At 43.5% G+C, this 144,179-nt stretch overlaps 1 protein-coding gene across 1 annotated transcript; it reads left to right on the top strand.

The window, feature by feature from the left end:
- Positions 1-50,445: 50,445 nt before the first annotated feature.
- Positions 50,446-130,382, top strand: LOC122926132 (sulfotransferase 2B1-like). The gene is made up of 6 exons (XM_044277514.1): positions 50,446-50,581; positions 82,626-82,834; positions 109,141-109,267; positions 117,959-118,053; positions 119,847-120,027; positions 130,264-130,382. The coding sequence occupies exons 1-6, from the start codon at positions 50,446-50,448 to the stop codon at positions 130,380-130,382; spliced, it is 867 nt and encodes a 288-aa protein (XP_044133449.1).
- The last annotated feature ends 13,797 nt before the right edge of the window (positions 130,383-144,179 follow it).

Genomic DNA, 144,179 nt, shown 5'->3' with positions numbered 1-144,179 from the left:
GTTTGAGTTTCTTGAATGATATTAAAGCTTCTGCCTGCTGCAGTTACTATAGGTCTTAGTAGATAAGAGCTTCCTGTGTAATCACAATCATGTGACAATTATGAAAAATTAATGCAAAGCAAGATTTGACATGTCACTGCTAATATGAGAATAAAGGTACACTTTCTCCGTATAAACTCTAGATTTCTAGATAATTTTGGTGATTTTAGTTAGGTAGAGGTAGAGGTAGAGGCAGATGAGACAGACCCAGTATGGCATACTACTATAGTAGCCACCATGGTAATTGTCCAGATAAAAAAAAGTTGACGGATCACTGCAGTTTCAAATATCTTTGCCTGTCGATTTACCAGAAATGGAAATCTGTGCTTGGTGGAAAACAAGCATAGATGTGCACTATAATTTACACCCGTTTCTGGTGTAGGTTATAGTAAATCTCTTGTACTGAAAGGGGTTTTCCAAGAGTAAAGTATTGATGACCTTTCCTCATTGTGGAACCACTGCGTCAACCAACAGGTTTTCACTTTGGGCTAAACCTTCAACCCTATACAGGGATCTGGACTTTGCTCCAGGGGAGCCACCAGGCTGCTACCTCTTGAAGTAGTCCCTGTGTGGTTGAAAGATGACCCATAGGGTGTCAGAGACACCGGGGTGGAGCACCAAGAAATCTGGCACAACTGTAGCCAGGGGCAAGTCCAAGGTCGGGGCAGGTGGTAAAGGGTCAATATGAAAATCAGTCACAGGTGAGATCAAACAATGGAGGGTCAGAAACAGTAGGCAGAGGTCTTTGCATGGGCAGACAAATGGAAACGCGCACCTTTGCAGGAACTAGCAATCCAGGGAACCTATTGCTCAGGCACCTCTCCTTAGGAAAAGGTTCTCTCCTCTTGAACAGTGAGTTTGGAGCAATATCCCCAGGACAGGACTAACTTCCTCTTGGCCAAAGGGACAAACAAGCACAGAGCATCCACTTTGGTATTTTCATCTGGAGACTGGAAATGCAACAATAGGTTGAAATGGGCAAACATAAAAAAGACTAGTGATGAGTGGCATAGGCAATATTCGTCTTAGCGATATTTCACAATTTTTTTGCATAATATTCGCAATAAACTAGCGAATTCTAGAATTCGTGATCTCTAGTCATTATTTTCACGGTTGTACAAATCGGCACTAATGATGAGCATATTTTTGTGCAATACATGCAACTTCACATTTTATCAGGTCTGAGTAGATATTACTGATTGGTGCACTAAGTATTGTTGTGACATCACAGCACTGTGTCTGTAGCATGTATGTTTGGACAGCGGAGAAACAGTAATTCCTATCACACTACCTAACACCCTGCACTGGAACCTATCAGCTACACTATATCACTATCTAACCTACACTGACTATCTCCCAGTAACTATGTTACTGTATTACTGTATATATATGAGCTAACTAACTATCTAATGTAATTCAATAAGGATCCAGATAAAAAAAAAAACACAGAGCACAGCAATGTCACTGCTCTCTCTCTCTCGGAACTGCAAAAAAACAGCAGAAAATGGCTGCTCGGGAGTTTCTTATATAGTAAGGGTTAAGCAACTTTGCTATTGGTTGCTAGGGATGTTGCTAAGCTCTGACAAAGATATTGCAGCCTTCTCATTGGCCCACAAGCAAGAAGGGAGGGTACTGATGAAAAAAAATCTAGAATTTTCACGATTACGAATATATAGCACTATATTCTACATCTTCGCGAATTCACGAAGCGCCAATATTCGCATTAAAAAATTTGTGATTTGAATATTTGTGATCAATACTAAAAATGACCAGTGAGCCTGAAGAGGATGAAGACGTTGCACAGACTGTAGGTAGTTCAGGTTCTTATGGTCCGTGAAAATTATCAGAGGATGACAGGCTCCTTCCAAGTGACACCACTCTTCAAGAACCATCTTGATGGCAAGTAACTCTCTGTCACCAATGAAATAATTGCTATCTACTGCTACAGTTGACCATTCTGCCTGAGGTATCCTTTTGTGTCAGCACTGCTCCTACCCCTATGGAAAATGTCCAAAAACAAGATTGAACCTGGATCAAATCTCTTCATGCTATGCTTTGATCTAATAACTTCTTCTCAGCATTAGTGTTGATCAAGCACCAAAGTGCTCGGGTGCTTTGGCCGAACACATCGAGATGGAAGTTAATTGGATAACCCAAGCATTAAACCAGGCACCCCCTGCTCTGAAGAGGGGAGGGTGTCTGGTTCATAGAAAAAGGTCTGAAATTGATGGAAACACCACCAAAATGGTTCGGGAACAGCATGGGGAGGATGTCTGGATGCATCTTGGACTCCCAGGTCGCTGCTGGGAACGATGTTGTCCAAGTAGTACACCACTTTTACAGACTGACAATAATACGCACCAAACCGAAAATAAAATCGATTTTAGTGGAAATTTTTTTAAGAAACATTCTTTCCTGTATATTTACTTGTATATAAAGTGTAAGTGCTGCCAAAAATTACAAGGAAGAGGCACTCCGATACAACCTGTATATCACATAAAGGAGGGCCTCATTCACATTCTGGTACTGTTCATGTAGTGGGACTCCTACACTCATAAAGCCTATGCACTAAGTGAAAGGGCTGCCAAAAATTGCAAGGAAATGGCACTTCAATCAATGTTATGTTACACATAAAGGAGGGCATCAAACACAGCCTTGAAAAATTATGATTGATGGCATGCTGGTGACTCTCAAAAACATTTGGAGCAAGGGCCTGCTGATCTGACCATCTAAAACATTATGGGCAAGGGTCTGCTGCCGCTTTGGTGACTCTAGATAACCTGGGGCCGATCTCATTCGGATGTCTGCCCTATCAACTTTCAATGTTATTTTCAGCACAAACCATGGTGAACACAGGTAACGGGGAATCAGGGTTCTATTCCGGAGAAGGAGCCTGAGAAACGCCAAGGCAGCATGTACGCAAATTACCTATTAAGTACAGTGGGATGCGAAAGTTTGGGCAACCTTGTTAATCGTCATGATTTTCCTGAATAAATCGTTGGTTGTTACGATAAAAAATTTCAGTTAAATATATCATATAGTAGACACACACAGTGATATTTGAGAAGTGAAATGAAGTTTATTGGATTTACAGAAAGTGTGCTATAATTGTTTAAACAAAATTAGGCAGGTGCATACATTTGGGCACTGTTGTCATTTTATTGATTCCAAAACCTTTAGAACTAATTATTGGAACTCAAATTGGCTTGGTAAGCTCAGTGACCCCTGAACTACATACACAGGTGAATCCAATTATGAGAAAGAGTATTTAAGGGGGTCAATTGTAAGTTTCCCTCCTCTTTTAATTTTCTCTGAAGAGTAGCAACATGGGGGTCTCAAAACAACTCTCAAATGACCTGAAGACAAAGATTGTTCACCATCATGGTTTAGGGGAAGGATACAGAAAGCTGTCTCAGAGATTTCAGCTGTCTGTTTCCAGAGTTAGGAACATATTGAGGAAATGGAAGACCACAGGCTCAGTTCAAGTTAAGGCTTGAAGTGGCAGACCAAGAAAAATCTCAGATAGACAGAAGCGACGAATGGTGAGAACAGTCAGAGTCAACCCACAGACCAGCACCAAAAACCTACAACATCATCTGCAGCAAGATGGAGTCACTGTGCATCGTTTAACCATTCGGCGCACTTTACACAAGGAGATGCTGTATGCGAGAGTGATGCAGAGGAAGCCTTTTCTCCACCCACAGCACAAAAATTGCCACTTGAGGTGGGCTAAAGCACATTTGGACAAGCCAGCTTCATTTTGGAATAAGGTGCTGTGGACTGATGAAACTAAAATTGAGTTATTTGGCCATAACAAGGGGCGTTATGCATGGAGGAAGAAGAACACAGCATTCCAAGAAAAACACCTGCTACCCACAGTAAAATATGGTGGTGGTTTCATCATGTTGTGGGGCTGTGTGGCCAGTGCAGGGACTGGGAATCTTGTCAAAGTTGAGGGATGCATGGATTCTACTCAGTGTCAGCAGATTCTGGAGACCAATGTCCAGGAATCAGTGACAAAGCTGAAGGTGCACCCAGGGCTGGATCTTTCAACAAGACAACGACCCTAAACACTGCTCAAAATCCACTAAGGCATTTATGCAGAGGAACAAGTATAACGTTCTGGAATGGCCATCTCAGTCCCCAGACCTGAATATAATTGAAAATTTGTGGTGTGACTTAAAGAGAGCTGTCCATGCTCGGAAGACATCAAACCTGAATGAACTAAAGATGTTTTGTAAAGAGGAATGGTCCAAAATACCTTCAACCAGAATCCAGACTCTCTTTGGAACCTACAGGAAGTGTTTAGAGGCTGTAATTTCTGCAAAAGGAGGATCTACTAAATATTGATTTCATTTCTTTTTTTAAATTTATGCACCTGCCTAATTTTGTTTAAACAATTATAGCACACTTTCTGTAAATCCAATAAACTTAATTTCACTTCTCAAATATCACTGCGTATGTCTCCTATATGAAATATTTAACTGACATTTTTTATCGTAACAACCAACGATTTCTACAGGAAAATCATGACGATTAACAAGGTTGCCCAAACTTTCGCATCCCACTGTAATTGAAAATTTGTGATGTGACTTAAAGAGAGCTGTCCATGCTCGGAAGCCATCAAATCTGAATGAACTAAAGATGTTTTGTAAAGAGGAATGGTCCAAAATACCTTCAACCAGAATCCAGACTCTCATTGGAACATACAGGAAGTGTTTAGAGGCTGTAATTTCTGCAAAAGGAGGATCTACTAAATATTGATTTCATTTCTTTTTTGTGGTGCCCAAATTTATGCACCTGCCTAATTTTGTTTAAACAATTATAGCACACTTTCTGTAAATCCAATAAACTTAATTTCACTTCTCAAATATCACTGTGTATGTCTCCTATATGATATATTTAACTGACATTTTTTATCGTAACAACCAACGATTTATACAGGAAAATCATGACGATTAAGGCTACTTTCACACTAGCGTTCGAGCGGATCCGTTCTGAACGGATCCGCTCATATTAATGCAGACGGTGGCTCCGTTCAGAACGGATCCGTCTGCATTATAACTTAGAAAAATTTTCTAAGTGTGAAAGTAACCTGAGCGGATCCGTTCAGACTTTACATTGAAAGTCAATGGGGGACGGATCCGCTTGAAGATTGAGCCATATGGTGTCATCTTCAAGCGGATCCGTCCCCATTGACTTCCATTATAAGTCGGAACGGATCCGCTCGCCTCCGCAAGGCCAGGCGGACATGCTTGCTTTCAGCGTTCAGGTGTCCGCTCACTGAGCGGAGCGGAGGCTGAGCGCTGGCAGATGGATGCATTCTCAGTGGATCCGCCTCCACTGAGAATGCATTAGGGCCAGACGGCTGCGTTCAGGGCCGCTTGTGAGCCCCTTCAAACGGAACTCACGAGCGGACACCTGAACGCAGGTGTGAAAGTAGCCTAACAAGGTTGCCCAAACTTTTGCATCCCACTGTATATTCAGGTCTGGGGACTGAGATGGCCATTCCAGGATGTTGTACTTGTTCCTCTGCATAAATGCCTTAGTGGATTTTGAGCAGTGTTTAGGGTCGTTGTCTTGTTGAAAGATCCAGCCCCGGTGCAGCTTCAGCTTTGTCACTGATTCCAGGACATTGGTCTCCAGAATCTGCTGATACTGAGTGGAATCCATGCGTCCCTCAACTTTGACAAGATTCCCAGTCCCTGCACTGGCCACACAGCCGCACAGCATGATGAAACCACCACCATATTTTACTGTAGGTAGCAGGTGTTTTTCTTGGAATGCTGTGTTCTTCTTCCTCCATGCATAACGCCCCTTATTATGGCCAAATAACTCAATTTTAGTTTCATCAATCCACAGCACCTTATTCCAAAATGAAGCTGGCTTGTCCAAATGTGCTTTAGCCCACCTCAAGTGGCAATTTTTGTGCTGTAGCAGGAAAAAAAGGCTTCCTCTGCATCACTCTCGCATACAGCATCTCCTTGTGTAAAGTGCGCCGAATGGTTAAACGATGCACAGTGACTCCATCTTGCTGCAGATGATGTTGTAGGTTTTTGGTGCTGGTCTGTGGGTTGACTCTGACTGTTCTCACCATTCGTCGCTTCTGTCTATCCGAGATTTTTCTTGTTCTGCCACTTCAAGCCTTAACTTGAACTGAGCCTGTGGTCTTCCATTTCCTCAATATGTTCCTAACTGTGGAAACAGACAGCTGAAATCTCTGAGACAGCTTTCTGTATCCTTCCCCTAAACCATGATGGTGAACAATCTTTGTCTTCAGGTCATTTGAGAGTTGTTTTGAGACCCCCATGTTGCTACTCTTCAGAGAAAATTAAAAGAGAAGGGAAACTTACAATTGACCCCCTTAAATACTCTTTCTCATAATTGGATTCACCTGTGTATGTAGTTCAGGGGTCACTGAGCTTACCAAGCCAATTTGAGTTCCAATAATTAGTTCTAAAGGTTTTGGAATCAATAAAATGAAACAGTGCCCAAATTTATGCACCTGCCTAATTTTGTTTAAACAATTATAGCACACTTTCTGTAAATCCAATAAACTTCATTTCACTTCTCAAATATCACTGTGTGTGTCTCCTATATGATATATTTAACTGACATTTTATACAGGAAAATCATGATGATTAACAAGGTTGCCCAAACTTTCGCATCCCACTGTATATGCGAGGGCATTATATGCGACGAATAAGCATGTTGATATGATGGAAGAGGAGAAGGAGGATGAGAAAAGGAAGATTCAACCACTTACCCTTGTTTGTGGTGGAAGGGGTGCATGGGAATACAGTGTATTCAGTACATTATAAACAACACATTTAAAATGCCTTTTTGTTAATCAAATTTTCTCTGGTGGAGTCGAGAAGTCATGGTCAATCCAGGCCTTGTTCATTTTTCAATTAAGAGTCAACCTGTCATCATTTTTAGTTGAAAGGCGGATATGCTTATGTGTTATAATGCCACCAGCAGCACTAAATACCCGCTCAGACAAACACTGGCAGCAGGGCACGCTAGCACCTCCAAGGCGTAGAGCACCAGTTCATGCCACACGTACAGCTTGGACACCAAGTAGTTGTAAGGCACTGTGGGATCATTAAGGATGCTGACACGGTCTGGTATGCACTCCTTCACCATCTTCCAAAATGTTTCCCTCCTTGTGACACTAGGCTGCGCATCAGGGTGAGGGTGCTGGCGGGGTGTCATTAAACTGCCCCAGGCCTTAGAGAGTGTTGCCCTGCCTCTGTTGGAACTGCTGTGTCTTCCCCTTGTCTCCCCTCCTCGGGTGGCCATGGAACTATAGACTCTGCCGTTGTCAGATGGAAATTTTTAGAGCAAATTTTTAACAAGGACCTTCTGGTATTGCACCGTTTTGCTCATCCTCTCCACAAGAGGAATGAGAGATGAGAAGATATCTTTGAAGCGGGGGTCGAGAAGGGTGAACAACCAGTAATCAGTGTTGTCTAAAATGAATATAACGCGCGAGTCGCAGGAAAGGCAGCCTAACAGGAAGTCAGCCATGTGTGCCAGAGTATCAACAGGCAAGACTTCGCTGTCGTCATCAGGAATCTCAATTTCCTAATCCTCTTACTTTTCTTCTTTCCACCGACGCAGAACAGATGGAATTAAACTTCCATGGGTTCTACCCTCTGTAGCAAAGGGAACCACCTCCTGCTACTCCTCCTCCTCCTCTTCATCCTCCAATTCGCGCTGATAAGGAAAACTGAGGGTGGTATGGCGATCACCATGTGTAATGCCTTACCCCATTTCAACATGCAAAGCGGCATCCTTAATTGTGAGCAGCGAGCGTTTGAGTAGACACAGAAGTGGGATGGTTATGCTGATAATAGCGTTATCGCCACTCTCCATTTGTGTTGATTTCTCAAAGTTTCTTAAAACCTCACAGAGGTCAAACATCCATGCCTACTCCTCGCTTGTGAATAGCGGAAGCTGACTGTAAAGGTGGAAAACAGGAATGCGTTATTGGTTCACCAAGGCCTTATGCAGGAAGGTTCCTGACGTGCCAGAGTCTAGAAAGGCTTGTACAATAAATTGTGTACCACTGCAAGACAGTAAAGCAGGTAGTGTCAATTTTGGAAAGAACAAGTTTTTACCCAGGGTTGTCTCTCCTACTGACCCTAGGCTCCGGAGTCTCCACCTTGAGTGGACAGGTGCGGACACAGGTGGCCATTTATTAAGCTGAAATACTCCTATATTTGGCATACTTCAGGTACACATTGACGCTTAACAGCTAGTGGGCATGGCATGGCCGTGGAAGAGGTGGGGAAAAAGGTCTAAATGTAAGACAGCAAGGAAGCTGTCTTACATTTAGAACCGGCAAAGGATTCGCTGAAGTTTTGTAGAAGTTGGCGCCTCTTTAGAAATTCGGTAGAACCATCGTTATCTTCTATTAAAAAAGGCATCTAAAACGCTGTCTTTATAAATGTGCCCCATAGTGTCCTTTGGCTTCACAATACATACACAGGTTGTTGGGGTACCTGAGTTGGCAATACTCTTTTGACAGCCTGGCACGGTTCAACTGCATAGGTTCCTGTACTGATGCCAGATAAGTTATCGGTCTCCGAAAGATGGTCCCGGTCGGAGGGATCTCCTCTCACGTACTACCTCCTTGTCACTCTCCCTGAAATGAAGGAGGAAATCAAGTCATCCAGGGTGGATGGTACTTCATGACCTGCCAGTTCATCTTTAATCCGACCAGACAGACCCTCCCAGAAAGCCTCATTGTTGCAGGCCAGTTCTGAAGCCCGGCTGGGGAACTGAATGGCATATTGGCTGATGGTGAGATTACACTGGTGAAGTCACCTAAGGGAAGCAACAGAACATGTAGATCGGCTTGGTTCATTGTAGACTCTGCTGAAAGTGGTGAGGAATTAATGCAGATTACTAGTCAGGGAATCACTTATCTTTGAAAGTAAGATAGCCCAGTTAAGAACCTTATCTGATAGGGGCAAAAGTAGGAAGGTACCTTGGCCTAGTCGAAGGGGAACTGGCATAGCTGTAGCTTGAAGTGTATGGTACACTGGTCAAGAAAGTCAGAGCATAACTTGAGGTCCCCTTCATAACATGGGGGAAGTAGCAGAAGGAGCCACTTAAGACTGGTGGGGGTGTCAGTGCACATGCTGTGGCTAGAGGAGGCAGTACTGACGCTACAGTTATCAAGGGGTTCAGATGGGCAGAAGTATTGATGAAGTAGTATAGCAGTTGGTCCTGGCGACCACATTGGGTGGTCAGCTCCTAGTATACCTCAGGCAGAGCTTGCTTGGGTGAGTCAGCGGTTTCTATGGCCTGAGCAAACTGTTACGGATAATGGGTGTGGAACCACTGCATCAACCAACAGGTTTAACTTTGGGCTAATCCTAAGGGCATAATTCTGGCAGTCCTTTGTTTGCACAGGATAGGAAATAGGGCAGTTTCCTATAGTGTACAAGCACCCAGGAGGCTTGCAGGGCGGTCGTAAACCCTGAATAAAAACTGTGTACAATGTGATGAAAAAATGAGTCAAGCCAGCAAAGGAGGCAATATCACAATTACAATAAATTAGAAAGTGCCTTGTATTAACTTTGTCTACATGATAAATGCCATTTACTGAAGTGAGACGCCTTTAAGAGCAGCAAGGTTCAGGGTGCTGTTATATTTTCATGTTTTATGATGCAGTTATTGAAGCCAAATTCGGGAGTGGATCATAAGAGGAGAGATATTATTATTAGCACTGGTTTTGGCAACCAAAACTGCATCAAAGAACCTAAACATGTTGCAGCACCCTCAGAGTCTGGGTTGAGGAAATGCCAAGTTTTTCTAATAAAGCTTTTGTCCTCTAAAATACGACCCTGTGAATCAAAAAGATTAAAAACAGGCATCATAGATACACAAATCATTGAGGGAAAACTATCACTCAGTTCTTTGCTAACTAGATTGACAACATCCCTAATCTGCAGAAGGGAAGAAGGCCTGTATTAGATCAGCAGATGTAGCTGACAATTGTCAGGAAGTACGTGTTCCAGCCCGACAAATTCTTTTTTTCGTCAGTGTAGGAGACAGCTGTTTTTACATGCCGCGATCTCCTCCACAGTATTGATCGCTAATGCCATTGCTCTTCCCCATACTAAATCATTATTTACCACCAGCAAACAATGATTTGTTAGCCTACTTAAAAGTTGTGATTGCCCAATGAACGAGAGTTTGCTCGTTCATCAGGTAATCAGCAACACTTTTACACAAGCAGATCTTGCTAACGAGCATTCCTACAAATGCTTGTTAACGATAATCTGGCAAACTACTGTATCTGCAACTGTCTAATACAATCCTAAGTAAATGCAGTTTGTGCTTTACAAAACTATCTCCGTATTTGATATGTCGTCTTCACCAATAGGCTGACTACAGGTGTGCAGCTTACAAAAGAAGAAAATCCAGCACAGAAAAATGAAATTCAAACAGTCTTTGTTCCAGCGTAGAAACAACAATACAAAGCAGTGGCACTTCAACTCCCAGCACCTCCCATCAGATTGACATGTTTTGAACCAAAAAGCGGTTCTTAATCATGATCCAAAAGCACCTTGAACTATGGGTATTCTTATACCTTGCTACCACCAACCAGAGGCGAGGAGAAAAGGGGGAGGGAGGGGATGGGAAAAAAATAAAATAAAAATCAGGAACATCACCCTCACGTGTGGATGGGGGACGAGGCAGAGAAAAACCCAGCTCAAAACTTACATGTAATGAAAAACAAAGATAAATAATACATACAAAAATTGTGTGCATCCAGATGAATAAACATGGAAACATAATAAGATCTGCATCATAAAAAACGCATGGTGCGAACATCACTCTATTAGATGCCGGGAGTAGAAGTGCCACTGCTTTGTATTGTCACTGGAATAAAGACAGCTGGAATTTTATTTTTCTGTGCTGAATTTTCTTCTTTTGTAAGCTGTTGAATGGAGCCCTGTTCGGCTGATCCGTGCACACAGAGGATTTGGTGAGCTGGACTTTTGTTACATTGTACAGGTGTGCAGGTCTGGCTAGGAAAATCTGCTAACAATAATGCTCTTAACTGATTCAGAGACAGGGCATTTTCAATTGGTATCCAAGTTTTATGTTTCAGAGCTCTAAGCCAATGAACCACCCTACACAAGTAAATGGCTTTCATATACATTACTGGATCATGTAGACCAGGGATGCTCAACCTGCGGCCCTCCAGCTGCTGTAAAACTACAACTACCAGCATGCCCTAATAGCAGTGGGCTGTCCAGGCATGATGGGAGCTGTAGTTTTGCAAGAGCTGGTGGGCTGCAGGTTAAGCATCCCTGATGTAGACCAATAATACAAAATGTCTTTGGTTTAGAAAGTAGGAAGCACTCACATTTTCTGCACAAGATAGGCTAGTCTAGGTATAACCAATGCCATGACCATATTTTTTTTGCTAAACCAGGACCAGGAAAGGAAGAATTGTGAGGTAAAAGAATGTAATGATAATTAAGTCAGAGAGACATCCATTAAATCTAATTCCAAATATGTAGGTTGCTGAGAGGACCAATAAAATGGTGAGTCTATCTTTAGGGCATCTAAATAAAAAGGGGATAAGACAAAATTGATTATTTGGGATTTTTGAGGATTTACTTTGAAATTCAACAAGGTACCAAATGACTGGAGTAATGTTGTAATTGTTGGCTTTGATATGGTTTGTTGTAAGAATTAAGATACCAGTGGTAAATGCTGCAAATTTGTGTTCTCGTCCCCCAATCTTAACTGCCGGAATTTCTAGTTCTATCACAAGGGCAAATAATAACGAGGATAAGTGACAACCTTGTCTAGTGCCATTTGTAAGGACATGATGTTGTTCACTGCTGTTGTGGTGGAAGAATAAGTGTATATTGTGAATGTTGCATCAATAAAAGAGATAGGAAACTGGAATTTCAAAAGGGTTCTCTTGATAGCCAATCTATTCTGTGAAATGCCTTCTCTGCATTTGTGCCGAGAAGGACTTAGTGAATTTATTTATGGGTTTGTAGACGTGTGGCCAACTCGCAAGATCTTTAAGGTCTACATTTAAGAAAGAAATAGGATGGTAGTTAGCACAGGAAGACAAGGTCCTTCTCTTCTTTAGGGATCAAGGAGATTTGAGCTCAGGTCATGTCAGTGAAGAGTGCAACATTTTGCAAAGCAGAGTTACATATTGGGAGTAGTTGAAGTAGGAGTAAAATTTGAAATGTTATTTTTAACAGCTAGTTTTAATTCTTGTAAGGTGAAGAATTTAGACAAGGATATTTTTTTGCTGTAGGGATAAAGAAGTTAAATGTGGTGGTAGAGAAACCGGTCAATTACATCTACACAATGGTGAATTGGGAGATGAAGAAGTACAGGTCAAAGATTATACACGTTGTGAAATACCCAAAATTATTCTCCTATTGCTGCAGTAGAGTATAGTTCTCTACTTTGAGAATTTCTAAGTAAGTGAACAAAATTATTACATCTTTGTTTAATTCTATTGATCATGAACTTTGAGGATATGAAGAATTTGTGTAGAGATGTTAAATAGTACATAACTGAAGAGGCATTACATAAATTCTTCAGCTCTGTTCTTAAGATGCCATGATTGTTTTTCACTTACTTTCTGAATCTACTGATTGTACCATATCAATATTGCTTACAAATTGGGCATTTGCCAGAAATGTGTAAAAGTACACCGTGGGACACATGAATGTGGGGCGGCTAACATTTCATCCTTTAAAAAGCCTCTGCTATTCATAGAGATCCTTTGGTGGTGATGTTGCTCAAGTTTTTTTCATCATCACCAATAATACATAGATAATAATACATAAAATAGTTTGGGGCCCATTTGTAAAAATTGATAAAGCTGATATCATACCCAAAGTCTGCTTTGCTATAAGGCCGACCCGGCCTTATAGCAACCATTCAGATTCCTACTTTTATTTATGTACCTACTGCAGGTAGAAAAGGTAGATAACAACAGTGTTAAAAATTTTATAACTCTGGTCTCTATTTGGTGATTGTAGTTAAAAATAAAGCAATTACCAAAACACCTTCACTTTCACCTAGTGAATTATTAATATTAATTTATATATGTAAACAACTGCAAAACTATCATGAAAATCTGATTCTGCAGTATTGCTTAAAATTATATTCCAGCATCAAACTTTTTTTGTAGGAGGATTTGAATGGAGCAACATCGCACATGTTTGACCAACGCTCCTCACTATGGTTAGGCTGTTGGGAATAACAAGTAAATGTCTGTTATGAAAATACCCTTTTAAATAATCTCACGCGAAGGGAAGCTAACTTCAAGATAGCAAAGGAAGATCCTCTCTAATGTTGTCCAGCACCAGAATAAAACCTTCTCTTTATTAGAAACACATAGAATCACAGGAGTACATATTGGGGAGACAGCACCCCGATAAAACTAATTGACGACATTCGGACGATTATACGTTGTGTTTCCCATCAACTATTTAACCCCTTGAATATCAGAGTTTTTTCATTTTTGCATTTTCATTTTTCTTCCCTGTGTTCTCGGAGCTATAACTTTTTTTTTTGCGGGAGAAGTTATACTTTTTAATGCCACCACGTAATATGACATAGAATGTAGTGGGAAGCAGGAAAAAATTCCAAATGGGGTGAAATTGGAAAAAAAAACCACTTTATTTTGCCACACTTTTATGGGTTTTGTCCCTACAACAAAACTGATCTGTGCCTTTCATTCATTGGGTAAATACGATTACGATACTGTATATATATATATATATATATATATATATATACAGTACAGACCAAAAGTTTGGACACACCTTCTCATTCAAAGAGTTTTATTTACTGTGAGTTTTTCTTTGACTATGAAAATTGTAGATTCACACTGAAGGCATCAAAACTATGAATTAACACATGTGGAATTATATACATACACAAAAAAGTGTGAAAGTACTGAAAATATGTCATATTCTAGGTTCTTCAAAGTAGCCACCTTTTGCTTTGATTACTGCTTTGCACACTCTTGGCATTCTCTTGATGAGCTTCAAGAGGTAGTCACCTGAAATGGTCTTCCAACAGTCTTGAAGTGTCATGGAACCATGAACCAGACGTACAACAAGAGATAAGTGGAAATAAGAAGGCTTTATTGAAAACCAAGCTGTAAGGCAAAAGTCCAAACGGATGGCTAAACCGAAGCAGGGTCTTGCGAAGCCAGAGGTCAGGAACCAGAAGGGTAGTCAGACGAAGCCAGGATCAGGAACCAGAAGGGTAGTCAGACGAAGCCAGGATCAGGAACCAGAAGGGTAGTCAGACGAAGCCAGGATCAGGAACCAGAAGCAGCAGCAGTCTTAGAAGCATGTGAACACAGGAGGACCAAGCAAGGAACTGAAGCCACAGATCTCCTATATATATGAGCTAGGCATCCAGCTCCTCCCAGTGGGAAGGAGAAGCCGCAGGGTGGGAGGCTACAAGAAACCCAGAAACCAAGATGGCCGCCAGCACATGTCAAACGAAGGAGAACAGCAAGAAGGTAAGACCATGACAGTACCTCCCCCTCAAGGGCCCCTCCTCCGCGGAGTAAAGAACGGTTTCTGAGGGAAGCGTGCGTGGAAGGCTCGGAGCAAGGCAGGAGCATGGACATCTGCGGAGGGAACCCAGGAACGCTCCTCTGGACCATAACCACGCCAATGGACCAAAAACTGCACCCGACCGCGGACCAGGCGTGAGTCCAGGATATTGCTCACCTCATACTCCTCACGATTGCCCACTTGGACCGGACGAGGCCGAGGAACCGAGGAAGTGAAACGATTACACACCAGTGGCTTCAACAGGGAGACATGAAACACGTTGGAGATCCGCATGCCAGGAGGAAGCGCAAGGGCATAGGCTACCGGGTTTACCCTGCGAAGCACTCGGAAGGGACCAACAAAGCGAGGCGCCAGCTTGGGAGTGGGCACTCGAAGGTTGAGGTTGCGGGTGGACAACCATACGCGGTCTCCGACCTGGTAGGAAGGAGCGGGCGCTCGTCTGCGATCAGCCTGGAGTCTCTGGCGCTGCGCAGAGACCTCAAGGGACCTCTGGATCTGTACCCAAGAAGCACGTAGGACGGAAAGGTGATCCTCCACAGCCGGAATATCCTGGGGAGAGAATACCTCCGGTAACACGGCAGGTTGGAACCCATAATTGGCCATGAAGGGAGACGTCCCAGAGGAAGAGTTCACCGCCGTGTTCCTGGCAAACTCAGCCCAAGGCAGGAGGTCAACCCAATTGTCTTGGTGATCGGAGACATAGCAACGAAGGAATTGCTCCAAGGCCTGATTGGATCGTTCTGCGGCCCCATTGGACTGAGGGTGGTAGGCCGAGGAGAAAGAGAGATGAATCCCCAACTGGGAGCAAAAGGCGCGCCAGAACCTGGACACAAACTGACTCCCCCAATCCGACACAATCTCCTTGGGCAAACCGTGCAACCGGAAGACCTCCCTGGCAAAAATCGTGGCCAACTCTTGTGCAGAGGGTAACTTCTTGAGAGGAACACAGTGGCACATTTTGGAAAACCGATCCACAATCATGAGAATGACCGTATGGCCTCGGGATGCAGGGAGGTCCACAATGAAATCCATCCCCAGGTGTGACCATGGACGCTCCCCGGTGGCTATGGGTTGCAAAAGGCCCAACGGAAGGTGCCGAGGGGACTTACTCTGGGCACAAACTGAGCATGCCGCTACATATGCGGCGATGTCGGAACGTAGAGAAGGCCACCAGAACAGACGTGAAACAGCCCAGGACAGCTGATTCTTTCCAGGATGCCCCGCGGCCTTGGAGTTATGGTAGGTTCGCAACAACCGAGTGCGCAACTCCTCAGGCACAAAACATCTGCCGTTGGGTCTCCCAGAGGGAGCACCAGATTGAGCCGCCAAAATCTGCTCACCCAGGGGAGAGGTCAGGCTGGTGCGAATGGCGGCCAGGATCTGAATTGGAGGTATGACCGAAGTCGGAGTCGACTCCTCCCCGGACAGCTCGGAGTACTGCCGTGATAAGGCATCCACTCTGATGTTCTTGGAACCGGGTAGGTAGGAGACCACGTAATTAAAACGTGACAAGAACAGAGCCCATCTGGCCTGACGTGGTGTCAATCTCTTGGCCTCAGAGAGGTAGGTCAGATTCTTGTGGTCCGTCAGGATGAGAACCGGAACCACCGAGCCCTCGAGCAAGTGCCTCCATTCTTTAAGGGCCTGCACGATGGCCAATAACTCCCTGTCACCAATCTGATAGTTGCACTCCGCGGAAGACAGTTTCCGGGAGTAAAACCCACAAGGAAGCAGAGGACCCTCTGGTGTTCTACGCTGAGACAGAAGGGCGCCTACTCCCGTCTCAGACGCGTCCACCTCGAGGACAAAAGGTAACCCAGGGTTGGGATGTGACAGAATCGGAGCCGACACAAAGGCGGACTTTAGAGCCTCAAAAGCTCGGATGGCCTCGAGCGGCCAGACCTGGGGATTACTGCCCTTCCTGGTCAGATCCGTGAGAGGCTTGGCTAGCATGGAAAAGTCCCTGATGAACTTCCGATAATAATTGGCGAAGCCCAAAAAGCGCTGCAGGGCACGAAGACCACTGGGCTGGGGCCACTTTAAGACAGCCGAAACCTTCTCAGGATCCATGGAGAACCCCTCAGCGGAAATGATGTAACCTAAGAAGGTTACCTGGGATCGGTGAAATTCGCATTTCTCAAGCTTACCGAACAGCTTGTTCTCTCGTAACCGTTGCAACACTCGTCTGACATCCAGAATGTGGGCCTCCATGGATTCAGAATAAACCAAGATGTCATCCAAATAGACCACCACACACTGCTGCAACAGGTCACGGAAAACATCGTTGATGAATTCCTGGAAGACTGCGGGCGCATTGCACAACCCAAAGGGCATAACCAAGGATTCATAATGACCGGTCCTGGTGTTAAACGCGGTCTTCCACTCATCGCCCGCCTTGATCCTTACCAGGTTATATGCCGCCCTCAGGTCGAGTTTGGTAAAGACCGTGGCCCCTTTGAGGCGATCGAACAGCTCGGAAATCAAGGGTATCGGGTAAGCGTTCTTGATCGTGATGCGATTGAGACCCCTGTAATCGATGCAAGGCCTCAACTCACCGCCCTTCTTTTTCACAAAGAAAAATCCAGCCCCTGCCGGGGACGAGGATTTGCGAATGTGTCCGCGTGAAAGCGCCTCCCTCACGTACTCCTCCATGGCCTCATTCTCCGCTACCGACAGTGGATAGACTTTGCCACGAGGAGGAACGGCACCAGGTTGTAACTCTATGGCACAATCGTATGGGCGGTGCGGAGGTAGGGCAACCGCACGCACCTTATCGAATACATCCCGGTACTCCTCGTATTCAGGAGGCAACAGAGAGTCCGAGGAAGTACACAGCAACTTGACAGGCCCATGGATGCGACTAGCCATACACTGCGGTGACCACGAGAGGATCTCGGCCGATCTCCAATCAAAAGTCGGATTATGCTTCTGGAGCCAGGGGTACCCCAAGACCACCGAGTAGTGTGGAGACGAAATAACCTGGAGACAGACCGACTCTCTGTGAACGGCACCAATGGCCATCCCCACTGGAAGGGTCTCCTGAGTCACGTGTGGCGGCAGAAGGGGTCTGCCGTCTATCGCCTCAAGAGCCAGTGGGGAACCTCGAGGCTGCAGAGGAATGGAATTGGCGGCAGCGAACACACTATCAATGAACAAACCACCAGCACCAGAGTCCACCAACGCCTGGGTCGTCACCGAGCCCCCGACCCAGGAGAGGACAACAGTAATCAGTGGTTTGTCAACACGGGAAACCGGGGACGAGGAGACTCCACCCAAGATCTGCCCCCGACAGGATCTCAGGTGCGAGCGTTTCCCGGACGGTTCGGGCATGCCAACCAAAAATGCCCACCGAGACCACAGTACATGCATCGGCCCTCGCGTCTCCGGAGTGCCCTCTCCCCCTCGGACAGGCGAGCAAACCCCAGCTGCATGGGTTCACCCCCAGACAAATCATCCCCAGGAGGCGTGGGAGGAGAGGGAGGCACGGGTGGGACAGCAAACGTAGGCGCCAATCTGTTAGGAGACCTCCGCAGGCTCTCCTTAAAGGAAGGTCTCTCCCTGAGTCTGGTGTAAATCAAAATCAGGAAAGAAATAAGAGACTCGAGCTCCACTGGTAGGTCCTTAGCTGCAACCTCATCCTTCAAGGCATCCGAGAGACCATGAGAGAAAGCAGCGACCAGAGCCTCATTATTCCAGCCCACCTCTGCTGCCAGGGTACGAAACTCAATGGCGTATTCAGCTACGGATCGTGAACCCTGTCTGATGGACATAAGGAGCTTCGCAGCAGAGGCGGCACGAGCCGGCACATCGAATACCTTCCGAAGAGAAGCAACAAAACCGGAAAACTCGGCAACCACCGGATTGTTGTTCTCCCATAAAGGGCTGGCCCAGGCCAAGGCCTTGTCCGAGAGCAGCGAGATCAAGAAGCCCACCTTTGATCTCTCAGTAGGAAAGGCATGTGGCAGCAACTCGAAATAAATGCCCACCTGGTTAAGGAAACCTCGGCACTGAGTTGGCTCTCCCCCAAAGCGCTGTGGAAGGGGGGCAGAACCGGTCATACCCCGAAACACCGCAGGCGCAGCAACAGGTGTCGGGGTAGACTCTGGCGCAACAACCGGAGCGGCAGTAGGAGCGGGCCCAGGAGCGACAACCGACCCATCGGCAACGGAAGCAAAATGAGCCGTGCGTTCAAGCAGGGTTTGCAACGCCACAGCGAACCGACCCAACAGGTGATCCTGCTGATCAAGTCTGGCAACCAGCGTAGGTAGCGAGGATGGCCCTGTACCGTCAGAATTCATGGCTTGGTCCTAATGTCATGGAACCATGAACCAGACGTACAACAAGAGATAAGTGGAAATAAGAAGGCTTTATTGAAAACCAAGCTGTAAGGCAAAAGTCCAAACGGATGGCTAAACCGAAGCAGGGTCTTGCGAAGCCAGAGGTCAGGAACCAGAAGGGTAGTCAGACGAAGCCAGGATCAGGAACCAGAAGGGTAGTCAGACGAAGCCAGGATCAGGAACCAGAAGGGTAGTCAGACGAAGCCAGGATCAGGAACCAGAAGTAGCAGCAGTCTTAGAAGCATGTGAACACAGGAGGACCAAGCAAGGAACTGAAGCCACAGACCTCCTATATATATGAGCTAGGCATCCAGCTCCTCCCAGTGGGAAGAAGAAGCCGCAGGGTGGGAGGCTACAAGAAACCCAGAAACCAAGATGGCCGCCAGCACATGTCAAACGAAGGAGAACAGCAAGAAGGTAAGACCATGACATGAAGGAGTTCCCAGAGATGCTTAGCACTTGTTGGCCCCTTTGCCCTCACTCTGTGGTCCAGCTCACAGCCTGGAGGTGTGTTTGGGGTCATTGTCCTGTTGATAAATAAATGATGGTTCAACTAAACGCAAACCGGATGGAATAGCATGCCGCTGCAAGATGCTGTGGTAGCCATGCTGGTTCAGTATGCCTTCAATTTTGAATAAATCCCCAACAGTGTCACCAACAAATCACCCCCACACCATCACACCTCCTCCTCCATGCTTCACGGTGGGAACCAGGCATGTAGAGTCCATCCGTTCACCTTTTCTGCGTCGCACAAAGTCACAGTGGTTGGAACCAAAGATCTCAAAACTGGACTCATCAGACCAAAGCACAGATTTCCACTGGTCTAATGTCCATACCTTGTGTTCTTTAGCCCAAACAAGTCTGCTTGTTGCCTGTCCTTAGCAGTGGTTTCCTAGCAGATATTCTATCATGAAGGCCTGATTCACACAGTCTCCTCTTAACAGTTGTTCTAGAGATGTGTCTGCTGCTAGAACTCTGTGTGGCATTGACCTGGTCTCTAATGTGAGCTGCTGTTATCCTGCGATTTCTGAGGCTGGTGACTCGGATGAACTTATCCTCCGCAGCAGAGGTGACTCTTGGTCTTCCTTTCCTGGGGCGGTCCGCATGTGAGCCAGTTTCTTTGTAGCGCTTGATGGTTTTTGTGACTGCACTTGGGGACACTTTCAAAGTTTTCCCACTTTTTCGGACTGACTGACCTTCATTTCTTAAAGTAATGATGGCCACTCGTTTTTCTTTACTCAGCTGCTTTTTTCTTGCCATAATACAAATTCTAACAGTCTATTCAGTAGGACTATCAGCTGTGTATCCAGCTGACTTCTCCACAATGCAACTGATGGTCCCAACCCCATTTATAAGGCAAGAAATCCCACTTATTAAACCTGACAGGGCACACCTGTGAAGTGAAAACCATTTCAGGTGACTACCTCTTGAAGCTCATCAAGAGAATGCCAAGAGTGTGCAAAGCAGTAATCAAAGCAAAAGGTGGCTACTTTGAAGAACCTAGAATATGACATATTTTCAGTTGTTTCACACTTTTTTGTTATGTATATAATTCAACATGTGTTAATTCATTGTTTTGATGCCTTCAGTGTGAATCATGAGTTCATAGAATTCATAGTCATGAAAATAAAGAAAACTCTTTGAATGAGGTGTGTCCAAACTTTTGGTCTGTACTGTATATACATATATATATATATATATACAGACGTGGACAAAATTGTTGGTACCCTTTGGTCAATGAAAGAAAAAGTCACAATGGTCACAGAAATAACTTTAATCTGACAAAAGTAATAATAAATTAAAATTCTATAAATGTTAACCAATGAAAGTCAGACATTGTTTTTCAACCATGCTTCAACAGAATTATGTAAAAAAATAAACTCATGAAACAGGCATGGACAAAAATGATGGTACCCCTAGAAAACACAGAACATAATGTGACCAAAGGGACATGTTAATTCAAGGTGTGTCCACTAATTAGCATCACAGGTGTCTACAACCTTGTAATCAGCCATTGGGCCTATATATATGGCTCCAGGTAATCACTGTGTTGTTTGGTGATATGGTGTGTACCACACTCGACATGGACCAGAGGAAGCAAAGGAAAGAGCTGTCTCAAGAGATCAGAAAGAAAATTATAGACAAGCATGTTAAAGGTAAAGGCTATAAGACCATCTCCAAGCAACTAGATGTTCCTGTGAGTACAGTTGCACATATTATTCATAAGTTTAAGATCCATGGGACTGTAGCCAACCTCCCTGGACGTGGCCGCAGGAGGAAAATTGATGACAAATCTAAGAGACGGATAATCCGAATGGTAACAAAAGAGCCTAGAAAGACTTCTAAAGAGATTCAAGGTGAACTTCATGCTCAAGGAACATCAGTGTCAGATCGCACCATCCGTCGTTGTTTGAGCCAAAGTGGACTACATGGGAGACGACCAAGGAGGACACCATTGTTGAAAACGAATCATAAAAAAGCAAGACTGGAATATGCCAAACTACATGTTGACAAGCCACAAAGCTTCTGGGAGAATGTCCTGTGGACAGATGAGACAAAAATCGAAGTTTTTGCCAAGGCACATCAGCTGTATGTTCACAGACGAAAAAATGAAGCATATCAAGAAAAGAACACTGTCCCTACTGTGAAACATGGAGGAGGCTCTGTTATGTTCTGGGGCTGCTTTGCTGCGTCTGGCACAGGGTGTCTTGAATCTGTGCAGGGTACAATGAAATCTCAAGACTATCAAGGAATTCTAGAGAGAAATGTACTAGCCAGTGTCAGAAAGCTTGGTCTCAGTCGCAGGTCATGGGTCTTGCAACAGGACAATGACCCAAAACACACCGCTAAAAACACCCAAGAATGGCTAAGAGGAAAAAATTGGACTATTCTAAAGTGGCCTTCTATGAGCCCTGACCTCAATCCTATTGAGCATCTTTGGAAGGAGCTGAAACATGCAGTCTGGAAAAGGCACCCTTCAAACCGGACACAACTGGAGCAGTTTGCTCATGAGGAGTGGGCCAAAATACCTGCTGAGAGGTGCAGATGTCTCATTGACAGTTACAGGAAGCGTTTGATTGCAGTGATTGCCTCAAAAGGTTGCGCAACAAAATATTAAGTTAGGGGTACCATCATTTTTGTCCATGCCTGTTTCATGAGTTTATTTTTTTACATAATTCTGTTAAAGCATGGTTGAAAAACAATGTCTGACTTTCATTGGTTAACATTTATAGAATTTTAATTTATTATTACTTTTGTCAGATTAAAGTTATTTCTGTGACCATTGTGACTTTTTCTTTCATTGACCAAAGGGTACCAACAATTTTGTCCACGTCTGTATATATATAAATATTATCATTCTTTTTTATAATGCTGGGGAATAAAAATATATATATATATTTTTTTTACATTGCCATATTATGAAACCCAAAACATTTTTTTATAGTTATATCTACTAAGTTTTTGTGGGGCGATCTTTAGTTTTTATTGAAACCATTTTGGAGGGTGCCTGACTTTTTGATGACATTTTCTAAAAATGTTTTTGGTAAGTTAAGTGATGAAAAAATAAAGATTTTTCCCCATTACGCCATTTACCGTATGGGATAGATATTTTTATATTTTAATATTACAGGTGTTTTTGGATGCGACAATGCCCATGATGTTTATATTTTTTATTGTTCATGCATTACATTTTTTTATTCTAGGGAAAGGGGGTGATATACATTTTTATATATATATATTTTTTTTTAATATTTTTATGCATTTTTTTTCTTTTGTTCTAGCTCCTCTCAGAGGCTACAATACTGACTAGTCAGATTTTAATGTTATTCTATGTTGGTCTGCCACCTGCAGGCCAACATAGGAACTTCAAATCTAATACGCTGATTCTCTTCAGAGAGACTCAATGTGTTAGAAGGAAGGATCAGCTTCCCCGATCACTGCACTTAGGAGCTGATCTTTTGGCATTTTGATGCCGTTGTCACGTTTGACCACGACATCTAAAGAGTTAAAAGGTACAGAGCTCAGGTGTTTAAAACAGCAGAGACCTGCTGGCTATGGAGCCTGCTGCACGTGTGAACCGGCACTATGTTTAAAGACCCTCCCATAAAAATGATTTCATTGTGTAAAACTGAACAAAGAAAAATAAAAAGACAAATTTGGTATCACTGCATCTGTAACTACTGTACTTGCTCTATAAAAATATCACATGATCTACCCCCTTCCTATAAAAAAAACAGTGCCAAAACAGAAATTTTTTGGTCAACTTGCTTTACAAAGTGTATTATCAAGTGACCAAAAAGTACTATGTATGCCAATATTGTACCAATAAAAAGTCACCTCATCCTTTCCTTTGTCAGAAAAAAACAAAACAAAACTCTCAGAAAATGGCATTGCAAAACCATGATCTTGTTTTAAAAAATGCTTTGTGTAAAACTGGTAAAACATAAAAACAAAACTATATAAAATTGGTATCTCTGTAATCGTACTGACCATAAGCATGAAAACAACATGTCATTTTCCCCCCATGATGCATTCTGCTAAAACAAAATCTAAAAAACAGTTAATTCTGCTTCCCAAAAAGCATAATAAAAAGTGACCAAAAAGTTGTATGTACCCTAAAATAGAACTGATGATGGTGGCGAATCATCCCACAAAAAATAAGCCCTTGCATAGCATCATCGAGAGACATAACGTATGGTTGTCAGAAAATGGCTATACTGGTCCCTAGAGGCTGTTCAATAGCGACATGGTGCCCATAAATGAATCCATCAAAATCTGTGCAAAAAGACAAATATTTCCCTTCTGAACCCTGCAGCAAAAACAGCAGTTAGCGCAACATTTATGGCATTTCAGAATCTAGTAGAACTAACAATTTAAAAAGCACAGAGTCTCAAATGGTACAATCTGGGCACAACATACTGGACACTGAAATGCAATATCTGTGTAAAACTTGCAATTTTAATTTCAAACTGTCCCCTGCTCATTAAGTTCTACAAAACACCTGTGGGGTGAAAGTGCTCACTCCACTCCTCCAAAAATATCTTGAGGGGTTTGGTTTCTAATATAGGGTCACTTCTCAGGGGTCCCATTTATTATTTCACCCCAGAGCCTATACAGTTGTCTGCACAAGATGTGTAAATCACCACATTGGGACTCAAATGTGCATGGTGCTCTTTTACTCGTGCGTGAGCTCTATTGTACGTCCAGGAAAAAGATTAGGGCCACATGTAGGGTTTTTATAAAACCAAGAAGCCTGGCATAATAATAAGAGGGCTCATTTTTCACATTGCCACAGGATAGGCACAATATATTGGCCACTGAAATGGCATATCTGTAATTTTTACTTTGCACCCTCTGCTGTGAATTAATTTTTGCTAAACACCTGTGGGGTCAAAATGCTCGTTCATCAGGTGAATTCATCTTTCATATGAACACCTCAATCATCGTTTCTAGGCAGTAAATCTTGCTGTGTGAACAGTACTTTGCTGCCCAGAAGCAATGAATTTGTCAAGTGATTGTAGTAGCCAACAATCTTCCTCATACAATTGAGGTATCGCATGTAAATCCAGGCCTTTCATCCACTTACGAGCAGGCAGATATTGGGAAAGAACAGTCCTTTCTCGATAATTTTCTGCTCCAACGTGCCATATAAATCCTGAATTGCCGTGACCTTAAGGCTACATGCACACATGAAAAAAAAGTCGGTAAAAAACACGGATGTTTGTTTCACTGATGCCTTTCTGAGAAACAGACGTTAAAAATTGACCCATTCTATTGTATGGGTGCAGTCTGTCAGTGAAAAACAGACAAGATAGAACATGTTCTATTTTTTGCTGTCTGTTTTTCACTGACAGCCAAAAAAACTGTTGTGTGCATAACCCCATAGACTACCATTTGTCTTAAAACAGACGTGTGATGGCAGTTGAAAAAATTTACATGAAATGTCAGTTTTTCACTGTCGTGTGCATGTTGCCTTAGTCTAGTTGCTTTCATTGACAGCTACAGGTAAGGAAAAAGATAAGATACTGAGAATAAAATCTGCATGACAATACCTGGCTGTGTAAAAGTGCCACCAATAGATCATTCATGTGGGCACAAAAATCATCGTTTGCCAGCAGCAGATCATCTGTGTAAACAGCATCTGGTGCTGGCAAACAACAAGTTTGCATGAAGAAGAGTGATGGCAATAGGGATCACTCCTCCCCATAATGTGGCATGGTCCCCATCACTGACTAATGCTTCCTTCCCGACAATTGCCTGATGTCTCCTCCTGTGTAACGGGACCTTTACAACTGAATGTAGTAGATGTTATTTGCTGATCTGTAACTACTGATTAGTAACTACTAACCCTTCTTTTCTTAAGGGTCCATTCACACGTCCGTTTTTTCTTTCCTGATCTGTTCCGTTTTTTCAGGAACAGATCAGGACCAGATCTGGACCCATTCATTTTCAATGGGTCCTGGAAAAAATCGGACAGCACAATGTGTGCTGTCCGTTTCCGTTGTTCCGTTCCGCATGTCCGTTTAAATATAAAACATGTCCTATTCTTGTCCTGAAAAATCGGATCCTGGTACAATACAAAGTCAATGGATCCGCAAAAAACGGATGACATTCGGATGTCATTCCGTATGTCATCCGTTTTTTGCGGATTCCGTTCCTGGAAACACATAACAATTTTTTTTATTTTTATTTTTTCAATTTTTTTTCAAAGAAATCCAAACAACTTTATTTGATTATTGAAATGTATACATGCTCCCGTTTTTTGCGGATCCGCAAAAAACGGATGACATACGGAAACATTTTCAGGAACAACGGATCCGCAAAAAACGGACCGTTTTTCAGGATGAAAAAAAAACAGGACGTGTGAATGGACCCTAAAGGGATTCTCTGGGACAGGATTATGGATGGTTATACTTTTAATAGCCACATGGGGGGAGGATTTCCTAAGCAAATTGCAACAGGATTCTGTCATACATTTTTACTAAAGACTATATTAAACTGTAAGAGCTAAATTATGTGTTTTGGGAGTGCCAAATGTAGTCAAAACTGGAACTGTTAGTTTTTCCTGGAACTTATACATCCCAAAATTAGACTAGTACCGTAATAAAAAATTAAAAAAGATTTTTATTAACTTTTCAGCAGATTATATTTATTAAAAATTTAAGTTGTGTTATATTTAGTAGTACAACTGTAACTGATCAACGGGTGTGAACCCACTGTGCCACTGACTGGCTATTCTCTGGAGGGGCGTGTCTAAGCAACTACCTGGTTTTCACTAGAGCCTCAGATGGTGAGAATAGACTTGAGCCGTTAGGGTAGTTGCCAGCGGCTACTCCAGAGCAATCCCAGAGTCAGTGGCAGCTGGTCCAGGTGGACCAGGATATACCTGGGTATGTACCAGAAGTACACACGTAGTGAGGCAGGCGGGTCATTACCAGGAGCAACAGTGCAGTACTGAAGGATGAGGCAGAGGCATAGTCAGACAGGCAAAAGGTCAGGGCAGGTGGAACAGGTCAGGCAATCCGGATCGGCAATAGGAAAGGATCAGATGATAAGCAGAGTCGAGGAACAAAGTATAGATCAGGAGCACACGAGAGTATCAGGCACTAGCAAACTCAAGGACCTTGACACTGAGGCATCTGGAAAGGGGACTGAGCCACTTAAATACCTGCAGGAGAGCCAGGGTTTGTCAGCGAGGTCACCTGACCTAGCCCAGGGAGTGATGTGCTTCGCCCTTAGAGCAGTGTAATACGAAACCAGCCGAACTCATGCTGTGTCCAGGGCTGAGTGGAAGCTGTGGAGCGAAATCCTCAAAAGCAATACCAGCTACAGAAACAGAGCCCAGGACTGCAGTGGTGAAATTAGAAGCACCGATCACAGGTCACCGCTGAGCGTGGCGCCCGGGACCGTGGCGATAAGCGGGGGGAACAACGGCGTACAGCAGCCACTGTTACAACAACCAAGACCTTAGCTGACCTTACTTACCTTGGCATCAGTAGTGTTTTTATTTCTAAATTAGAAAATCATTACTTTACAATTGAAAAGATTTATAACACAAATAAAGATGTTATCACCAGGAACCTAGTGATAAATAAAGATTAAACTGAAACTTTCATATCAGAACTGGTTTATATTAACTGTGCCAGGCCAGCATAGAACATAATGGGGCAGATTAACTAATAGTGTTGTTGTACTTTGCACTGTCTAAGAATATGAGTCACAGTCTTAATCTTAGACAAATGTACTATTCTGGCACATGGAATATCGCAAATCCAGGGCAAGATTTGCTCTAGAATTAATACACCTCATAAATGTTTATAAAACAATGTACATTCACCGCTTAATGGCTAATAAGATGTACTATTTTTTCTTATTAATACACCAGAAAAATGTCTGTAAAGAATTGCACTTTCACTGCAAAATGGCTAATAAGACGTACGTTTTTTTCTTATTACTACACCATAAAAATGTCTAAAAAACAATGTACGTTCACCACTGAGTGGCTAATAAGATGTAGGTTTTTTCTTATTAGTACACCACAAAAATGCTTATAAAACAATGTATGTTCACTGCTGAACAGCTAATAAGATGTACTGCTGTTATATTCCGGTTTTAAAAAAAACACCCGTTTTGTGCAAGACACTACATCTGGGGCCTTTGCTGCATTTGTCACAGTCAAATACAACCAGTCAATACTGCCGTTACATTGTTGGTTGACAAATTTACATCTTTTGTGACCGTGAAGTAATTGTCTAAAATTCGCCTGTCACACTGTTGTGTGACCTCAAGAAATTTTTCCTCTTTATGACACCGCCACTGCCTTACTCTCAGTGAACTTAATTGTTGACTATTGGCGGTTACATTGTCGTCTGACATAAACCATCTGTTAGTTTGGTGGGTGAACGCAAAGAATGAGGAGCGCGTCAAATAAGGGACGGGGCCCCTGTCGTGGTGCTGCTGGTGGAGCTCCTGTTGCAGGGAGTGGACGTGGTCGATCTGTGCCAGCTACATGCACAAGTGATACACCTTCCTCAGGTGTGAGTAGGCGACAGAACCTTCAGAGTTTTTGGTAGGGCCGAATGCAGCTCTACGAATGGTGAGGCCAGAACAAGTATAGATGATAGCAGATCGGGTGGGTGACAGTGCCTCCAGCTCCTTCACATTGTCTCCCACCCAGTATCCTGCTGAAAGATCATAGTTGGCAGCTGCAGCCCATGGCTATCAGTCTTTCACCTCACCCCCTTGCAAATCAGCCAAGCAGTCCGAGCCCCAAGTCATGAAGAAGTCTCTTCTGCTTTTTGATGAGTCTGATAGCAGGGTTTCCCAGGACCATCCACATAGCCCTGCCCCAGAAGTGGAAGAGATTGAGTGCACTGATGCTCAACCCTCACACCATGCAGAAGCCGTGGACGGGCATGGAACAACAGACCCATGAGTGGTTGGTGCCAGTGAGCCTCAAGCCCAGCCTGGTGGTGTGCGATAATGGGCAAAATCTCGTAGCAGTTCTGGGACTAGCCGATTTGACGCACATCCCTTGCCTGGCGCATGTGCTGAATTTGGTGGTGCAGAGGTTCCTTAAAAATTACCTCGATGTGTCAGAGCTGCTGCAGAAAGTGCGGGCCGTCTGTGCGCGCTGCAGCATAACTTCGGTCTTCCCGCTGACCTCCTCATATGCGACGTGCCCACAAGGTGGAACTCCACCTTGCACATGTTGGCCAGACTGTGCAAGCAGCAGCAGGCAATAGTGGAGTTTCAGCTACAGCACGCACAGGTGAGTCGCTCTTCTGAACAGCACCACTTCACCACCAATGAGTGAGCCTCCATACGAGACCTGTGTGCGTTATTGCGCTGTTTAGAGTACTCCACCAACATGGCCAGTGCCGATGATGCCGTTCTTAGCGTTACTATCTCACTTCTATGCATCCTTGAAAAAACGCTTCGGGTGATGATGAAAGAGGATTTGGCACAGGAGGAGGAAGAAGGATCATTTCCAAGGGATTCAGGCCAGTCATTCACAAGTGGCTCCGAGGGTGAATTCCTGCACCCACAAACGCCAGTTACACAATTGTCCAGCCAGGGCATAATTCTGGAGGATGACTAGGTGGAGGATGAGGAGGAGGAGATGGAGGAGGAGGAACCGTGTTCACAGCAGGGTGGCACCCAAACCAGCTCATGGCCATCACTGGTGCATGGCTGGGGGGATACAGAGGACACAGATGATACACCTCCCACAGATGACAGCTTGTCGTTGCCTCTGGGCAGCCTGGAACACATGAGCGATTACATGCTGCAGTGTCTCCGCAACGACCGCCGAGTTGGCCACATTCTAACTTGTGCTGATTACTGGGTGGCCACACTGCTGGAGTCCATTACAAGGACAACGTACTGTCCTTAATTCTGTCACCAGAGCGTGATCGGAAGATGCGCGAGTACAAGCGCACGCTGGTGGCATTCTCACCTGACAGCGGGGGCACAGTGGAAGCACAAGGCGAAGGCAGAGGAGGAGGTCACTAACGCAGCTGGGGCACTGCCAGCACTTCAGAAGGCAGGGTTAGCATGGCTGAAATGTGGAAAAGCTTTGTCAGCACACCACAACAGCCAGTACCACCAGCTGATATGGAACATCTTAGCAGGAGACAGCATTTCAGCAACATGGTGGAGCGGCATGTGTGCACACGCCTACACGTACTGAATGATGGGTCTGCCCTCTTCAACTTCTGCGTCTCAAAATTGAGCACATGACCTGAGCTTGCCCTTTACGCCTTGGAGGTGCTGGCCTGCCCTGCAGCCAGTGTATTGTCTGAACGTGTGTTTAGTACGCAGCCGCTGTGCACAGCCATTGTGGACAAGCTCACGTTCATTAAAATGAACCAGGCATGGATCCCACAGGACTTGTCGCTACCTTGTGCAGAATAGACATGTATACCGGCCTCACCCAGCCATTGTTATACTCCAGCACAATTGCTCATTGTTGTATTTTTTTTATATTTCCCACTCTTTTGGGGTGTACCCTAATTAAAAAAAAATATAAAAAAGAATAATGTAAACCAAAAACCACTGTTGGCTACCTCCTCCTCCTCCACCGCCGCTTCCACCTACACTACTACATCCACCACCTCCTCAACCTCCTACTCCATATGGACCTCCATCTCAGATCAAGATTATTTTAAATTTTTACGTATTTTATTTTAAGTCATTTCACTAATTTGTCTGATATAGTGTTGGGTTACATAAACCACATTTTTGGGTGTAATATACCCCTACTCTACATTGTGGACAGGAAAATACATTTCACTAATTTGTCTGTTACAATGTCGGGTGAAATTCACCAGTTTTCGGCTGTGATATACCCCTGCTCTACCTAGTAGACAGGGAAATACATTTCACTAATTTGTTACATTGTCGGGTGAAATTCACAAATTTTTGGCTGTGATATACCCCTGTTCTGCCTAATAGACAGGGAAATACATTTCACTAATTTGTCTGTTACATTGTTGGGTGACATTCACCAATTTTCGTCTCTGATATACCCCTGCTCTACCTAGTAGACAGGGAAATAAATTTAACTAATTTGTCTGTTACATTGTCGGGTGAAATTCACCAATTGTTGGCTGTGATATACCCCTGCTCTACCTAGTGGACAAGGAAATATATTTCATTAATTTGTCTGTTACATTGTTGGGTGACATTCACCAATTTTTGGCTGCGATATACCCCTGCTCTACCTAGTGGAAAAGAAAATACATTTCACTAATTCGTCTGTTACATTGTTAGGTGACATTCACCAATTTTTGGCTGTGATATACCCCTGCTCTACCTAGTGGACAAGGAAATAAATTTCACTAATTCGTCTGTTACATTGTTGGGTGACATTCACCAATTTTTGGCTGCGATATACCCCTGCTCTACCTAGTGGAAAAGAAAATACATTTCACTAATTCGTCTGTTACATTGTTAGGTGACATTCACCAATTTTTGGCTGTGATATACCCCTGCTCTACCTAGTGGACAAGGAAATAAATTTCACTAATTCGTCTGTTACATTGTTGGGTGAAATTCACACATTTTTGGCAGTAATATACCCCTGCTCTACCTAGTGGGCAAGGAAATACATTTCACTAATTCGTCTGTTACATTGTTGGGTGACAAATGCTCATCTTTTGCGCTAGAAATTACATTTGCGGCCTACACTGCATTTAGGACAGTACGAATGGTGAGGCCAGAACAAGTACAGACTATTGTAGATTGGGGGGCTGACAGTGCCTACAGTTCATTCACATTGTCTCCCACACAGTACCTTACTGAAAGATCAGAGTTGGCACCTATAGCCCATGGCCATCTTGGCCATCTGTCTTTTAACTCACCTCCTTGCAAATCAGGAAAGCAGTTTGAGCCCCAAGTCATGCAGCAGTCTGTTATGCTTTTTGATGACTCTGCTGGCAGGGTTTCCGTGGGCCAGCCACATAGCCCTGCACCAGAAGTGGAAGAGATTGAGTGTACTGATGCCCAACAACTTATGTTTCAGGATGAGGACATTGGAAGACCACCACAGCATGTCTCTGATGATGACAAAACACAGGTGCCAACTGCTGCGGCTTTCCACAGTCTGCAGACCGACAAAAACTGCAGGGGTAAAGAGTGGGTAGATAGGTGGAAGATGATGTGGAGGATGATGAGATACTAGACCCCACATGGAATCAAGGTCATGTGAGTGACCTGTCTAGTTCAGAGGAAGAGGCGGTGGTCACACAGAGGCACCAGCACAGCAAAAGAGGGAGCAGGGTGCAAAAGCATCTGTTACATTCTTGGGTGACATTTTAGCATTTTTGCTGTGAATAAACCCCTGCTCTACATAGGTGACAGGGACATAAATTTCAAAAAATCGTCAGTTATATTGTCAGGTGACATTTTACCAATTTTGCCATATACAAACCCCTGCTCTGCATAGGTGATATGGACCTAATTTTTGTAAAATCGTCTGTTCAATTGTTGAGTGACATGAACACAGTTTTGCTGTGAATAAACCCCTGCTCTGCCTAGTTGACAGTGACCTAATTTTTTTAAAATAGTCTGTTCCATTGGTGGGTGACATCAAACCATTTTTGCAAATGAAAAATTACCTCCTTTCATTCAATCCTTCAGCTTTAACAACTTGTCCAACATTTCCGCTAGATCACATTTTAGCCATTGACCTCCCTTGGATTTGGTATCCCTTTCTAACGCTCCCTCTCCGGCCTGGAACCTTGATTCACCGCTGTGATCAACATGGTAGGGGCAGAAAAGAACAATAAAAGTTGATAGAAACGATATCCAATTGGATCGTGGACGTCACGAGGACATGTGAAATGGTTGAGCAGTATGTGTGCACACGCCTACACATACTGACTGACGGGTCTGCCCCCTTCAACTTCTGGGTCTCCAAATTGGGCACATGGCCTGAGCTTGCCCTTTTACGCCTTGGAGGTGCTGACCTGCTCTGCAGCCAGAGTATTTTCTGAACATTTGTTTAGCACGGCTGTTCAGCGGTAAACATACAATGTTTTATATTTTTGTGGTGTATTAATAAGAAAAAAAGTATGTCTTATTAGCCGTTTTGCTGTGAACGTGCATTTCTTTATAGACATTTTTGTGGGGTATTAAGAAAAAAAACTAACGTCTTAATAGCTGCTCAGCAGTGAATGTACATTGTTTTATATACATTTTTCAGGTGTATTAATAAGAAAAAAACTACAGTACATCTTTTTAGCCATTCAGCAGTGAACGTACATTGTTTTATAGACATTTTTGTGGTGTATTAATAAGAAAAAATTGACGTCTTATTTGCCTTTTTGCAATGAACATGTATTTCTTTATAGACATTTTTGCGGTATTAAGAAAAAAAAAGTACACCTTATTAGCTGTTCAGCAGTGAACGAACATTGTTTATCCATTTTTCTGGTGTATTAATAAGAAAAAAACTACGCCTTATTAGCCGTTCAGCGGTGAACGTGCATTTCTTTATATACATTTTTGTGTTGCATTAAGATTAAAAAGTACATCTTATTAGCCGTTTAGCAGTGAACGGACATTGTTTTATAGACATTTTTGTTGTGTATTAAGAAAAAACCTACGTCTTATTAGTCGTTTTGCAGTAAACTTACATTGTTCTACTGTCATTTTGGGGGTGTATTAATTTACTTTTAATTGAATTGAATTATTTTATTTTGCAGTATGTCAGACAGACAAGTGATAAGCCCTTTAAAGAGAACGGGCAGTGAGTGGCCCAAATGTTTCTGGCGCAGGCATAAGTAGCTAACACCAACCAGTACCTCAGATAACAATAATCCAGTTCCTAAGGGGTCTAGTAAATCATGCAACACAACCTACAATAGAACCAACCAGCAACCCCACAATGATACGCATGAGATAATGTATAAAATATAACACAAACATTTATTAAAAATGATAATACATATACATTGGTGAAAACAAATTGTGGGGGCGAGAGGTGCTTTTCCAAGACTGCTTTACCAAGAGCTGATCTACAAGAGCATTAGAGATATTCAGGAGATACTCAGGAGGTAATCTGAAGGTGGATACAATCTAAACAAGTAAGATTTGTTTGTTTAAAATCTTTCCCCTCTTTACAATGGCAGACCTGGTTCTGTGCAGGAATTGTGCTTTTATTTCGGATTCCACTCTTCAGAGGTTTGGATACTGTCTGATCTGTAGACAGCTCTCCATAATGCAGCAGGAAATTACCTTTTTAAAATATGAGATTTTTAAATTAACCACTAAACAAACTCAGGCTGAGAACATTGCAATGCCACTGCCACAGAGCCCCCTAGAAATGGAAGATGGGTTACTGTAGGTTCTGGTAGACTGAGAGTTGTGAATAGAAGGCATGTCCCACAGTCTGTGGCTCTCCATAATCATTTGCAGCACTTTCAGAGTGCAAGAGCAACATGGAGGATGGCTCAAGCACAGTGGGTGAGAAACAATCATCTCCCATGCCTAAAGTATGCAAGACTGCAGCCAAAGACAAAAAGGAGAAGGTGATGATTGATAGTAAGCAGCTGTTGGTGGGCGATTCCATCATAAGGTGTGAAGTTTGAGGAGAATGGTGTTGTGAGATGTCTCCCTGGTGCTACCGCTAGCAGGGATAGACGACGGATCCTTAATATTGTTAGGCAAGCAAAGCAGGAAAGGGAAGTGGATGTTATTCTCCATCATGGGACAAACGATCTGGCTTGCAATGAGGTTTCAAAGGTGAAAGAAGCTTTTCACACACTTGGAAAGGATATACGGGAGGTTGCATCAACTGTTTCATTCTCTGCAGTTTTGCCTGTGCATAACCTTCAGCATGACAGGAAGATGTGCATTAAGGAATTCAATGTATGGCTTGGTGAATGGTGTCTGAACCAAGGGTTTGGCTTTGTGTCTCATGTTAGCTCTTGTTGGAATGGAAAAAAACTGTACAAGAAAGATGGTTTGCATCTTTCTCTCAAGTGAATGAATGTCCTCGGTGAACAGTTCCAAGTATTTGCTAAGAAGCATTTAAACTAGGAAAGGGGGAAAAAAGAGTGATAATCCAGCAGTCCGACTGCCCCCCGGAACAATGCCAGGAGAGGCCAGTAGCACAAAGGTTAAGAAATGACAAGCTCAGAGTCTTGTCTACAAATTCTCGCAGTCTAGGGAATAAGATCAATAAACTTGAGGCTATAATGGCATCTGAGAATATAGATGTAGTGGCTGTTACTGAGATGTGGTTCAAGGAGAGTAATGACTGGGATATATAAATACTAGGGTTTTCTCTATACAGGAAAGACAGAGAAGGCAAGAAGGGGGGAGGGGTGGCCCTGTATGTCAAAGATAGCATAAAATCTAATTTGATACAAGTTAGCGAGAACAATTTAGAGTCAGTTTGGGTTACCTTGCAGCTTGATAATCATAAGGTAACTCGTGTAGGTGTGATATATAGACCACCCAGCCAAGTCAAAGAATTAGATGATCTACTAGTTGAGGAAATAGCTAAAATGACATTGAAGGGGGAAGTTATCATTATGGGAGACTTCAATCTTCTAAATGTAAACTGGAATACCAAAATAGCTAGTTCTGCCAGGAGTACAGATATTCTAAATTCCCTACTGGGATTAACTCTACAGCAAGTAGCGGAGGAGCCAACCCGGAAGGAGGCCATTTTAGATTTAGTATTCACAAATGGGAATTTGGTATCTGATATTACTGTAGGGGAAAGCTTGGGATCTAGTGATCACCAGTCAGTGTGGTTTACTATAAGTACAGTGACTGAGTCACACCACACAAAAACAAAAGTTTTAGATTTTAGAAAAACTGACTTTTCTAAAATTAGATTAGTGGTATACGAGTTCCTATCAGACTGGAACAGTTTCATTGGAGTCCAGGAGAAATGGGACTACTTAAAAGTGGCATTATTGAAGGCAACAGAAAATTGCATTAGGCTTGTCAGTAAAAGCAAAAAAAGGAAGAGACCACTGTGGTACTCAACAGAAGTGGCCAAAATCATTAAAAACAAAAAGATAGCATTTAGGAATTATAAAAAAAGGAGAGTGGCGTGGGAGCTGGTGTTGCTGTAAGCCATGTACCGGGGTGGGCTCCCCAGGATACAACGAAGTCACAGACAGGAAAAGCGACACAAACTCCAGATTTTACAAACCAATAAAACGTTACTAAACATTGACAACCAACATAAAGATGTTGGAATACACAAGGTAATATTCCCCACCCCTGAGTCCTGTCCTAGTCCGGCTAGCCAACCCTAACTCGGTGGTGTGCACAGCAGAGCCTGAAAAGTCGATACTGTGCCGCAGAATAAAACAACCCTGACCGATGGCGCCCACAGCAGAGCCTGAAAAGTCGATACTGTGCCGCAAACAATCCCGGGCAGCCTGCCGAATACAAATCCTACCTATCTAACTAATGGCATGTACAAGCTCAGTCTCAGATTCTTTAGGTACCACTAAAACAGTGCGATGAACACGACAAAACCCGGGTTCACATACCTGATCCCATCTGGTAACAGAGGATGTCTCTCTTCAGGATAGTTCCAAGTCTGTAAGCACACCTGCGGCCTTGCTGAGTAGATGTCCTTTTCTTTCAAAGCTCCAATCAGCTCTGCTGGAGACAATCCCTTCTCCTGAGGATAGGATCTGGGTACAGAACGGATGACAGTCCCTCTCTACTATCACCCCGATCACTGCAGGACACTCCAACGCCGTGATGAGACTGGCTTGTGTCTCACACACATCATCCTCCCAAGATGTCTGACTCTCTCCTTTCTGTTCTTCTCAGAGTAAACAGCCTGCTGTCATGCCCCACTCTGACGATGTGCGGAGGTCAGCCAGGATAGCAGCACGAGTTTAGTGAATGCTTTGGAGCCGTGCTGGATCCGCCTCTCTCAGGTGCACTGGGTGGGGTCTTTAGTTTAAATAGCACACTGCCCAGTGTCCTGAGCGGATTATACTGTTCATTCTGGTCTGGGAAGCTTGGAGAGAAGGTTGGCTGTCAGTTCCTGCTCTCAGAGATAAGTGTCATTGCTAGTTCGGTTGTTTGTGTCTTCTTGTCCATCCAGGTTCTGTGCGAGCAGACTGCTCCTATCTCCCCACTTCACCATCTTAGGGAGTTCAAGGTTTTTGTTAGCCCAGGCTGGAGGACACTAACACACCTACCTTCAAGGTCTGCTGTGGGCTGAGCAGTGCAGGGAAAGAGGTCAGGGATAAGCTAGGAGGTGACCCTTCCCCTGTCTCTCGTCCAGAGCCTGGTTGGTGTGTTATCTTTGGTACAAAGTGTACGTCCGCCGTGACACCTGCATGAGTCATAAGCATGAGTCATCAGCTCCTTTGCATATTCAAATCCAGCAGTAACTTTAGCTGTGTGGGGAAACAGCGGCTTCTAGTGCCCGAAATGCCAAATGACAGTTCAAATACAATTATGCACAAACATTATACAGGAAGAGCTGTTCCACAATCTCACATACCACCCCACTAGAGGTTTCATCGTCGGCAACTCTCCCCATACAAACTAATCCTGTGCATAGCGCTGTGGAGGCACACCAGCATTGGGCCTCGCTGACCTTCTCAGGTTGAGGGGCTCAGAAATACTGGGGACGTCAGGCATATTTGACAAGGGAGGAACTGTTGACTGCTCAGCATTGCACCTGGGTGGCAAACCTGCCACGGCCGGAACCTCTGTTGACAACTGGGCAGGGACAACCCACCATTCCTCCTCTTCCTCATCTGAGGGACTTTCCTCTATACTCTGAGCATAAGGAGGCACCCCCTCCATGCACACCTGCTCATCAAAATTGCAATGTCTCACCATATTATGGTGCAAGTTTCATGAGGGTCCCCCTGTCCCTACTAGCTCTACCTCATAGACTGGAATAGCCGGGTCTACCCTTCTCTTCACGGTCTATCGCAACGTCTCCCACCGCCCATCCATCTTCCCAGATGGCCGTTTGTCATCACCCAAGGCATACCCATCTTTCTGCACTGGTCTCGGGTTAGGGTGCACCACCTGTCCCAGTCACTCCTCCACAACCTTGTTAACCACTCTCAGCCGGCGGCGGTGCTCCTGCACCCACGTGGTGGTACTTCTCGTGGGGGCTCAATCGGGTAAGGCATGTGGCAATCTTAAATCTCCTGTCCGGTTCTTCCAAACATGAGCATTTGTGGAGAGTATCCGGTGGTACTGTGTACCCTGTTGTTATAGGCCCACATCAACTCGGGTAGGTACGCGGGTCACCGGTCTTTTTGACTGTCTTCCAGAGTCCGCAGCATCTGAAGCAAGGTGTGATTGAAGCATTCACAAGCCCTGTTTCCTTGTGGGTGATACGGAGTTGTGTGGGAGAGTTCAATCCCATACAGCTGGTACAGTTTGTTCATTAGAGTACCCTGAAAGTATGCTCCTTGGTTAGAATGTATCCTCCATGGACACCAGAACACCTGTATAAAGTGTTTATAGACAGCTTCGGCGGCCGACTCTGCGGTTTGGTCTCTGGTGGCACAGCCACCGCATACTTGGTAGAGTGATCTGTCATGACTAGACAGTATGAGTGTCCCGAGGTAGAGTATCCAATCTGTACATAATCGATCATCAGAAGTTCTAGGGGCGCTGAGGTGCGGCTGGTCTGTACAGGAGCTCGCTGTTCAGTATTTTTATTCAGCCCGCAGGATCGACACTTAAGACATGCCACGGCCACCATGTCGGCCAGATCTGGACAGTATACCAGCCGTTGGAGCCACCTGAACGTTTTGTCGCTCCTGAAATGAGCTCCCTTTTCATAAGCTTCCCTGGCGGCCTCCAGTCCCAACAACATGGGAATGACAATCTGTTGCCGATACTGCAGCTCTGACTGTAAGTATATGGTACGGCACAGGAGGCCCTGGGTAATTGTCAGCTTGTTCCACTGCCTCAACAACTTCTAACCCTCTGCGGTTAGACGGGCTCGTTCTTCTGGCCGAGGCCAGATCTTGCTCCGAACCCATTCTTTCACTTTCCACAAATCCCGGCAGCAATTCTGGACTCTCTCCCAATCAGCCAAGGTTTTCCCCAGCACCAGGGTCATTCCAGATGCCCCCCCCACTTGAATGTGCCACATCCGGGAACAGAGGTAAGCGACCAAGGTCAAGAGTTTCAGTGTCCTCTAACTCCTCATCAGCTCTCTGAGCCAACTGTCCTACTGGAACTCGGGAGAGTGCATCGGCATTGCTGTTCTCCCTACCAGACCGGAACTTGATGTGGCATTGGTACTTAGAAAGGCGGGCCAACCATCTTTGCTCGAGTGCACCGAGCTTAGCATTCTCCAGGTGTGCCAACTGGTTGTTGTCCGTCATCACGGTCACTTCTGCACCAGTCAGGTATTCTGCAAACAATTCGGTCATGGCCCACACCAGTACCAGTAGTTCCAGTTTAACCACCTCCCGACCGCCTAACACAGGAATGCGTCCTGCGGGTGGCCAGGTTATTCCTCCTGGACGCATCGGCGCGTCATCTCGATAGAGGTGAGATTTCCTGTGAACGCGCGCACACAGGAGCGCACGTTCACAGGATCGGAAGGTAAACCAGTTGATCTACAGCCTGCCAGCGGTGATCATTCGCTGGCAGGCTGTAGATGTGATTTTTTTAACCCTTGAAAGGAATATCAGACGCTGTTTTGTTAACAGCATCTGATATACCTGCTACCTGGTCCTCTGGTGGTCCCATTTGCTTGGATCGACCACCAGAGGACACAGGCAGCTCTGTAATAAGTAGCACCAAGCACCACACTACACTACACCCCCCCCCTGTCACTTATTAACCCCTTATTAACCCCTGATCACCCCCCTGTCATTGATCACCCCCCTGTAAGGCTCCATTCAGACATCCGTATGTGTTTTGTGGATCCGCGGATCCACAGATCCGTGGATCCACGGATACGCAAATACGCAAAACACGGACACCGGCAATGTGCTTTCCGCATTTTGCGGATCCGCACATTGCCAGAACTATATAGAAAATGCCTTTTCTTGTCCGCAATAAGAAAAAGGACATGTCCGCGGACAAGAATAGGACATGTTCTATAGGCTCTACAAAAAACACAGTGTTCGCCCGATCAGGCCTGATCTTGTGCGCACACTTGCGTTTAGTCCGCCCCACCACAGTGACAGAATTTTTTGTTTTCTGATCACTTCAAAATTACAGTAAAATCGCTGCGGCGCTATAAAGATCACTTTTGAGGGGCATGGCGAGTTCATAAAAGATTTTTTTTTATTTGGCACAAGTTAGCGGAAATTTATTATTTTTTTTGTTTTTTCGTACAAAGTCTCATATTCCACTAACTTGTGACAAAAAATAAAATCTCACATGAACTCACCTAACCCCTCACGGAATCCAAATGCGTAAAATTTTTTAGACATTTATATTCCAGACTTCTTCTCACGCTTTAGGGCCCCTAAAATGCCAGGGCAGTATAAATACCCCAAAAGTGACCCCATTTCAGAAAGAAGACACCACAAGGTATTCCGTGAGGGGCATGGCGAGTTCATGTAAAATTTTATTTTTTTGTCACAAGTTAGTGGAATATGAGACTTTGTAAGAGAAAAAAAAAATTAAAATTTCCACTAACGTGTGCCAAAAATATATATATTCTAGGAACTCGCCATGCCCCTCACGGAGTACCTTGGGGTGTCTTCTTTCCAAAATGGGTCACTTGTGGGGTATTTATACTGCCCTGGCATTTTAAGGGCCCTAAAGGGTGAGAAGAAGTCTGGAATCCAAATGTCTAAAAATGCCCTCCTAAAAGGAATTTGGGCCCCTTTGCGCACCTAGGCTGCAAAAAAGTGTCACACATGTGGTGAGAAGTAGGGCAATGTGTTTTGGGGTGTATTTTTACATATACCCATGCTGCGTGAGATAAATATCTCTGTACAATGACAACTTTGTATAATAAAATGGGAAAAGTTGTCTATTATAGAGATATTTCTCTCACCCAGCATAGGTATATGTAAAAATAAACCCCAAAACACATTGTCCTACTTCTCGTGAGTACGGCTATACCACATGTGTGACACTTTTTTGCAGCCTAGGTGGGCAAAGGGGCCCAAATTCCAATGAGTATCTTTACGATTTCACAGGGCATTTTTTACGCATTTGGATTTCAAACTACTTCTCACGCTTTAGGTCCCCTAAAATGCCTAGGCAGTATAAATACCCCACAAGTGACCCCATTTTGGAAAGAAGACACCCCAAGGTATTCCGTGAGGGGTATGGTGAATACATGTAAAATTTTATTTTTTGTCACAAGTTAGTGGAATATGAGACTTTGTAAGAAAAAAATAAATAAAAAAAAATATATATATATCATTTTCCGCTAACTTGTGACAAAAAATAAAAACTTCCATGAACTCACTATGCCCATCAGCGAATACCTTAGGGTGTCTAATTTCCAAAATGGGGTCATTTGTGGGGTGTTTCTACTGTCTGGGCATTGTAGAACCTCAGGAAACATGACAGGTGCTCAGAAAGTCAAAGTGCGTAAATTCAAATTTTTGCACCATAGTTTGTAACGCTATAACTTTTACCCAAACCAATAAATATACACTTATTGCATTTTTTTTTATCAAAGACATGTAGAATAATAAATTTTGAGAAAAATTTATATAGAAATGTAGTTTTATTTGAAAAATTTTACAACAGAAATTGAAAAATGTCATTTTTTTGCAAACATTTCGGTCAATGTTGATTAATATAAAAAAAAAGTTAAAATGTCAGCAGCAATGAAATACCACCAAATGAAAGCTCTATTAGTGAGAAGAAAATGAGGTCAAATTAATTTGGGTGGTAAGTTGTATGACCGAGCAATAAACCGTGAAAGTAGTGTAGTGCAGAATTGTAAAAAGTGAAAGTGGTCTGGTCATTAAGGGTGTTTAAGCTAAGGGAGCTGAGGTGGTTAAAGGAACTATAGTTATCAGGGTTGTGTTCCGACTCTTTTAAGGACTGGCTCCCATAGGCGATGAATCTCTATAGGCTTCCGTCAGTATACAGCAGTAATGGGGTATCAAACAGTGCGTAAGCCAGGATCGGGGCATTGGTCAGCGCCTCTTTTACCGCTTCAAAAGCCTCTTGTTGCCGGGGCCCCCAGTCGACGGGACGTTTCTTCAGGCCCCAGCTGTGTCTCTTAGCAATTCATTTATTTGGCCCACCAGATGAGCGATTTTGGGTATAAACCTCCTGTAGTAGCCGGCCAGTCCCACAAACGCCCGTACCTCTCGTAGTGTACTTGGCTGGGGCCACTTCTGAATGGCCTCCACCTTGCTGGGGGCTGGTTTTACCCCCTCCCGGGTAACCACATGTACTAAGTACTCTATCTGCTGTCGGAACAGCTGGCACTTTTTCTGCTTGCTTGATCTTGAGCCCATGGTCTCGTAGCCGTCCCAAGACTTGTCGCAGCTTCTGGAGGTGATCTTCAAATGAGGCCCCAAACACTACTATGTCATCCAGGTATATCAATACTGATTCGAAGTTGAGGTCCCCCAGACAGTGTTCCATCAATCACTGGAATGTTCCCGGAGCATTGGAGAGGCCAAAGGGCATCCGGTTGAACTGGTAGAGTCCCATAGATAGAATGAAGGCCTTCTTGGCTTTGTCCTTCTTGGCCACCGGCACCTGCCAGTACCCACTAGCCAGGTCAAGAGTCGAGAAGAACTTTGCTTGGCTTAGGGCTGACAATGACTCTTCAATCTGCAGAAGGGGTAGGCATCCCGGACTGTCTGAGCGTTCAACTTCCGATAATCCATGCAGAACCGTGGACTCCCATCTTTCTTCCGCAACAAGACTGCCGGAGCAGCCCACGGACTTTGACTCTCCTGGATCACCCGGTTCTCCAACATGCTGGCCACCATATCTTTCACCTCCTGGTACATCTTAGGTGGGATCTGCTAGTAACGTGCTGGGATTTCGTGGCAGTAGCACATCCATAGGCCTCCTCAAATTCCCAAAGGGTGTCTTCCAGCAGCTTTTGTTTCCCTGGGGTCAGGGTTCTGCAATCCACCCTCATCCAGGCCATGATCACTTGACCGTTCCTCTCCGCTGTCGGGGTTTCACTTGAATGGATCTCCACAGCATAGGTCCAGGCTGATCTCCTATCAGGCTGTAGCGTGAAGCCCCTTCGTCGAGCAGTACCCCCTTCGGACACATCAACTTTGGCCAGCAGGGTGTTTCCAAGGAAGGGTTAACTCGCAGACCTCAACATTACAGCAGCATACAGGCACACATCTGTCCTTCACAATGGCGAGGGCCCGGGCTACCAGTGGACGAGTCTGCATTTCTTCTTGATAAGCGGTCTCAATCAGGACCTCCTGTCCATTCAGTTGTCATCCAGCCCCCTCCTGCAGCATCAATATTCGCTCTTGTTGAAGTGGGATCTTCAACTGAGTTCTCCGTAGCACCCTAACATCTCCAATGGCCCGACCGGACAGGTTACTCTTTAGCAGGCTACAGCTCCTCACCAGCTATTGTAAGACCCTCTGGGTAGGCCGGTGTGTGGTGGCCCTTCCTTGGCATAGAGTTGATGGTCTAGGTCTCTCAGTACATTCATGCCCAGGGTCACGTCCATTCCTTTCCGGGACGAATGGTCCACCAGCACGACCCCTTTCTTGCCGATGTCTTGCCCAAACAGTCGGACCCGCATCCAGACTATCCCTCGAACATTCATCTCTCTGTTATCGTCAGCCGTCAGCCTGATGACGCTCCCGTCTTTGGGCTCCATCATATGCCTGAACTGCCTCTCGAAGAACTCCAGAGGCATAAGGGTGCACTCTGACCCTGTATTGACGAGGCAGCAGACCTTCCGACCTTCCAACTCGGCTTCTAATACGGGGCTGCTAGCATACAGATTATGTTCTTCACGCAGAGGGCTTAACTTCTGGTGCACTCTGCAGAACGCACAGCTACTGCAGCAGTTGGAAGTTTAACGTCGGCTCAGACGCTACCAGTACTTTCGGCAAGCCCAACAGAGGGGACCTCTTCTGACCGGCCCCCTCATCTGGGTTGTTCTAAGCGGAGTGGCACAAGGTACGGGGAGCATTTCCGGAGGCCGGGAAGGCTCTGCGTTCATCTGGGACACTTCAGGACGAAGCTCTTTCAATTCCGCCTGCAGGGCCTGGACCGCATCCTTTAAGGACTCTGATTCTTCAGACCCCTTTCCCTTGTAACATGCGTGCTATTCACTACTCTCGCCACCGCAGGTATTGGCTCTTCCTCTCTCTCTACAGCGGCTAAGTAGACACTGTAGAATGTTATGTCGGCCATTGTTCGGGTCATCTTTTGTAATTTATCTTGTAAGAATTTATTGGAGAGCCCCACTGTGGGGAAACAGCGGCCTCTAGTGCACGAAATGCCAAATGACAGTTCCAATCGAATTATGCACAAACATTATACAGGAAGACCTGTTCCACAATCTCACATTGCGAGCAGTCAGGCTTATGACTCAGAGACAGTTGAGGAGGACATCAGTGACGTGCAGACACTACTCGATGATGATGATGTAGATGATCGCACTTGGGAGCCGGGTGAAGAAGGGGCTTGATCATCATCGGGAGAAGAGGGTGGCAGCTTGCTCGTGAGGCAGCAGCGAAGTCAGCAAGTAGCTAGTGTGGCTGGGAGTCAGTAGGGTGGCAGCAGTGGGGGGTCAGGAGCCAAACGTGCCCGGGGTAGACCAACCTTTTAGCAGAAGCCTACCTGCCCGGAAAGTAGTGGTGCAGGGGCAAGGGTGCCCTGCGTCAACATATGAAATGCCGCCATAAAGTGGCCTGAAAGAACTGTGGTTCCGATGTGGTGGTCCAGCCTGCCGCAGCAACCTCTTCATAACCCAGTGGCATGCACCCGATTTCAGGCAGTCAAGGCTCCACCACCTCAGCCGAAGGAAACTGTCTGTCCTTCCCATCATCTGCTGGTCATCATGCTCCTGCTCCAAGCTCTTCTGCTCCTCCTAGTCAGTCATTTCATCAGCAATCGATCACCGAAGCGATTCCCAAGAGACAACAGTATGCGTGCACTCATCCAACGGTGCGGAAGCTGAACCTGCTCCTGTCCGAGTTGCTGCTGCTGCAGTCCCTCCGTTTCCAAGTGGTGGACTCTGCACCTTTCAGAGAAACGATAGCTTGCGCCGAGCAAAGGTGGAGAGTCCCAATCCGTCATTTCTTTGCCAAAAAGGCAGTACCAGCCCTGCACACACATGTAGAACAGAAGGTGGGCCAGTCCTTGAGCCTGTTGGTGTCTGCCAAAGTGTTTGGCAGCGCCGAAGTGTGGAGCTATAACTACGGTCAGGAACAATACATGTCCTTTACGGCCCACTGGGTGAATGTGGTTCCTGCACAGCCACACCAGCAACTTGGCCAGGCAATGCCTCTTCTGCCTCCATGGTGCCACGCCGTTGGTCCTGCGACAATGTCCACCTCTGCCTCCTCACCCTCCACCGTGTCCTCAGCCTCCACTGCAGGGACAATTCACAGTGCTCCTCCAGCATACCACATGTGCAGGGCATGGCGGTGTCATGCTGCTCAGTACCTCGTTTGCCTGGGCGAACGGAGTGACACAGGGGAGGAACTGCTCAATGTCCTTCATCAAGAAATCGAATCCTAACTTTCTCTGCGACAACTCAAAATCGGAACCCTGGTGACCAACAACAGGGAGAACATGGTGTCGGTGCTGCGTCAAGGAGGGCTGAGCCATGCGTCCTGCATGGCACACGTGTTCAATCTGGTTGTCAAGTGGTTACTGAAGTCTTCCACCCATCTGCAAGACATCCTAATAAATTGCCAGGAAACTTTGCATGCACTTCAGCCACTCGTACACCACAAAGCACACCCTCCTTGAGCTGAAGCGGCAGAACGGCATCCCCCAACCTAGGCTGATATGCAACATTTCCACCCGTTGGAATTCCGCCCTCTGTACGCACAGAGAAAGGCCATAAACGACTTCCTGATGATTCAAGTGGACAGGAGTATTCCCCTGTGTAGCTTCGATGTCAGTAGCAGCTCATGCGTGACACCTGCCGTTTGCTCAGGCCCTTTGAGGAGGCCATGTTATTTGTCAGTCGCCAGGACTACAGTAGGAATGATGTCATTCCACTGCTTCATATCCTAGAACAGATGCTGGTAAATCTGGCTGGTCAGGGGACTGGAGACGTGGCTCCTAGATCTCATGGCCACATGAGCCCTGTGGGGGCTGAACTGGAAGAGGAGGATATTGGAGCGCAAGCAATGTGTAGTAAAATTTGAGTTTTTTCTACATAGGTGACAGGAGAGGAGGGGCAGGAGGAGCAGGACCAGCCAGTGGAGCTACAGGGCGATGAGGCAGAGGACCCAGACACACAGTGGCAGTATGCAGTAGAGATGGAGGCAGGGAGTCCCTCCGAGTCACTTGCACAAATGGCCCAATGCATGCTCACTTGCTTGCGTAGTGACAGCCGAATTGTCACCATTCGGCAGAGGGGTGACTTCTGGCTCTCCACCTTGTTGGACCTTTGCTACCGATCCAAAATTGGGGCCTTTTTTACACTCGCTGAGAGAGAGAGGACAAACTGAACTGCTATAGAGACATCCTATGTAGTGAGTTGGCCGCTGCCTATCTGCGCCATCGACCATCCTTTTGTAGTTCTGACTGGGGGGCCCTCTGTGCTCACGTTCCTCTGCCATGGCTGCTGTGGCAGGGTGGGGGTGTAGGAGCAGTTGAAGCTCCATCATCAGCAACTTGAGTCTAGAGTCGCTGATGAGCAGCCTTCTTATTCCGCCTAGTAAAGAAACTACTCACCAGAAGCAGAAGCAGCTAGACCTGGAGCAGGACCTGAACCAGCAGGTGGTGGCATACTTACATGGACATAACCCTGCCACCCCATATTGAAGATCCGCTGGACTACTGGGCAGCCAAACTGGATTTGTGGCCGCAACTGGCAGAGTTTGCCCTGAAAAAGCTGTCCTGCCCCGCCAGTAGTGTGGCATCAGAGCAGGTGTTTAGTGTGGCGGGGGTCACCAGGTCCCTCTGTGGTCTCCTGATGCTGCTGCCACCTCCTCACTATGTCACCTTGCCCCTCTGTGGTCTCCTGATGCTGCTGCCTCCTCCACACTATGTCACCTTGCCACTCTGTAGCCTCCTAATGCTGCTGCTACCTCCACACTATGTCACCTTGGCACTTTGTGGTCTCCTGATGCTGCTGTTACCGCCACACTATGTCAACTTGCGACTCTGTGATCTCCTGATGCTGCTGCTGCCACCTCCACACTGTCATTGTGCAACCCTATGGCCTCCTCCTGATGCTTCCACCACCTCCACACTTTGTCATTGTGCATCTCTGTGGCTTCCTGATCCTGCCACCACCTCCTCACTGTCATTGTGCCACTCTGTAGCCTCCTAATGCTGCTGCTGCCACCTCCACACTGTCATTGGGCCACTCTGTGTTCTCCCCATGCTGCTTCCACCTCACCACTATGTCATAGGGCCACTCTGTGGACTTCTCATGCAGTTCCCACCCTCCCAACTTCACGACTGGGCCACTATTTTGCCTTTCGGCCTGGCTGACATCATAATTTATTTGACTCTTTTTCTTATCTGTCAGCAGGAAGGAAAAATTAGATGCACAACGGATCCTGTCTATGTAACAGCTGTAAGGCCTGCATGACAAGGTCCCTATTTTGCATCAGACTTGGCTTATGATTTGGTAGCCAAAAGCAGGATTGGGTACAAAACACGGAAGACATGCAAATATTCCATTCACATGTCATCTCTGTTTTGGATCCACTCCTGTTTTTTTTTGGGCTTTAGCAATACTGATGGATTACTTACCAAATGCTGACCGAGTGAAGGCGTATGCTCCACAGACAGGATCCATTTTTTGTGGGTTATTGTTCTGATGGATCAGAGGAAGGGCAAAATAATCAGTGACGTCAACACAAACTTACTGCTGACACCCTCTGCACTCTGTCGGGGGGCTCTACTTGTATAAGCGTTTAATAGAACAGGTTCTGTAGACATCTATGTGAAATCAGCTTCTGACAGTGTAAAAGGAGTGCGCTTCTTCCTGGTGCTAACATTGACTTGTAAGGCTGAGTTCACACTTGAGTTATTTTGTCAGTTTGGGCCCTGTGACTGCCCTAATAAGTGAAGTGTGCAGTGATTCTAAGAGCAACGCCTGTCATCTGCATGTCATACGGACTTACAGTTTTGTTTTACTACCACAGAAGACTCCCTATGCAGACTCCCCAAGGCCCAGTGTTCTACACCATTATAAAAGCTCTCTGCAGCCAGGAAATGGCAGTTTTTTAACGCGATTTGCCACAAATAAATTTGTATCGGAAAAAAATTTCAGCGAACCGGCCGAATTGAATTTTTGAGAAATTCGCTAATCTCTAATTATGGCGATAACAAGTTTACATAGTTTGTTTATGTTTTAATACTTTTTCTGCATAAAAAACTCAATATTTATTACCCAGATTCTGCAGTTTACAAAAACACCCCACATGTGGTCATAAACTGCTGTATGAGCACACGGCAGGGCGCAGAAGAAAGGGAACTCCACGTGGTTTTTAGATGCCATGTCCCATTTGAAGCCCCCTGATGCACCCTTACAGTAGAAACTCCCAAGAAGTGATCCCATTTTGGAAACTAGGGTATAAGGTGCCAGTTTAATTGCTACTATTTTTGGGTACATATGATTTTTTGATCATTCATTATAACACTTTAAGGGGCAAGGTGACCAAAAAATGGGTTGTTTTAACACAGTTTCTATTTATTTATTTTTACAGCGTTCACCTGAGGGGTTCAGTCAAGTGACATTTTTATAGAGCAGATTGTTACGGACGTGGCGATACCTAATATGCATACTTTTTCTTATTTATTAAAGTTTTACACAATAATAGCATTTTTGAAACAAAAAAATTATGTTTTAATGTGTCCATGTTCTGAGAGCTATAGTTTTTATATTTTTTAAGAGATTTTCTTATGTAGGGGCTCATTTTTTGCGGGATGAGGTGACGGTTTTATTGGTACCATTTAGTGGGACATACGCATTTTTGATCACTTGGTGTTGCACTTTTTGTGATGTAAGGTGACAAAAATTGCTTGTTTTGACACAGTTTTTTTTTTTACGGTGTTCACCCGAGGGGTTAGGTCATGTGATATTTTTATAGAGCTGTTTTTTACGGACGCGACAATACCAAATATGTCTATTTTATTTTATTTTTTCTATTTTTAACTTTTTTTTTTATTCCTTACTTGGGGAATTTTTTTTTTTTTTTTACATGTGAAACCTTTTTTATTATTTTATTTTTTGAATACTTTTTTTTTTTTTTTTTTTTTTTACACTTTTCGTCCCCCATAAGGTCATACAAGACCTCTGGGGGACATTAACTTCACTTTTTCTTTTTTTTTTTCACTGTTGATTTCTCCTGCAACTGGGGCTGACATAGTAGCCCCAGTTACAGGAGAAATGCATCCCCCCAGAGAGGCTGTACAGCGCAATACAGCGCTGTACAGCCTCAGTGCAGGGCTGATCGAGGTCTCTGAAAGACCTCACACAGCTCCTGCACTCTCCGGTCCCAGCGATCACATGACCGCCGGGCTGGAACAGGAAGCGCATAGCGCTTCCTGCTCTGCATACACAGCGCTCGGCGAGCGCTGTGTATGCAGCGATCCAGAAGGCAGGGACACCTGGGCACTGTCCCTGCCTTCTCTCTGGGTTGCCCTGCTGTCACTGACAGCGGGCAACCCGATCAGCAGCTGCACGATTAGCGTGCAGCTGCAGTTTCTGAACGGACGTTTTAAAACGTCCATTCAGAAATAGAGATCCACCTCCCGGACGTTTATATCCTATGGGCGGACGGGAGGTGGTTAAGAAAAAAGAACGATCATTTGATGACAGCAAGTTTGCATCTTAGATACAGAGGAGGACTAATTCAAAAGTGCTGTGAAAAAAGCTATTATGTTAAGTTTAAAAAACCGAACTTGAACGGAGGTGGAGGGTGCGATAGCTATTGTCTGGTACAGTACTTACGATGCATCTCTAATACCTCTACCGAGACATTTTAATCCCACTTAAAAGCTTAAGTCATGCAAATGCAATCAACACCTTACCTCCATGAGTGAAACATGAGTATTTAATGCAGGCCAATTTTCGTACAAGCCATTCTAACTGAGAAAGCAAGTTGGGTGACTAGTAAAACATCTTCAAGAAAAAATAGATTCCTTTTGATTCTCATTTATTTGATTTGTCAAGATGTCAGCTTAGATCTGTGTCCAGGCAGCAGAAAGAGGGACAACAGACCAAACACAGGCTGCAGACCTATCAAACATACATCGGTATACAGTAGTATGGATAAAATGTGTCAGGTGCTCAAATTGGAAGCTACTGGGTTTGAACCTTAAATATATTTGACAGCATCTATCACTTCCCAGGTAGTATTAGCCAAGTCAAGTAGTACTGCTAGAATTTAGTGATGCAATACTGGAAAATTAGATAGATTTTCATAGGTTGGGAATGATCATTTAGTCAACAGAGTTTCACTAGTTATTGTTCAGATCAACCATTATTGGCAGCACTTATTACTATGATTTTTTTTTATTGGAAATTATATGCCAAAGAATATTATAAAGTAACAGAAATTGATAAGTAATTGGAGTATTAAATTAAAATTGAGAACAGTTTCATACAGATGCGGTAAAGACAAGAACATGGCCTTGAAACAGTAATTACATTTGATGGTACCATGCAGTAATAAATAGTTGGTAGTTTATATCAAAGCATAATATCCATGTCTAACTGTCCAGGTGCTGTGGTTTCACTAGACAAAATGAGTAGATTGTAAGGAAGATAGAAAAGTGATATATAAAAAAAATTAAAATCATGATAAAAATCTGTAAAGAAGCGTCATGCTAAGGGCTGAAAAATTGAATCTGAATTTGTTCTTATTTCAGATAAAATGTCTTTTAAAGATTTTAATTACAAAGGAACCAAATTTGCTGTTGGAGTACACACAGAGGAATCTCTGGCCTATGTAGAAAATGAATTTGAAGTCCTTGATGATGACGTTTATAATGTTACCTATCCAAAATCTGGTAATTATATGAGGTATTATTGTTATATCTTTTCATAGTTCCTTTAAATTTCACAATTTTAATAGTTTTCGTTTTATTTTAGTTTATTTTCACTTTAGTCATCTACTTTTTCCCTTTATTTTTTGATTGCGCGCATGCCCTAATTCTTCCCCTGGCTGTCCCAGGGTATTTAAGGCATCTTTCCCAGTGGGAGGGATTTAGGTTGTCTAGCGTGTTAGTTCCAAGTGAAGGCATGCTATTGCTGTCTGCCTTCTCCTCTATTGAACTCTGCCTGTCTACCAATTCTGTCTCTCTGCTGCTTGACTCCACCACTGCATGTTTACCGTACTTACCCTTGCTGCCTGCTCTGAGCTCAGATTAATTTCATTGATTTGCATGAACACTGCCTGCCCTGACCTCTGTCTGTTTTCTGGCTAAGAGTATTGCTTTATCCCATGGTGCTTCACAGAGGTGTCTCTGACTCTCGTGGGTCAGTAGCCAACCACACTGAGACTATTCGAAGAGCAGCAGCCAGGGGCGGACTGCCCTGAACCCTAAAAGGACATTTCCAGGTGGGCGGACACTTGGTAGTCCACTTGAGCCCTCTTCACTACGGCAGGCTTGGTACATAATGGTCTGATGCTTCCAGTGTTATTAAACTTTGGGAGCATCAGGTATGGTACTTATGTACCTGGCCAGGGGACCACAGATGCCCTCTTGCTGTTTACCCTCATAGACCACTATATGAGGCAGTGTATAAAATATAAATGGTGCAGGGACTCTGGCATCTCAAGCCTCAGGCTAGAAGGGGCCTATGGCCTGCACCAGACAGCAACTAGGACTTAGATATAATATTTTTTTCTTTCCCAGCCACTTGGGGAACATACTTCTGGGAGCGATATAAGGGTCATTACTAGGGTATGTGCAGGCAGCGTGCAGAAGGTAGGGGTGGCTTGTAAATGTGACCCACATCTCACGTCCAAATCACCCTGCTCCATATCTTAATTAGAGACACTTAGAGGAGGACAGAGCGTGTCAGCTATCACCTTCTGATCACCATAGAAGGGAAACTTCTGGGGAAGTATATTGTGCTGCACTATGATATTTGGTTCTGATTAGACGGTATTTTTTGCTGCACTATGGTATTTCTGATTCCACCTACTTGTGTTGCCACACCTTCTGTCAATTTGGACCCACCTGTAACATGGGGTCACTTTTAGGTTTTTTTTCCAGGGCCACTTTAAATTCTCAGTCCTCCCCTGGTGGCAGCCTCGTGGCTCCCCTACAGTGAAGACCAGATCCCTGTATAGGGTGAAAAACCAAGGAATTGCCAGGATAACACCCTTAGGACTAGCCCAAAGTTAAACAGGTTGGTAACTTGGCACAGTGGGTCCATATCCACTGTCTGAAACACAAGTGTCTTCCACTTGGATGAGTAGGCCTAAAGAATGCCACAAAAACATTCCCCAGACCATAAGGCTGCCACTTCAGCTTGTGTTCTTCCAGCAACAATTGCAGGATCTTTGATCTGTGATGTTTCTTGCCTGACATACCCATGTCCATCTGTTTGATGAAGCCGAAAAAATGACTCATTGGAGAAGATAACCATTTGCCAACCATGGGAGGTCCAATTCTGATACAGCTGTGAAAATTAGGGCCTTTTCTGCCAGTGCAACTTAACTAGCTGAGATGCAGTGACCATCCGTCTGCTTTGAACCCCATATGCAGTGGGGTTTGCTGGAGCTTTGTTTTAGACACACATCTGGTAGCCCCCTGATCATTATGGGGGTGAGCTGCTCCATTGTAACATGTTGGTCTACCTTTCGTGGCCAATGTTCACATCAATGGCATATGGTGGTCCACAGTTTTCATGTCACTTTTTTGCAATAGTGCCATTTGTCCACTCACAATACACTTTCACCACAGCAGCATGAGAACAGTTCATCAACTTTGGAGTTTCAGAAATACTGTCACTCTTGACCCCAAAACTCTGATAAATTGCTCCTTTTATCCATGACAGCAACAAGGGATATGTTAGCAGACAACCTATAGCATACCTTATATACCCAACAAGCCAGCTTGACATGTGACTTTCTTCATGAGCTATGTGCTGCCGACATTGAAAGTAGGAACTGCTGGTATTGTACAAACCGGATTCCAAACAAGTTGGGACACTATACAAATCGTGAATAAAAACTGAATGCAATGATGTGGAGGTGCCAACTTCTAATATTTTATTCAGAATAGAACATAAATCACGGAACAAAAGTTTGAACTGAGAAAATGGACCATTTTAAGGGAAAAATATGTTGAATCAGAATTTTATAGTGTCAACAAATCCCCAAAAAGTTGGGACAAGGCCATTTTCACCACTGTGTGGCATCTCCCCTTCTTCTTACAACACTCAACAGACGTCTGGGGACCAAGGAGACCAGTTTCTCTAGTTTAGAAATAGGAATGCTCTCCATTATTGTCTAATACAGGCCTCTAACTGTTCAATCTTCTTGGCCCTTCTTTGTTGCACCTTCCTTTTTATGATGCGCCAAATGTTCTCTATAGGTGAAAGATCTGGACTGCAGACTGGCCATTTCAGTACCCGGATCCTTCTCCTACGCAGCCATGATGTTGTGATTGATGCAGAATGTGGTCTGGCATTATCTTGTTGAAAAATGCAGGGTCTTCCCTGAAAGAGATGACGTCTGGATGGGAGCAGATGTTGCTCTAGAACCTGAATATATTTTTCTGCATTGATGGTGCCTTTCCAGACATGCAAGCTGCCCATGCCACACGCACTCATGCAACCCCATACCATCAGAGATGCAGGCTTCTGAACTGAGCGTTGATAACAACTTGGGTTGTCCTTGTCCTCTTTGGTCCGGATGACATGGCGTCCCAGATTTCCAAAAAGAACTTTGAATCGTGACTCGTCTGACCACAGAACAGTCTTCCATTTTGCCACACTCCATATTAAATGATCCCTGGCCCAGTGAAAACGCCTGAGCTTGTGGATCTTGCTTAGAAATGGCTTCTTCTTTGCACTGTAGAGTTTCAGCTGGCAACGGCGGATGGCACGGTGGATTGTGTTCACTGACAATGGTTTCTGGAAAAATTCCTGAGCCCATTCTGTGATTTCCTTTACAGTAGCATTCCTGTTTGTGGTGCAGTGTCGTTTAAGGGCCCGGAGATCACGGGCATCCAGTATGGTTTTACGGCCTTGACCCTTACACACAGAGATTGTTCCAGATTCTCTGAATCTTCGGATGATGTTATGCACAGTTGATGATGATAGATGCAAAGTCTTTGCAATTATTCGCTGGGTAACACCTTTCTGATATTGCTCCACTATCTTTCTGCGCAACATTGTGGGAATTGGTGATCCTCTACCCATCTTGGCTTCTGAGAGACACTGCCACTCTGAGAGGCTCTTTTTATACCCAATCATGTTGCCAATTGACCTAATTAGTGTTAATTGGTCTTCCAGCTCTTCGTTATGCTCAAATTTACTTTTTCCAGCCTCTTATTGCTACTTGTCCCAACTTTTTGGGGATTTGTTGACACCATGAAAATTTTAATCAACGTATTTTTCCTTTAAAATGATACATTTACTCGGATTAAACGTTTGATCTGTCATCTACGTTCTATTACAAATAAAATATTAGAAGTTGGCATCTCCACATCATTGCATTCAGTTTTTATTCACAATTTGTTTAGTGTCCCAACTTTTTGGGAATCCGGTTTGTATTATTCCGGATTTTCTGCATGAAAATCCACTTGGTTCTGTGGCAATTTTTTGTCATTAGTAAGATTTTTTATTCCCTATGCTCATTAGTGTTATAATAGGCAGGTAGGAATGATTTGGTTCTGTGACATTTTTCATGCTGCTACTAGCTTGACTATATCATAAAAATAAAATAAAAAATGTGTACATCAACAAAGATATCAAGCAAAATGTATTTTCCAATACAGGCATATTTAATGTTGTGCACAGAAAGTGAGCAAAGCTCAGAGAGTGATATTAGCTTTGATTTCTGATGACAATACAGAAAGCTCCGATGATAGTGCCGTGTTGAACCCCAGTGCTAAAAAATTCAAAGTCAGTGATCAAAACTTGGAGAGTCAGCCTAGTACTAGTTTACAAGCACAAGAGCAGATAGACGCGGTACAATACCAAGAGGCCGAAGTCCTGATGGACCTTAGCTCAAAATTGGGAAACCCAAAGTACTCCTTTTGTTCCTGAAATTACCATTAACCCTGAAGTAACAATTGAATGTTACGAGGTGTTTGTGGATGCAAAACAGCCCAGATTTATGCTCTCTGAGTCCATATTATTATGTAAATAACGAGGTCTGGGAGTCACACAGAATGCTCCATACAAGTGTAGCTTCAAAGGATGAGTCTGTCTTTATTAGAACAAATGTAACATTTATAGGCCCCCACATATGATGGTGGTAATGAGCCAACCAGTCGAGATTTGTTTCGGGTCCGGTTTGGCAAATTCTGAAAAAGTTCGGTTTGAACCTGAATCAATTCGGGCTGAACCGAAGTTGCTCCAATTGCCCTGAAAGTTGGTATATAACCCCCTCTAGCCTCCTTGGACTTACAATTTTTTGGAAAACTTGTTACATCTTTTTTAATTTCTTTGCATTTATTTTCCCCTCCAACATCCTCCCCCTCCCTAAGCTCTGAAACACAATGACAGCAATAGTAAATGATGTCTGAGTGACACTGACATACATAGCTATTAGAGATGAGCGAATCGAATCAGACAAAGTGGAATTCGATCCAAATATCTGGAAAAATTTGATTTGCAACAAATGCGAATTTCCTCGCGCTTTGTGGTAACGAATCACAATTTTTCCTAAAATGGTCGCTACAATGGCGGCTACATGCATGCAGTCAATCAGCGGCTAGCCAGCCCTGTGATGTCACAGCCCTATAAATACGGCGGCCATCTTAGAGTCAGACATTTTCCAGCGTTCTGAGTACAGGGACAGACGTGTGAAGTAATTGGAAAAACCTCATTGTGACAAAAAATATGAAAAAACGATTTATAAGTGCAGGGAAAGGATAGGGAGGAATTATTGCACAGCCTCTTAGTGCAGGGAGAGACGTCAGAAGGCGCTGGGGACACTGCTAGAAAGGCGATTTACAAGTGCAGGGAAAGATTATTTGGGGATCCAAATAGCCATTATACAGTTCTTTCATTGCAGCAATTTGTTCTTGGGGTGCAAGTGCTATGTTGAAAAGCCTTTAGTGGCTTATATCTTTTCAAACAAGGAAAATATATACGCAGTTCACTTCTGCAGTTATACGTGTTGAAAGCGTATAGAAAGAAAAAAATATAAGCACTTCACTGGTGCAGTTATTTGTGGCAAAAGTGTTTTTTAGTGAAATAGGTCTCCCTCTCTTTCAAACGTGGTGATGGTGCACTGTTTTGAGTGACTCACCCTGTCACAACTAAAAATTTGTATAAAAAAGAAGAAAAACAGGCACTCACCATCTGGATTTTGAGTTAAGATGCACAAATATCTTTATTATACTTTTCCACATAAAATGAAAATTAAAATATAGAGCTACTGCTACTTTTTACGAACACTGGTGGAGGTAGTTTCTCGTCTCTGGACTGAAGATCACTATTTCATATATATACATATATATATATATATATATATATATATTGTACTACAATTATGTATATTACCAATATGTATATACTCTTAGGGGAATATATCTATGTATATAACCTAAAATCTCACAAAAATATTGTGCCTATATTCACACCATTTATTATGAATGTTTGATAGCTGAGTACATGGTAAAAAGCTGAATACATATAGCTTAGTGCATATTCTACATCTTCGCAAATTCTCAAAGTGCCGATATTCGCAATAAAATTTATGATTAGAATATTTGCGATCAACACTAACCATCGTATAGGTGATCAACAACAATACACAGGCCAGCACACAAAAGTATCTGTGAGGCAGGGGCGTTGCTAGGGTCTCTAAAGATCTGGGGCCCAAGCCCCAATGGATATGGGCCAGTTCTCTAAATCAACCCTCCCCCATACTTTCCTGTACATGCTATACAGTAGCACATACCTGACACATCCAGTGCCTCCCAGGTGATGTCCCCTCTGATGTAGATCTTTTCTGTCATTATCTTCTCTATTCGGTTCGGGCAACTTCTTTCAGCCGCGCCTCGTCTCTGCAGAGGGTGACACACAGACATCTTAGCTTCCTCACGTTTCTATCATAATCCCCCAACCTGAAGTCCCCACAGTATCATCCTGCTGCTCGCTGTGTTCCCCAATACCCCCAAATACTATCCTGAAGAAAAATTACTGTCCCCCATAGTAATAGTGCTCCTCATAGTCCCACCAATAGTAATTCCCTTCTAGAATGCCCTCATTAGTAATACTGCCTCCTACAGTGCCCTCAACCGTGATAACGCTCCCCAAGAATGCCTCCATTAGTAGAAGAGCCTTCCAGCATTAATAATGCCCTCACAGAGTCCCTAGTAGAAATAAGGCCCTCTATTGTTTCCCCAGTGGTAATAAATCTCTCTACAGACCCTTCAGTAGTAATAAGGCCCCCATAGTGCTCTTAGTAGAAATAAGGCATATCTATATGTCCCGCCTATAGAGCCCCCAGTAGTAATAAGAATGCCTATAATGACCCCTGAATTTACAATACCCCTACAGTGCCCCCAGTATTTATAATGCCTCCTACTGTTATAATGCTCACTATGAAGTGCCCCCAGTATTTATAATGTCCCCTGCAGTGCCCCCTGTAGTTATATTCCTCCCTCCACCATACAGTCCCATGTAAATACCATCACACATCTCTCTTGCCCCTCCAAAATACAGTCCCATGTAAATAACATCACTCCCACTCCTCTCCCTTCAGCCCCTCCAATATATAGTCCCATGTAAATAACACTATTTCCCTCCCTCCACCATATAGTCCCATGTAAATAACATCACACCATCTCTCTAGCCTACTCCAATATACAATCACATGTAAAAAACATCCCTATCTATCTACAACCCCCTCCAAAATACAGTCCCATGTAAATAACATCACCTCCTCCCCAGCTGCCTTTAACATACAGTCTTTTACATAAAGTATTTTTATAGTATTTTATAAAGTGCAGATTCAAGAGTTCATAAATGAGTATTACACACACAGCCTAATAGTATGGCTATGAAGAGTACAGATCAAATAACATATGAAAGAAAAAAAAAATATATAAGCGATCCAGTATAATACAAAGTATATAGGCAAATGTGTATATAGTTCTAATCAAATTATTGTGTCCCCGCCTCAGGTTTCGCCGCCTGCTTTCTCAAGGGTTACCTCTTGCTTTACGTGTTTGTTCGATCACCAATAGTGTTGAGTGAGCATGCTCGGCCGAACACGAGTTCGGCTCGAGCATCACTATGCTCAGCCGAACACCACGAGTCAGTGTATTTAAATCTAATTCAGACTCTATTTTTATGCAGAAGATCGCTGTACAGTGAGGGAATCCCTCAGTGTGAGTCAACGGCAGGAGTCCCTGCTCTGACTCCATATACAGGTCCTTCTCAAAAAATTAGCATATTGTGATAAAGTTCATTATTTTCTGTAATGTACTGATAAACATTAGACTTTCATATATTTTAGATTCATTACACACAACTGAAGTAGTTCAAGCCTTTTATTGTTTTAATATTGATGATTTTGGCATACAGCTCATGAAAACCCAAATTTCCTATCTAAAAAAATTAGCATATTTCATCCGACCAATAAAAGAAAAGTGTTTTTAATACAAAAAAAGTCAACCTTCAAATAATTATGTTCAGTTATGCACTCAATACTTGGTCGGGAATCCTTTTGCAGAAATGGCTGCTTCAATGCTACGTGGCATGGAGGCAATCAGCCTGTGGCACTGCTGAGGTGTTATGGAGGCCCAGGATGCTTCGATAGCGGCCTTAAGCTCATCCAGAGTGTTGGGTCTTGCGTCTCTCAACTTTCTCTTCCCAATATCCCACAGATTCTCTATGGGGTTCAGGTCAGGAGAGTTGGCAGGCCAATTGAGCACAGTAATACCATGGTCAATAAACCATTTACCAGTGGTTTTGGCACTGAGCAGGTGCCAGGTTGTGCTGAAAAATGAAATCTTCATCTCCATAAAGCTTTTCAGCAGATGGAAGCATGAAGTGCTCCAAAATCTCCTGATAGCTAGCTGCATTGACCCTGCCCTTGATAAAACACAGTGGACCAACACCAGCAGCTGACATGGCACCCCAGACCATCACTGACTGTGGGTACTTGACACTGGACTTCAGGCATTTTGGCATTTCCCTCTCCCCAGTCTTCCTCCAGACTCTGGCACCTTGATTTCCGAATGACATGCAAAATTTGCTTTCATCCGAAAAAAGTACTTTGGACCACTGAGCAACAGTCCAGTGCTGCTTCTCTGTAGCCCAGGTCAGGCGCTTCTGCCGCTGTTTCTGGTTCAAAAGTGGCTTGACCTGGGAAATGCGGCACCTGCACACGCCTGTACACGGTGGCTCTGGATGTTTCTACTCCAGACTCAGTCCACTGCTTCCGCAGGTCCCCCAAGGTCTGGATTCGGTCCTTCTCCACAATCTTCCTCAGGGTCCGGTCACCTCTTCTCGTTGTGCAGCGTTTTCTGCCACACTTTTTCCTTCCCACAGACTTCTCACTGAGGTGCCTTGATACAGCACTCTGGGAAGAGCCTATTCGTTCAGAAATTTCTTTCTGTGTCTTACCCTCTTGCTTGAGGGTGTCAATGATGGCCTTCTGGACAGCAGTCAGGTCGGCAGTCTTACCCATGATTGCGGTTTTGAGTAATGAACCAGGCTGGGAGTTTTTAAAAGCCTCAGGAATCTTTTGCAGGTGTTTAGAGTTAATTAGTTGATTCAGATGATTAGGTTAATAGCTCGTTTAGAGAACCTTTTCATGATATGCTAATTTTTTGAGATAGGAATTTTGGGTTTTCATGAGCTGTATGCCAAAATCATCAATATTAAAACAATAAAAGGCTTGAACTACTTCAGTTGGTGTGTAATGAATCTAAAATATATGAAAGTCTCATGTTTATCAGTACATTACAGAAAATAATGAACTTTATCACAATATGCTAATTTTTTGAGAAGGACCTGTATAGCTATGTCCATATATGGAGTCAGTGCTTTGGGACACCCCAATGTATTTAAATCTAATTTAGCCTGTATTTCAGAAAATTTTCTGCAGCGATTCGAACTCACAACCTTTAGCGGCAAGGCACTTAACCACTCACCTATAATAGCTGCATAGCTAGTTACTTGAAAAAAAAAGAGACTTCTACTGTACTGTACTGAGACCTATACAGTAGAAGTCTCATATTGTATTTTTTTTTTATTAGCTGGCTATGCAGCTATAAGGTGTAGTGGTTAAAGTTCTGGGCTATGATGCAAAAGGTTGTGAGTTCAAATCCCAGCAGATACATTTCAGAAATAGAGACTAAATTAAATTTATATGTCTTTTAGTAATTGTAAAAATGTATGGCACTAAATAAATGTGTGATTACTAATATATATATATATATATATATATATATATAATTTTTTTTAAATTACTAAATATATATATATATATATATATATATATGACGCCTGATGAATTCCGGGCTATTGATGAGTTGTGCAACAACGGTTCCCTCACTGTCAAACCGGCAGATAAGGGGGGAGCCGTTGTTGTTATGAATACAGAATGGTATGTTTCTGAGCTCTATAGACAATTAGGTGATGATAAAGTCTATAGATGTCTCAATCACAACCCCAAATTTGATGTGTTAAGAGTAATCCAAATATTTTGGACACTGCCAAGTCAGATGGCCTGATTGATGGACCTCTATATACCTATTTACTGGTGACACATCCGAAGACGCCGCTGATATACGTGTTGCCCAAAATTCACAAGTCTCTCGTTAACCCTACCCATAGTATCGAGTAGAGATTCTGTTTTTTCTAACATCGCCATCTTTTTAGACAAAATTTTACGACATTTTGCTGCTGTTTCTAAGTCATTCATATGTGACAAAGGAGATTTTCTGGAGAACACCTCCAAAGTATCAGTGACTCCAAATACCATACTGGCATCCTTCGATGTGACCAGCATCTACACCTCTATCAATCATGATAGAGGTGTTCAGGGCTGTTCGGAGATGCCTTATGAAAACACATTACACGGATGAGTGCAAAGAGTTTATCATTGATCTTCTCAGTGTTGTTTTGAAGTATTATTATTTTGCTTTTAAAGATGGCTACTATCTGCAATTACGTGGAACCGCAATGGGTTATAATATGGCACCAACTTAAGCCAATGTCTTCATGTCAGATCTGGAGGCAAGGCACATCTATGTCTCCCACCACTTCAGCCATGTGCTGGGGTGGTGGAGATATATAGATGATGTGTTTGTCATCTGGAATGGCACTGAGGATGAATTGGTGGAGTTTCACCATTTCCTTAATGGGGTTTATCCTGAGATTCAATTTACCCTTACTCACTCCACTAAACAGGTTCAGTTCTTGGACACCATGGTTAGAATTCAGGACAACATGTTAACAAACGATCTTTACACCAAACCAACCGATTGTAATAAACTTTTAAGGTTTGAGAGTTGTCATCCGCACTCTATGATCAAGTCATTACCATGCAGTCAATTTCTCAGAGTTCAGTGTATTGTTAGAGATCCTGAGGTATGTGATCATAGACTGTCTGAGATGTCTGATAGGTTTGTTCGAAGAGGGTACCCTAAAAAGCTGGTCCGGAGGCACCTGAACACACTGGGGTCTGATGCCTCTGGAACAACTAGACAAGTTACCATTGACAGGGTCCCCTTTATTTCTACTTTTACATAGGGTAGTTATCACATAGCAGGGGTAATCAAAAAACATTGGCCTATTTTGAAGAACAATTTAGCCAAGTCAAAGAATTCTCTGCCCCTCCTTTAATGTCATACAGAAGGTCCCCCAATCTACGTGACAAACTTGTCAGAGCAGATGTGGTGGGGGACAAAACATTGAGTCAGACCTACATAAGTATTAAAAGAAATGGATGCTTCCCATGTTTGAGTTGTGTCAATTGCAGTTATATGTTGAAAGGTGACAAATTTGTACATCCCATCTCAAACACTCAGTTTGAGATCCGTCGTTATTTAACATGTATTAGTACATTTGTTATCTATTTGCTTCAATGTCTGTGTGGCCTCCTATATGTAGGAGAAACCACTTTGGATTTAAAAACACGACTCAACCAAGATAGGTACACGATACGACAGAAAAGGAAGGATCTTCCTGTGTCCAAGCACTTTGCGGATGTTGGACATAGAGAAAAATATATTAAATTCAGAATCATAGATCATATTCCCCCTCTAAAAAGAGGAAGTAATAGAGAGTTGACATTAAAATGACGTGAACTAGTATGGATACACCGGTTACATACACTTAAACCCGATGGTCTTAACACAGTATTTAAATGGGATCTCTTTAATAAATAGGTACAGATTGCTACGTTACTGTGGAGGATATGAATACGTTGGAATAAGACTGTCATCAATTAGACACACAAAAAAACGTACTCATATCCAAGAGTAACACCACTCATAGATGTAACCACTGATGTCCAAAGATTCTTCATGTGAATAAAACAAGGCTATGTTGCGCGGAGACAAGGAACCACTTCTGGTATCGCTAGCCAGATAAGGACACATGAAGAATCTTTGGACATCAGTGGTTCCATCTAAGAGTAGTGTTACTCTTGGATATGAGTTTGTTTTTTTGTGTGTCTAATTGATGACAGTCTTATTTCTGCAGTGGTGGTGTTATTTGGATAGCCGGAGTGGGCCACAGTGTACCACTTTCGGATGTCATCACAATAACAGTAGTGGATGGATCCACTTTTGTGGCTCCTCTCTTACGTTGCACCATTTTTACACTGCAGTTAAGAGGGAAGGGCGAGCCCCACCTCGGTCATCTGAAGTGTGAATTTGTGTATTGGGACAATAGATGGCACGATATTGAGCTTCTGATCAACCGATAGTGGCCTGTTGGTTGACAATTTAGCTCATCTGTGTCGCGTAGTTACCGTAATGGTTGCCGCCGCGTCATAATACGTGCCACCCTAGTTCTCTGTAATACATTGTGCCTAGTATGATTGATCCTTCAACCCGCTGATTTCATTGCGGTGTTAATCTAGATGGTCCCACTGATGTTGTTTTTCCTATATCTAAGTATAGTAAATAAACTGTTCTTGGTCACCACGGTGACCGGACACACCCCTGATGTGTATTGGCAGATGCAGAGTCACATTGTCTGCTCCTTCCCCCTCTTATGCGTGTGACGTGTTCTCAGTCATCACGTCCCAGATCACGTGAATGGGAGTTCGTAGCTGCGCCGCTCGTGGCGCTCATGCCGCTCGTGCCGGGGAGGATGGGGCGGGTTGTCTGGCTCTGCGCCTGCGCAGTGCACATGCAGGGACGCCAGATACATGCGGTCACACTGAACCACCAATGGTAAGATATTTTAATCAAACAATATTCTAAGTTGATACAGCTGTAGTTTTAACAACTGCAGATGATTTTTTAACCCCTTAGTCACCAGCACGAGCACTTTAGCACTGAGACACAAGTCTACAAATCTATTTTTATAAAGATGTGATACGAAAAATATGCATTCACTGTGTTTATGAACCTTTCACAGTATGAGTTATTTGGTTTTTAATGTATTTATGCACTTTTGTACTGAGAATATTTATAATGCTTCTGATGTCATGTGATCATGCGTTATATCCATTATGTGTTCAATTATCTACTTAATTTGCACCATGTGATTTGTTTGCACTTTTGGCATTTGGGTATATATACCCAGTTTTAATACTATTGCATTGATTGACAAAGGCCTCATTAAGTAGGCCGAAACGTTGCCTGGGAAATAAATTTGGGTCATCGCCCCCTCACAAGAATTTGGAGTGCTGCCTCGTTCTTTGGATGTATCTACAGTGGAGGAGAAGCCAGCCTTCCTTGAGGAGTTGCACCCTATTCACACCGTCTGACTATGCTGCTGCTCTATCTGTGTTGTTTTTATATATATATACAGTACAGACCAAAAGTTTGGACACCCCTCATTCAAAGAGTTTTCTTTATTTTCATGACTATGGAAATTGTAGATTCACACTGAAGGCATCAAAACTATGAATTAACACATGTGGAATTATATACATAACAAAAAAGTGTGAAACAACTGAAAATATGTCATATTCTAGGTTCTTCAAAGTAGCCACCTTTTGCTTTGATTACTGCTTTGCACACTCTTGGCATTCTCTTGATGAGCTTCAAGAGGTAGTCACCTGAAATGGTTTTCACTTCACAGGTGTGCCCTGTCAGGTTTAATAAGTGGGATTTCTTGCCTTATAAATGGGGTTGGGACCATCAGTTGCGTTGTGGAGAAGTCAGGTGGATACACAGCTGATAGTCTTACTGAATAGACTGTTAGAATTTGTATTATGGCAAGAAAAAAGCAGCTAAGTAAAGAAAAACGAGTGGCCATCATTACTTTAAAAAAAATGAAGGTCAGTCAGTCTGAAAAATTAGGAAAACTTTGAAAGTGTCCCCAAGTGCAGTCACAAAAACCATCAAGCGCTACAAAGAAACTGGCTCACATGCGGACCGCACCAGAAAAAGGAAGACCAAGAGTCACCTCTGCTGCGGAGGATAAGTTCATCCGAGTCACCAGCCTCAGAAATCGCAGGTTAACAGCAGCTCAGATTAGAGACCAGGCAATGCCACACAGAGTTCTAGCAGCAGACACATCTCTAGAACAACTGTTAAGAGGAGACTGTGTGAATCAGGCCTTCATGGTAGAATATCTGCTAGGAAACCACTGCTAAGGACAGGCAACAAGCAGAAGAGACTTGTTTAGGCTAAAGAACACAAGGAATGGACATTAAACCAGTGGAAATCTGTGCTTTGTTCTGATGAGTCCAAATTTGAGATCTTTGGTTCCAACCACCGTGTCTTTGTGCGACGCAGAAAAGGTGAACGGATGGGCTCTACATGCCTGGTTCCCACCGTGAAGCATGGAGGAGGAGGTGTGATGGTGTGGGGGTGCTTTGCTGGTGACACTGTTGGGGATTTATTCACAATTGAAGGCATACTGAACCAGCATGGCTACCACAACATCTTGCAGCGGCATGCTATTCCATCCGGTTTGCGTTTAGTTGGACCATCATTTATTTTTCAACAGGACAATGACCCCAAACACACCTCCAGGCTGTGTAAGGGCTATTTGACCATGAAGGAGAGTGATGGGGTGCTGCGCCAGATGACTTGGCCTCCACAGTCACCGGACCTGAACCCAATCGAGATGGTTTGGGGTGAGCTGGACCGCAGAGTGAAGGCAAAAGGGCCAACAAGTGCTAAGCATCTCTGGGAACTCCTTCAAGACTGTTGGAAGACCATTTCAGGTGACTACCTCTTGAACCTCATCAAGAGAATGCCAAGAGTATGCAAAGCAATAATCAAAGCAAAAAGTGGCTACTGAGAAGGTGTGTCCAAACTTTTGGTCTGTACTGTATATATATATATATATTATTTTTTTTAATTTTTTTAATTTATTTTTTATTTTTTAGTAATAACACATTTATTTTGTGCCATACGTTTTTCACAATTACTAAAAAACATAAAATATATAAATTTAATCTCTATTTCAGAAAAGTTTCTGCTGGTATTTGACCTCCCAAGCTTGCACATTAGCGGCAAAGACGTTAAGCACTACACTATACAGCTACATGTTAACCTGCACAGAAATTTAAAATAAGTCTTCTGCTGAATAGGAATACTCACTAAATCAGAAACTACTATGAGGTTTTTCTGTCATAGTTTTAAATTCAGCTTTATAGATGAGTGGATAAGGTCCTTGCCTCTAATGTACAAGCTTGGGAGTTTGAATCCTGGCAGAATTTTTTTAGAAATTAGATTTAAATACACTGGGGTGTCCCCAAGAACTGACTCCTTATATGGATATAGCTATATATGGAGTCAGAGCCGAACTCCTAAGCCGAACTAGAGTCCCGACACCCTACCCTCTTCAGAGCAGGGGGTGCCTGGGGTTCTCCCATTGACTTCCACCCAAGCATCGCGAAGTGTTCTACTCGAGCACACAAGCACTTTGGTACTCGCTCAAAACTAGTCACCACCACTGTGTTGGTTTTTTTAACCGTTTTTAATTTATTTGTGTATGCCAATCATGTCTGTGATACATGTTTTATAAAAATGTTATACTATAATCATGATAGATGTGTGATTTGCTTGTTATTTATTGTTGAACCACATATACTTCGATTAGTGTTCTTTGCCTTCAACATACAGTCCCATGTAAATAGCAACACTCCCTCCCACAGCCGCCTTCAACATACAGTCGAATGTAAATAACATCACTCTCTCCCACAGACGCCTCCAACATACAGTCCCATGTAAATAACATCATCCCCTCCCACAGCCGCCTTCAACATACAGTCCCATGTAAATATCACCCTGCCCAATCCGCCTCCAACATTCTGTCCCATGTAAATAACATCACTCCCTACTATAGCCACCATCAATAAACATTCCCATTTAAATAACATCACCCTCTCCCCAGCCACCTCCAACACACAGTTCCATGTAAAAAACATCACTCCCTTCAGCACTAACATGCAGTCCCAGTTAAATAACCACAACTCCCAGCATTCTCTGCCTATCTTCCCTCACATCATATCATGTGGCAGACATCACCTCAGCTTCTTCCCCCGGGACTTCTCCTCTTCACTGACCTCCTCTCCTGAGCTGGTCACATAATGGTGACAGCATTGCAGGTTCTTCCCAACCACTGCCTGTTTTACTAATCACATGACCTGTGATGTCATCACAGGTCCTTCAGATTTTCCTCAGGACGGCAATACAGCTGTATCTAGCAGGCAGACAGGACATTCGGGGCCTGGGACAGGCCCCGAATGTTTTAACCTAGCAATGACCGTGCTGTGAGGGATAAAGAATTTAAGCCTAAATCAGTTTCCCTTTCTGTGTTTACAAACACATTTCCAATTATTTATTTGTTTATTGGAGTTGTTGATTACACTCAAACTAGCAGAATATATACGTGATTGCTACACTAATAGACAGGATAGCACACAAAGCAATCTTTCAAAATCCGTTTTCCTTTATTCGCATGTTTTTTAATCCATTTATTTTTGGGGTTGTTCATTATATTCAAACTAGCAGCATGTATGTGGTTACTACACCAATACACAGAGCAATGCAAAAAATTGTCTGAGAGGGCCAAAAATGTCCAGGCTACAAAAGGGTTCTAAACAAAAGACCCAGAGCCAGAATGTAGGTAGTAGCAGCACCATCTACCTGGCCAGAAGTAGTAGTAGTAGGCTGCAGTTGTCCCTGCTTGCTTCGGAAAACCGCAATATTATAGTTGAGGAGAAAGAGGATGATATTGTGGATTGGATGGCTCACTCCTACTCTCTGTCACAGCAGGAACATGTGGAGATAACTTCAGAGTCCCACACCGTGTCTTGAATCCAGGGGTCACAGTGTTCCTCCTGCTCCTCCTTGCAGCCCCAAACAAGGCTTTCAATGGAGTCCTCTCAGTCTCCCTTCTTTTTTCCTAAGAAGTGGCAAGAAAACCCCACCACACCCTGTGGCAGATAGTCAAGAGAGTCTCCCTGTTGACGACTTGTGTGAGAGCATTTGTACTGCCCTGAGGAGGAGGTGAAGGAGGAGACTGCCAACTCCAGGCATAGCCGTGCTGGTGGTGGTAGCAGTAGCTCTCCCATTCAGGCTCCCGCTCCTCCTCTGCTTCAGTCATTGATAACAAAATGCATGGCCAGTAAAAAATGCTACATGCCCAGCAATCCAATGGAGCACAAGCTTAATCCCTACATAACCAAGATGCTGGCGGTGCAGATGCTGTCGTATCATTTAGGCGAGTCTGCTGCTTTTAGGGAGCTAATGACATGGGATTAGCCTCGCTGGAAGATTCCTAGCCAACATTATTTATCCCAAAAAGCCATCCCTGCCGTACTCCCACACCAAGCACATATCCGCCTCCTTTTCATCCCCAACAAATGTGATATTTCGGGGGGTAGTGCAGGGCACAGGGTTGCTTGCACTACCCCCCGAAATATCACATTTGCCAGGTCAACTGATGTCACACCGTGTTGGAGTTTATCGGCTTGGGAGAGAGTTGCCACACCCGCGAGCAGTTGCTCAAGTACATCAAGCAAACATCCTACTGGCTGTCACCTCACAGACTCCAACTTGGCAAGGTACTCAGTGACAATGGGCGCAACATCGTTTCATCGTTGCTGCCCTGAATCTGGGCGAAATAACATGCTCCCTGCATGGCGCACTCCACCCCCGGCAGAGTCATCCCCACTCCCGCCGCCAGGAGCCACAGAAGCCGCAGCTGCAGCTATTTGAATCTCCTTAACATGATGGAGCAGTTTTTCCACATGCAGCACCAGGCTGAGGCCTGTCAGCAAGCCGACAGCTCCCACCTCAATTTCCAGGCTCAGGCTTGCCAAAACTCTCTGTCACATACCCTGTTCCCTGGCAGCTCAGAAAACTGGTGTAAATGAAAAATAAATTTGATGTGATGACTGGTCACACCCCCTTCCCATCCTTTTCTTGCCCCTTTCTGGAAATATTGCAAGGGTGGCATAAAAAAGCCACTTACAACTACGGTATTTAAAAAAAAAAAGTCTCCTGTTTTTAATGCCACTTTTCTGGTGCATGGCGATAATAACTCTCCCACTTGATATTCTGGCACCACAGGTTCATTCCCCCATAAAAAAAAACTGAATAACAGTGATCAAAAAGTTGTACTTAAAGAGGACCTTTCATGGGATTATTTGTTAGAAACTGGTTTGTTTACCAAATAGGACGGCCCCTACAGATGCAAGCACTTTTTTTATTTTCAAAAATACCCCTCTCTTCTGGCGAGCCTGATATGTCAATTTAGACCATCGGTATAGGGAGGAGGAGATGACCAGGTTTCTCAATGGGTGTGTCTTTCACCCTGGTTGTAGAGCGGTCCAGTTGCAGTGGAGAGCGTCACAGCCAGGGAGAAAAAACTGCTCACCTTCTCCCAGCATGCCGGGCTTTTTCTCCCTTCAAAAATAATGGATCTCAGACCAAAATGAGCAAAACAGATGCTCAAAATAAAGGATCTGTTTTTTATTTTAATTTTTTATTTTCTCTTCTGACGGATCAGAAGAACGGAAAAACTAAACGGTGATGAGAAACTAGCCTAAACTAGGTAAAGCAGTTCAAAAGTTTTGACTACATAAAGGAATGTACTCCAAACGTTAAAATTTTTACGTGGTCATTGAGGTGTTGATGACCCTCAGTCCTGAAAGGATTAAAGCATGTATAGTGGATGGGGCATTTACTGTACAAAACGAAGGCATACACTCTCGGCATACATTCTATTGGATGGTATATGTACAGTATGGTGCTGTTGTCCCCTAGAATAATTTCTTCCTGACACCTGAAAAATTATTATGCAGAGCATATGTGGTAGAGTATATACGTGGCAGGAAGCTCGGTGGCTTAGCGGTTGGCAGTCTGGTGCCTTGCAAGCAATGATCATTTTTGTAAAGCGCTGTGGTATAAGTCAGCACTATATAAGTGAGTAAAATAAATGATATGCTGCCATAAGGCCTCTTTACCATATGCATAAAACCTTATTTATGTGAAAAGTCTAAGGCTCCTTTCACGCGGGCGAGATTTCCACAGGGGTGTAATGCGTGAGGTGAACGCATTGCACCCGCACATGAATCCAGACCCATTCACTTCAATAGGGCTGTGCAGATGAGCGGTGGTTTTCATGCATGACTTGTGCGTTGTGTGAAAATCACAGCATGTTCTGTATTCTGTGTTTTTCACGCAACACAGGCCCCATATAAATAAATAGGGCTGCGTGAAAATTGCATAGCATCCACAAGCAAGTGCGGATGCGGTGCGATTTTCACGCATGGTTGCTAGGAGATGATGTTAGTAAATTGATAAAAGTCACTTTACTGTATTCACTGTATTATTTTCCCTTATAACATGGTTATAAAGGAAAATAATAGCATTCTTAATACAGAATGCTTACTAAAATGTTGCTTGAGGGGTTAAACAAAAAAATAATTAACTCATCTCATCCACTTTGCAATCAAGAGGATGAGGTGAGTTAATTTTTTTTATTTTTTAACCCCTCCAGCCCTATTTTACTAAGCATTCTGTATGACGAATGCTATTATTTTCCCTTACAACTATGTTATAAGGGAAAATAATAACATCTACACAACACCGAACCCAAACCCGAACTTCAGTAAAGAAGTTCGGGTCTGGGTACCACTTTCAGTTTTTTATCACGCGCGTGCAAAATGCATTGCACCCGCGCGATAAAAACTGAACAACGCAGCGCAATCGCAGTCAAAACTGACTGAAATTGTGTGCGCACTCGCGCAGGTTTCCTGCAATGCACCGGGGCAAATCCGGGTGCCCGTGTGGAAGAGGCCTAAGGCTTTTTTCACACGAGTGTGACGGATTGGCTCCAGAAGCGTTCAGTGAAACTCGCAACAAGTTCCGTCAGTTTTGTCTGCAATTGCGTTCAGTTTTTTCCGCGCAGGTGCAATGTGTTTTTCACTGAAGCCCTATTCACTTCTATGGGGCCAAGGCTGTGTGAAAAACGCAGAATATAGAACGCAGAACTGATGCGTGAAAAAAAAAACTCACGTGCACAGACCCATTGAATTGAATTGGTCAGGATTTAGTGCAGGTGCTATGCGCTCACGTCACGCATTGCATCTGCGCAGAAAACTTGCTTCTGTCATAGGGGCCTAAGGGTATGTTCGCACTGCTCTTTTTTTCAGCATGGTTTTTGATGATTTTTTTTAGGACACTTTTTTTTTTAACCAGCTGGTGTTTACTTCACTACAAAACCTCACTTTCAATTTGTGTTTTTTGGCAGAAAAATGCTGAATATGGACACATACAGAGCTGTTTTTTAATGCTTACCAATCATTTCAATGGGATACTCAGCGAGGATTCCGATAGGGCATGCTGCTTCTTTTTTTCCATATGGAGCAAGTGCTCCTTCCCATTGAAACAAATTGCTGTTTTGAGTCGTTTTTTAGGGGCTGAGTTTAAGGGGGAAATGCTCAACAATAATTGCCAAAAACTTCAGTGTGAACTGACCCTAACAGTACTGTAAAACTTAAAGGGACACTGACAGGCCCAATAAGCATATTTAGCTATATATATGACTGCACAGGTCTTCTAATGTGTATTAAAAACATATAAGTCTAACCCCTGTCCACCTTATGAATACTGCAAACTGATGTTTTATAACCTGAGGTAATCGCTCTTCTTTCTGCCCAAGGGGCGGCGTTTCAGCTTCACTTGCGCCCAGCCAGCCTCGCCCCAACCGCCGTTTTGAAGTGCCGCCCAGCTCATCATTATTTCTACTGGGCATGCGTGGGATCTCGGAATGTCGGGGACAGCAGAAGCCGCCCAGCGAAGTGAATATTGATGAGCTGGTCGGCGCTTCAAAACGGTGGTTGGGGCGAGGCTGGCTGGGCGCAAGTGAAGCTGAAACGCCGCCCCTTGGGCAGAAAGAAGAGCGATTCTATCAGGTTATAAAACATCAGTTTGCTGTATTTATAAGGTGGACAGGGGGTATACTTATATGATTTTAATACACATTAGAAGACCTGTGCAGTCATATATATAGCTAAATATGCTTATTGGGCCTGTCAGTGTCCCTTTAAAGCATCACTGAGTGTTCGTAAAACTTTTGATATAACATATCTAAGGTTTTTATCTATGGAATTCTAAGTGCTAACACTCCCACAAATCACTAGAATGAGCAGAAAGATGCACTCAGGAGACGGAATCGAGATGGGTTCATAAACTTTCAATTGAGTCTGTCTCCTGCAGCGAGAAGAGAGAGTGTGCTATCTCCTATCTCCTCATTTATCTGTGGGGTTTTAGCATTGAGACTAGAGTTGAGCGAACACCTGGATGTTCGGGTTCGAGAAGTTCGGCCGAACATCCCGGAAATGTTCGGGTTCGGGATCCGAACCCGATCCGAACTTCGTCCCAAACCCGAACCCCATTGAAGTCAATGGGGACCCGAACTTTTCGGCACTAAAACGGCTGTAAAACAGCCCAGGAAAGGGCTAGAGGGCTGCAAAAGGCAGCAACATGTAGGTAAATCCCCTGCAAACAAATGTGGATAGGGAAATTAATTAAAATAAAAATTAAATAAATAAAAATTAACCAAAATCAATTGGAGAGAGGTTCCATAGCAGAGAATCTGGCTTCCCGTCACCCACCACTGGAACAGTCCATTCTCAGATATTTAGGCCCCGGCACCCAGGCAGAGGAGAGAGGTCCCGTAACAGAGAATCTGTCTTCATGTCAGCAGAGAATTAGTCTGCATGTCATAGCAGAGAATGAGGCTTCACGTCAGCCACCACTGCAACAGTCCATTGGCATATATTTAGGCCTAGCACACAGGCAGAGGAGAGAGGTCCCGTAACAGAGAATCTGGCTTCATGTCAGCAGAGAATCAGTCTGCATGTCATAGCAGAGAATGAGGCTTCACGTCAGCCACCACTGCAACAGTCCATTGGCATATATTTAGGCCCAGCACACACACAGGCAGAGGAGAGAGGTCCCGTAACAGAGAATCTGTCTTCATGTCAGCAGAGAATTAGTCTGCATGTCATAGCAGAGAATGAGGCTTCACGTCACCCACCACTGCAACAGTCCATTGGCATATATTTAGGCCTAGCACACAGGCAGAGCAGAGAGGTCCCGTAACAGACAATCTGGCTTCATGACAGCAGAGAATCAGTCTGCATGTCATAGCAGAGAATGAGGCTTCACGTCACCCACCACTGCAACAGTCCATTGGCATATATTTAGGCCTAGCACACAGGCAGAGGAGAGAGGTCCCGTAACAGAGAATCTGGCTTCATGTCAGCAGAGAATCAGTCTGCATGTCATAGCAGAGAATGAGGCTTCACGTCAGCCACCACTGCAACAGTCCATTGGCATATATTTAGGCCCAGCACACACACAGGCAGAGGAGAGAGGTCCCGTAACAGAGAATCTGTCTTCATGTCAGCAGAGAATTAGTCTGCATGTCATAGCAGAGAATGAGGCTTCACGTCACCCACCACTGCAACAGTCCATTGGCATATATTTAGGCCTAGCACACAGGCAGAGCAGAGAGGTCCCGTAACAGACAATCTGGCTTCATGACAGCAGAGAATCAGTCTGCATGTCATAGCAGAGAATGAGGCTTCACGTCACCCACCACTGCAACAGTCCATTGGCATATATTTAGGCCTAGCACACAGGCAGAGCAGAGAGGTCCCGTAACAGACAATCTGGCTTCATGTCAGCAGAGAATCAGTCTGCATGTCATAGCAGAGAATGAGGCTTCACGTCACCCACCACTGCAACAGTCCATTGGCATATATTTAGGCCTAGCACACAGGCAGAGCAGAGAGGTCCCGTAACAGACAATCTGGCTTCATGACAGCAGAGAATCAGTCTGCATGTCATAGCAGAGAATGAGGCTTCACGTCACCCACCACTGCAACAGTCCATTGGCATATATTTAGGCCTAGCACACAGGCAGAGCAGAGAGGTCCCGTAACAGACAATCTGGCTTCATGTCAGCAGAGAATCAGTCTGCATGTCATAGCAGAGAATGAGGCTTCACGTCACCCACCACTGCAACAGTCCATTGGCATATATTTAGGCCTAGCACACAGGCAGAGCAGAGAGGTCCCGTAACAGACAATCTGGCTTCATGACAGCAGAGAATCAGTCTGCATGTCATAGCAGAGAATGAGGCTTCACGTCACCCACCACTGCAACAGTCCATTGGCATATATTTAGGCCTAGCACACAGGCAGAGCAGAGAGGTCCCGTAACAGACAATCTGGCTTCATGTCAGCAGAGAATCAGTCTGCATGTCATAGCAGAGAATGAGGCTTCACGTCACCCACCACTGCAACAGTCCATTGGCATATATTTAGGCCTAGCACACAGGCAGAGCAGAGAGGTCCCGTAACAGACGATCTGGCTTCATGTCAGCAGAGAATCAGTCTGCATGTCATAGCAGAGAATCAGGCTTCACGTCAGCCACCACTGCAACAGTCCATTGTCATAAATTTAGGCCCAGCACCCAGGCAGAGGAGAGAGGTCCCGTAACAGACAATCTGGCTTCATGTCAGCAGAGAATTAGTCTGCATGTCATAGCAGAGAATCAGGCTTCATGTCAGCCACCACTGCAACAGTCCATTGGCATATATTTAGGCCTAGCACACAGGCAGAGGAGAGGTTCATTCAACTTTGGGTAGCATCGCAATATAATGGTAAAATGAAAATAAAAATAGGATTGAATGAGGAAGTGCCCTGGAGTCCAATAATATATGGTTATGGGGAGGTAGTTAATGTCTAATCTGGACAAGGGACGGACAGGTCCTGTGGGATCCATGCCTGGTTCATTTTTATGAACGTCAGCTTGTCCACATTGGCTGTAGACAGGCGGCTGCGTTTGTCTGTAATGACGCCCCCTGCCGTGCTGAATACACGTTCAGACAAAACGCTGGCTGCCGGGCAGGCCAGCACCTCCAAGGCATAAAAGGCTAGCTCTGGCCACGTGGACAATTTAGAGACCCAGAAGTTGAATGGGGCCGAACCATCAGTCAGTACGTGGAGGGGTGTGCACACGTACTGTTCCACCATGTTAGTGAAATGTTGCCTCCTGCTAACACGTTGCGTATCAGGTGGTGGTGCAGTTAGCTGTGGCGTGTTGACAAAAGTTTTCCACATCTCTGCCATGCTAACCCTGCCCTCAGAGGAGCTGGCCGTGACACAGCTGCCTTGGCGACCTCTTGCTCCTCCTCTGCCTTGGCCTTGGGCTTCCACTTGTTCCCCTGTGACATTTGGGAATGCTCTCAGTAGCGCGTCTACCAACGTGCGCTTGTACTCGCGCATCTTCCTATCACGCTCCAGTGCAGGAAGTAAGGTGGGCACATTGTCTTTGTAGCGTGGATCCAGCAGGGTGGCAACCCAGTAGTCCGCACAGGTTAAAATGTGGGCAACTCTGCTGTCGTTGCGCAGGCACTGCAGCATGTAGTCGCTCATGTGTGCCAGGCTGCCCAGGGGTAAGGACAAGCTGTCCTCTGTGGGAGGCGTATCGTCATCGTCCTGCCTTTCCCCCCAGCCACGCACCAGTGATGGACCCGAGCTGCGTTGGGTGCCACCCCGCTGTGACCATGCTTCATCCTCATCCTCCTCCACCTCCTCCTCATCCTCGTCCTCCTCGTCCTCCAGTAGTGGGCCCTGGCTGGCCACATTTGTACCTGGCCTCTGCTGTTGCAAAAAACATCCCTCTGAGTCACTTCGAAGAGACTGGCCTGAAAGTGCTAAAAATGACCCCTCTTCCTCATCCTCCTCCTCCTCCTCCTGGGCCACCTCCTGTTCCATCATCGCCCTAAGTGTTTTCTCAAGGAGACATAGAAGTGGTATTGTAACGCTGATAACGGTGTCATCGCCACTGGCCATGTTGGTGGAGTACTCGAAACAGCGCAACAGGGCACACAGGTCTCGCATGGAGGCCCAGTCATTGGTGGTGAAGTGGTGCTGTTCTGTAGTGCGACTGACCCGTGCGTGCTGCAGCTGAAACTCCACTATGGCCTGCTGCTGCTCGCACAGTCTGTCCAGCATGTGCAAGGTGGAGTTCCACCTGGTGGGCACGTCGCATATGAGGCGGTGAGCGGGAAGGCCGAAGTTACGCTGTAGCGCAGACAGGCGAGCAGCGGCAGGATGTGAACGCCGGAAGCGCGAACAGACGGCCCGCACTTTATGCAGCAGCTCTGACATGTCGGGGTAGTTGTGAATGAACTTCTGCACCACCAAATTCAGCACATGCGCCATGCAAGGGATATGTGCCAAATTGGCTAGTCCCAGAGCTGCAACGAGATTTCGCCCATTATCACACACCACCAGGCCGGGCTTGAGGCTCACCGGCAGCAACCACTCGTCGGTCTGTTGTTCAATACCCCGCCACAACTCCTGTGCGGTGTGGGGCCTGTCCCCCAAACATATGAGTTTCAGAATGGCCTGCTGACGTTTACCCCGGGCTGTGCTGAAGTTGGTGGTGAAGGTGTGTGGCTGACTGGATGAGCAGGTGGAAGAAGAGGAGGAGGAAGCCGAGAAGGAGGAGGTGGCAACAGGAGGCAAAGAATGTTGCCCTGCGATCCTTGGCGGCGGCAGGACGTGCGCCAAACAGCTCTCCGCCTGGGGCCCAGCTGCCACTACATTTACCCAGTGTGCAGTTAGGGAGATATAGCGTCCCTGGCCGTGCTTACTGGTCCACGTATCTGTGGTTAGGTGGACCTTGCTACAGATGGCGTTGCGCAGTGCACACTTGATTTTATCGGATACTTGGTTGTGCAGGGAAGGCACGGCTCTCTTGGAGAAGTAGTGCCGGCTGGGAACAACATACTGTGGGACAGCAAGCGACATGAGCTGTTTGAAGCTGTCTGTGTCCACCAGCCTAAATGACAGCATTTCATAGGCCAGTAGTTTAGAAATGCTGGCATTCAGGGCCAGGGATCGAGGGTGGCTAGGTGGGAATTTACGCTTTCTATCAAATGTTTGTGAGATGGAGAGCTGAACGCTGGCGTGTGACATGGTTGAGACGCTTGGTGACGGAGGTGGTGGTGGTGGTGTTGGTGGTACATCCCCTGTTTGCTGGGCGGCAGGTGCCAACGTTCCTCCAGAGGCGGAGGAAGAGGCCGAGGCGGCAGCAGCAGAATAGGCCGAGGCGGCAGCAGCAGAAGAGGTAGCAGGGGGAGCCTGAGTGACTTCCTTGGTTTTAAGGTGTTTACTCCACTGCAGTTCATGCTTTGCATGCAGGTGCCTGGTCATGCAGGTTGTGCTCAGGTTCAGAACGTTAATGCCTCGCTTCAGGCTCTGATGGCACAGCGTGCAAACCACTCGGGTCTTGTCGTCAGCACATTGTTTGAAGAAGTGCCATGCCAGGGAACTCCTTGAAGCTGCCTTTGGGGTGCTCGGTCCCAGATGGCGGCGGTCAGTAGCAGGCGGAGTCTCTTGGCGGCGGGTGTTCTGCTTTTGCCCACTGCTCCCTCTTTTGCTACGCTGTTGGCTCGGTCTCACCACTGCCTCTTCCTCCGAACTGTGAAAGTCAGTGGCACGACCTTCATTCCATGTGGGGTCTAGGACCTCATCGTCCCCTGCATCGTCTTCCACCCAGTCTTGATCCCTGACCTCCTGTTCAGTCTGCACACTGCAGAAAGACGCAGCAGTTGGCACCTGTGTTTCGTCATCATCAGAGACATGCTGAGGTGGTATTCCCATGTCCTCATCATCAGGAAACATAAGTGGTTGTGCGTCAGTGCATTCTATGTCTTTCACCGCTGGGGAAGGGCTAGGTGGATGCCCTTGGGAAACCCTGCCAGCGGAGTCTTCAAACAGCATAAGAGACTGCTGCATAACTTGAGGCTGAGACAGTTTCCCTGGTATGCATGGGGGTGATGTGACAGACTGATGGGGTTGGTTTTCAGGCGCCATCTGTGCGCTTTCTGCAGAAGACTGGGTGGGAGATAATGTGAACGTGCTGGATCCACTGTCGGCCACCCAATTGACTAATGCCTGTACCTGCTCAGGCCTTACCATCCTTAGAACGGCATTGGGCCCCACCATATATCGCTGTAAATTCTGGCGGCTACTGGGACCTGAGGTAGTTGGTACACTAGGACGTGTGGATGTGGCAGAACGGCCACGTCCTCTCCCAGCACCAGAGGGTCCACTAACACCACCACGACCATGTCCACGTCCGCGTCCCTTACTAGATGTTTTTCTCATTGTTATGGTTCACCACAACAACAAATATATTATTTGGCCCAATGTATTGTATTCAAATTCAGCGGGATATAAATTTGAGGCCTAGTATTTAGGCGCTGGGTGACCGGTATGGATTTAGTGACAGAATTAGACTTGGAAATGCACAGAAGCGTGTGTGTGAAGTTATTCTGAATGACCCAATGTGCACCTTGAATATTATATACCCTTTTTGGGATAGATTTCAAATAGCTCTGATATAGCAGGAACCACTAAATTATGAAATTGCTAAATTGGGAATTGTACTTCAACCCAGAACAAAAAATGTGCTTTGACGGGCACTAAATAACTTTCCCAGCTACAACAGTACAGCGGTAACGAGAGATTTAGAGGGATTTAAATTTGAGGCCTAGTATTTAGGCGCTGGGTGACAGGTATGGGTTTAGTGACAGAATTAGACTTGGAAATACACAGTAGCGGGTGTGTGTGAAGTTATTCTGAATGACCCAATGTGCACCTTCAATATTATATACCCTTTTTGGGATAGATTTCAAATAGCTCTGATATAGCAGGAACCACTAAATTATGAAATTGCTAAATTGGGAATTGTACTTCAACCCAGAACAAAAAATGTGCTTTGACGGACACTAAATATCTTGCCCAGCAACAACAGTACAGCGGTGGGTAACGAGAGATTTAGAGGGATTTAAATTTGAGGCCTAGTATTTAGGCGCTGGGTCACCGGTATGGATTTAGTGACAGAATTAGACTTGGAAATGCACAGAAGCGTGTGTGTGAAGTTATTCTGAATGACCCTATGTGCACCTTCAATATTATATACCCTTTTAGGGATAGATTTCAAATAGCTCTGATATAGCAGAAACCACTAAATTATGAAATTGCTAAATTGGGAATTGTACTTCAACCCAGAACAAAAAATGTGCTTTGACGGACACTAAATATCTTGCCCAGCAACAACAGTACAGCGGTGGGTAACGAGAGATTTAGAGGGATTTAAATTTGAGGCCTAGTATTTAGGCGCTGGGTGACAGGTATGGGTTTAGTGACAGAATTAGACTTGGAAATACACAGTAGCGGGTGTGTGTGAAGTTATTCTGAATGACCCAATGTGCACCTTCAATATTATATACCCTTTTTGGGATAGATTTCAAATAGCTCTGATATAGCAGGAACCACTAAATTATGAAATTGCTAAATTGGGAATTGTACTTCAACCCAGAACAAAAAATGTGCTTTGACGGACACTAAATATCTTGCCCAGCAACAACAGTACAGCGGTGGGTAACGAGAGATTTAGAGGGATTTAAATTTGAGGCCTAGTATTTAGGCGCTGGGTCACCGGTATGGATTTAGTGACAGAATTAGACTTGGAAATGCACAGAAGCGTGTGTGTGAAGTTATTCTGAATGACCCTATGTGCACCTTCAATATTATATACCCTTTTAGGGATAGATTTCAAATAGCTCTGATATAGCAGAAACCACTAAATTATGAAATTGCTAAATTGGGAATTGTACTTCAACCCAGAACAAAAAATGTGCTTTGACGGACACTAAATATCTTGCCCAGCAACAACAGTACAGCGGTGGGTAACGAGAGATTTAGAGGGATTTAAATTTGAGGCCTAGTATTTAGGCGCTGGGTGACAGGTATGGGTTTAGTGACAGAATTAGACTTGGAAATACACAGTAGCGGGTGTGTGTGAAGTTATTCTGAATGACCCAATGTGCACCTTCAATATTATATACCCTTTTTGGGATAGATTTCAAATAGCTCTGATATAGCAGGAACCACTAAATTATGAAATTGCTAAATTGGGAATTGTACTTCAACCCAGAACAAAAAATGTGCTTTGACGGACACTAAATATCTTGCCCAGCAACAACAGTACAGTGGTGGGTAACGAGAGATTTAGAGGGATTTAAATTTGAGGCCTAGTATTTAGGCGCTGGGTCACCGGTATGGATTTAGTGACAGAATTAGACTTGGAAATGCACAGAAGCGTGTGTGTGAAGTTATTCTGAATGACCCTATGTGCACCTTCAATATTATATACCCTTTTAGGGATAGATTTCAAATAGCTCTGATATAGCAGAAACCACTAAATTATGAAATTGCTAAATTGGGAATTGTACTTCAACCCAGAACAAAAAATGTGCTTTGACGGACACTAAATATCTTGCCCAGCAACAACAGTACAGCGGTGGGTAACGAGAGATTTAGAGGGATTTAAATTTGAGGCCTAGTATTTAGGCGCTGGGTCACCGGTATGGATTTAGTGACAGAATTAGACTTGGAAATGCACAGAAGCGTGTGTGTGAAGTTATTCTGAATGACCCTATGTGCACCTTCAATATTATATACCCTTTTAGGGATAGATTTCAAATAGCTCTGATATAGCAGAAACCACTAAATTATGAAATTGCTAAATTGGGAATTGTACTTCAACCCAGAACAAAAAATGTGCTTTGACGGACACTAAATATCTTGCCCAGCAACAACAGTACAGCGGTGGGTAACGAGAGATTTAGAGGGATTTAAATTTGAGGCCTAGTATTTAGGCGCTGGGTGACAGGTATGGGTTTAGTGACAGAATTAGACTTGGAAATACACAGTAGCGGGTGTGTGTGAAGTTATTCTGAATGACCCAATGTGCACCTTCAATATTATATACCCTTTTTGGGATAGATTTCAAATAGCTCTGATATAGCAGGAACCACTAAATTATGAAATTGCTAAATTGGGAATTGTACTTCAACCCAGAACAAAAAATGTGCTTTGACGGACACTAAATATCTTGCCCAGCAACAACAGTACAGCGGTGGGTAACGAGAGATTTAGAGGGATTTAAATTTGAGGCCTAGTATTTAGGCGCTGGGTCACCGGTATGGATTTAGTGACAGAATTAGACTTGGAAATGCACAGAAGCGTGTGTGTGAAGTTATTCTGAATGACCCTATGTGCACCTTCAATATTATATACCCTTTTAGGGATAGATTTCAAATAGCTCTGATATAGCAGAAACCACTAAATTATGAAATTGCTAAATTGGGAATTGTACTTCAACCCAGAACAAAAAATGTGCTTTGACGGACACTAAATATCTTGCCCAGCAACAACAGTACAGTGGTGGGTAACGAGAGATTTAGAGGGATTTAAATTTGAGGCCTAGTATTTAGGCGCTGGGTCACCGGTATGGATTTAGTGACAGAATTAGACTTGGAAATGCACAGAAGCGTGTGTGTGAAGTTATTCTGAATGACCCTATGTGCACCTTCAATATTATATACCCTTTTAGGGATAGATTTCAAATAGCTCTGATATAGCAGAAACCACTAAATTATGAAATTGCTAAATTGGGAATTGTACTTCAACCCAGAACAAAAAATGTGCTTTGACGGACACTAAATATCTTGCCCAGCAACAACAGTACAGCGGTGGGTAACGAGAGATTTAGAGGGATTTAAATTTGAGGCCTAGTATTTAGGCGCTGGGTGACAGGTATGGGTTTAGTGACAGAATTAGACTTGGAAATACACAGTAGCGGGTGTGTGTGAAGTTATTCTGAATGACCCAATGTGCACCTTCAATATTATATACCCTTTTTGGGATAGATTTCAAATAGCTCTGATATAGCAGGAACCACTAAATTATGAAATTGCTAAATTGGGAATTGTATTTCAACCCAGAACAAGAAATGTGCTTGAACGGACACTAAATAACTCGCCCAGCTACAGCACTAGGGACAGATTTAGCTGGATATAAATTTGAGGCCTAGTATTTAGGCGCTGGGTGACCGGTATGGATTTAGTGACAGAATTAGACTGGGATATGGCCAAAAAATGAACAGACTATTGCTGGTTAAATGCACTTGGTGTGACAGCTTCACCCTGATGTAGGCTTTAGCCAAAAAACAACCACACCATTGAGGGTTAAATGCACTTGGTGACAGGCGCAGCTTGCCCCTGATTTTGTATATGGCCAAAAAATGAACAGACTATTGCTGGTTAAATGCACTTGGTGTGACAGCTTCACCCTGATGTAGGCTTTAGCCAAAAAACAACCACACCATTGAGGGTTAAATGCACTTGGTGACAGGCGCAGCTTGCCCCTGATTTTGTATATGGCCAAAAAATGAACAGACTATTGCTGGTTAAATGCACTTGGTGTGACAGCTTCACCCTGATGTAGGCTTTAGCCAAAAAACAACCACACCATTGAGGGTTAAATGCACTTGGTGACAGGCGCAGCTTGCCCCTGATTTTGTATATGGCCAAAAAATGAACAGACTATTGCTGGTTAAATGCACTTGGTGTGACAGCTTCACCCTGATGTAGGCTTTAGCCAAAAAACAACCACACCATTGAGGGTTAAATGCACTTGGTCGCAGCTTGTGCTGGCGCACCACAAGACACAAAATGGCCGCCGATCACCCCAGAAAAATGAGACTGACAAACGGTCTGTGCAGCCTAAAAACAGTGAGCAATTGAGGATCAGCAGCTCAATGATCCACAGCTGCAGATCGATCAGTTAATCAAGTCCTTTGGAGGAGTTAATCTGCCTAATCTCGCCCTACTGTCGCAGCCGCAACCTCTCCCTACGCTAATCAGAGCAGAGTGACGGGCGGCGCTATGTGACTCCAGCTTAAATAGAGGCTGGGTCACATGGTGCTCTGGCCAATCACAGCCATGCCAATAGTAGGCATGGCTGTGATGGCCTCTTGGGGCAAGTAGTATGACGCTTGTTGATTGGCTGCTTTGCAGCCTTTCAAAAAGCGCCAAGAAAGCGTCACAAAAGCGCGAAGAAAGCGACGAACACCGAACCCGAACCCGGACTTTTACGAAAATGTCCGGGTTCGGGTCCGTGTCACGGACACCCCAAAATTCGGTACGAACCCGAACTATACAGTTCGAGTTCGCTCATCCCTAATTGAGACCCCTCTCCCAAATCACAACCTTTGATATGTCACTACGCATATCAAAAGTTTTTTGAAAGCTCAGTGACCCTTTACCGAAATATCTATCTGGCCAAATGTACAAATTTTTACAATGTTTTGTGTTAACTATTGCAGGTACTAACTGGATGATTGAAATCTTGAATTTAATTAAACACAAAGGTGATTGTGAAAAAAGTAATACTGTACCTATCTATGAGAGATCACCATGGTACGAAACGGTTGGCTCTCAAGAACTAATCCAAAAGATGGAATCTCCAAGAATATTATCTTCCCATCTACCGCCTCACATTTTTGCTAAATCTTTTTTCAAATCGAAGGCAAAAGTAAGTAAAACACGAAACTCTGCTTTGTGAGTCTAGATCCATGATTTTTTTGTTTAGGATAATAGAAATGACATTTATTGGGTATACAAATAGGAAATGGAATACAATACTGAATTCCAAATGCTTCCCTTTCATTTGAGCTCTGTATTGTTTCTTACTGGACTTAGAACCACAAATGACTTGGCACAAACTAAACTGAGCTTCAGAGGTACCTGTCACAACCAGACATCTGAGAAGCTCTGACAGATGCCTTTCAGAACCTCCTCCTTGAGCTTTCTTTGTGTTGGTTTTCAGTTCCTCATCTCGTTAGCCTCTCTCAGCTGTCTTGTAGTTGGACTGATTGCATCCCTTTAAAGAGGACCTTTCACCTAAAAAAAAAATGTAAACTAAGACTATAGCGTTACTTACATGCCCCTATGATTTCTTGAACGTTAATTCTTTTTTCATTCTGTGCCCCCGTTTGTCCGCTATGCCCCCCGGAATAATTCCCGCCGTCTATGCTAATGAGCCAGCCTCAAATGGTCTGGCTTTAAAAGTTCTCCCGGTCGTGCCTTCCATCTTCTCCCTGGCACGGAGCGCATACAATCAGCGCGCTCCGCTCTTAGCCAGGGAGAAGACGCTCCAGTTCTCGCGAGACTTCAGAGAACTGGAGCGATTTCGTCTATCCGGCTCACTATTATATGGTGTTCAGGTGTTATACAGTCGAGGTACGAGGATATGCGATACACATATATGCCACATTAGACCCCATAGCGGTCCCCTTTCTTTTGGCCATAGTAAGTGTCCCCAAATAGGAAAAAGTCCGTTTCAGACAGAACTCTTGTTGTATGGAGTTCAAATTGGAGTGATTCTGTAGTAGTCTGGTTGTGGCCTGTATACCTCTTTCATGTGTTATCAATGTATATAGACTAATCACATCTAATGTCAATAAGGTACAACCTGGTGTCATGTCTGAAACTTGTAATTTATTGAGTAAATCTGTGGTATCCAGTAAAAAAGATCTGGAAGTCTTGATCAGCGGTGTAAGGATTTTCTCCAAATAAATAGCTAAGGGGGAAAGAATGGAGTCAGTTGAAGGTGATCCATCAGCTGGCAATATACCTAAGTCACAAATGGTTAATCTGGGCATTTAAACATATTTAAAATAGTGCAAAAGCTACACCATGCACATAATGCCAACATTAGACACATATAGCAGATAAAATACACCAGAAAAGCAGCGTATTACAGGTGCATCTCAATAAAATAGAATATCATCGAAAAGTTATTTTCAGTAATTCAATTCAAAAATATTTGGAATATTATATAGCCTTATTACATACAGAGTGATGTATTTAAGCATTTATTTATTTTATTTTATTGTTGATGATTATGGCTTACATCTAATGAAAACCCAAAACTCAATATCTCACAAAATTAGAATTTTGTGATGAAGTTCAATATTGTGGTGTCAGACTCTAATCAGCTAATTAACACAAAACACCTCCAAAGGTTTCCTAAGCCTTTAAATGGTCTCTCAGTCTGGTTCAGTAGGCTACTAAATCATGGGTAAAACTGCTTACTTGACAGTTGTCCAGAAGACAGTCATTGACACCCTCCATAAGAAAGGTAAGCTACAAATGGTCATTGCTAAAGAATCTGGCTGTTCAGAGAGTGCTGTATCCAAGCACATTCATGGAAAGTTGAGTGGAAATAAAGTGTGATAGAAAAAGATGCACAAGCAACAGGGATAACCGCAGCATTGGAAAGATTGTTGTCCTGAACCAGCAGGTGTAAACCCATTGTGCCATGTGTCCTACCTCCATTAATGGTGTTGTCTAAGTGAACCCCTCGTTCTTCACAGTACCCCTGATGGTGGGGATAGATTTTCCCAAGGGAAACACCAGGTCGCTACCTCTTGAGGAGGATTGGCACACGAGGCAGCTAGTCCAGACGGACCAGTAGGTACTAGAGCAAGGTACCAGAGGTACCAACGTATTCAGCACCCTGAGTCATGACCAAGAGCAACAGTTCTGCACCGAAGGATGAGGCAAAGTCAAACAAGCAATAGGTAAGGGAAGGCGGCACAGGTACAGGTCAGGCAATTCGGCTCGGCAACAGGAGAGTCAAGGCAAGCAGGCAGGGGATCAAGCAGGTAGCAGAGTCCATGTACACAAGCACCGGTCAGGTAAACAGGAACACAAGCAGACATATCAGCAACCTTTGCAGGACACTAGAACCTTGACACTCAGGCATCTGGGAAGGGGGCTGAGCCACTTATATATGTGCAGGAGGGCTAGGATTGGTCAGCGAGGTCACATTATCTAACCCATAAAGCACACAAAGTGATGCGCGCCGGCCCTTAAGGAAATGCTACTGGGAACAAGCAGCAAGCATGCTGTGGCCAGGGCTGAAAGGAAACTGTGGAGCGGATCCCAGAACAAACAGTACTTGCAAGGACAGAGCCCAGGACTGCAGCGGTAAATGGGGAAGCACTGAACATGGCGCCCGGGACCTCGGCAGTAAGCAGGGGGACAGTGGCGTACAGCAGCCACTGTTACAATTGTCAAGAAACAGCCATTCAAGAATGTAGGAGAGGCTGGGGCAATTGCTGCAAGAGCCATCGCACACAGACATATCTGAGACTTGGGCTACAACTGTCGCATTTCTTGTGTCAAGCCACTTATGACCCCAAAACATCATCAGAAGCATCTTAGCCGAGCTAAGGAGAAAAAGTGTTGGAATGTTGCGCAGTGGTCCAAAGTTCTATATTCAGATTAAAGTAAATTATGCATTTCGTTTGGAAATCAAGGTCCCAGAGCCTCAGATGAGTGGAGAGGCACAAGTTGCTTGAGGTTCAGTTTGAAGTTTTTACAGTCAGTGATGATTTAAGAAGCCATGTGTTAAAGGAAATATTAATTATTAATATTATGTGTTAATATCAATAATTAATATTCATAAATAGGCGTTAGTCGTCTAGTGATGACTCCGCCTATTTATACTAAAAATACTAACTAACTTCCTTGCAATTACTTTCAACTGAACTACGTGCGAATTACTACTACCTCGGCGACTACTACATTAAATGACTATACGCTGTACTATGAATAATAACGTATTTATTACACAATAACAAGTCTACAGTCTAATTATTACTATATATATATATATATATTTATATCAATGGACATATAAATATATATATACTTATAGTAGCATACAGTAATATATTAACAACATTACAATACACCTAACTACACTAAACACAATACAATATCTTACACAATTCCACCCCAAACTCTATCTAAAAATACACTTACACACACACTATTAGCAGCTTCCACCTACGTGGCTCTATATTGTCCCTATGGAAAACAATGGGTTAATTACAATATATGGGCAATGAGAATATGGTGGCTAGGGTTAATGATCTGCAGGGCATGGATTGCAGGGGTACAGGGATTACAGGGGTTCATCTGTAGAGCTAAAATAGGGAAGGGGTTACAGCAGGGGTTACAGGCAGGGGCGTTACTACCATAGCGGCAGACAATGCGACTGCTATGGGGCCCAGGGCAAGAGGGGGCCCAGTTGGAACCATCTCCTCTTCTACTGGGGGGTTAAAACTTGGTCAGGACTCTACCCTCTAACGGAACAACTTTTAGTAAATGAGGCAGTGGAAAGAAATGGCCCAAGGGTCATTGAGAGGCGTTTAGGTGGAAACCCTTCTGTCCTGTGTGTGTGGGGGGGGGAGGGGGTGGCTGGTTTGATCCTTGCTATGGGGCTTTTAGTTCTCTATATACGCCACTGAATATAAGTCCTGTGGAAAATGTTAAATTGAACCAATATATGGTTAAAACCATGAGAAACTAAACCTAAATTCCCCATAATGTTATCCCAGTGATCTGATTGAATCATTTGGCAATCCCTTGCACACACCTTTTCCCCCGGAGAGTGTATATTATTAAATTGTGCTTTAGGTAAAGCTTTATAACAGTGAGAAATCCTAACGCTCTGTGCTGAGTTTACTATCAAATCATTAAAAAATGTGGAAGTATCTATGTGAAGCAAAGATTTTTCTTTTATACTAGAAAGAGCAGAACGTATTTGAAAATACCTAAACTAGGACAGATTCAATATATTTTCCCTTTGTGCTAAGTCTAAAAAACTAAAGACTATGTCCATTTTCAACCACCTGGGTAACATAAGAAATATTGTTCTTTTGCCAATACTGATTCACAGCCAGTTCAACTAAGGCCTGTAAGTAATATTTATACCATAGGGGCGTACAAAAAAGAGATCCCTTTGTTTTTTAACCATTCTCTAATAGTACCCCACGACTTACTAAATAGCTTCGCAGCGACTCTATAGTCCTGTCGGGGACTAATTAGTTGGCCAGATTCCAATAAAGTAAAACAATTATTATATGGAGAAATCTTCACCAGAGTCTGACAAAGTGGACCTTTCTCCCATTCACAATATATCCATAGCTGTGATGCTAAAAAGTATCCCTTGAAACAAGGAAGGTTTAACACTCCCTGTTCCATGGGCTTGTAGTAATACTCCAATTTAAGCCTAACTCGCTTCCTCCCCCAAAGTATATAGTTAATGATTCTTTCGATAAGTTTGAAAAAACTTATCTTTAATCCATACTGGGGAATTTCTGAGGATATACAATAATTGGGGCAGGATTACCATCTTCACCAGGCAAATTCTATCGGCTCTAGATAACGAAAGTCGGAGCCATATTGCAGTTTTTTTTATCTCAATTTAGATATCAATGGAATTAAATTCAGCTGCAAAAAAATCTATTTTAGATGAAATAGAAATACCCAAATATTCTAATGAATCAGAGATCATCAGATTGCTAGAAAGGTCCTTAATAAGAGGTGCAATTCTATCTAATTCTATCATAAGGATAGTTTTGGACCAGTTGATATGACCGAATAAGTTGACCACCTGAATAACATTCGGGAGTACCCTGTTATTATGTTGTATATAAAATAAAATGTCATCAGCATATAGAGAGATAGGATCTTCTAATCCCAGTTTTCCAAACCCTTCAATAGTGGTATCCTGCCTAATACTAGCAGCAAGAGACTCAATATATAGGCCAAATAGTAATGGGGGGAGTGGACATCCTTGTCGGGTACCTCTCCTCAAGGGAATACACCTTGTCATAATCCTATTAATATTTAATCTGGCCTTGGGGGATTTGTACAAAAGCCTAACCATATTTTTTTACTTCCTACCAAATCCCATCCTTCCCAATACCCTCCAGAGGAATCTCCACTCGACCCGGTTAAAGGCCTTGGAAGCGTCCAATGATAGAATGGAGCGAGAAACCCTCTGGGGGAACTGAATATTAGCAAAAAGATTATGTAAATTATAATGAGTTCCCTTATTGGGAATAAACCCATTTTGATCAGGATGTATAATAGATGAAATTACTTTCGGCAGCCTTGTAGTTAGAATTCTTGAGAGAAGCTTACCCCCTTAGTGACCAAGCCAAATTTTGGAAATCTGACATGTGTCATTTTAGCTTAGAATAACTTTGTAACAGTTTTGCACATCAAAGTAATTCTGACATTGTTTTCTCGTCACATATTGTACTTTACTTAGGTGGTAAGTAAAATATGCGTATCTTTATTAAAAAAGTGAAAATGTATGAAAATTTTTAAAAATTGCCACATTTTCCTATTTTCAACTGCAATATTTCACATACATACATAAATACTATTCAATATTTTTATCAGAAATATATTTCCACATCTTTACTTTATTTTGGCTGCACCTACAAAAAATGTTAACTTTTTTTATTTTATTTAGGAGACTTAACATTTTAACAAAAATTTCAAAAATTTTTTGAAGTACATATTTTTTCCTGCAACAAGCCAAGTTTGCAGAGGCTTATAAGTGTCAGAATAATAGAATCCCCCAAAAGTGAACCCATTTTAAAAACTAGGCCCCTTAACGTATTTATCTATGGGTGTAATGAGTTTTTTGACTCACTAGTCTTTTAAAGAAATTAATGCTAAGAAGGTGAAAAAATAATTAATTTTCATTTTTTTACACAAAAGTATTAATTTAAAGACATATTTTTCCTACAGAGCACATTATTATAGGTCCCTGATGGTTACTGTGCTGAAGGCAGATCTTCAGCACAGTAACCAGTGCGCATGTCTGCGCCATATTATATATATATTTTTAATTATATGTGGGTGGGCGTCCTAATAACTTTATTTAAACATATCTGGGGGCCATATTGCCCCGATCGGGGTGCTGGGGGACCCGATCAGGGCATAATTTGAACTTCTTTCTCCTCTCCTGAGGAGAGAGACCTTACTGTGAGCGGTGGTGGCCGGCTTTCAGTCTGTGCATGCGCCGGGCCGCCGCCATCTTTCTTGAGGGTAAGGGGAGTGGGGGGTGGGGATCGGGACCCAGCTTAGGCCCAGAAGCGCTGGGTGACCCGATCGCTGCATCGGAGACTTTCTCCCTCCTCTCTTACATGAGAGGAGGGAGAAAGTTTAGTTGCGGGCAGCTCCGCTGACGGCATTTTCTGTGATCACAATGATAAAGTGTATCACGGCGATCACATGATCAGAGACCACTTGTCACGGTCTCTGATTACTGCCCCGAGCCCTCAGCTACCTCCGGTAGCTGCGGGCACTGAGCTACAGCTATTGATTTTATCGCTAACTTGGGGTGAAGTGCCGCCGTAAAAAGGCGGCGCTCCAGCCCAAGGCCCCTTAGTGACCGCCGTAAAAACACGTATGGGTGGTCACTAAGGGGTTAATGTCAGTGTTAATTAAAGAAATCCGCCTGTATGAGTCCATATCTAAGGGGTCTTTGCCTTTTTTCAATATCAACACTATTAATGCTTCTGTCATTGACTCCGAAAGATTACCATACTCTATTGCCTCAGTAAATACCTTCTTAAGGCGGGGAAGAATAACCTCCCCATATTTACGATAAATTTCGTATGGGAGTCCATCAAATCCTAGAGAGGAGTTTCCAACACAGGTTTTCAAAGCGGCCTCCAACTCGTGCAAGGATAGGTCTGCATCCAGGGATTATTTCTGAATATCTGTAAGAACTGGAAGGGAGATGGAGTCCAAATATGAATCAATCGAGACACTATTATATAATTTATATAAATCTGAAAAGTATTTCAGAAATTCTTCTTTAATGCATTCCTGATCTTGAGTAATTATACCTTCTGAGAATCGAATAGCAAGTATCTCTTTTTTTGGATCTTGATTAGTGATCACCCTGGCAAGTAATTTCCCTGGACGACCTGATTCAGAAAAATATTTTTGTCACCTAAAGAACATCCTTTGCTGAGCCTTATCCAGAAGAAAGTCAGAATAAGGGCTTGTTTTGCGGGCCGTTTTTAACAGATTCGTTTTTCTGTTTTTTGTTTCAGTAGTGTTTCCGGTTCCATTCCATTTTTCCATTCCGTTTTTCCATATGGCATATACAGTATACAGTAATTACATAGAAAAAAATTGGGCTGGGCATAAAGTTTTCAATAGATAATTCCGCAAAAACAGAACGGATACGGAAGACATATAAGAGCACATTCCATATGTGTTCCGTCTTTTTTTGCAGACCCATTGACTTGAATGATTTGCGGGCAATAATAGGACATGTTCTATCTTTGAACGGAATGGAAAAACTGAAATACGGAAATGGAATGCATACGGAATACATTTCATTTTTTTGCAGAACCATTGTAATGAATAGTTCCGTATGCGGACCGTATATGGAACTCAATAAACGGCCCCTATACGGAACGCAAAAAAACGTTTGTGTGAATGAGCCCTAAGTCTGACTTGTCCTCTGCATAGTCTCTCTAGCATTGTTACTGGAGAAATCGTCCATAGCAACAACTGCTGCTTTTTGCAGATCTCTCTTTTTCCTGGCATAACTTTTTCTTAAATTGGAGATATTGCTAATAAACACTCTCCTCATAAAGGCCTTAAACGCAACCCATACCAAATAGATTTTTGCTGTGTTATAGTTACAATCCCAAAAGAACTCTATCTCCTGTTAGATTATTTTATGGCTATCCATTATAGAAATCCAGTGGGAATTTAATCTAAATGGGGGCCTAATCTTAAATCTATCTTCCACCATACATAACTCAATGGAAAGAGGTAGATGATCCGATCGAGACCTAGCCTCGTATTTCATACGTTTTATATAGTTCAAATACTTTTTATTTATCAAGGTTAGATCTATCCTAGATATGGACTTACTGGATTTACTAACACAAGAATATACCTGTTTCCCCCGCCCCAAATGTCCCCATACATCCACAAAACCAGATTTCTGGCAAAACAGGACAAAGGGGACCCCGGGCATAAAGTGAAAGGAGGTGGAATTTAAATAGAGGCTAAGATGCAAGGTTTCACAAATAAATTTCCATAAAGGAAAACAAATCTCCCTTACTTATCAATGGAGGATGCCCGGCAGACAAAACCAATCCCTTTATGAATTAGCATTGTTACTCCTCTTGAATAACTAGTGAAAGTAGAATGATAAGTCTGCGCGGCCCATCTCCCACCAATACATAGGATCTCCCCCTCAGTAAAATGAGTTTCCAGTAAGCTAACAATCGCTGGGAGACATCTATAAACTCTATCACAAACTGCCTGTCTTTTTATTTTATCACCTAGACCCCGAACATTCCAAGTTCGAATTTTAACCAACATCAATCAACCCGGGGAAAAAAATTAAAATTCTTCCCTAAGTGAAGAAATTAATTTTCCTACCTTTTCCTCCTCCAGCCTGGGAGATGCATCGCAACCCACCCCTTGGAATAAATCCCACCCCTCCCTCCCCCCCAACCCTCCCAGAAAAGTCAGGAAAAAAAGACTATATATTTCCATTATATAAGATAGGGGGGCACTCTCTTGTTCTTTTCAAAATCATATCCCTATCTCGTGAGAGTAGTTACTTTGCAAGAAGTGTCCGCGGATGTCTTCTACACAGAATAATGGAGAGAAATGCTCTATCCCAAATTTCTCCAAAATTAAAGTCTGAATCATATATCCAGGGTTGTCTCCTTCCATGCCTTCTGGTAATCCCGGAATTTTCACATTACTTCGCCTGGACCTATCTTTTAGAGCCACCATTTTTTTTAAAGGATATTACCTTCTGATCAATGTGTCTCCACCTGATACAGAATCTTAAATATAATCACTGTTATGGCCAAATCCCCGAAGTCTAAAGTGCAAAAGTCTTTCACATAATATTTAAACATCAAGATGTAGTCAAGCAGGGGCATAAATATATTAAATTAAAGTATATCTACCAGATACAAGCGGAAAAATAGATAAGCAAGTCCATCAAAAAATATGTCTCCACAACTGATATATTTAGATATATTAAGATTAATGATATGTTCTGATATCTTTAGTTCACTATGTTAATACTCGCTATATATTATTTGTTATATATGTCAACTATTAAACTTAGGATTCATCTTATATTGTATATGAGTCTGAGGATCCATTCCATCTTTTAGGCTACTTTCACACTTGCGTTCAGAGCGGATCCGTCTGCATTATATTGTTAAAATATTTCTAAGTGTGAAAATAGCCTCAGACGGATCCGTCCAGACTTTCAATGTAAAGTTAATGGGGAACGGATTCGTTTGAAGATTGAGCCATAGTGTGTCATCTTCAAACGGATCCGTCCCCATTGACTTACATTGTAAGTCTGGACGGATCCGCACACCTCCGCACGGCCAGGCGGACACCCGAACGCTGCAAGCAGCGTTCAAGTGTCCGCCTGCTGAGCGGAGCGGAGGCTGAACGCTGCCAGACTGATGCATTCTGAGCGGATCCGCGTCCACTCAGAATGCATTAGTGCTGGACAGAAGCGTTCGGGTCCGCTTGTGAGCCCCTTCAAACGGAGCTCACAAGCGGACACCCGAACGCTAGTGTGAAAGTAGCCTTAGCTGTATCCTATAGAGAAATCTTGATCCACCCAAGAATTTAGTATAAATAGTAGAGGATTACATGTAAGAGTCACTAAAGAAGGAGCCGGCAGCTCCGAAACACGTATGGTGTAATTACTGTAATCCAAGACATGCCCAGTATCATTATAGCTGCGATATATGAGAGCAGAAATAAATTGCTGGACACAGAATCCAATACTACTTAACAAACAGCGCGCTGTATCGGAGGGTAAGCGAGGAGCTCCAACATGTGGGACACCACATGGAACGCCAAGTAAAGGCATTGCACAAGTCAATACATGGGGAGCCAGGAGATTTGGCTGAGAGCAATACACAGCGCTTGCACAGATGATAAAACCTGGGAAGACATTGATGTGGTAAAGACTAACTGTTAGCAGTAAAAGAAAGTCACACTCTCTATATGTATTCTTACCATACTGATAACAACCACTCTAGTTACCAACCATAACGCTATATGGGAAACAAATAAGAGACATATTTGCACCTTAAAAAAAGGAAATAACAAATATATTGATAATCATGAACACTGATTCTTAAATGAAATTATGTATATCGTTTGGATCAAGTAACATCATTAACTGTCTACAATCATGAACACTGATTTATAAATGAAATTGAATCATGAATAATAGTGTTGAGCGAGCATGCTTGGCCGAATACCAGTTCGGCTCGAGCATCGCTATGCTCGGCACATGGCGGTACTCGGCCGTGTACCGCATGTTCTCGAGCGCAATGCTCGACTCTCCTACGCATGTTCAGCTCATTCTAAGTCAGGGAGAGCTGAGGATAGGAAGGGACAGAGAGTGTAGGGAGTGTAATCTAATATTATAAGTGTACAAAAACTTTTAGAGACCCAAAAGTCCTTGTAAGGACTATTGTGTGTGACAGCAGCAATATATTTTTGTAGCACAACCTGTGCTAAATTGCTCAGTGTTAGAGCTGTGCATAGGAAGGGACAGGCAGTGTAGGGAGTGTAATAGGAAGATTTTTATACAAAAAACTTGTGTGTGACAGCAGCGATATATATTTTTAGCGCATTTGGCGCAGAATACTGTGTAATAGGCCGCTGCGGACAGTTACATTATTTGCGCCACATCTCGTGTGTAAATTGTGCGCATCCCTAAAATATCAGTGACATCCAGTGCACTTTTTCTGTAGACGGTTTCCCTGGGGACAGTTAAATTATCCGCGCCACATCTCCTGTTCAAAGTGTGCGCATCCCTAAAATTTCTGTGACATCCAGTGCACTTTTTCCGTAGACGGTGTCCTCTGCGGACAGTTAAATTATCCGTGCCACATCTCCTGTTTAAATTGTGCGCATCCCTAAAATATCAGTACACTTTTTCCGTAGACGGTGTCCACCTCTGACAATGACCTCACCAGGGCCACATCTGCTGTGTAACGTGTGCGCTTCCAAAAAATTTCTGTGACATAAAATTTAATTTTTCAATAGACGGTGTCCTCTTCTGACAGTGACCTGACCAGGCCCACATCTGAAGTGTAACATGTGCGCTTTTAAAAATTTTCTGTGACATAAAATTGTATTTTTGAATAGACTGTGTCCTCTTCTGACAGTGACCTGACCAGACCCACATCTGCTGTGTAACGTGTGCGCTTAATATTTTTTTCTGTGACAACATTTTTATTTTTGAATAGACGGTGTCCTCTTCTGACAGTGACCTGACCAGGCCCACATCTTCTGTGTAACGTGTGCGCTTCAAAAATAATTCTGACATAAAATTAAATTTTTCAATAGACGGTGTCCTCTTCTGACAGTCGAGAGTGGGTAATTTGCACGCACCCCTTGCCTTCCTTGGATGTGGTAGCCGTTTCTCAGGCTTCCTTTCCGGAATCGAACACTGATTCCCCGATATCCGTGGTCATTATGTTTGGCGAATAAAAGAACATCGAAAGTTGATAGGGCAGACATCCAAATGGATCATTGACATCACGGGCGATCAGGCAGAAGTTATCTAGAGTCAACAAAGCAGCAACAGGCCCTCGCCCCATAATGTTTGCAATGGTCAGCTCACCTGCAGGCCCTTAACCATAATTTTTTCGATGGTCAGCTAAGCAGCAGGCACTCTCCCATAACAGTCTGGTCAAAACAATCCTCACCGCCGGGGGTCACGTAACTAATTAGCAAGGAGGAGTTTTGTTGGTTATTGGAATTAACCAGAAAAATCGCTCCACCAACTCAGAACGGCCATGCACCACAACCCACAGAATCGAGAAAGAGCTATCAATCAGTCAATCCTTTCCGTGTCCGGGCCGGGTGAGGTTTACCGTGTTGTGTCAAATAAAGACACAGGCTCCACTCCTGGTGGTGCCCTTCCGTCAATTAGTTTAAGTTTCAGCTTTGCAACCATACTCCCCCCGGAACCCAAAGACTTTGGTTTCCCGGAAGCTGCTCGGCGGGTCATGAGAATAACGCCGCCGGATCACCTGTTGGATCGTCTTAGAACCTCCGACTTTCGTTGTTGATTAATGAAAACATTCTTGGCAAATGGTTTCACTGTGGTTCGTCTTGTGTCAATCCATGAATTTCACCTCTAGCGGCGCAATACGGATGCCACCGATCGTCCCTCTTAATCATGACCCCAGTTCCGAAAATCAGCAAAATTTTGGGCTGAACTTGCATTTTATATACAAGTGAATATATAGGAAAGAATGTTTCCTGACAATTTTGCCTCTAAAATTGATTTAATCTTTGGTTTTGTGCGTATTATTGTCAGTCTGTAAAAGTGGCGTACTAATCGGACAGCATAATTCAAAAATGCATCCAGACATCCTCCCCATGCTGTTCCCGAACCAATTTCGGTGGTGTTTCCATCAATTTCTGACATTTTCCTTTGAACCAGGTACCCTCCCCTCTTCAGAGCAGGGGGCAGCTGGTTTAATGCTCGGGTTATCCCATTGACTTCTATTATACTCGGGTGCTCGGTTACACACATTGACGACGGGGATCACATTAATATCTCTATTATACTATAATTCCGGACACAAAGTTATAAAGGAACATGATAGTGAAACATTTATATTAAATTAGAAAAAACACTAGAGATGAGCGAATCGAAGCTGACGAATGCTAATTCGTCAGCACCGAATGCTGATTTGATTTGCACCGAATGCTAATTTCCTTGCGCTTCACATTTTTCCTAAAATGGCTGCTGCACGTTTCAGGACATGGAGAAGGGAACTCTGGGAAGGCGGAATCACCCATACTGACATGCATGCAGCCAATCAGCAGCCATCCCTGTGATGTCACAGACCTATAAATATGGGAGCCATCTTAGATTCTGCCATTGACCAGCGTACTTTGTGCAGGGAGAGACGTGTCTGCAGTCAGTGGGACAGTGATAGAAAAAACTTCACTGTGCTAAAAAAAAATTGATTTACAAGTGCAGGGAAAGATAATTCAAGGTGTAGGGAAAGAATTGGGAGGAATCATTCCACAGCATTTCTGTTGAACAGGGTTCAGTCGGGGAGGTGACAGCCTGTGTAATAGGAACATTCCTATTAGACCTTGCTGCACTAACTGAGAACCCAAATTGCCATTATACAGCTCTGTAATTCCAGCAAACCGTTCTTATTAGGGTGCAAGTGCTTTTTGATACAAGCATTAACAGGGGTTATTACAAGGAAATATTTCTACATCTTATTTGCCCTTGTGCGGTGCACTTATCTGTAGTAAAGACTTTTGTGGGGTGTTTTACCAGAAAAAGAAAAATATATTTGCCACTCAGCGGTGTAGTTATTTCTTGTAAAGACTTTTGTGACATGTATGAGCGCAAAAAGAAAAAAAATCATTTGCCGCTCAGCGATACAGTTATTTCTTGTAAAGCTTTTTGTGACGTGTATTAGCGCAAAAAGAAAAATTACATTTGCCATTGTGCGGTGCAGTAATCTGTAGTAAAGACTTTTGTGGGGTGTTTTACCAGAAAAAGAAAAATATATTTGCCACTCAGCGGTGTAGTTATTTCTTGTAAAGACTTTTGTGACATGTATGAGCGCAAAAAGAAAAAAAATCATTTGCCGCTCAGCGATACAGTTATTTCTTGTAAAGCTTTTTGTGACGTGTATTAGCGCAAAAAGAAAAAATGCATTTTCCACTCTGTGATGCAGTAATCTGTAGTAAAGGTTTTTGTGTTGTGTTTTAGTGGAAAAAGAAAAAATATATTTGCTGTTCAGCAGTGTAGTTATTTCTTGTAAAGTCTTTTGTGAGGTGTATTAATGCAAAAAGAAAAAATTAATTTGCTGCTCTGCGGTGCAGTAATCTGTACTAAAGGCTTTTGTGGGGTGTTTTAGCGGAAAATGAAAAAATATATTTGCCACTCAGCGGTGTAGTTATTTCTTGTTAAGCCTTTTGTAATGTGTATTAGCACAAAACAAAAAAAAAACATTTGTCGCTCTGCGTTGCAGTAATCTGTAGTAAAGGCTTTTGTGGGGCCTTTTAGCAGAAAAAGAAAAAAATACATTTGCCGTTTGCGGTGCAGTAGTCTGTTGTAAAGGCTTTTGTGGTGTGTTCTATTGGAAAAATAAAAATACATTTGCCGCTCTGCGGTGCAATAATCTGTAGTAAAAGCTTTTGTGGAGTGTTTTAGCGAAAAAAGAAAAAATATATTTGCTGCTCAGCTGTGTAGTTATTTCTTGTAAAGCCTAAAGCCTTTTGTGACGTGTATTAACACAAATAGAAAAAATACATTTGCCGCTCTGCGGTGCAGTTATTTCTTGTTAAGCTTTTTGTGACTTATATTAGCGCAAAACTAAAAAATACATTTGCCGCTCTGCAGTGCAGTTATCTCTTGTTACGTTTTTTGTGACGTGTATTAGCACAAAAAGAAAAAATACATTTGCCTCTTTGCGGCGCAGTTATTTATTGTTAAGCTTAAAGCACAAAAAAAAAAATACATTAGACACTATGCGATGCAGTAATCTGTTGTAAAGGCTTTTGTGGGGTGTTTTAGCGGAAAAAGAAAAAAATACATTTGCCGCTCTGCGGTGCAGTAATCTGTTGTAAGGGCTTTTGTGTGGTGTTTTAGTGGAAAAAGAAATAATATATTTGCCGCTCAGTGGTGTACTTATTTCTTGTAAAGCCTTTTGTGACGTGTATTAGCGCAAAAATAAAAATACATTTGCCGCTCTGCAGTGCACTTATCTGTAGTAAATGCTTTTGTGGGGTGTTTTAGCAGAGAAGAAAAAATATATGTGCTGCTCTGCAGTACAGTAATTTGTTGTAAAGGCTTTTGTGGGGTGTTTTAGCGGAAGAAGAAAAAATACATTTGCCGCTCTGCGGTACAGTTATTTCTTGTTTAGCTTTTTGTGACGTGTATTAGCACAAAAAAAATAAACATTTGCCGCTGTGCGGTACAGTAATCTGTAGTAAAGGCTTTTGTGGGATGTTTTAGTGGAAAAAGAAAACATTTATTTGCCGCTCAGAAGTGTTGTTATTTCTTGTAAAGCCTTTTCTGACGTGCATTAGCACAAAAAGAAAAAATACATTTGCTGCTCTGCGGTGCAGTTATTTCTTTTTAAACTTTTTGTGACGTGTATTAGCGCAAAAATAAAAAATACATTTGTTGCTCTGCGGTGCACTTATCTGTAGTAAAGGCTTTTGTGGGGTGTTTTAGCAGAAAAGAAAAAAATATATTTGCCACTCTGCAGTGCCGAAATCTGTTGTAAAGGCTTTTGTGGGGTGTTTTATAAAAAAAAGAAAAAATACATTTGCCGCTCTGCCGTGCAGTAATCTGTACTAAAGCCTTTTGTGGGGTGTTTTAGCAGAAAAATAAAAAACATTTTTGCCCCTCAGCGGTGTAGTTATTTTTTGTAAAGCCGTTTGTGACGTGTATTAGCACAAAAAGAAAAATTACATTTACTGCTCAGCGGTGCAGTTATTTCTTGTTAAGCTTTTTGTGATGTGTATAAACACAAAAATAAAAAATACATTTGCCGCTATGCGGTGCAGTAATCTGTTGTAAAGGCTTTTGTGGGGTGTTTTAGTGGAAAGAGAATTAATACATTTGCCGCTTTGCGGTGCAGTTATTTTTTGTTTAGCCTTTTGTGACGTGTATTAGCACAAAAAGAAAAAATACATTTGTCGCTCTGCGGTGCAGTAATCTGTAGTAAAGGCTTTTGTGGGGTGTTTTATCGGAAAAATAAAAATACATTTGCCGCTCTGCGGTGCAGTAATCTGTAGTAAAAGCTTTTGTGGGGTGTTTTAGCGGAAAAAGAAAAAATATATTTGCTGCTCAGCGGTGCAGTTATTTCTTGTTAAGCTTTTTGTGACTTATTCTAGCGCAAAACGAAAAATTACATTTGCCGCTCTGCAGTGCAGTTATTTCTTGTTATGTTTTTGTGATGTGTATTAGCACAAAAAGAAAAAATACATTTGCCTCTTTGTGGAGCAGTTATTTTTTGTTAAGCCCTTTGTGACATGTATTAATGCAAAAATAAAAAATAAATTTGCCTCTTTGCGGTGCAGTTATTTCTTGTTAAACCTTTTGTGACATGTATTAATGCAAAAATAAAAAATAAATGTGCCTCTTTGCGGTGCAGTTATTTCTTGTTAAGCTTTTTGTGACGTGTATTAACACAAAAAGAAAAAATACATTTGCCGCTCTGCGGTGCAGTAATCTGTTGTAAAGGCTTTTGTGGGGTGTTTTAGCAGAAAGAGAAAAAATACATTTGCCGCTGAGTGGTGCAGTTATCTGTAGTAAAGCTTATGTGGAGTGTTTTAATTTCCTTTTTATTTATTTGATCCCGTAACAGTATGTCAGGCAGAGGAGTGCCAGGCCCTGCACATTTTGGCACATGCAGAGTTCGCAGCAGAGTAAGGGGGCGTGGCACCAGGGGTCACTTCAAGAGGCCTGAGCTCCCAGTCTCAGCTAGCGGTTGTGTTGTAACCAGCAACCCAACAGTTCTTGAGTGGTTGACTCGATCTTTGACTTCCTCACAAGTGACATCAGACACCCCCAACCAAGAGTTAGTGGGTTCATCAGACACAACCCTTAGTTGTCGTGCCCCGGAAACAGGCCCTGCGCCCTCACCTGTCCTCAACCTGCCTCTGTCCTTTTCTGTTCCCAGAGCCACAGAAGTAATGTATGCTGTGGGCTCAGCTCCACTATACAGCGAGGATGAGGTATTAGAAAACAGTCAGCAGCTACTTCCTAGCCATGATCTGGAGGAGACATCCACCGCTTCCTCCACTAGGCTGGCAAGTAGTTATGAGGAGAGTGGCGTGGGAGCTGGTAATGCGAGTGGTTAGGCTCCTGACCCAGAGACCATTGAGGAGGACATCAGTAATGTGCAGACAGTACTTGATGATGAAGATGTAGCTGACGTGACAAGGTTTGCCCATGAGCCAGCAAGTCACTAGTGTGGCCGAGAGTCAGCAGGGTGGCAGCAGTCGATAGTCGGGAGCCAAACGTGCCAGGGGTAGACCACCAGCTTCACTGAAGCCTACCTTCCAGGGAAGTAGCCTGCAGGGGTCCACGGAGGCAGCAGCGGTAGCATTCAGACCCGCTGCATGCTCACTTGCTTGGGTAGTGACAGCCGAATTGTCACCATTCGGCAGAGGGATGACTTCTGGCTAGCCACCTTGTTAGACCCTCGCTACCAGTCCAAAATGGGGGCCTTTTTTACGCTCGCTGAGAGGGAGGAAAAACTGAACTACTGTAGAGGCATCCGATGAAGTGAGTTGGCCGCTGCCTATCTGTGCCATCGTCCATCCTCTCGCAGGTCTGACCGGGGAGGCCCCAGGGAGTGCCAGCTCCATAAGCAGCATCCTGAGTCTAGAGTTGCTAATGAGCAGATTCCTTTACCCGCATAGTGAAGAAACTAATCACCAGCAGCTAGACATAGAGCAGGACCTGAACCAGCAGGTGGACAGCACCCTGCCAACCCACATTGAAGATCCACTGGACTACTGGGCAGCCAAACTGGATTTGTGGCCGCAACTAGCAGAGTTTGCCCTGGAAAAGCTGTCCATTCCCGGCCAGTAGTGTGGCATCAGAGTGGGTGTGTAGTGCGGCGGAGGCCATACTTACCCCAAGAAGAACTCACCTGTCCACCTAAAATGTGAAGAGACTGACCTTTGTCAAGATGAATCAGGTAATCAGGTGTGTATCAGCCACACTAATCCCTGATGCATCAGACTAGATCATCCATGGTGCCACACCAACACTTTGACAAAAGAGTAAAATTCAATAAATTATCTGTGGATCACTTCAGCTGGACAAGATGGAACAGGTGCTCTTGGTCTATGTGACCCACCCAGCCACAAGCAAATAGTAATAATATAAAGAGGATAGACCAGGCACTCTATATATGTAACTAAAACGAGATATTTATTACATACAGTGACAAATGAAGACATAAAATTCTAGTCCAGCTGGACAATCGATGATATGTAACAATATACAATGTATAATATAGCAGCAACAACGTAACAATTTTTGGCAGCAATAATAAACCACCTGAACAATCGATGATGTGTGACAATATACAATGTATAATATAGCAGCAACAACGTGGCAATTTTAGCAGCAGTAATATCTTAATGCAACGATGTGATACAAAGTAGCAAATAAAGAGATAAATAATCACAATCTGTTAATCGCGATATTAGAGTCCAGGAGTGAACCGCAAGAATAGCCGGGGAATCAGGCTGATAGCAGCATTAGCAACATAAATGGCACTAGCAACATAGATAGTTCCTTATAGAGAAATGTGATACTCTCTTTCTGATATTCTCCAAATCCAGGAGTTTTGGGTATACAGGATTCCACTCCTACCTCGCTATGTTAAAGCGAAGATTGGTGGTTTACCAGTCTCTTCACTTTCTGCAGTCTGACCTCGGCTACAAACCAGTAAGTGCTCGTGGTGGCAGTGGCGTAGCGTGGGTTGCCAGCACCCGGGGCAAGCCAAAAATTGTGCCCCCCCCCCCCGCCTACCCCAGGCACGCCACTTTTAACAGATACTGTAGTAGATCACTAGCAGTCCTATGTAACACCTCAGATAACACAGAGATAACTCTCTGAGTACAGATAATGTAGTAGATGGGTGTGAGGCCCCAGAATTCAGAACACAGTGTGACCTGAAGTCTGGGGCCAGGATGCGGCAGGGTAGGCCATATTCTCAATCTCCTCCCACAACCCTACCATGAAACAGATATGTGCATGGACATTATAATTACAGTAGAATACCGCACCATACCTGTTACATCCAGTGACGTCTCCTGTGATGTAGACTCTCCTCGACGTCTTCATTCAGAGATAAGACCACCATGATAACTTCTTTCAGCCGCTTCTCGTCTCTGCAGAGTTTCACAGAAAAAAAATTAGGTTCCTCAATTTACTATCATGCTCTCCTTCCTGGTGTCTCAACACTGTCATCCTGCTGCCCCCCAATACTGAGCTAGAGCCAGACAGATAGCTTTCATTCCCCATAATATTATTCCCCCTGTATATTATAATGGCCCCCTCTTTATTATTAATGTACTGGCCCCCTCTTTAATAACAAAGAGGGGGCCATTATATTAGCAAAGAGGGGGCCAGTACATTAATAATAAAGAGGGGGCCATTACATTAATATTAAAGAGGGGGCCATTATATTAATATTAAAGAGGGGGGCATTATATTAATAACAAAGAGGGGCCATTACATTAATAATAAAGAGGGGGCCATTACATTAATAATAAAGAAGGGGCCATTATATTATTATTAAAGAGGGGGACATTATATTAATAACAAAGAGGGGCCATTACATTAATAATAAAGAGGGGGCCATTATATTAATATTAAAGAGGGGGCCATTATATTAATATTAAAGAGGGGGCCATTATATTAATAACAAAGAGGGGGACATTATATTAATAACAAAGAGGGGCCATAACATTAATAATAAAGAGGGGGCCATTATATTAATATTAAAGAGGGGGCTATTATATTAATATTAAAGAGGGGGCCATTATATTAATAACAAAGAGGGGCCATTATATTAATAACAAAGAGGGGGACATTATATTAATAACAAAGAGGGGCTATTACATTAATAATAAAGAGGGGGCCATTATATTAATAACAAAGAGGGGCCATAACATTAATAATAAAGAGGGGGCCATTATATTAATATTAAAGAGGGGGCCATTATAGAAATATTAAAGAGGGGGCCATTACATTAATAATAATAATATACTGGCCCCCTCTTTATTATTAATATAATGTCCCCCTCTTTATTATTAATATAATGTCCCCCTCTTTATTATTAATATAATGTCCCCCCCCCTCTTTGTTATTAATATAATGGCCACCTCTCCACCCTCTTATTACTGTGCCAATGCCATTGAATAGGATAGCCTCTTTCTGCTCCAGTCCTCTTCCACCCCCCATACTGCCCCCAGAGCCTCTGCAATTAGGTAAGGTAACATAAAAAAAAAATACTTACCTCTCTCCATCCCCGCTTGAGGCATCCCGGCGCAGGCGGTCACGAACGCCTCACTGTGCCTTCCTGCGCCGCGTCATCGCATCATCTCGCGAGACCCGACGCAGGAGGTCACAGTGAGGTTATCGTGACCGAGTCCTGCATCGCTCTACTGCCTTATAGGCTTCAGGCCACTAGGCCTGAAGCCTATGAGGCATAACGGAGGGGACTCGAGCCATAGGCTCCTGTAGCCCTCATTGAAATTTTGGCTGCCTGGCGCCCCCTGCAATTTGGCGCCCGGGGCAACGGCCCCTATGCCCCCCCCCCCCACGCTACGCCCCTGCGTGGTGGCGTCCCACCCACTTGCACAGTATTACCTTGGTCTAGTCTCTTTATCTGAGACGTCGACTCGCCGATCTATAAGCGGGTCCATTTCAGCTGACTCTATGTTCAGAGCCGACAGCGAGTCACGTACTTGAGAAGATCGAGTAAGGTATTTTGCAGAACTTTACTTTAAAAGTCCGTTCAAATCCAGGGGAGATTTTTCAGCATGCCGGTACAAGGTTCGATCGTGCAAAAGGACAAACAATAAAACCAATATATTTAATTGCATAGCCAAAGACACTTTTGCAAACCAATTCTAAAACACTTAAATCAACCTGTGACCAATACATACTACATCACTAATTTACCCACTGTATCACTAATATTAGATGATGGTTGAACTAAATGAAGTGTAGTATTACCCGATGCCTACCTCAAACTCCATCATAATTTGTCCATATCCATATTATGGTCCCCTTATTGTCCTGACCCCTAATCTTAAATCCCCATGTCCTTCATACCACCATCCATCATTCTGGTGGGTCCACATATCCACTTGATAGATCTTGAAATTACGTGTCCTTTCTTATTATCCATCAGCCTCCATCGTTTTAAAACGCCCACATCCTGCAATGTACAGGGAGCGCCTGCAAATTCCTGTTTCAGCATTCTAAATAAATTATCGTAGGGAGAATTAATCAAACGAACACTAACTATAATACATACAGTTAAAAACACATTGACAGTCGTGTTTAACCTGTTAAAACCATTAAAACCAAAAGTACTTACTGTATGAGTGACGATCAGGGCCAAACAAACGCCACCACAGGAGAAATTTACAAAAATTGGTCAAAAAACAGGAATTGTTGCATCTGATAATGGCCGTAACTTGGCAGCGGCTTTGGAGCTTGGCAAGCTCACACACATACCATGCCTAGCCCACGTGTTCAACCTAGTGGTTCAGTGGTTTCTCAAAACCTACCCCAATTTGACTGAGCTAGAAGAGGTAGAAGAGGAGGGAGAGGATGAGGAGATTGAGAGTCATCCTCCTGATTAGGACAGAGAAGTCTTGTCTGTTGGGACTCTGGCACACATGGCTGACCTTATGTTAGGCTGCCTTTCCCAATACCCTCGTGTTGTATGCATTTTGGCCAACACCGATTACTGGTTGTCCACCCTTCTCAACCCCGGCTACAAAGAGAACTTCTCATCTCTCATTACTGTGGTGGAGAGGATGAGCAAAATGGTGCAATACCAGAAGATCCCTGTGGAAAAATTGCTCGAAAAATTTCCAGCTGACAACGCTGGTTGCAGAGTACGTAGTTCCTTGGCCAATCGAGGAGGGGAGTCGAGGGGAAAACATAGCAGTTCCAACAGAGGCAGGGCAACACTCTCCAAGGCCTGGGACAGTTTTATGACACCCCACCAGCACCCTCAGTTTGATGCGCGGCCTAGTGTCACAAGGTGGGAAAATTTTTGGAAGATGGTGAAGGAGTACGTAGCAGACCGTGTCAGCGTCCTCAGTGATCCCTCTGTGCCTTACAGCTATTGAGTGTCCAAGATTGACACGTAGCATGAACTGGCGCTCTACGCCAGCGTTTTGTCAGAGCGTGTATTTAGTGCTGCTGTGGCATAATAAGTGATAAGCGCATCCGCCTGTCAACTGAAAATGCTGACCAGTTGACTCTTATAAAAATGAACAAGGCCTGGATTGCCCCTGACTTCTCTACTCCACCAGAGGAAAGCGGTTGAACATAAAGGCACTCTAAATGTGGCTTTTGTGGTGTATTGAATACACTGTATTCCCATGGACCCCTTCCACCACTAAAAAGGGTATATGGTTCAATGTCCCTTTTCTCGTCCTCCTCCTCCATCATATCAACTTGTTTATTAGGCTGCCCTCGCTCCTAATGTTTTAGAGGGTAAGCTCAGCAGGGGGCCCTCACTTATAATGTTTTAGAGGGCCCTCATCCATAATGTTTTTGAGGGTCAACAGCAGGCCCCCAACCATAATGTTTTACAGGGTCAGCTCGGCAGCAGACCTTCACCCCTACATTTTTAGATGGTCAGCTCAGCAGCAGGCCCTCGCCCACAAAATTTTTTAGATGGTTAGCTCGGCAGCAGGCCCTCGCCCACAACATTTTTTAGATGGTCAGCTCGGAAACAGGCCCTCGCCCACAAAATTTTTTAGATGGTCAGCTCGGCAGCAGGCCCTCGCCCACAATTTTTTTTAGATGGTCAGCTTATCAGCAGTCCTTCACCCACAAAATGCTTTAGATGGTCAGCTCGGCAGCAGGCCCTTACCTATAATGTTTTAGATGGTCATCTCGGCAGCAGGCCCTCACCCACAATTTTTTTTAGATGGTCAGCTCTGCAGCAGTCCCTCGCCCACAGAATTTTTGGGATGGTCAGCTCAGCAGCAGACCCTCACCGCTAATGTTTTAGATGGTCAGATCAGAAGCAGGCCTTTGCTCCTAATGTTTTTGAGGGTCACCAGCAGGGCATCAATCATAATTTTTCAAGGGTGTGTATGATGCCCTCCTTTATGTGTAACAAAGGGTGTTTTGGAGTGCCGGTTCCTTGTAATTTTTGGTAGCCCTTTCCCTTAGCGCATAGGCTTTATGAGTGTAGGAGTCCCACTACCTGAACAATTGTACATGTAACACCCCAGAGTTGTGTTACTACACGCCTCTACCCCGCTATTATCTCTTAAGAGCCTTTACCTTGTCATCTGATATGATTTCACATTATGTCATTCACAAATGTGCATGAACCATGTTAAATACAATTATTGTTGTAATTTTCCATGTTCACCAGCAGGTGGCAGCAATGGATTGGTAAGGAATTAATTTCAGTTTAGTACATCTGTGGAGGTGTGGGCAGTTCCTACATCCTGCACCTTGGGTGGAGAAGGGAAGTTAGATTGAGTGTAGCCCACTCAATGGTCTATAATGTCTCTATAGGATGTTTCTTTACTGAAGATAACTTGTATCCAAGCAGTATACAGCTTTGGTCTCTGGTCCCAGCAGGTTTTAGCAATGATTGGCAGGAAATGAATGCTTCTGCTTTAAATGTGAGTATAAGTCATCTGCTTAGTAGCTCTGTAATTGTGGCAGTGATTAATCTTCTGCACTTTTCTATAACTTTTGCTGTATGGGGACAGACTAGCTGAGGAGGAATGGCTTCTCCTAGGTCTCTGGACTTAACTCACAGATAGATTTTTAGGGGATGCTTTCTTCCTTCCTGGAGGTTGTAGTTTCTGCATCTTGTCATCCAGCTGAGGCTGCAGGTGCTCAGACTGGGGATGTGATCAAGTCTCAGCCGAGACAAGATCCTTGCTGTCTTCCCTATGCAGGGGATCTCCTGAACGCTATCACACAGCCTTCCCCAAGCAGGGGGGAGGCTACACTAACTCTAACTTCCTTCTCCACCCATGCTGCAGGATGTGGGAACAGCTCACTTCGCTCACAGAGGGGGAGCTAAGCTGGTAGAATCCATTCCAGCCTGGATTCACTAAACTAGGACTAGTACCTCGCCAATGGAGTTGCTGCAACCTGCTGGTGAACATGGAAAATTACAAGAACAATGGAATTTAACATGGTTTTACATGCACTTTTGTGAAGACATAATATAAATTACAAGCTCTTAGAAGATAGTAGCGGGGTAGAGGTGTGTAGTAACACACCTCTGGGGTGTTACACAAGCCATTTTAGGCTCTTGCAGGGACAGTGTAGGAATTATGAAGATATATTTAGTTGGCTGGATTGAATTACTAGATAGCTAGAAAGCTAGGTTTTATCATTAGGGACAAGGTAGGTACAGTTAGAGGTTTGTCTGTAACCAGGGCTGTGGCTATTCATAGCTTCATGTGTTTCACCACAGTAGACACATGAGCTTTTAAAGAGACAATACTATTTTTATGTGCAGGAGCCAGCATTTTTTGTCCAAATACCTGTTGCAAAACTTCTATAGCTTTTACTTGTGCAATAAGAGTATTTTAGTTGTGTCTACAGCAGTGCATATGTTGGTTGCACTCAGGGGACGTCCTATAGCGCATGTGTTTATTTTTCCCAAAAGCCTGTCACACTTTTTCTGCTATTTAAAAGTGAGAATAGTGTACTATATATTTTGGTCGCTCCCAGGGGACATACTATTGTGCCTGTGTTATTCTTCCCAAAATCTTGTTCCAATATTTATACCATTTATACAAAAACTTACATAAGCATGTTTAAGTGTGTTAACAGCAGTGTATATTTTGGTCCCATCCATATCAGTGTCACTCTGATTTACCTAAAATAGGAGCGATAGAGAGAGAAAGAAGGAGGGAGAAAAAAAAAAAACAAGAGACAAAGAGAAGAGAGAATACATATGAGTCCTAGGAGAATTTTAGAGTGTAAGGCCTCATGCACACGACCGTAGTTATGGTACGCATCCGAGCTGCAGTTTTTGCGGCTCGGATGCGGACCCATTCACTTCAATGGGGCCGCAAAAGATAGCAAAATATAGCATGTCCTAATCTTGTCCATTTTGCGGACAAGAATAGGCATGTCTACAATGGGCCGCCGTTCCGCAAATTGTGGAAGGCACATGGGCGGCTTCCATTTTTTGCGGATCCGCAGTTTGAGGTCTGCAAAAACAGACATGGTCGTGTGCATGAGGCCTAATGCAGACCTTTTCAGGGCAATTGGAGCACTTTTGATTCAAGTAGAATTTTCTAACCGATTCATTAGAATCGGCCTTGAATTTAATTTCAAGAAACTTAGGGCTGTTTCACATGAGCGAGTCCATTGCAGGAATCACGCTCCGTGTGTGAGTGTGATCCTCCACTTTGGACTTGCGGGAGCGCACGCCATTATAATGATTTATAATGCTATGTGTCTCTGCATGGCCTTTTCCCCACAGAATCATAGTGACATAAAGCTGTCAGTATGATCCTGTAGAAATAAGGTCAAGCAGAGGCACATAGCATTATAAATCATGATAATTCTGTGCGCTCCTGCAAGTCCAGAGCAGAGGATCACACTCACACATGGAGCGTGATTCCCGCAATGGACTCGCTCGTGTGAAACAGCCCTTAATGTCAAGCTGTCTGCACAGGGGAGTTACCTTTCTCAGGGTTTGAGACCTTTCTGCTGCAGCTATTGGCAGTTGAAGGATGTAACTGAGCATGTGCTTCCATCTCAGTGAGCAGGACAGAGAAATTAGAAGAAGAGCAAACAGCAGGTGGTGCTATACAGATAGATTGCTTTGAATACCTCAGTATCTATAATACATTTTTAATTACATGCAATTACAAAAGTATTCAGATCCAGGTGCTGGGACAACCCCTGTAATGTAAATGTATTTGCATATTAAAATGAAAGTTAATTTGTTATAAATAAATAAAAACACTCTATTGTGGTGTGCAAGGCACTATGGGGGAGATTTATCAAAACTGATGTAAAGGAAAACGGATTCCATCTTTCATTTTCCAAAGAAGCTGTAATGAATGAGTAATGAAAGGTGGAATCTGATTGGTTGCTATGGGCAACTAAGCCAGTTTTCCTTTATACCAGTTTTAATAAATCCCCCCTCTGTTTTTTTTTGTTTGTTTTTTCAGATTATTTACACAATGCGAAATCCAAGAGACATCATTGTATCTTTGTTCCATTTTACCAAGATTCTCAAAATCTTTGAACCTACTGAAAATTTCCAGAATTTCATTGAAGACTTTATACAGGGAGAAGGTGAGATATTTTCTTAAAGCGGTATAAAATAAAAAAGACATTATTTAAAATAGATTTTTATTAAAAACACGTGTTTTTTACTTTTCATTTGAATATCCACGTAAAAAATCCTAAAATATGGCAGTTTTTTTCACCCCCCATGGAAGCATACACTACGAAGGGAATTCTTCAGTCTTTGACATCCCTGTCTCTGCCAGAATATACGTCCAATATATGACGCGTTCAAGGGCGGACCGGCCATAGTCCCTACAGGGAAATTTCCTGGTGGGCCGATGCCCAGGGGTGCAACTAGATACTGCCGGGTTTGTAACAATCGGATGCTATCAACATTATTGGGAGCATCATGTACTTATCTACCTAGTTGGGTACCATAGATGCCCTCCTAAATTACCATTATCAAGATGGCTATACAGTTGAATACTGCGGCGGGCACACAGCCTCATGTCTTCCTGCCCTGCTGTTCACCCCATCTGTGCAGGAGTGTGCTTTGCATAGGTGGCATGCTGGAGGACCACTCTGAACTGTGACTACAGTGGAGGCTGTGAACAAGGTGGAGGATGAGGAGGACATTGGCACAAAAATACCACCATTACAACACAGAGGCCGCATTGCCATCACCTGGCTAAGTTGCTGGTGTCCCTGGGCTGGAACCACATTTACCCAGTAGGCTGTAAAGGACTAGTGATGAGCAGCAGGGGCAAAATTCGAATTTGCGATATTTTGCAAATATTTAGGTGAATATTTGCCATATATTCGAGAATTTGTGATCTCCAGTCATTATTTTCTTGATTGCGAAAATTTGCATTCCGAAAATTCGCAATCAACACTACTCCTAAAATCAAAGATATTGCAGCCTTCTCAGTGTCCCACAAGCTAGAAGCAGGAAGTGTGTACTGTTTAAAAAAAAAATCTCAAATATTAAAAATTACGAATATATCACTATATTCTAAATATTGGCGAATTCTCGAAGTGCAAATATTAGCGATAAAAATTAGCAATTTGAATATTCGTGATCAACACTATAAAGGACATATATTGTTCTTAACCAAATTTATTTTTATTCAAAGAGTAAGGCATATCAATCGATCACAAACCATCGTAGCATCACTGGTAAGGCATAGCCACAAATCGGTCATGGAAGTGACCACAAATGCATGTCAGTGCAACACATGTTGTACAAAATGATACATCAAATGTGACAGACAATAAAAATCAAATATAACACAAATAAGAGGAAAAGAGAGGGGAAGGAAGGGAAAGGAAAGGAGGGGGTAGGGGAGTTTTCCCCAACTCCGTCAGGGGAACTTCCTATATGTCTTCCAGGGTGACCAAATTTTCAGAAAGCGGGAACGCGTGGAAGATTCCCAGTGGGCCAGCTCTTCAAACCTGTAGATCTGATCCACCTTATCCCTCCACATCGAAACAGTGGGAGGTTCAGTATCCTTCCAAAGCAGCGGGATGAGCAGTCTCGCCGCCGTGATGAGCATAGTAGGAAGATCAGATCTACAGGGGGAAAGCGAGTCATTAGGGCACCAAAGCAGAATCCGTTTAGGATCCAGCTTAACCTGCTTAGCACACACCTCATTTATCAGAGCTTCTATACTGGTCCAGAACGCTTTAATCTTTTCACAATGCCACCAAATGTGTGACAGAGAGCCTACTTCTTTTCTACACCTCCAGCACTCACTTGGGAAATCCGCATTAAGCCTATGCAAGAACTTCGGGGACTTGTACCATCTCGTAAGCAGCTTATACGAGTTTTCTTGTACCTTAATACAGCGACTAAAGCCGTTAGAGTGTGTAAGGACAAAAGCCCTTTCCGGGTCTGTAAGGTGGATGGACAATTCCCTTTCCCATGAAGAAAGGAAATGTAGCTCAGGAGGGGAGGCTGAGAGTAACTCCTTATATATGGTAGACAGCGGTTTAGGGATCCTACGGGCATCTGACAGCCAAGAGGGGGATCTAGAGGTGGTGGGGGGTGGTAGCTTAATCATCTTAATCACCTTCTGCAGGGAAAAACTCTGTAGGAAGGAAGCTTTTTTTTACTTTAGGGTCATTCAAGACCGTGGGCCAATCCAGGGACCCATCCGGGGACCTAATCTCACTTAAAGGGATCTCGGCCAAAAGAGGCCAGATACCTGAGGGCTTCTCGGCTTCCGGATGGACATAAAACTGTAAAGAGGAAAGCGGAGTACCCGGTATGGGAAACTCAAGTGTTCTATCCTTAAACTGCTTGGCCCACTCAACCAACATACCCTTCCATAGGAGTGGCAAAGAGGAACTACCCGGAGAACAAGGGGACAGCCCCCAGAGAATCCGCTTCATTCTGGTGGAAAGCAGAGAGCGCTCAAGACACACATATGGAGCACTATAAGTGCTATTGAGGAGGGATAGACCTCTAAATAGTTGAAAGGCCATATAGTAGGAACGCATGTCGGGCAAACCAAAGCCGCCAAACCTCCTCTCTCTGGTCAGCACTGAATAAGCAATTCTGGAGGGTTTGCTTCCCCACAAAAAGAGGGAGAAAACTCTGCGGATGTCTACAAAAAATGAGTGCGGCAGCCAGATAGGCAAAACCTGCAGAAGGTACAAAAATTTAGGAGCTATAAAGGTCTTAAGGTAGTTCCGCTTGCCACACCAAGAGTGCAGCTGCTTCCTAACTGAGGATAACAAGGGGGCATAATTCAGAGCAAATAAGTCCTTAGCCTGAGCCGGGACGTGCACACCCAAAAATACTATGTCTTTTGTAGCCCAGTGAAAGGGGGTAGTATTCTGAAGGGCCTCTTTAACCGATTCTGGACAAGTAACGTTTAGGGCCATTGACTTGCTATAGTTGATTTTAAAATTTGACACATAGCCAAACTCCTCAAAAAGAGACAAAAGCCTAGGGAAGGATGTTTCGGGATTGGAGGTCATGATAAGTAGATCATCTGCAAATGCGGCTGTCAAGTGGGTCCGAGAATCAATGGTCAAGCCCCTAACCGCAGGATCCTGCCGGATCTTACACAGCAGAGTCTCCATCACTATGACAAACAGAGATGGGGAGAGGGGACACCCCTGTCTTGTCCCATTGGATATGGAAAAGGAGGGAGAAAGCGTACCATTTATTTTGAGTCTGGCAGACGGGGCTGAGTACAGAGTGAAGATCGCAGATATAAACGAATCTGGGAAACCAAACCTCGACAGGGCCCGCGACATATAATGCCAACCGACCTTGTCGAAGGCCTTCTCCGCGTCCGTGCTCAGCAAAGCCAGAGGCGTAGAGGAGCTTCTAGCCCAATCCATAAGATGGAGCAAACGTATCGTGTTTTCACAGCCCTGTCTGCCATGCACAAACCCCACTTGCTCGCTATCAATAAGATCCGGCAGGATCAGCTGTATTCGCTGCGCCAGTATCTTGGCCCACCACTTGACATCCACATTTAGCAGTGAAATCGGGCGATAACTGCCACAGTGGAGGGGGTCTTTGTTTTCTTTATGGATTATAGTTATGTGGGCCTCTAACGTTTGGGGGGGTAGAGAGCCTCCAGACAGGAGGAAATTACAGAGTGCCTGAAAATGAGGAGTCAAAACGTCTTTGAAGGTCTTGTAATACGATATAGGGAGTCCATCCGGGCCTGGACTTTTGCCTGAAGGAATGGAGGAAAGGACCTTGCCAATTTCCTCTCTTGATACAGGGGCGACTAGTTGGGAAGCTTGCAGGGGACTAATAGAGGGCAGCTTCAGAGTGGACAGGAACTCATCTGTGGCTTGCTCAATAGAGGCTGAACCAGGACGGTCTGGAGTGGGGAGGTTATATAGATCCGCATAAAAAGCAGTAAACGCTTTTGCTATATCGTGAGTCGACTTGTGCTTATTGCCTTTCGCATCTAGAATAGCAGGGATAAATGAATCCATGTGACGTTGCTTAGCCATGGCAGACATCAGTTTATTCCCTTTGTTCCTATGAGCATAAGCTTTAAACCTGGAGCGGAATATAAGTTTAGCTGATTTGGCGTTGAGCAAGTTTTTCAGTCCCGTCCTGGCTTCCGCTAATTCAGCAGCCACAGCCTGAGCCTGGGTTTGCTTATGAGTCAGTTCAAGACTCGCTATGCAGGACAGCAGGTCATCTACAGCCTTGGAGCGCAACTTTTTAACATGCGAGCCCAGGGAAATTAATTCTCCTCTAACCACCGCCTTATGAGTCTCCCACAAGATGGAGGGGGAGGGAGGAGGGTCGCCCACTGCATTAAGAAAGAAGAATTCAGACATAATCCGGGAGATTCTAGCTGCATTGGTAGGGTCGGAGATCAATGTGTCATTAAGACGCCATATTCTCTCACGTTGAGGAAGAGCTGTCATAGACACTCGGAGAAATACTGGGGCGTGATCAGGAAGCGTAATGTTCCCAATCCTCGTGTCTACCACCTGAGAAATATGGGGGGAGGATAAAAACAAGTAGTCCAACCTATGGAAGGATTTTTTAGCGTTGGAATAAAACGTATAATCCCTACCAGAGGGATGCATAGTGCGCCACACATCAATAACCCGCAACTTCTTCAGCGCAGTCTTCAGACGTCGCAGAAGTTTGTGGGACAACTCAGACCTCTGAGAGGACGAGTCAAGGCCTGGTTCCATAGTAACATTAAAGTCACCTCCTAGTATAAGCATGCCCTCACTAAAAGCCTGTAATTGCTCAAGAGTCCGAACGAGCCAGGGGATCTGACCTCTATTAGGGGCATATAAATTAGCCAGGGTAACAGGCGCGTCAGCGATGTGCCCCTTAACGAATAAGAAGCGACCATCAGTGTCTGCAAGGACAGCGGAGTGTTTGAAGGGTAGGCGCTTGTGGGCGGCCACGCTGACACCCCTGCTAGCCGAGGCAAAAGAGCTATGAAACCATTGTGGGAATGCGTTTTGGGACAATTTCGGGATCTTCCCTGATTTAAAATGAGTTTCTTGGAGGAATACAACGGAGGCCTCATCTTTCAGTAACAAAGAGAGCACCTGAGACCGCTTACATGGCTCGTTCAGACCCTTGGCATTCAGTGAGGCAACTACAACAGAGGCCATAGTAAAGACAGAGGAGGCCTGTCGGCCCAGAGCAAGAGGACATCCAGTCTGGAAAGCAACGGACGGAGTAAGGAGAAGGAGGGTACAAGGAAAGTCAAAAGAAAAATAAAAGACATAACAAATGAGACAGTAACACAACCCAAATAACAAAGAATGTCTCCCCATGGACAGGGAGCACGTGACCCCACCCAGCATCTGACACAATGGAGATCCTTTTTCATAGCGGCAAACAGCCGGGATCTGTCAGAGGGGGGCTCCTGTGGGGCCACCGGGGGTGGAAAGGTGGAAAGGAAGGGCGTGAGGGAGAGGACATAATCAGTAACATAACTGACAATAATGCAGACATATAACCCCCGCATAACTAACAGTGCAGTCAGTGCTCTAGTGCACAGCTCGGAACCTGCATCTCATGCAGGCAAGGTAGTAAAGTATAGGGTCAGGCCCAAAACCCATGAGAACGGGGCAGTGGGCCAAGACCTAAAACAAGTCCAAATGGACAAACGATGAAAATTCAGCTCAGACAGAGCCAGACAGAGTTCCTACGTCTTGAGACCCAGCAAAGTCACAGAACATTGAACTCAGTGAAGAGTGAACAAAAGCGCCTTCAGCGCTTCCTGGAACAAAGTCAGGTAACAGGTGCTTGCGACCGGCCTTTTCCTTGTTTCCCAGCTCTGGAAGGTGAAACTTGCTGCCACGAATCTATACCCGGAGGGGTAGGCAGGGGGTCCCCTTGATCAGCAGGCATCCACGAGGGAACTGCGATGGGTTAAATCCCAAGAGGGCCCCAAATAGCTTTCAGGTCACCCGGGGTCCGCACCGTATACTGCCTCCCGTTTTTCAAGATGGCCAGACCGAAGGGATAGAGCCATCGGAATGGCGTAGCTGTGGCTTTAAGGGCCTCTAGGAGCGGCTTCACGATGCGCCTCTTGGCTAAGGTGGAGGGGGCCAGGTCCTGGAAGAAAAGGACTGGGGTCTCACCGTACATGATGCGGTCGGCCTCCCTTCCCGCCTTGAGCAGTGCAGCAGTGTCCCCATAGCTTAGGATGCCGCATACTACATCCCGCGGCGGCTCACCAGGTTTTGGCTTGGGCCTTAAGGCCCTGTGGATGTGCTCGATCACAATCGGAGCTGCTCTCTCAGCTCCCAGCAGGGAGGAGAAAATTTTGCATGCGACTGAATGAAGCGCGTCAATCGCAATATTTTCGGGTACGCCGCGGATGAGAATATTTCGCCGCCGGCTCCTGTTCTCCTGATCCTCTATGCGCATCAGCGCATCGTTTAGCAAGTCTCTGTGGGTTTGCGCTGCGCTGGTCTTACCCTCATGCACCAGGATGGCTTCCTGTGCTAGCTCCAGGGACTCCACACGATTCCCAATCTGCCGCAGAGCTCCTTTTATCTCCTCCAAGTCCTTTTTAAGAGGTGCAAGAGCAGATTCCAGAATGTCCCTGAGATCTGCTTTGGAGAGTGAGGAGCTCTTTCGCAGTGGTCTGCAATCAGAAACATCAGAAGTGCTTCCTGCCTCAGAGCCTTCCTCTGCTTCAGAGAGCTGCCGCGCCCTCTTGGAGACTTCAGCAGCAGGAGTCCTGGACTGTTTCTTGAGGTATTTATCCATCTCCGGTTGCCTGGAACGGGCCCCAGTCGGCTCTGGTATCTCAGGGTGACGGTCCTTGCCTGGTTTCCCCATTGGCACCGAGTAAATAGCTAATAAAAGGGGCTATAATAGCTGCCAGGGAGAGGAGCTCAGGAACAAGCAGCCATTCAGCTCCAAGGTCAAGCTCCGCCCCTGACATATATTGTTCTTGACCATAGTTACAGTTCCACATGTCAGCGCTGGCATGAACTGTACCAGATGCTGACAGGCTCAAGGACTGGCCCACCTTCTGCTCAACATATTTGTGCAGGACTGGTACAGCTTTTTTAGAGAAGTAATGATGACTTGGGACTCGCCACTTTGGGTGGGCACAAGCCATCAATGTTCCAAACTTCCATGAGTCCACGATATGGAAAGGGGGGGACTTGGCCAGGTGCACATACAGTGCACGCATACTAATGTCTCATGGCAATCACCTCGGTGTTCAATTGCTGGCCAGAGTAGCAGACATTCTACCTCGGGCATATTTGGCTCCAGATCTCCCACTGCTTCCACCATGCTGGCTCATCGGAACTCTGCGACCTTGATGCTATCTCACGAGCATTCTGCCACCCTCACCCTCTGATGATGATGCCCCTTCTTCACCTGGCTGCCAAGTGCGATCGGCTACATGATCATCCTCTACTGTCTACTCGATACTTATGTCGCCCTCACCAGTCTCATGGCCACGCCCCTGACCGCTTGCAAAACACATGCTCCCACCCAACTGTCATAATTGCTAGTTGTACACCTAAGGGAGGATGCATCAGGCCTCTCCTCCAAGTCTTTGCTGGCCTGTAGATTCTGACTGTTGTCACTAAGCCTATCCTCGCTGAAAAGTGGAGCGTAGCTGGCATCATGCATTATTCCCGATCAGAAGGAGTAGAAAAAGAGAGAAGCAGTTGCAGGACATGTGAGGGCACAGAGATTGTTCCTGGGCCATGCCAGCTAAGTGTGGTGTCAGAGAAACCCTGTGTGTATCTGTTGTCACCTGAGATGATGTTGAAGAGCGAGTCAACCATTCCAGTACAGCTGGATTGTTGGTCAAAACACGACCACTGGATGACAGTGGCAACTCTGGCCTGTTGCATTAGACTCATTACACTAATGATTCAGTTACTTTACACTATGGCTAACAGACAGTTGCTTGGGCCCTCAAAAGTAACAGACAGTGGCAAAAATCTATTCTATATATCTCTTTAGCACCACCTAGCGGTGACTGATGCGAAGTGGTGGTTTACCAGCCTGTTATAGGAATTATAGCAATATACACAGCATAGAATGACATTCTGCAAATACCCTTAAACATACAGGGCCCCATTACCACTGAGTGGGACACTGCAAATTCTTATTGCATTTTGCTTACTTGAGGGCAGGAGGAACAATGAACACACAACAGGATATCAGACCTGGCACCAACCATATGTTTAAACATCTTTTTCGATTTCCAGGTTCTAGGTCAGAGTGGTCTAGCCGTTCATTAGACAAATTCCTGCTTTTTAACTAGACAGTTAGCTAATAAGACGACACATACCATGAATTTTAATTTGTTCATTTTTGTATAACCCCATCTGACTTTTTATTCAAGCCTGTGCCAACCAATGTTAGGTGTCAAGTCTCACTCTTCTTCTTTAAGAGATAAATAGGGATGAACGAACTTGTGTTTTCAAGTTTGGTGTACAAGGTTCGGGTTTGGGTTATCTAAGAATTCCATTATGGATTCCGCTACCATGGTCCATAATGGAATTCTTAGATAACCCGAACCCAAACCTTGCACACCAAACTTGAAAACACAAGTTCCCTCAACACTAGAGACAAACTCTCATAGCTGTATCCACATGGCCCAGAAGGACCCCAAGGGTTTATTTCCCTTTCTCCAGAAATTAACTCTTTTGTGGCCAGTGACATACAGGCATTTTACATATTCAGCACAATAACAATATAGTTTGGAAAAAAAATTCTACTTTTATTTTTATTGTTGCTAAAAAGGCTTGACCGTTGTCTTTCAGCTCTGTATGGATCTTGGTTTGATCATGTAAAAAGCTGGATGCAAATGAAAGATGACAGCAGATTCTTCTTTATTACATATGAGGAGCTTATACAGGTAATAACACGACTGTATAGGACACCATGCAGCGCCAGTATGCAAGAGGTTCAGTTCTGTGTATGGGGCCTAGACCCAGGTACAGGATCTTATCTGAGAATGTATCAGTAAAGAGGCAGACACAGGGCAATGAACTGCTAGTTTGACACTAGCGGCACAACCTTCCAACAGGATGTTCCGGCATAGAATCCCAGGAATCGTCCAAACAAAAACCGTTGCACGTTGCCGTATTTGTCTGGCTGATTTTCAGCATATTTGCCAGGTTGCAGCTGGACCTCGACTGGACCCCATTATAGTTATTTGGGCCGGATGGCATTCCAGCATTGTCTGCATCTCTGAACACTACTGTAAAACTAGCCTAACAATTTGAATCCAACAGGAACCACAACGCTTGATGGTTTCAGGTACAATAGGTACAAGGCTTTTTGGCTGCAGAGCCAATTACACTCACAGGACTTGAAGTTTCCTAATGAAAATAGTACAGGTTTCCATAGAGGTAACACAGAAAACTAGTTGTAGTCTCTCATCAGAGGGAGAATGGCCTCCCAATACAATCCTAGAATCAATATGGAACCCCTTTAAGACCTATCCGTTTGTCTACCTGGCAACACCCCAAAAAGCCCCCAAATGCCCACTTTAGGGCAGTGCTTGCATAAGTCCCATTCTTTTCGCTGCATGGTTTATGTGATTGTCCCGGTTCATGTAGACCTGTCCCCATATACATTATTATCCTTACACAGGTCAGCATAGCGTTGTCACAGTTATGCATTAACAAGTAAAAACAGCGACTAGTGTTGAGCGAAGCGCGCTTCGGATGCTTCATCCGAAGTAACTTCATTAAAAACTTCGGAATAATACTGAACGGAGATCCGTCTCCGTACAGTATTAGAATGTATGGGCTCCAATGACCTGAAGTAAGTTATACACGAAGTCGCAAGTGACTTCGTTGAATAACTTCAGCAGTTGATTGTTAAAGTGTAAAACCACATTAAAACTTGATACCGAACTTGGCTTCTGTTCCAACTAGTACCTCGGTTTCAAGTTTTGCAGTGGTTTTCCACCGAAGTTCTTTAATGAAGTCACATGCAACTTTGCGAATAACTTACTTCAGGTCATTGGAGCCTATACATTCTAATACTATACGGAGGCGGATCTCCGTGTAGTATTATTCAGAAGTTTTGAATGAAGTGACTTTGGATGAAGCATCTGAAGCGCGCTTCGCTCAACACTAACAGCGACATCCATCTGTAGAGAGAACTGTTTTGGAGTTGTTTCTCCTCATTAGTACAGAGTAGGTTTCTGGTAGCTGATGAGAACTTTCCATATACTCTAATTATGAAAGAGTTTATGAAAGAATCTGGTCAATCTGCAGCAGAAATACAGGGCTAGATCTTGGATTTCTGACATGGATCTGCCAACGGATCCATACATGGATTAGCCTCATTGGTATTTAATCAGCAGTTTTTCAATTTTTAATCTGCGGCAATAATTTAAGCATGCTGTGGGTTTTCATTCTGCACAGAATTTCTTCTACTGCATATGCATAAGGGATAAAATACTGCATTCACTTCTATTAACTGCAGCATGTGAACATGCCTTAAGAATAAGCAGTAATGAGTGGATATTTTGATGCCCGTCTTAGGATTTATTTCAGTACAGTTTTACAGGTTAAATAGAGTATATTTAATAATTACTAATGATGAGGAAGTTTTCTCATTACTTGTCTAAAGACTTTGTACATTGATGTGCGTTATACATTATATATGTCTGTACATAAATATGATTTATTTCAGGATCTCCGTGGCAGTGTGGTGAGAATCTGTAAATTCTTGGGGCAGGAGTTAGACGATGCCCAGATTGACCTAGTTGCTGAAAATGCAACCTTCAAATCCATGAAGGAAAACACAATGTCAAATTGGAGTCAAATTTCAACTGATGTAATGGACCAATCAAAAGGATCATTCATGCGTAAAGGTACATAAAATTTTTCCATCGCATCGCTGTCAAAATATTGTTTAGTAAGGAGATTTTGGTGTAGATATGATTAGGAATGTCATCTCAAATTTTAGAATCCCCGACAATGCTTGTGCAAGTCACAGTGTTGTTGCTGAGGTCTATAGTCATATAGGTTTCCCCTCTATCCCCCCGGGAAAACTCAAGACCAAACTTAAGAGTTTACACTGATTGTGCAGTTGTAAATACCAGTTTTAGGCCTTGCAGACCATAGTGTGTTTTGCGGTCCGCAAATTGCGGATCTGCAAAACACGGATGGCAATTTGCAGAGCGGCATGGACAGTCTTTAATATAAATGCCTATTCTTGTCCGCAAAGCGTGAACAAGTATAGGACATGTTATATTTTTTTAGCTGGGCCACAGAACGGAGCAACAGATGCGGACAGCACACGGAGTGCTGTCCGCATCTTTTGCGGCCCCATTAAAGTGAATTAACGACGGATCGGATGCAGACCAAAACAACAGATGTGTGCAAGAGGCCTTACATAGGTGTTTTGCAGGGTAGATTATAGTACAGTTATATCCAGTGACTTACTGATGATGTCTCTGATGTCACTTTCCTTTTTCTTCCCCATCTGGCCCAGACCTCCATAAAGACTTCTTCCAGCCACAAGATCTGTCTGTAGAGTTTAATGCACAGAGACTTTTGTCTCATTCGTTTTTAAGTATCCTTCCAATCTTCCCACGTCTCATCTTAAAGCAGACTGTTGCTTACCAGAGTAAATAGCTGTTCAGAGAGCATCCTGAAACTGGCACGTGCCTGGGGATGTGAGCGATTGCATCCTCTGTCACTGCAGCTGTTACACCACTGCATTAATGCCTTTCTGCAGTATGACATAACTATGTCTAGTGTGTGAGTGATTTATTGCATCTCAGCGTACAGTTACTGTGTGTGGTCAGTGTAGGATTTGGAGATTAGTCTACACTATCCGCAATCCAGCTGTACAGCAAGACTCCTATACTATTGCTGTGATTGGAGACAATGCTGATCCTGCTTATTTAACCCTTTAGATACCACGGTCAATTGCGATCATAAAATCTATGTGGTTAGACAGATGGCTTGTCATGTCAGCCATGGTCCTAACACTGTTTACAGATGGATGTCTCTTTCTTTTGGATGGTGTGAAGTACTTTTCTTCCTTTTAGAGGAAACTAGTTTAGAAAATATTAATTATGAAAGAAGAAAGTAAAGTGGAGAAATTTCAAAAAAGTTCATACTTCTAGGCTAGACTTGCTAATATACAGTAAGGTTTAGGAAAAATTTCAGTCCATTATATACATAATGAGATATTGTAAAATCAGATGGATCTCTTAGGCTACTTTCTGGATCTGGCAGGGTTCAGCAAAAACGCTTTCGTTACTGATAATACAACTATCTGCATCCGTTATGAACGGATCCGGTTGTATTATCTTTAACATTGCCAAGACGGATCCGTCATGAACTTCATTGAAAGTCAATGGAAGACGGATCCGTTTTCTATTGTGGCAGATTGTGGCAGAGAAAATGGATCCGTCAACATTGACTTGCATTGGGGGTCATGCTGGATCCGTCTTGCTCTCCTAGGACGGAAAGCAAACTACAACCTATTGCGGTTTGCTCTCCAGTATGGGAACACCACTAAACGGAACAGAATGCATTTTGGAGCATTCCGTTCTGTTCAGTTCAGTTCAGTTTTGTCCCCATTGACAATGAATGGGGGGACAAAACTGAAGCGTTTTTTCCGGTATTGAGCTTCTATGACAGATCTCAATACCGTAAAACTAAAACACTAATGTGAAGGTAGCCTTATCAGAAGGACAAAGTAAAAATAAATCACAGATTCTACAATTATTAATAATACAATTTTTAACATTTCACCTACTATGTGCTGGAGTCTACCTCAATTAGAATCTGCTGCTAAACAGTGTCTGCATGACTTGTGTAGTGAGTAGGGTTGAGAGAATTGAAGTATCCAAGGTGGACTTCGATCCGAATTTCAGGCCATCTTGGTTGAAGACAATAAATTGGATATTGGATTTTAACCTGCACTAAGAAAATAAAGACTTTTTTGGAGAAGCTGGACTTTCTTCATTTTTCAGTTTAATGAAAAGGAAATAAAAAATGTCATTATTTAGCATAACAAATTTATTGTGCACACAGTAAATACAAATATAAAATATACACATATTAAATATCCACGACCATCATAATAGGACAGATTTATCAAGTTGCATATTGTGAAACTTGGAAGAAAAAAAAAAAGCCTAAAGTCACCCTTTCTATTTTTCTGCAGCAAAAAAATTACATAAATGACGCCTTTAGAGATGAGCGAATCGAAGTTGACGAAGTGGAATTCGATCAGAATTTCAGGAAAAATTTGTTCGCAGGCATTAGGGACAGTGGTAGAAAATACTTTAATACTTTTATTTTGCTATATAGAAGTTCAGGGAAAGGATACGGAGGAATCATTCCACAGTATTGAAGCAGAACAGGGTTTAGTAGGGGAGGTTACAGACTAGGTAATAGGAACAATCCTATTCCCCCTTGGTGCACTGACTGGGGATCCAAATTGCCATTATACTGCTCTGTAACTCCAGCAAACCGTTCTTGCTATTGGGGTGCAAGTGCTGTTTGATACAGCCATTAACAGGGTTTATTACAAGGAAAAATGTCTACGTCTTATTTGTGCAGCGACCAGGTCCGCAGGGGCAACATGTGAGGCTACGGTGAGCCAATGAGGGTAGTAGTAGTTTTTGGTACTCACGGTTAGCAGAGCCTCCCTGGGCTGGGCACTAAATCCTCCGGGGCACTCTCTATTGCATGGAACACCAGCCAGATTGAAGTTGAGGTGCCCTTGATGGTAATGGGTATGCTTAAGGTGTTTTGGTGGCTGGACCCCTGTGTTCATGACACCAGCACCTTTAGGTGCATTATACTGTTTATGCCCCCCCCCATCCCCCCCTATCCTTTGTCTGTTTCCCTTTATTTCCCAATTTCCAATGTTTATCTTACATTGATGTTTTGCAATCGTCAAATCTTGTTTATGCTTGAAGTGAAGCAACTTAAGTCATGCACTGTATTTCTTTGATATATGTTGAATCTTACTTTCAAAACTCTATATTTGCCTTTTTTCTTGGCGATTGAAAATAAAATATTTACAAGAAGTTGGTAAAAAGGATAAGGAGTCAATTGTAGTAAACAGAAATTTTACTAAATCACTTGTCTTCAGGTAGTCAGTACAGTGCATGTATATGGCAAAGCAATACATCCAAATAGTGGTTCAGCTGCTTTCCTTATAACAGGCTTGACAATTGTAAGTTGACGAGTTTTCCTTCCTGCTATAGCTTTCTATTCTAAGTCCACACTCTAGTACTCAGGTACTGAATATAATAAACTTCTTACTTTGTTGAGCAATCCAATAAGGGTGTTCTCCCTCGTGACAGGCCAACTCTCTGCTACATTATTTATGCAGGATGCTCTCTGAAAAGGTTCAGGTCCACTATGTCCATAGAGGCATGTGATAAAGGACAATTCTGTGCACTAATCATCCGATTGTGTCCAGGTACCTTTAAGTTCCTCCGGATTACTGTTGCTTGTGAAGTCCATTGGATAGTTTTAGCTCTAATCTCCACTAGACTTCCTCTATATTCAGACCTAGACTCACTGGTCTGTGCTGTGCTGCTGCAATACTGTTCTTGTTCTCTGTGCTCCCTTGGCCTGGCCAAAGCCAAGTGGGTAAAGATGGCAGCTACATTGTGGAATGCTCTTGTTCACCTCCTCCATTAACCTCCTCTCCTCACTTTCAACCTTTACCCTTCTTCACTAACTTTTTATTAGCAAACCCCAGGATATGCAGGTGAAACTCGAAAAATTTGAAAATCATGCAAAAGTCCATTTATTTCAGTAATGCAAATTAAAAGGAATTGGATTAATGCAGCTTAAAATTATAATTTTGTGAAAAGGTTCAATATTCTAGGCTCTATGTATCACTCTCGTCAGCAAATGAATCCACCCGATTTCAGCTGAAGGGAGCTGTCTGTTCCTCCCATCATCTGCTGGTCCTGATGTAGTGTCCCACTAGGTAAATGTGGGCACTACACAAGGGTCAATTGGGCCATGTGGTACTCCTACTCCTAAGGGACAGTGGCAGTGTATTTCTCAGTCCATTTTAATGCATTTTAATATGTATTTATGTGTATTCTCCCCTGTTAGCTGTGAAGCAGGCCTATTAGGGTGCAGTTATTCATCCTAGACACTAGAGGGAGATAGGTAGCCCCTAGTATATATATTTAGGCCCAGACAGGGAGGCGTCAGTCTGTGTAGTCAGGAGTCTGTGGAGAGACAGAAGTGAGAGGGCACCACCCAGAGACAAGTTGAGGGCTTCCTCCTGACATGCAGCTAGACAGCCCAGGCTTCTAGTTGCCACCAGGAGGCTAGTGGAAGGATCCTACCCTGCCTTAAGTTCCTGAGCCTCAGTTAGCTCAGAAGATTCACCCCAAGAGAAGAGTATACCTCCTGGGAGAAACCTGCAGTTCCCACTGAGCACCAAGCTGAGCAGAAGAGTATTCCAGCCAAACAAGTAAGCTGAAAGGTAGAAGGATTATTAACCTAAAGCAAGGGATATATACCTGAGGAAGTTTGTTTCTAAGGATAAAGCCAGCATTAGGGCATACGGGCCTTGGGATTGAGACAGCCAGGAGTTCTGAGGAATAGTGCACAGGATTTCTGAGGAAAAGTGCAGCCTGGACTGTAGGTGTTGTTTTACCCTCTGAGTATCTTGAAAAGAACAGTGTACCTGCCATTATTGTGTAAACCTGCTTATTAATTGCTGTCGCAAAGTGGAACTGAACTCAAACTGTATAAAGTTGAACTGTTTCCAGTAAAAGAAAGTTTGGTTCACCAGAACACCGTGTTCCTCACTTATTACTATTACCAATCGGTGTGCCACCGTTACAGGCACTGGCGTCACGAATCTTAAAGGTACCTGGCCCCCAGAACATTAAACATCTGCAACATCCAGGGCACCTCACCCAACATCAGGCCTGGTCCCTATACATTAAGAGTGCCCCAGAGGACTCCTGTGCCAGCCTCTACATCACTGCTCTACGCTTGCCCAGGGTCTCCCCATAAACTGTGAGTAACCAAGAGCAATCCTCGTTTGCCTAAGTACCGTGACCTCACAATCGCAATACCCTGCAGGGCGGCGTACGGCACTGATGCTCCTCCTCCTACTCCTCATCAGTCATTCTGTCAGCAATCGATCACCGAGACTAAAGTATGCATGGACTCTGCATCTTTCAGAAAACTGATGGCTTGTGCCGAGCCGAGGTGGAGAGTCCCAAGCCGTCATTTCTTTCCCAAAAAAGGAGTACAAGCCCTGCACACATATGAACAACAGAAGGTAGGCCAGTCCTTGAGCATGTCGGTGTCTGACAAAGTGCATGGCAGTGCTGACGTGTGTTGCTGTAACTACAGTCAGGGGCAATACATGTCCTTTACGGACCACTGAGTCAATGTGGTTCCTGCACAGGTACATCTGCAACTTGGCCAGGTGACGCCTCCATGTTCTCACACCATTGTTCCTGCGACAATGTCCACCTGTGCCTCCTCATGCTCCACTGTGTCCTCAGCCTCCACTGCTGGGACAATTCACAGTGCCCCTCCAGCATACCACATGTGCAGGGCACGGCGCTGTCACGCTGTTCTGCACCTCGTTTGCCTAGGTGAACGGAGTCACACAGGGGAGGAACTGATCCGTGTCCTTTATCAAGAAATCAAATCCTAGCTTTCTCTGCAACAACTTAAAATCGGAACCAAGGTGACCGACAACGGGATGAACATGGTATTGGCGCTTTTTCAAGGAGAGTTGATCCATGTTCCCTGCATTGCACATGTGCTCAATCTGGTTGTCAAGCAGTTCCTAAAGTCTTCCACCTATCTGCAAGACATCCTAAAAATGGCCAGGAAACTTTTAATGCACTTCAGCCACTTGTACACCGCAAAGCACACCCTCCTTGAGCTGCAGCAGCAGAATGGCATCCCCTTCCGTATGTTGGACCGACTATATGAACAGAGAAAGGCCATAAACGATTGCTTGATGATCCAAGCAGACAGGAGGAGTCCCCTGTGTAACTTCGATGTCAGCCAGTGGCAGCTCATGTGTGACACCTGCCGTTTGCTCAGGCCCTTTGAGGAGGCCACGTTATTTGTCAGTCGCCAGGACTATGGGATGAACGTCATTCCACTGCTTCATGTCCTGGAACAGATGCTGGTAAATCTGGCTGGTCAGGGGACTGGAGACGTGGCGCCTAGATCTCAAGGCCACATAGGCCCTGTGCGGGTTGAACTAGAGGAGGAGGACATTGGAGCACAAGAAATGTGTACTGAAATGGGAGTTTTTTCTACACAGGTAACAGGAGAGGAGGAGCAGAAGCAGCCAGAGGAGCTACAGGGTGATGAGGAAGAGGAGGCAGAGGACCCAGACACACCATGGCAGTATGCAGTGAAAATGGAGGCAGGGGGTCCCTTCGAGTCACTTGCACAAATGGTCCAATGCATGCTCACTTGCTTGCGTAGTGACAGCCGAATTGTCACTATTCAGCAGAGGGATGACTTCTGGTTCTCAACCTTGTTGGACCCTCCCTACCGGTCCAAAATGGGGGCTTTTTTTATACCCACTGAGAGGGAGGACAAACTGAACTACTATAGAGACATCCTATGTAGTCAGTTGGCTGATGCTTATCTGCATCATCCTTCATCCTCTCGCAGACCTGACCGGGGGGCCTTCTGTGCTCACGTTCCTCTGCCATGGCCGATGTGGCAGGGTAGGGGGAACGAGCAGTTCCAGCTACATCAGCAGCAACTTGAGTCTAGAGTCACTGATGAGCAGCTTTCTACACCCGCCTAGTGAAGAAACTACTCACCAACAGCAGCAGCAGCAGCAGCAGCTAAACCTGGAGCAGGACCTGAACCAGCAGGTGGTGGCATACTTGGACAGCACCCTGCCACCCCACATTGAAGATCCGCTGGACTACTAGGCAGCCAAACTGGATTTGTGGCCGCAACTGACAGAGTTTGTCCTGGAAAAACTGTCCTGCCCAGCCAGTAGTGTGGCATCAGAGCGGTTGTTTAGTGCAGCGGGGGCCATAGTTACCCCAAGGAGAACTTGCCTGTCCACCCAAAGTGTGGAGAGACTGACCGTTGTCAAGATGAATCAGGAGTGGATCAGCCAGGATTTGCACCCACCAATGCCTGATGCATCAGACTAGATCAGGCATGCTCAACCTGCGGCACTCCAGCTGTAGTAAAACTACAACTCCCACAATGCCCTGCTGTAGGCTGATAGCTGTAGGCTGTTCGGGCATGCTGGAAGTTGTAGTTTTGCAACAGCTGGAGGGACGCAGGTTGCGCATGCCTGGACTAGATCATCCATGGTGCCACACCAACATGTTGACAAAAGAGACCGGATTCTTCTGGCTACCTGCCTTAGCTACTATTCTGATGCTGCCACCCGCCTGATGCCACACATCTGATGCCAAGTGCTTCTTTTCTTCTTTCACCCACCATCTTCAGCTGGTAGTGGTATTGCAACCCACCTCCCCACTCTGTCAACGGGTCACTCTGTGGTCTCCTGATGCTGCTGCCACATCACCACTTAGGTCTTCTGATCCTCTGCTGCCACCTCCACACTGTCATTGTGCCAACCTGTGGCCTCCTCTTTATGCTGCTACTGCCGCCACCTCCACACTCTGTCATTGTACCACTCGGAGGCCTCCTGATGCTGCTGCTGCCACCTCTACACTGTCATTGTGCCACCCTCTGGCCTCCTCCTGATGCTGCTGCTGCCGCCACACTGTCATTGTGCCACTCTATGGCCTCCTGATGCTGCTGCCACCTCCACACTGTCATTGTGCCACCCTGTGGCCTCTTCCTGATGCTGCTGCTGTTGCCACCTGCACACTGTCATTGTGCCACCCTGTGGCCCCCTCCTGATGCTGCTGCTGTTGCCACCTCCACACTGTCATTGGGCCACTCTGTGGCCTTCTCCTGATAATGCTGCCACCTCCAGACTCTGTCATTTGGCCACTCTGTGGTCTCCTCATTCTGCTTCCACCTACTAGTATGTCATAGGGCCACTCTGTTGGCCTGGATGACATCATAATTTCTTTGACCCTTCTTCTGATCTGTCAGAAGGAATGAAAAATGTGACGCATAATGGATCCTGTCTACGTAACAGCTGTAAGGCCTGCATGACATGGTCCCTATTTTGCATCAGAATTGGCTTGTGATTTGGTAGCCAAAAGCAGGAGTGGGTACAAAACACAGAAGACATGCAAATATTCCATTCATGTGTCATCTCTATTTTGGATCCACTGCAGTTTTTTTTTGGCTTTAGCAATACTTGATTACTGACCAAATGCTGACCGAGTGAAGGCGGATGCTCCACAGATAGGATCCATTTTTTGAGGGTTATTGTTCTGACGGATCAGAGGAAGGGCAAAATAATCAGTGACGTCAACAAAAACTTACTGCTGACACCCACTCTACTCTGTCGGGGGGGGGGGGGGGGGCTCTACTTTTCTGTAGAAATCTATGTGGAATCAGTGAATTGGTGTAAAAGGAGTGCACTCTTTCACATTATAGTAGGATCTTGGACCTCTGCACGGTTCTTTACACCTCGCGTTAACATTGACCTGTAAGGCTGAGTTCACACTTGAGTTATTTGGTCAGTTTTGGCCCTGTAACTGCCCAAATAAGTTAAGTGTGAAGTGATTCTAAGAGCGACGCCTGTCATCTACATGTCATTCTGACTCACATTATTGTTTCACTACCACAGCAGACTCCCTATGCGTGTTACTGCAAGGCACAGTGTTATACACCACTATAAAGGCTCTCTGCAGCCAGGAAATAGCTCTTTTTTAAAGCGATTCACCACAAATAAATTCGGATCTAACCAAATTTTTTCAGAAAATCCTGTGAACCGTCCAAATTGAATTTTTGAGAATTTCGATCATCTCTAGATGCCATAATTAATATGTAACCCAGAATGCAAAAAAAAAAAAAAGAACATTTCTCCCACATAAAAGAAGGCCTCAGACAGCCATGTCAATGAATAAATAAAAACTTATGGCTGCAGAAATGCAGAGAAGTATCAATAGACACTAGATATGCTGCCATATAGTGCTCCATATGTTGCTGTATTTTGTATACAGGGAATAACAGCTGATGGAATATAGCGTAACTTTTTTCCATCATAATATGCAGTCATAGGGAGTACAGTAAGCTCGATAGAAGTCTGTAGTACCTCATGTGGATTATAAAATATAATAATAATAATGAATTATAATAATAGTGAATTATAAAAATGCAATAACACAATAGATGAAAACATTATATATGGACTAAGTGCTTATTATGATATGATAAAATCTTATACTCTCAGACAATCTATTTTGATCAAAACACATCTGTGTCCGCCTACCAGAGCCAAGGTGGTCTCAGTCAGGCAGGTCCTACTCTAAACCTTCCTGTGCCATTGGGCATCTATGTTCGGGAGAGCAGGTAAATAAAGTGTGCTGCTCCTAGTCACCTCTGTGTGCATTCAGCAACCAATGAGAGGAGGAGCACGCACAGCTATATGTACCACCTATTCCAGGTCGCCTGTGGGATAGGTGGGGCAAAACGTGCACAAGAATGCTACTCCCAGGATAAAATAGAAACGCATTCACACTTGAAGGTGCCACTCCTTCAAGTGTATACTACAGATTAAACAAAAATCACAGTAAAAGATAAAAATAATTTGCAGAATTATAATAAATGAATATGTGGATGTACAAGGCAACATTTATCAAAGAAAAATCACTGAAAATAATGCACACACATAATAAAACACAATAGATGCAAACATTGCATATGGACTAAGCCCTCATTCTGATATGTTAAAATCTGAGACTCTCAGCCAAAAATACAGTATTTTGATCAAAACACATCGGTGCAATGTGTTATGGCTACTCCAAGGTTTATGGGGCCTTAGTCCTATAAGTGCATTCTACAAATTGTAACAAATTGGAAATATACTTGGAAATAAGAAAGAACAGAAACACACCTTCTTATGGAGCTTAAGAAGGCAATTTTGAAAATCAATATTACTCTATAAAGGCATTCTATAACCATGTAGACAACCAGACAAATAATTCAAGATGTTCTTATCATTGCAGGAATATCTGGTGATTGGAAGAACCATTTTACAGTAGCTCAAAGTGAGTACTTCGATAAAGTCTACCAAGAGAAGATGAAAGATGTCAATATAAATTTTTCCTGGGAACAATTATCATAAAGTTATCAAGTTGTGCCATAATTTGTTTTTTTAATCAGAGGTACCTGCTGGATTAAACTTGTTTTACGAAGGGTGGCCTTCTGTCCATAAATTCAGAGTTGTCCTTTAGAAAAAGAGAACTGTGTCAAAAATAAATAAATATATATATATATATATACACACATATATATATATATATATATATATATATATAAAACACACGCACAAACACACTATCTAGGGTTTTTGGCCAAATTGTCACCAAAACAAAAGGAAGGTTGGCCATGCGGAAATTCTGAATATTTATCAGATTAAGGGCTCCTACAAGGAGTAGAGGAGAAACAGGAGTTTATATAGTGAAGAGTCAGCAGTACACTGTAAGCTTTTTGAAGCTCTTGGGAGTCTGGGTGCAGTGTGAACAAGCTAGGAGTTTGGTTTGGCTGGTATACTTTAATCTTGTCAGTAGTGATGAACACTAAAATTCTATTCGGCTGCTTCACTGAGCTCCTACAAGAAATTCAACTGGTTACAAAGCACTTTGTCACAAATTGCATTCCATTGTATGTAGCATGTGCAATGATCGGGAACGGCGATCGCGCCATCCCCCGTCATTGAACTCCCTCAGATGCTGCTGATTGTGGCATCTAAGAGTCACATTGAGGCCTTTCAGGGGTTAATCAGTGACTAAATACATACTCCCCAATCAAGATGGCCACAACAGCTTCTCCACTATCAAATGGATGAGGTGAGCATATATGTCAGGAAAAATTGATTTGTTACCATGATGCGCAAGGAAATTTGCTTTCATGGCAAATCAAATTTTTCATGAAATTTGGATTGAAGTCCATTTCCAAAACTTTGATTCACTCAACACTAGTTGTCAGGAACAGCACAAAGTATACTTTTTGTTACACTATGGAACAATGCAGAATTAGTACTAATAACTATCCCTGCATCCCCCCAGTTGGTTCCCCCTTTCTATATACCAACTTACTGTCAATGACAGCAGAGGGCTAGGAATCCAAGTGGCTAAAGATAGTGGACCACAGCTTGATGTGCTCACTAACAGAGGAACATCAAGAGCAAGCTGGAGCTGACCACCGTTCTCTATCAAGTCAAGAACTTGGTTAACTGACAGGGGAGAAGTAAAGTAAGGCTGAAGATCTTGTCAAGCACATACAGTAGGAAAGGATTGAGAACGTCAATCAGTAAGCTGTGCCTTTAGGCTGGGTTCACACTTGAGCGTTGCGCAAACGCGCGTTTTACGCGCGTTTTTGACGCGCATTTTTATGCGCGTTTTTGTAATAGTAAACGCGCGTTTGACGCGCGTTTGTGTGATTCACTACAGTGTCCTATGGCCACAAACGCCCCAAAAGTCGCTCATGTACTTTTTGGAGCGTCGGGCGTTTTACAGCGCGATCGTACGCGCTGTAAAACGCCCAAGTGTGAACCATTCCCATAGGGAATCATTGGTTTCTCCTTGTTGAGCGTTTTACAGCGCATAGGAACGCGCTGTAAAACGCTCAGGTGTGAACCCAGCCTCAGTCTTCCCTTTATAGTTTTAGCATGCTAAGATCATTCTTAATGACATCATTAGGCTCATGCACACAACCATATATGTTTTGCAGTCTGAAAAATGTGGATCTGTAAAATACGGATACCATCTGTGTGAACATCGCAATTTCAGTACAGAAATACCCAGAAAAGAACAGGACATGTTCGATAATTTGAGTCATGGCCACATGTTCATTCATCATCATTTTTGCAGGCCAATAGAAATAAATTGGTCAGCATGTGATCCTCAAAAAATGCGTATTGCACGTGCACTCAAAATATGGTCGTGTGCATGAGGTCTTACATATAGAAATTGAAATTAAGAAGTCAGAAGCATACACTAGAAACTCAACATGGACACCTAACTAGCATGAGCGTACAAACTTGACATGGCTGTCTGTTCCTGATTATGTAGATGCGCAGAGAATCATACAATCACAAATATTCGAGAGCTCAGAATATTAATCCTATAACCTTTATTTGACATACATTAAAATGCCAGAAATGACAGAAAGCTCTGAAAGGACTAAAAATAAAAGCACCATTTGTGACAAGCAATGTACAGTAATCCATTCAGAGCTTTCCGATGACAAAAACACAGCTTTCTAATGTAGGGATTAAAAGAATAAAAATGACAGATCAGAGGTCGGTGTAAAGTGTATTACTCATGGTGTCAAGTCACACCAAACACTTGCACCCCACACACACCAACATCAATAAAGTTTAAATTTTGCATTGTTTCACCTGTACATATCCTATCTTTACCACACAATATGTGTGCAGCGAGCCCCGGAGGAGCCGATGCAGAGGATGAAAGTGGCTCTGATGAAGTCTTGTTGTGTCACAGTGTCCTACCTCAGGCCGTCACTCCCTAGGGTTCGGTGCAGTCAGTAAGTGATGATGGAGAAGCCAAGCAGAGATTGTAGAACAGGAAATGTCTTTCTTTACTAAGTAAAAAACAAATAGCAGCATACTCAGCAGTAGTTCATACAAAGTGAAATTTCTCCTTCCAGATAATAAGGCATGGCGGCTGGCAATATGGCAGAAGATGACACTCAGAAGTTTGCTAGCTGACACTGTCTTTCAGTGGATTCCCTTCCCTATGGCTTTACTCTGACACATGTGTCTACAGTGATAGTGTAATGCCTGTAGGTAGGGGCAGACAAGGACAGTGAGTCCTAATTAAAGCCTAGACCACTTTCCCCACCTACTTGCAGTATAACCCCTAAATGGCAGAACTGCAACTGGATGTCGGCAGACAAACACAATAGCAGAGTAATACCTAAACAGGTCAGAACCAGATGGCTTTGAGGTACAAAGAGTCAAGCCAAGGTCAGAAACACGAGATATCAAATAGCGATCAGGAACCAGAATAAAAAAAACAAGCTAGTGAGCCCAAAGACAATTACTGGCATTGGTGTATGGCCAGGAGCGGATTTAAAAAGAATACGAGTCCCTGGATCAGAACCTGATAGATCTATTGACTCAGTACTCCATTGATTAGAAACTTAAAGGGAACCTGTCACCAGTTTTATCGTGTCCTAACTAAGGGCAACATAAATAAGTGACTGATTCTCTTCAAAATGCTGGGTCACTTTCTTTAATTGACCCACTCAATCTGCCAACATCTTGTATTAGAAATCTCCAGCTTATAATGATGAGTCCTGAATATTCATGAGCTCCGGACTCTCCCCGCCCACCTGCTGCTGAATGACCATTTTTTTTCCATAGGAATCAGCAGCAGGTGGGCAGGGGAGTGGCTATAGCTCTGAATTAAATATACGCTGGACTCAATGACATTACACTGGACTCGAATCAGCTCATTAGCATGCGGCATGCGGCATCTTTGTGTGTATATTATGAGGTAACCATCTGTCACACCAGTAAGTGAATACTTACTAAGGCACTTTTTAGTAGTTAATAATTCCTTTAAGCTATACAGTAATAGAGCAGCAGAGCTGGCCATCAGTCTACTACTAATCTCCCCAGCACATGCTCACTGCTGGGTGAAACAGAGCATTGCATCCTATTACTAAGAACATGGTGGCTCTGAAGTGCATCTCTCCTGGCGCGGCCATGCAGAGGCTAAGGAATGTGTAGCTGGAGATGGTGTTTTAGCATGTTAACCACCACCTTGCAGCACAGTTTTGATAGCTTGATTGCTTGATCACTCTGCCAACACAACTATGCCATAGCATACAAATCTTCTATGGCCTAGTACACTGCAGTCTCTCTGGGGCAATTATTTTCTCCCAGATGAGCCACCTCTATCATCCACATGGCCTAAATAAGGGGGAGCTATATCACGTGCTCTCTCACTACTCACTTTCTACATCCTGAATCAAATCTAACTAGCTCTACCCCACCCTAGGCAGGAAGTCAGACTAGCCTATTCCTATCAAGAAGGGAGAAATTAGATGGTAAGTTCCATTCCTGTTGCCAAACACTGCCAACCATACCCCATGTCCTGGTGAACAAGGTATATAGCATGAAATGTGACATAACATGAACTCTACAAAGCATTACATTACAAACCAATTGTAGTTACAAGAGTAGTACCCCCAGGTCTTGGATACTACATGTGGACCGCATCTCTTGAGATATCTATTACAAGTTATAGCAATAACAATTATTACTAGAGAATTATCTAATATATTGGCCCTTACATGGTTATGTCATCAGAAAAATAAAAATGTTATTTGCCTTGGAATGCAGTGAACACTTTTTTTTTATCATGCAAGTAGTATAACATAATAAAAAGGACATACATTTGCCATCATCATACTCGCACTGTCCCTCAGAATAAAGTTATCACACTAAATGAAGGCTGTAAAAATAAATCCCACAAAATGATGTTAAAAATTGCTTTTTTTTTAACTCTTCCTCCAAAAACTAAAATAATAAAAGCTATTTAATGCACTATATGTACACCAAAATGGTGCCTAAAAACTACAACTCTTCCCACAGAATTCAAGGTCTCATATGCTAAACTGAGGGAAGAAGTTGTTACTGGTCCTTAAAGGAGTTATCTGGGAGTTTATATTGATGACCTATCCTCTGGATAGGCCATCAATATCAGATTGGCGAGGGTCTGACACCTGGGATCCCTGGTGATCCAGATGTTAGAATAGCCCAGCGCACAATCGGTGCTGCAGCCTCATTCTAGACCATGTGATGTCACCGTACTTTGGTCACATAACCTAGTTGCAGCTTAGCCCCATTCAAGTCAATTGGGCTGAGCTGCAATATCTAAATAAATCTGATAAACAGCAGCACTTCCACCAGGATCCCTAGACGCTATTAATACCATTTGATTAAAAATTATCATATAGATAGCAGGCTTAGCTGATAATTTTAAATGTGAGTCCAGTGTGTAGAATTTTTTACAACCGAATATAATAAACGTTATGTTTTAATTTAGAAAATCACCACGCGTGTCAACCTAGAGACAGCCATTGGTCTTATGGGCCATTTGTAAAAACAAAAATATAATTGTGCCTCAACACGTTGTGAAGGGTCATTAAAAAGTGCAATAGTGTTAATTGGGGGAAAACCCCACATCCCGACCCACTCTGATGGGATCCCATATTTAGAGAGAGGGGCAATTTTACAACTACTAAAGAATGGCAAGTTTTCTGTCAAATCAGCCCACTACACAACAATTTTTGGCAGAGGCCAGCAAGGTTTTCTCCACAGAAAACCTTCCAGTCAATGTCTTGGATATTAATTTGGCTTTTAAAGGATTAAATAAAACATATAAACAATACATCAGATCCATATGGGAAGTGACGAGCTTAGAAACATACCTGCAGCAGAAGATCGTGTATAGAGGTATTAGGATACATATCACGCCAAACTCACACCAGGAGGATCCAGATTTCCTGAAGGGATGGGAAGCCCTTTTGACTGAAAGCTCACTGCGAATGCAGGCCTACTTACTAGAATACGAAAAAAGAGTATTAAATAAAGTAGCGGTACAACTGGAAAAGGAAATTAATGAGATACAAACATTCCGTTCTCATACAGATTTCACTAATCAAGAGAGCAAACTGCAAAAAAATATTGAATATTTAACAAGTGAAGTAAAGGAAAGAAAATATCGTAAATATAATAGGGATAAGAGAGATTTTGAAACAGGGAAAGTGTATGTGAAGAATACACAAACAGAATACCGCAGTAATTATATTAGTAATCGAGCTCAATATACAGATTTGTCAGAATCGGAGGTGTCAGAACCAGAGAGCGCAAATATCAATCAAAGGACAGGCAACAGACGCAGAGGAGGAAGAAATAGATACCAGTCCTCTCAAAGAAGAACAAGATACAATACTAGTGAGAATACAAAATGCACTACAACAACGAATACAAGTCTAGGGATGCCACAAGGTGGAGGAGATGGACAGCCATCTGGTCAATTACTGCCATCCTATTCACAACCCTTGCAGCTACCAACTGGCGGACCCACTGGCACCACTACTCAAACAATCATGCCACATTTTTTAGTCCCGGGCATACAATTGCGAGACAGGGACAAGTGGGGATATCGACAGGGAACGTAATTTCAACTAATGAAAATATGCAAATAATAAACCTAACTAACATAGCATTAACCTCTGAACATCTAACCCTCTTACAAAAAGGATGATCTTTTACACCAACACCATACTATGACTCTTTCAGTTGGATTAAAGATATAAACTTATTTGCTAGAAAGCTAGCCTTACACAAGGAACATCAAAATATAGAGAGTAATCCCAATAGGCAAATGGCAAAAGAAATCATAGCCATACAAGTACTGGAAGAATTACAGAGGGAGCACAGAGGAGAAATAATTCCACCCAGTGCACCATACAGCACATTAAGTCCCCAATCTAAGTACACACCACCATTTACAAAGTATGGCAAAATATAATCTTTTGTAGATGTAGTAACTAGAGACGTACAGAAAATAAAAACTAAGAAAGAGAATGTGGGAGCAAATCTCACTAAGCCAGAAAGAGATGCTCTGGATTATCTTATGAAAGAAAAAAATCTCGAAGTAAAACCGTCAGATAAAGGCGGAAATATTGTGCTCCTCACTAAAGAATATTATCACAAGATGGTAATGACCCTCCTAAATGACAAAAAAACTTATAAATTATTAAAAGAGAATCCCACAGAATCCTTTAAGAAAGAGCTGAAAACAATCTTAGAAGCAGCAAAAGAGAAAGATCTAATCACCAAAGAGGAACTACAAGTTCTATTTCACCCCAGACCAACTATAGCAACATTCTATGCAATCCCCAAAATACACAAAAATCGTGACCCCATACCAGGGAGACCTATAGTGTCAGGAAACCAAAATCTTTGTGAAGGGATTAGCAAGTATATAGATCAGATCATTTCTCCTTTTGTGTCGAGCCTCTCATCCTACCTGAAGGACACCAAAGACGCCTTGACCAAACTCCAAGACATTCAAGTAAGCAGAACAACAATGATTGCAAGCCTTGATGTAGAAGCGCTCTACACGAGTATCAAGCATGACTTGGGACTTGAGGCCATAAAATATTACTTACAAAGTAAAGGAACACAATATCACGAGCACAACAAATTTGTTTTATCTATACTTCACTTTTTGTTAACACACAATTATTTCATTTTTGACAGTAAGTATTATTTACAGATCACCGGGACTGCAATGGGGACGACTTGTGCACCAAATTTTGCAAACTTATTTTTAGGGTGGTGGGAAGAGAGAATAGTTTTCACAGATGAATATAATGATTTCACGAAGCACATTTTATTTTGGGGTCGTTTCATAGACGACGTCCTGATATTATGGGAGGGCACAGCAGCACAATTCAAAAATTTTGTTGAAAAACTCAATAATAATACAGTAGGCCTCAAGTTCACAGCAGAAATAAATAGTAACAAACTCAATTTTTTAGATCTTACTATTGTCTTGGACAGAAGTGGCAGTGTTGCCACTACAATATATAGAAAACCCACCTCCACAAACAATTTGTTATATTGGAGCAGCCACCATCCAACTCCTCTTAAAAAGGGTATCCCGGTGGGACAGTATCTCCGGGCAAGGAGAAACTGTTCCACAGATGAGGCGTTTGAAGAGGAGTGCAAACATCTATATGGTAGATTCATTGAGAGGGGTTACCCTAAAAAAACATTACATAGGGCTTATAATAAAGCTAAAAAAAGCAATAGGACTGTACTGCTCTCTGAAGTGAAAAACCAACGACAAAACCAAAAAATTGTACGATGCATAGGAAATTACGATAGCCAATATAATAAGATCCGAGATATATTAAGTAAACACTGGCATATCTTACTCGCAGATGAGGAACTTAAAGAAATTCTTCCCTCCCACCCCGCCATCACCTACAGAAGGGGACCCAATCTTAGGGACAAATTGGTGCACAGCCATTACACAGTAGGAAAAATATCAGGTAAACAAACATGGCTGAGCACTACAGGCTCTTATCCCTGTGGTGGATGCACCTTCTGTGCAAAAATGGTGCCCAAAAAGGACTTTACCAATCCGGTAGATAATAAAAAATATACAATCAGGGAATTCATCAACTGTAAATCCACTGGGGTGATTTATGCCATTCAATGTGGGTGCCCCAAATTATACATAGGAAAAACTATCCAAGAATTGAGACGGCGTATATCGAAACATCTGAGCACCATAAACATTGGATCCGACACGTCCCTATCAAGACATGTCAGAACGGTTCATCAAGGGAATACAGACACTCTAACAGTGTGGGGAATTCAAAAAATGACAACAGGCCAGCGGATGGGAGATTTGGACAGAAAACTCCAGCAAGAAGAAACGAGATGGATACATCGTCTCAAAAGTCTGGCCCCTCATGGGCTTAATGAGGGGTTCACATTTGTATCCTTTCTCTAATAGGCAACCCATAGAGGAATCTATACAGTATAATAAAAATTAGTCTACTGTACAAGTAAGAGATATACACATCAATACAAATAAATAAACATGAGTAACATGCGAATAGGGTGAGACCAATAGTAGCTTTATATCAGGGTACATACAAAATTATAACTAAAAATATGGTATATCAGGATGTGTATAAAAAATAGAAAATCTATATTCTTCATTTTCAACCTCCAAAGTCCAGTCCATTAAATAGAAGTACACTTACCTAGTTGAGAATGATCCGACGGATGAAGCATTCGGCAGAAAGTACCAACTTCAAGTGAGCCTTTGGATGGAAAAAAATTAAAAATTAAAAAATAAAAACAAAAATAAAAATAATTAGCAAATTTCAAAATTTAAATAAATATAAAAAATATATAAAAAATATAGAAAAACAATTAATTAATAAAAAATAAATTAAAAACAATACAAAATATAAATAAAAATAGAAAACAATTATAAATAGCCACAATAAAGAGGGAAAGAAATTTAGATAAAGGGATAAGTTAAAGAAAATATAAAGGCTACCTTATAAATAATGAAAAATTTAGAACTATAGTAAATAATACATATAAAAAAGTGGATCATGTATTAATAAAAGGTTATAATCATTAATAGTTAAATACATACAGGTCCTTCTCAAAAAATTAGCATATTGTCATAAAGTTCATTATTTTCTGTAATGTACTGATAAACATTAGACTTTCATATATTTTAGATTCATTACACACCAACTGAAGTAGTTCAAGCCTTTTATTGTTTTAATATTGATGATTTTGGCATACAGCTCATGAAAACCCAAAATTCCTATCTAAAAAAATTAGCATATTTCATCCGACCAATAAAAGAAAAGTGTTTTTAATACAAAAAAAGTCAACCTTCAAATAATTATGTTCAGTTATGCACTCAATACTTGGTCGGGAATCCTTTTGCAGAAATGACTGCTTCAATGCGGCGTGGCATGGAGGCAATCAGCCTGTGGCACTGCTGAGGTGTTATGGAGGCCCAGGATGCTTCGATAGCGGCCTTAAGCTCATCCAGAGTGTTGGGTCTTGCGTCTCTCAACTTTCTCTTCCCAATATCCCACAGATTCTCTATGGGGTTCAGGTCAGGAGAGTTGGCAGGCCAATTGAGCACAGTAATACCATGGTCAGTAAACCATTTACCAGTGGTTTTGGCACTGTGAGCAGGTTGTGCTGAAAAATGAAATCTTCATCTCCATAAAGCTTTTCAGCAGATGGAAGCAGGAAGTGCTCCAAAATCTCCTGATAGCTAGCTGCATTGACCCTGCCCTTGATAAAACACAGTGGACCAACACCAGCAGCTGACATGGCACCCCAGACCATCACTGACTGTGGGTACTTGACACTGGACTTCAGGCATTTTGGCATTTCCCTCTCCCCAGTCTTCCTCCAGACTCTGGCACCTTGATTTCCGAATGACATGCAAAATTTGCTTTCATCTGAAAAAAGTACTTTGGACCACTGAGCAACAGTCCAGTGCTGCTTCTCTGTAGCCCAGGTCAGGCGCTTCTGCCGCTGTTTCTGGTTCAAAAGTGGCTTGACCTGGGGAATGCGGCACCTGTAGCCCATTTCCTGCACACACCTGTACACGGTGGCTCTGGATGTTTCTACTCCAGACTCAGTCCACTGCTTCCGCAGGTCCCCCAAGGTCTGGAATCGGTCCTTCTCCACAATCTTCCTCAGGGTCCGGTCACCTCTTCTCGTTGTGCAGCGTTTTCTGCCACACTTTTTCCTTCCCACAGACTTCCCACTGAGGTGCCTTGATACAGCACTCTGGGAACAGCCTATTCGTTCAGAAATTTATTTCTGTGTCTTACCCTCTTGCTTGAGGGTGTCAATGATGGCCTTCTGGACAGCAGTCAGGTCGGCAGTCTTACCCATGATTGCGGTTTTTAGTAATGAACCAGGCTGGGAGTTTTTAAAAGCCTCAGGAATCTTTTGCAGGTGTTTACAGTTAATTAGTTGATTCAGATGATTAGGTTAATAGCTCGTTTAGAGAACCTTTTCATGATATGCTAATTTTTTTAGATAGGAATTTGGGGTTTTCATGAGCTGTATGCCAAAATCATCAATATTAAAACAATAAAAGGCTTGAACTACTTCAGTTGGTGTGTAATGAATCTAAAATATATGAAAGTCTAATGTTTATCAGTACATTACAGAAAATAATGAACTTTAACACAATATGCTAATTATTTGAGAAGGACCTGTATATATATATATATATATATAAAAAAAATGTAAAGGTAAGTCTCCATAAGCAATTATGTAAAGGTCATCAATAGGGCAAGTAGTAATATGTCACAATTTTCATTATAGATATCCCATTATTAGCCAAAAATAATGCGGACTCTATACACCCACCAAAATCAATAGTTTAGGATATGATACCTAGGGAGGTAATGCCGTGTAGATATGCAGGCGTACAGCTAACCTGTCCCCCAGGATCCAGCGCATAACAGAAGAGCAGTACCCGAGATCTTACAGATGCGCATTAGAGTCCATGACTAGTTAAGGGCACCATAGCAACAGGGGGACGCAGGCGCATAAAAAGTTCGTCATCCTTGGGCTCAGCGCATAAAGAGAGCGCTGAGTCCAAGTACTTGCGGATGCGCAGAAGCAGGACGGGTAACCGGCGGCGATTCAGTCAGCGCATGCGCAGCTACAAAAAAGAAACGAAGAAGATGAATGGACGGAAACGTAGGCGGAAATGATGGAAAAATAGTAGCTGATCCCTGATAGGCCCGAGTAACATGTGGGTCACGAAATGTATCCAGAGTGGATACAATGAGTATGACATCATCCTAGGAAGGTTATATAAGCTCAGGTCACGCCCACCCCAGCAGCAGACTGCCCGATCCCCTGAAGACGCCAAGTTAATTTGGCGAAACATGTCGGGGGGCAGAGTGCTGTAAAGCATGTATTTTAAACAGTGAAAGCCTGCAGCATACCAGCAAATACGAGCAAGTTAAACAGCTGTCAGTTAGTAGATCGGTGGAAACTGTACACAGCCGTTGATATCATAAGATAAGAGTGTGAACGCACCAGCTACTGTGAGGAACCACATAACAGGGGCATAACAGAGCTGGTAACAGCTAGTATCTGTGGCGGCTGCTATATACTAAGCAGCCAAACAGATCTAGGATATCTAAATAAATCTGATAAACAGCAGCACTTCCACCAGGATCCCTAGACGCTATTAATACCATTTGATAAAAATTATCATATAGATAGCAGGCTTAGCTGATAATTTTAAATGTGAGTCCAGTGTGTAGAATTTTTTACAACCGAATATAATAAACGTTATGTTTTAATTTAGAAAATCACCACGCGTGTCAACCTAGAGACAGCCATTGGTCTTATGGGCCATTTGTAAAAACAAAAATATTATTGTGTCTCAACACGTTGTGAAGGGTCATTAAAAAGTGCAAGAGCTGCAATACCAAGCACAGCCTCTGTACAATGTGCTTTGAAAGCTGCTGGGAGCTGCTATGCTCACTAGACCTCTGGTGAGCACGGCAGCTCCCTGAAACAGCGGATCGACGGGGGTGCTGGGACTCAGACCCACGCTGATGTGATAACGATGACCTACCCTATTGGGTTACATTAGAATTGGCTGGAAACCGGTGACGCTGCAGATCTCTGTGACTGAGTTGTCATTAACTGCAGTCACAGTAAGTATCCTGGAGACCAGCAAATGGTCTCCCTGCATGGCATCACTATAACAGGGTGTTACAGTGATTCATTGCACTGTAGAGTAAAAAAGCCGTCAGGCTGTAAAATTAACAGTGAGCCTGCACTGTGGAAATTAACTCCTCCCTGCCTTAAATGAAAAAGAGAGAGAAAAAAGTTATAGCTATAGTTACTGGCAGTGACTAGTACCATATATTTATACTGTTTTATGCTTTGGCCTGGATTCAAATGCACTTTTTGGGTATTAATTGCACGTTCTGGACCGCATGATTCTTGGATTGTTGGAATAGTTTTATTCCTCTGTACAGTATACAGAATCCTTTGTGTTTATATGTAGATATGTGATGAACTTTACCATGGCACCAATTATTTTTTGTCCACCAGGTGTCCCTCCTGGTTTAGAAATGTTTTGTCTTGAAATCTTTAGTAACAGAAAAAAAATTCTAAGAAAGGAAAAATATACATTTTTGTTTATTTTGTTCATAATTTTCACAGTTTTTCCTTAAATATTTCTATCTGTCATCTAATGGTAGATGAGAAAGGTTTAAGGTGTTCTGTGAAACATAATATAAATTACATGTAGGTAGGCTCAGAAATTAATTAGTTATTTGCAGTTAGATGGGCCCATTGCTTAAAAGGAAAAATAGGCCTAGTAAGAAAAGGGGATAAACGCTCCGGTTAGAGATGAGCGAACCAGTAGAGATTCATTTTCATGTCCGTTTCCTTGAATTTTTTAAAAAGTTCAGTTCAGACCTGAATCGATTTGCCTAATTGACCTGAAAGTTGGCATATAACCCCCTGTAGCCTCCTCTGACTTTTTAGGAAAACTTGTTATCTCTTTTTGTTTATTTTTTATGATTTTTTTCTTCCCTCCACCATCCCCCTCCCCAAGCTCTGGAACGCAATGACAGCAATAGTAAAAGATATCTGAGTGACACTGACATACAGAGCTGTGCACAAACCTGCATTTGACAGTGTTAACATACAGCACGTTTAAAAAGACACAGCGCCGGCACATATTGTTCATATTCCAAAGCTTCCAAAAATTTCTCCTTATCAAGGGCAGTTGATGTTTAAACACATGAATAAAAAATAAAACACACAAATAAAAAAGTATATTGGAGGAAAGTGATGTTGGGAAGTGGCATGATGCAGGCTACAGCAGCAGCCATACAGAACGTGATGGTTGGAAAGTGGCATGAATGACATGATGCAGGCCGCAGCATGTAGCAGCCGTACACAGCATGATGGTAGGTTAGCAGACAGACAGCAAGAGTGGCAAGATGGGGTGTCACAGCAAGAAGAGGTCTATTGATCGCATTCAGCCTGCTTGGACTGTGAGAAAATTTCTGTACAGTGATCACATACAGTACATATGTCGCCTCATAAAATTTAAACCCTGTTAACCACTCCCCCCCAAATAAAAAAAAAATATTTACATTTCAATAATGTTAACAATCACAACAAAAAAATTAAAAAAATTCAACCATGTGGAAAGTGGGTACAGGGAAAATGACGCTTAGGCATTAGTGGTATGATGCAGACCCCAGCATTGCCTGGACTGTGAGAAAATGTCAGTATTGAGGCAGTAATCATGTACATTTATGC

Source organism: Bufo gargarizans, chromosome 2, assembly GCF_014858855.1.
Source record: "Bufo gargarizans isolate SCDJY-AF-19 chromosome 2, ASM1485885v1, whole genome shotgun sequence".
NCBI lineage: Eukaryota > Metazoa > Chordata > Amphibia > Anura > Bufonidae > Bufo > Bufo gargarizans.
The sequence above is the reverse complement of the archived record's forward strand: the minus strand, read 5'-3'. Positions and strand labels throughout refer to the sequence as shown.

Bases quoted from the DNA above. Each gene is read 5' to 3' on its own strand.
- LOC122926132 (XM_044277514.1), top strand. From the start codon at position 50,446: ATGTCTTTTAAAGATTTTAATTACAAAGGAACCAAATTTGCTGTTGGA. The intron at 82,835-109,140 runs GTAAGTAAAACA...TTGTTTTTTCAG, and splicing joins TTTTCAAATCGAAGGCAAAA to ATTATTTACACAATGCGAAA. The intron at 118,054-119,846 runs GTAATAACACGA...GATTTATTTCAG, and splicing joins CATATGAGGAGCTTATACAG to GATCTCCGTGGCAGTGTGGT.